Here is a 144,179-nt window from a genome sequence, read left to right as displayed (position 1 = left end):
ACAACAACACCAACACCCTTCTGGATAACCTGGCCAACCTCGGACTCAAACAACTTGTGGACACCCCCACCCACTTAGCCGGACACACGCTCGACCCCATCTTCACCTCCAGCAAACACATCTCCTTCGATCACACCACAGCTCTCCATTGGACGGACCACAGCTGCGTTCACTTCAGCTACAAAAAGACCACGACCCACAACCCCCCACAACCTATTACTCGAAGAAACTGGAACAAAATTACCACCGACCAACTCTTCACACCGCTCAACCAAAACCCTCCTGCCATATCATCGGACCCAAACCAAGCTGCCACCAAACTCACACAATGGGTCACCCACAGCGCTGACGAATTAGCACCTTTGAAAAACCACCAGATAAAACAAGGTTGCAAAAAGGCCCCCTGGTTCAACGATGACCTTAAGAAATCCAAGAAGTTATGTCGTACCCTCGAGAAAACCTGGAGAAAAAACCCAACCACGGACAACCTGACCACCTTCAAGGATGCCACCCGCAAACACCACCAACTGATCCGATCCACCAAGAAATCAGCATTCAAGGACCGACTCAACAACAACGCCCAAAACAGCAAGGAACTATTCAACATCGTCAAAGAATTTACCAACCCCACCGCCGGCACCAACGACATCACTCCCTCCCAAGACTTCTGCGACTCTTTATCCTCTTTCTTCCACAAAAAAAATCGCCGACATACATAACAGCTTTGAAAATCAGTCCGAAGAACAGACCACGGCACCCACCCCCGAACCAAAACAGCACTCACCACTGAAGACACCATCCGCCTGATGAACTCCATCCACTCAGGCTCACCAACCGACCCATGTCCCCACCACATCTTCAACAAAGCAGACTACATCATCGCACTACATCTCCGCGATGTCATCAACTGTTCCTTCAACTCCGCTACCTTCCCGGAAAGCTGGAAACATGCCGAACTCAGCGCCCTTCTGAAGAAACCCACAGCAGACCCCTTTGAACTTAAGAACTACCGCCCCATCTCACTCCTCCCATTCCCTGCCAAAGTCATTGAGAAAGCCGTCAATAGTCAGCTCACCCCCTTCCTTGAATCCAACAACTCCCTCGACCGCTCACAGTCCGGCTTCCGCGCCAAACACAGCACCGAAACCGCCCTCATCGCTGCTACATACGACATCCGAACGCTACTGGACAACGGAGAAACAGCTGCCCTCATCCTACTTGACCTCTCCGCCGCCTTCGACACAGTCTGTCATAGCACCCTCATACAACGCTCAGCAATGTCGGAATACAAGGAAAAGCTCTGGACTGGATCATCTCGTTCCTCGCCGGAAGAACCCAGAGAGTCCGCCTCCCCCCATTCAAATCAGAGGCCACAGAAGTCATCTGCGGCGTACCACAAGGATCATCACTCAGTCCCACCCTCTTCAACGTTTACATGAGTCCCCTCGCATCCATCGCGCGCCAACACAACCTCAACATCATCTCCTACGCAGACGACACCCAGCTGATCCTCTCCCTCACCAAAGACCCAAACACCGCCAAAACCAATCTACACGAAGGAATGAAAGAAGTAGCCGAATGGATGAAGAACAGCCGCTTAAAACTAAACTCGGACAAAACAGAAGTCCTCATCTTAGGATCATCCCCCTCTGCCTGGGACAACTCATGGTGGCTTCCAGCCCTGGGTACAGCACCCATACCTACAGATCACGCACGTAACCTGGGCTTCATCCTAGACTCCTCCCTCTCGATGACCCGACAAGTCAATGCCGTCTCATCCTCATGCTTCAACATCCTACGCATGCTCAAAAAAATCTTCAGTTGGATCCACTCCGAAACAAGAAAGACAGTCACCCACGCACTGGTCCATAGCCGACTGGATTATGGAAATACCCTTTACGCAGGAACCACAGCCAAACTACAGAAAAAACTTCAACGCATCCAAAACGCCTCAGCCAGACTCATACTGGACATCTCCCGTCAGGCTCATATTTCCGGTCACCTGAAAGACCTCCACTGGCTTCCCGTCAACAAGAGAATAATGTTCCATCTCCTCACCCACGCACACAAGGCCCTCTACGACCTAGGACCCGAATGCCTCAACACACGACTGTCCTTCTACACACCCACCCGCCAACTATGGTCATCCAATCAAGCCCTCGCCGCAATTCCGCGTATCCATAGATCCACCATGGGAGGAAGATCCTTCTCCTACTTAGCGGACAAAACCTGGAACTCTCTCCCCACTCATCTCCGCCTTACACAGAACCACCTCTCCTTCAGAAAACAGCTAAAAACCTGGCTTTTCGAAAAGTAATGCACCCACCCTCCCTCTGGGTGAGTAGTGCGCTATACAAATTCTTGAACTTGAACTTGAACTTTTTAGCAGCCTTATCCTGTTTCCTCGACTCCTTTTCTGCAGGAACTTGTGGAAAAGCTCCTGTTGATCTCTTGGAACAGGCCGCCTGCACCACCAAACTCTCAGGCAGAGGGTGAGTGGCCAAAAATTCTGGGTCATCAGGAGCAACTCTATATCTCCTTGAAACATCCCTAGATACTGCAGGAGCTGACAAAGGTTTCTTCCAAACTTCTAAAATTGGCTCTGCTAGGGCATCATTAAATGGCAGTATTGGTTCAATCACTGAAGATGGTGAGTGAAGGATCTCTGTGAGAAGATTTGACTTAAACTCAGCAGTAGGCAGAGTAATGTTCAGTAAGTTTGCCGCCTTCCTTATCACGACATGGTAAGGAGCCACATCTTTAGAGGGTGCATCCGACACTGAGGCTAAATCCCACTCAGGGGACAGTTCAAGGCCACTAGCCACAGTCAGGTCATCAAATGGGTCCTCAGACTCCTGCAGCTCACCCTCCTCGAAATTTTCCTCACGAAACCTCTCTTCCTTCATAAGCATCTGGGCCTCACGCCTCGACCTGTGCTTCACATACGAAGCCGACTGATCCACTGTCGACTCCGTCGGAGCCGGCGCCGGCGCCGATCCAGACGTCGGACGAGGAAGTTTCACACAAGGTCGTTCAGGGTTCAGCATCGGAGTTGATGGATTCGGCGTCAATGGAATCGGCGTTGACTGCTTCGGCGTTAATGGCTTCGGAGTCGAAGGCCTCGCCGGCGCCGGAAAATGCCAATGCGGCGCTGGAGTCGGCATAAAGGGCGCAGGAGCATAGGACTGGGGAACACCCAGACTAAACGCCATCGGACCCGTGGGACCAGCAGGAGCCCCAGTGGGGTACATAACCCTGGAGTATATACTGAACATTGCATTCAGGAACTGCGTCGGATCCTGACCTGGAGCCGGGAAGGCTGGGTACGAACCCCCGGGCTGCTCTTGAGGGCGTGGAGTCGATACGACGTTGACCTCCTCTTCGGGCTGGTGTATCGGAGTCGACGGACACTCGGGCAACAGAGCCTCTCCCTCACCAACCACCTCCTCCTCACCTTCATCCTCCCGACGTGAAGGATGGGACGGAACCGGAGATGGATTCGTTATCTGCCTCTGTGAACCTGGCGAATTCGCAAATGCACACTTCATCCTCGGTGTCCTGCTCTTCCGAAGCCGAAGACACCACTACCTTCTCAACCAGCTTCACCTGTGACTTCGGTTTTGAACCCGAGTCCTTCCTCGAGTGATGTCGGGATTCATGGGTCCTCTTCTTATGTTTCCTTTTTGAAGATCTCGAAGCATGGGCCGAGGACGAGTCCGAACGCGACCTCGAACGAGACCTTGACCTCGAACGCCGAGTTCGCGACCTCAAACTTTTCTTCTCTTTTCTTCCTTTAAGTTTCGCCACGAGAAGCTTGGTTTCTCTCTCCTGGAGGGCCTTAGGTGTCATCTTCTTACAAGACTGGCAGTCTTCAACGTCATGGTCGGAGCTTAGACACCATACGCAGCAATCATGTGGATCAGTAATGGACATGGTTTTGCCACATTCTCCACAAGCTTTAAACCCGGTCTTCTTCGAAGACATGTCGAGAGAGAAGACAATGAAGCACAATTATAACAAAGTAACAAGGTTACTGCAATAACTACGGACAATCCCTAGAAAACCGTTAGCGTCGACGACGTGGAAAAAAGGGAACTGATGTCATTACGCCGGCGTGGGCCTAATATGGTGTCGGTGACATCAGCGGAGTCGCGCGCGATGCCGTGCCTCTATGACGTCGCCCACGTCGGCGCGAAGCTACAAAAGAATTTCCGAATGTTGCTGACGCAAGGGGATATTCACAAGGTGAGGAATCCACTGGCAGATGTATCTATCAGAAATGTGTTTTTTTAGCAATATTTTAGGTTTGCAAGGGATTCTGGGTAACAGAACCTGGTGGGAGGCAGTCAAGTCACCCCATCCTGGTTTCCCCTGGGTGTCTAGTTTTCAAAAATGTATAGGTTTGCTAGGTTTCCCTAGGTGCCGGCGGAGCTAATGTTAAAAAACTACAGCTAGACACTTCGCAAAAAAAGGGTACATTTTCATTGTGAAAATGTGGTGTGTTCATGTTGGGTTTTGAGCCATTTCCTGTTGTGGGCACTATGCCTACCCACACAGGTGAGGTACAATTTTTATCAGGAGACTTAGGGTAATATAGATTTGTAAAGCAACTGTTATTACCTTTTGATTTTTGATGCATTTTCTGCTTTCCAAATGAAAGACATTGTGTAAAAAAGAAGTCATTTTGAAAAATTACTGATCATTCTCATGATAGTATGAGTATTCCAAATTTCGAAAATGTGCAAATGTGTACTGTTTCTAAACTCTATAATTTGTTCCCATTTCAGAAATACATAGGTGTCTTTCATACTGATTTTTTCATGTATACATTTTCCCACAATAATTGTTACATATCCAGTACATAATAAAAAGTCATTGCTGCTCAGTTTTTGACTCTGGGTACGTCGGGCTCTTGGTGAACTTACAAGTCCTATATATCCCCACAACCAGGAAGGTCCAGCTGATGTGACGGTATATGGCTTTCAAAGAGCTGTCATAACTACAAGAAGTTACAGGTGAAAACTAATTTTCAATTTTTCCTACATTTAACTGTTAGTTTACATAAAGAAACCTTGATGGATCTACACAAATGACTCCTTGCTAAATTTAGAATGTTGTCTACTTTTCTAAAACTTATAGCCTTCCAGGATCCATTATTGCTTTCACAACCATTTCTACCATTAACTGGAAGGAGGTTGAAAGCACAAAAAATAGCAAAAATAGGCTATGTCCCAGATAAATGCCAAAACTGTGTAAAAAAGGTTGGTTTTCTGACAAAAGTCTGTCATTCCCTAAAAGCTGGGAAAATGGTGATTTCAGCCCCACAAACCCTTTTTTGATAACATTCGCAGGGAAAAACTCAGACGCTTTTATTTGCAGCCAATTCTTCCCACTTTTCCAGAAAAAAAACGAATTTGCTGTATTTTGGCTAATTTCTGGGACCCCTCTAGGGGAATCCACATACCCTGGGTACCTTTAGAATCCCCATGATGTTGGAAGAAAAGGATGCAAATTTGGCGTGGATACCTTATGTGGTCAAAAAGTTACAGGGGCCTAAGCGTGAACTACCCAAAATATCCAAAAAAAGGCTTAGCACGGGGGGGGTGTGGGGGGGGAAGGCTAGCAGCGAAGGGGTTAACATTCAAGTAGTTTTATTTGTGCAGTTATAAATTTAGTTTTTTCTTTCTGATATTCACAAATAAATGTGTTATTGATAGATTAGTGTTGGGAGCAAATGAGGTAGGCAGCAGGATTTTATACGTATGTTGTGTTACATCACATTTGACTTTGGCTCAAAGGTACCATCTCCATGTATAACACTCAGCGTATATCGGCAGCCAGAAAACGACTGGGCAAGCAACAAGAACATGGGTTTAAAAAACAGCATTGGCATAGCCAATAGGTCTCGCCTTTGGGACCTTATAAGTGTTTAGCCATGCAACAGTTAATGTTGTTGCACAAAGGATATTGTGCTGCATAACTAAATACTAATAAGGTCCCAAAGGTGAGACCTATTGGCATGGTGCACCTAACAGTATCTTATTGCATTTCAGCACTTGCTACACAATCCTGTTGGAGAGCAGTCAAAAGAGCAAAAGCTACCATCCCTGTCGGATAAAAAAAAATCAAAGCCCCAAATACTTATTTTTTATTGCTAGAGGAAGTATTTTTCTTAACCCCATTTTTTTGACTTGCATATGCCCCTTTGGCCGCACTGCAATTTCATCATAGCATTTAAAAAAATTCTCTATATTTATTGACAAAAGCGGAGTGACCAATTCACGCTTTCATTTAAAACAAGAATTTGCAATGCAATACATCTCGCATTTATGTGAGTTTGAGCTGTTGACATTGTAAATAACAATGGCTTTTATTTTTGTTTTCGTTTTTAAAACATAAATAAAAGGCCTTGTCATTTACAATGCAAATAGCTTACTCGCATAAAAGCTAGACCTAGTACATTGCAAATGCTTGTTAAATCTGAGCTGCAGAATCAAAGGACAATGGAAAGTATTTCATGACTGTATTAACTTCTGAAATGTAGATCAGTATACAATTTCTGAAGAAAATGGTAAAAGCATTAATAAAAGCGAAGCGTTCAATAAACACCAGTAAAACACTGTTTCAGTTGATTTTTTTGGCGCGAAAATGAGTAAACACTGAAAAGCACTGTTTTTTAAGGTATGAAAATCACTGGAAAACACTGAAAAAATACCACCAGAATTTACCAAAAATAGAAACTGAAAACAGGAATGCCTAAGTATATGTTATTGATTGTTCGTCGGTATAAACTTTGATAGTGAGGGCTTCCTTGGTGTTGAATAGTCTTCTCTTAACTCCATCCATGCTGCTGACGAGCTCAGCTCGTCATGGAGTATAGTGGAGCTGCACTCATGACGAGCTGAGCTCGTCACGGCCGTTGGAACGTTCGCACGCGGGGCTAATTTCCCCGCTGTGCAGAACGTTACAAAAACGGGTGTGGCCGTGACGAGCTCAGCTCGTCATGAGGACAGCTCCGCTGTACTCCATGGCCAGCTGAGCTCGTCACCAGCATGGGGGGGCTGCGAGCGGCCCCCCTGCCCTCCCCCCGCACAGGAGGTCCAAAACCCTCACAGCGATGAGGTTAAACAATAACATCAGTTTTCAATTTTTCTGGGACACCCACCTATCTCACTCAATTCATTTTCATATCCTACATGTTTTATCCTTTTTCAGAAGCAGCAAAGTTAGGTTCATGCTGCAATGTGAATTGAAGTATTTTTTTTTTATTTGGCATTGCTGCTGAAAAGTAAATATTAAAAAATAAGCAAAGTAGCCTTGTGTATCCAGCATGGATTATATCTGCATTTTAAAAATGCAGGTTATTCACTATTTAGTTTGACAGTTTATTTGTTGCAGGATCTACAGAAACAGAACAATTCCAACAATTAATATTATGATTCAGAATTGATACTCTTTTTTAACATCACTGCTTTGGTCTATTGATACTGGTTTTGTTCATAACTGAACAATATAGAGGTGATGGGTTATTTCTGTGACCATCCTCTTCCAGTGGTTAGCTTGGGACTTTGTCAATTACATCTTGTTTAAGCCCAGTGGAGTATGCATCTCTCACCTACACTATTGTTTGGGTGTGTCCTTCCATCTCCACTCAGGTGCTTGCCCTATACTGTATGAGTAACTACAGCCCTTTCTGTCTGCTCTACTGGCTCCCTCCAGGTATCTACCTAATGTGCTAGACCCTTTGGCTTTGCCATTGTTTACTTTCATAGAGAGGAGAGATTCTATTCAAATACTATTTGGGCCAGCATTACTTTATATGGCTGCATCATCCATCAGTAAAAGAAGAGAAGTTGCCAATGTCCGTTCATATTATTTTGAGTCCTGGCTTTGCAGTTAAATCACCTTAAGAAACTGCTATGTTAGGTCTTAAGTTCAACTAATGATGCCCCAAGACAAAATGAACAAGTTAGTTACATTCGGTAACACATTATCTGGTAGAGACTATCTAGATGCAGATTCATTACCTTTGAATTTCCCAGGTTTCAGGCTTGATCCAGAACCCTTTTAATGAGCAATACACCTTGTGAGCGCCGTCGGATGGCTCCATTTGTCTCCACGTGACAGCGATACAAAGTAACTAACATGGTCATGTGCAAAACTAGGGCCCTGAAAAGGGGAGTACACTAGCCCTACAAAAATTAGTCCCACAAGCAGGGAGGCATGGGTGGGGCTGTAAGGAATCTGCAGCTAGTCTCTCTATCGGTTAATGAGTTACCGAAAGTAAGTAACTTGTTCATCTGATAGACAGTTCTAGCTGAAGATTACTTACCTTTGAATTAGATACCCAAGTCATACCATCCTGGCGGTGGGTTGCAGACAAATACCTTAGACTAGGAAGTCCAGCAGGATCGAACCGGCAAAATGCTCATCCCTGCAGACCTGACCGTCTAGGCAGTAGTGCTTGGCAAACGTGTGAAAAGATGCCCACGTTGCTGCCTGACAGATGTTTAGGACGGAGACAACATGAGCCAAGGCCATAGTCGCAGCCTTTCCCCTGGTGGAATGACCCCTTAATCCCTCAGGGGGCTGCTTCTTAGCCAGGTTATAGCAGATCTTAATGTAGAGAACAACCTGAGAGATAGTCCTTTTCTACATTGCCCTTCTCTTCTTAGCTCCCACGTACCCCACAAAGAGTTGGTCATCCACCAGGAACTCTTTTGTGGGGTCAAGTTAGAACAACAACACTCTTTTTGGGTCCAGTCGGTGACGATGCTCCTTTTCCTGAGAGGGATGCGGGGGAGCAAAGAAGGTGGGCAGCGTGATGGATTGACCCAGATGGAATAGGGTCACAACTGGGCAAAAATGAAGCTTGGGTGAAAAGCACCACTTTGCCTGAAAAAGACATCATGAAGGGAGGCATGCAAGACAGCGCCTATAACTCACTCACCCCCTGGGCATGTGTAATCGCCACTAAGAATGCTGAATTGATGGTAAACAGCCGGAGGGGACAGTTGTGCAAAGGCACAAAGGGAGCGCACATAAGATAGGTGAGGACCACATTAATGCCCCACTGTGGCATAACAAAGGGCGTGGGCAGAAACATGTGAGCTAACCCTTTTAGAAACCTATGTACAGTTGGAGACCTAAAGAGAGAGGGTTGGTCTGGCAGCCACAAAAAAGCGGATAGAGCAGAAAGATAACCCTTGGGAGTTCCCAACGCAGAGTGCTGCCAGGCAAGGATTAGAATGAATAGAAAGCAGCAGAAAGAGAAGCAGAAGGGGTCATTAGACCTTTCTGTACAGCATAATACACATTTCTGCCAACTGCAGGCATATATTGTCTTAGTGGAGGGCCGTCTGGCTGCCAAAATAACATTACACACTTCAGGAGGAAGGTCAAAAGCCATCAACTGACACCACACAATCTCCACGCATGGAGACGCAGAGTTGACAAGTTCGGGTGGAAGACCCTCCTACGCTGCTGCGACAGAAGATACTCCCGTAGGGGTAACCTGAATGGATGATCGACGCTCATTTTCAGAAGCTCTTTATATCAGACTCTCCTCGCCCAGACCAGAGCGACAAGAATGACTTGGGCTTGGTCATTCCTGATCTTCTTCAGAACCCTGGGCAGGACTGGTATGGGCAAAAAAGGCGTACAGCAGGTCTGAGCCCCACTCGTGCCGGAAGGCGGCACTGATCTATAGTCGCCTTGTAAACTCCAGCGAGCAGTATTGCTGACATTTCTTGTTCTCTTCGGAGGCGATGAAATCTAACCAAGGTTCTCCCCATTGTTGAAAGAGACCTTGCGCAATATCAGACTGGAGACGCCATTTGGGATCTGCTAGGCATCGACGCTCAGAGAACCAGCCAGGTGTTGAACCACCAGGCTTATGCCCTGCTGTTCTAGCCATGTCGAGAGACACAGGTACTCTTGAGAAAGGGTCCACAACCTCACCCTGCCCTGCTTGTTGCAGTTCCACATGGCAGTGTTGTCCATGAACACCTGCACTAATGCTTTCAATGCCAATTGAATCATTCGAAGCTCCAACAAATGTATGTGTAGCCCGACTGCGCCGGAGACCAGTGTCCCCTGATCTCCACCTCTCCCAGAAGGCCGCCCCATTCCAGAAGTGATGCATCTGTCACATCTGTGAGATCCGGTTAGGAAAGGGAGAGGGGTGTGCCGTTGACCCATCGCAGTTTATCAACCACCACTGTAGATCTCTCACAGTTCCTTCTGAGATCTGGAACACGTAGGGGGGATTTCCCTGATGCTGTGCCCACTGGAACTTCAAGTCCCACTGCAGAGCCCAAATAAGCCACCTGGCATGTTTTACCAATAGGATGCCATGAGGCCCAAGAGCCTCAGAGCCAGTCTTACCGAAATCCAGGATAGAGTCTGAAACATCGGAATCATAACCTGAATATCCTGGACTCGCTGCTCAGGAGGATAGGCCCAAAACTGCACTGTGTCCGATGAAAGGGAGCTCATGAGGAGTCAGGTGTGACTTTGGCATGTTTATAGGGAACCCCAGTGAATGCAGGAAGTCCGCCGTAGTCTGAAGGTGGGAGACAACAGCCTGGGGCGAGGATGCCTTCAACAGAAAGTCATTGAGAAAGTAGAAGACTGACACCCGTGGCCTGTGCAGATGAGCTGCGACCACAGTCACCTTGGTGAACACCCAAGGGGCACTGGTATGGCCAAAGGTGAGCACGGTAAACTGAAATAGCTTACAACCTACCTTCAACCGCAAGTAACGCCCGGGATGGAGATGTGAAAATACGCATAAAGCAGGTCCAACACCACCATCCAGTCTTCTTGGTTTAGGGCACACAAGACCTGGGCTAGAGTGAGCATCTTGAGCTTCTCCTTTTTGAGGAAGAGATTGACAGTCCTAAGATCTAAAATGGGCCACAGCCCTTTGTTCTTCAGAATCACAATGTAGCAGGAATAAGAGCCACAAAAAACCTTTCAAATAAATAAGTATGGAGGGCACAAATTATGGCTGTGATGGAGGCCAAGGCTGAGAGGAGCTGAAAGTGTGGATAGGGTAGTGTGCCTGTGCTCTTGCAGGAGGTGGTGTACAAGAAGGGAGTAAGATTATTCAAAATTTAACAAGAGATAGGTAGGAGCTATGAAACCACTGAGGCCTTCTTCACAAACGAATTCTGGAGGAGATCAAACAGCACTCATGTAGATCTCTTTTGTGCATTTTGTGAATCGGTCACAAAACGTAAAATGGTAATAATCCAGGAATATCCAGGTTAAATCAATACAAATAGTAAGGACTGTGCCTTCTTTTCACTTTTATTGATGGGGAGTTGGGCATTCGGCATGTTCACAAAAGCTTGTAAGAATATGTAAAAAATGCTCCTGTAGTATTGCTTCTCATACTCCTAAAGGTTCTTGTGAATTAGGCCCTTTCTTTGCCAGAAAAATTCATTTTAGAATAGGTAAAAAGAATGTTATTTTCTGTTGAATGCAGACTATTAAATAACATTGCTTCTTTGGACTAGACAATAGCAGCCACAGATGAGAAAGGGGCAGATACGTCTCCACCACAAATTCTAGTTATCGATCAATCAGTTTTAGGTCCAGACTTAGCATTGGTTGTTCACTGATCTTTTCATTTGCCTGCATTTGTACTATTAACAAGCCTGCTTCTATGAACATCATTTACTTGCATTTTTTGTAATGTTCTTTCTTAGTATCCATATCTCGCTATAGAGAGCAGTGAATGTGTTCACCTTTCTTCATTTAAATTTTTTTTTTTATTTCACCACAACAGCAAGCAGTTAATACAGCATCTAACATGCTTAGTAGGCGACTTGTCAACAACCCTTATTAGTTTGTGGTTCTACAATACATCAGCATCATAAGCCGGTTGAGCCTGTTTACACACTCACTAGAGTAATACCCGCTAGTCATATACCGTTATTGCGACTTACGGTTCAGTAAGGGTTCATCATTGACTAATAACCACGGTGCGACTACGACCTTAAGCTGAGTAATATTACAAACAAATAAGCCATCCCATTCCCCACCTCCCTCCTAACCCACCGACGTCCCCCAGTGTGTCCACCTATAGGTTGTTCTATTAGATCCAGTGCAACAAGTTACTCAACAATGCTCGAAAGGAAAATGTTAGAACAATATAATCTAGCCCCGAATCGTTCTGCTTCAGTAATCATTTAGCATTATTTACAGTGAGTCTCATATTGTCCCGAAGGCTCACAGTGCCACTGCTTCTGCATTCAAGATTGAGCTAACATCTGAACCTGCCTTAGGCGCTTGCAACAATACAACTAGGGCCTCCCAGGCCCTTGCGGTCTCATGTGCCTTATCATTGTTAGTCAATCAATCAATCAGAGTACTTGTAAAGTGCGCTACTTACCTGTGATGGTCTCGAGGCGCTGAGTGGAGGGGATGCCGCTACTGCTCGAAGAGCCAGGACTTGAGGAGTCTTCTGAAGGCGAGTAGGTCTTGGGTCTGCCGTAGGTGGGTGGGGAGGGTGTTCCATGTCTTGGCGGTGAGGTAGGAGAAGGATCTGCCACCAGAGGTTGTTCATTGGATGCGGGGGACAGCGGAGAGGGCGAGGCTCGGTAGCTTGAAGCCAGACCGTGCTTTCACTCGTTGCCTATTTAGTAAATTCAGCTTTCGACCTCTTGACATTTGGCCAACAACAATCCCAAATCCAAATACTTGCTTGTTACCTTCGTTTTGTTTGTGTGGGGAAAACAATGAAGTAAACAGGTACCCATGTCAGGTTCTATTTGTCATTCTTTTACCTCACAGAGCAGCTTGACCACTTCTTCCCAGTATGTTCCTAATTGTGGGCAATCCCACATCATGTGGTTAAACTTAGCCCCCTCTAGGTTGCAGCGCGGGCACTTTGCTGTGTCTATGTTAAAATACTTCTTAATCCTGGCAGGAGTGAGGTACGCCCTGTGTAGTATAAAGCAGTGAACCAGGTGGAATCCGGCATAATTTTGCATTGCCATGCCCTTCTAACTAACTGAGCCCATGTCTGCTCAGGAATCTACTTTCCCAGATCCCCCTCCCACTTTCGTTGCAAGTCCCTCAGCGTTTCCATTCCCTCACCTATCATGCGCCTGTATAAGCATGTAATTGCTTTGAAAGTCCCTGCCGTCATTACTACATACTGACACGCCATAGCTGTCCTCGGTTCCGATAGTCTCTCCCTCCAATGTCGCTGTATTGCCAAAACTAGGGCTGAATGAAGAAAAAAATCCCCCTGAGGGAGGTCATACCTACCCTGCAAAGCCAAATGGGGTAATAGGGCATCATCTTCATATAAGTCCCGCACTACTTGTATCCCAAGTGTCTCCCACTTGGTCAGTGCAGTCCAATACCCCTCCACCTTTCTTCATGTACTTCATGAGGCGCACTGTTATTTTATCGTGATGGGAATCTCAGCAGTAAAATCATGTCTATTCTTTTAAGAATTTTACTTTTTTTAATGTCTGCATTTGAAACGGCCTGTACTCTGACATTGCTTTAGAGCAGGGTGTGTGCTACAACAGGTTATCCTCTCAATAAAGACAGAAAGTAAGAGGTTTTGTTGTGCCTCTTTGTTTGCCTACTAAGAACAGATTTTTTTCCTATGAGGACATTAGTGTTTACATGGGTCTCAGTAGTTCACCTAAGCTTCTAAGATTGCAGGATTTACTTCTCAAGAAAGGGATTCACTAATTTAAGGAGCGCTTCTATTCGTTCAGGCTAAATACTAAGAGCATGGGGTCATGGCCGCTGCTTACCAATGGAGAAGTCCTAGGAGGGTGGGAAGCACTTTAACACTCACATTACCAACGAGCTCTTGTGCACACAGCGTCTTCCCCCTAAAGTATCCAACTGACTTTTTCCCCAGAGAAACAAATCAGACACCAACGTTCTACTGTGACCTCACTGGATGAGTACAGTAGCACAACCATTTCATTAATACTGTAGAATATGGATAAAAATAACAAATTTAAAATTACAACTAGCTGTGCAAAATACATAATTCACAACTGGGGGAAAAAGCTGGATTATACGCTCAACAGCATTAAAACTAAACATTTTGATTATTCAGTGAGAACAGTTTTACGTTCACAGAATTATCAGTATTCCGTCATGCTTTTTCTCATACATGCTCGGGTCCCTGGCATGTAACTGTGGGTATAGACTTAACATTTCAAAGTGTCTTTCTTCATTTATTCAGGTTAATCAATATGTACCTCTGAAAAGGCTTCCTTTACATGTTCCTATGGAGACATGAAGATCTATGTAGTGGGCACAACCCGCAAACTTTTTGGAAACTAACAAAATGATCTTGGAAATGTTAGACTTCTGTCTGCACAATAACATCTTCAGCTTTAACAGAAAGATCTACAGACAAGTATGCGGAACTGCAATGGGGTCTAATTTGCACCACTGTATGCCTGTAGCTTCATGAGCGATGTTGAGAAATTCTGGTTATAGGACCCAAGGTTCTCAGAATTCACCCCTCATTGTTCTGTGGGTCGCTATATAGACTATATTTTTTGCATCTGTCAGGGAGACCAACATCTGCTGGAAAGGTTTCTACACAGCTTAGACAATAACCTGTGGGGAATCAAAACAACATCTAACTTTTCCAAAAATGAAATCAATTTCCTGGACCTCACATTCTATGTTAAAGACAATCTACTCCACAGCAAACTATACAGAAAAGATACAGCGACCATCCTACGGGCAGAAAGGTGCCATCCCAAACATCAAAACATTCCAAAAGGAGAACTACTTCAAATTCGAAGGAATTGCAGCGAAGAACAGGTGTTCGAAGAGAAAGGAATGTAATGTAATGTATAGGCATTTATATAGCGCACTACTTACCCGGAGGGTCCCAAGGCGCTTCGACCGCTGCGAAACCCTTCCTGGCTTCCCTGAGAGATGGTCCCTTAATGGGTATCTCCAGGGTGAGACCAGGCATCCTCGGCGGTCTGGTGGGGCCGTTAGTGAAGATGAGGCAAGCTAATGCCCAGAGTTGCCGAGTGTGATCGCTGATCAGAGTGGGCACCGAGGCGGGAGAATTATCGAGTCCGCTAAACCTGGTCCAGAAACCTGCCGCGCCGGGAATCGAACCCTGGTCCCGGGCCGTCCTCTGCTCTCGGGTCTGCCGCCTCTAACCAGTGAGCCACACTACTTCACTGGGAAGAGAAGCAATAACACGCTTGGAGCAGCGTGGCTATGACCCAAGCTCTCTACAAAACACCCTGGCGAATATCTTGAAGAAAGAGAGAACAAGTACCATAATTCCAAGACCTACAATGAAACAGGAAGGTGACACCATGATACGTTTCATCACGGATTATCACAATGGACACCATACATCAGACAAATTCTTAAACGCCACTGGCATCTACTCCAATATACCCCGGGACTCATACTCCGGGATCATCTCAGAAACTACCCGGAAATAAGTTTTAGAAGGGCACTGAATCTCAAAATAATGTTATGTAGATCCGAATTTGAAGATAAAAGAAAAAAAAGACACCCACATTTCTGGACAGACCAGAAGGTTTCCACAAATGGCAGAATTGTAATATCCGCAAACTGGGTATCAACAGAAGCCAATTTGTTACCCATGCCATTAACAAACAATTCAGAATCAAAGAATGGATTAACTGCAACAGCAAATTCACCATCTATGTGATCTTCTGTCCCTGCAATAGACAATACATTTGAAGTACAATTCGACCACTACGCATACGGATTCAGAAACATTCATAAATACAATACAGGTCACCCACTTACAGATCACTTCCACACTGCTCACTCTCACAAGAAAATGTCACATTCTATGGCAATGAAGTTGTACATCCGGCATAACGAGGAGACCAGGAGCTAAAACTGCGAAGAAGAAAGAGTGAACTCCTTTTCAAATTCAACAGTCAAACTTGGACACAGAAATGCAAGTGTGGCTAGGCGAGGAATGAGTAACCAAGAGTAAACTTAACACGCACACTGCCCCCTATTTATTTTATTTAGAGGGTTTTATAGAGCGCGAAAAAGGTCCTTGCGGATATCAGAGCGCTTTACAATGATCAAAGCCGATTAAACATAATGGAAAGTATGACACATTATACATGCCGTAATATGGGGAAAGAACAAGCATGGGATAAATATAGGAATACACACGAAAAAGTCATAAAGTACTGAAGCATGGGATCATAGTACAAAAACACACACACAGAAAAGTCGTCAAAGAACATAACAGACGCCTCTCGGTTGAAAAAGGATCGGGGCAGGGTAGAGTGGTCAAGTAAATTTTGCCATGAGAATCGCTTTTACTTCCTTTTTGAAAGATACGGTAGAAGAATTTAGTCTGGTTTCAGGGGGAAGAGTGTTCCAAATACTAGGCGCCATCCCAGAGAAGGATCGTTTATAGGTTTTTTTTATTGAATATTTGAGGTTTTAGTAGTAGGTTATATGCACACCTAGAGGACCTTGAGCCACCAGAAATTGTCAATTTCTTTGCGAGGTAAATGGGTGCCTTGTGGTTTAAGGCCTTATGCGTCATGCAAGCTATTTTTAGATGAATTCTTGCTTTGGACAGGAGCCAGTTCAAGGATTTTAGGTCAGGGGAGATGTGGTAACTTCTTTTTGAGCCAGTGATGAGTCTTACTGCAGAGTTTATTGCGGCTCTAAGTGGGGCTGTAGTCGCTTTTGGAAGGCCGCATAAAGAGATACTACCATAATCCACACAAGGGATAACTAGCGCTTGTACAGCCTGTTTGAAGTCGTTGACTGGCAAGAATGGCTTCAACTTCCTTAGAATGCTTATCTGGAAGTTTGCTCCCTATGTAGCGTTGCTAACATGTTTCTGCATAGTGAGATTTCTGTTCAGAGTGATTCCCAAGGATTTTGCTGAGTCCACAATAGTTGGTTGAACGTTGAGTGCAGTGAGATGTTGGATTAAATTTTGCATCAAGAGGATTTTAGCGGGGGGGCTATAAGGAGGAATTTGGTCTTTAGAGAGTTCAGATTGAGATGATTTGCTGCCAACCATGTTTGGGTGTTCATGAGTGTGGGGTTAAGCTGTTCAATGTCTTCTAAGGTATTAATCTTTAGATAAAGTTGTGTGTCATCAGCGTACATATGATATTGCAGGTTAGCCTCTTGTAGAATTTCAGTGAGCGGCTCCATGAACAGGGTAAACAGTGTCGGGGACAGTGAGGATCCTTGCGGGACGCCCAGCCTTACTTGTACTGGGTTGGAAAGAGTGTTGTTGATCTTTAATTGTTGTGTTCGGTTATGTAGAAAGGAGGTAAACCAGTTTAGCACTGATACCGATAGACCCATCCTAAGTCTGAGCAGATCAAGCAGCCTCATGTATGACCGTATCAAAAGCTGAAGATAGGTCTAGTAGGATGAGTAAGCATGATCCATTCTGGTCCAGGATTTGGAGCGCATCATCAATAATGTGAGTCATGGCTGATTCTGTGCTGTGCCCTGCTCTGAAGCCTGATTGGTAGTTGTTAAGGAGGTCAAAGAGAACGATATGTTTTGTTATTTTTCAAGCAATTTGGCCAGGGTAGGGATATAGGGTGATAGTTGTTAAGGTCCGTGGGGTCAGCTGTTGGTTTCTTTAGGATGGGTGAGACCTGCCCGACTTTGAGGGTGTCCGGAATGCAACCTTGTTGGAGTGAACTGTTGATGATTTTGGTCCATAGCAGAAGCAGCCATGGCGTTAGGTGTTTAACAGCGTTAGCGGGGAGCGGATCGATGAGGTGGTTGGAAGGTTTCAAGGCATTTAGAATCTTACCCAAAGCCTCTTCCGAATAGGTGTCAAAGGACGACCAGGCGGCTTTGTTCTTAAGGACACACTTTGAAGGGATTTGGAGTGTCGTAGTTGGTGGTGACGGGGAGGTTTGTGAATGTGGCACAGAATACAGTAATTGGTCCTTTAAGACCTCATTCGCGCGGGGCGTGGCCAGACGCCAACGAAGATGGCCGCCTAGGACCCAAGCTCCGTCAGGACCGCTGCTGTCCCCTTGAAATCCGTCCACAAATCCGGGCCGGAGCGCTCTCCTATCGGCACCCCGGCTCCCTGTGGTGTGGCGCTTCAGATCCGCGCTTGGAGCAGAGTCGAAACACCCAGCGGGGGCTGAACGCGGCGCACTCTTGTGCTGCGGCGGGCCGGGAGTGCGTCCTGGAGCCCTGAGGCCGGGAGCTGCCAAAACGGAGACCCGGCTTGCAGCCTGTGATCGACTGACGGGCCGGAGTGCAGCCGGCCCTCTGGAGAGCGGAACACCGGCCTGGCGCCCAACCACGCCGCTGCAGACACTCATGTGGACTTGCGCAGACCGACCTACAGAGGGGGCAAGCGGGCCCCCGGGGGCGCTGCCTGAGTTTCGGTGGGCTCCCCTTAGCAGCACCCGGTGACTTCCTGGCATAGGGGTGAGGACGGCGGTCAGCAACATTTGACCACACAAACATCCCCGACGCGGGGGGCCCGGGGAGCAAGATCTGGCCGTGTGGCCATTGGAGATGGCGAAGTGACCGGAGTGACGCACCGGACACTGTGGCCCTGGCCCCGCTGGAGTGCACCGAGATGCGGGACCCCGAACAGTGGGTCTGACGTGGTTGGCCCCGGGCCCCTAGAGTTTGGCCCCACTGGAGACACAGGACCCAGAGGAGGTCGTGGAGGTGGTAAAGGCACTCCTTCCAACCGAGCACTGCGGAGTGGGCTGGTGCCCCTGATCTTCCTGCCGTCGTCACACCGGTCCAGTCGGTGACGGTGTGGAGACGCCCTTGCGGCAGCGGGCCAACTAAGGCTCAGAGGTGCGGCGCACACATAGAGGTGCGGTGGTCAGTGGTCCTCGACACGTGGAGCGAACACACTTATCCGGAGTGGGGGTGCACACTGAGAAGAAAGCCACAGCCTACCTCTCGCGTGCCGGAGACCCGAAGATCGGACGGCCGGAGCACTGCTGTTCGCCATGCGGTCCAAAGGGGGTACATCCACCCAGACGAACAAGCTTGATAAATATGCGGTGCCGGTGGGCCAGGTACAGCCGGGAGCAGTGGCGGGGGACGCGACGGACCAGGCCGAGCCGTCCCTAACGTCCATAATGGCCGCGATTCAGACGCTAGGCACTAACCTTGAGACAAAAATGGACAAGATCTCCATCGAGGTTCACCTACTACGCACGGACCTGGGTAAAACCATGGAGAGGTCCAAAACTAACGAGACGGACATCAAAGCCTTACAGACCTCAGAAAAACGGCTAGAAGGTCGGATCAACGAGCTCGTCCACCAACACCGTCAAATGGCTCTGCGGCTCGAGGATCAGGAAGGGAGGGCCCGAAGGAGCAACATCTGCGTGGTAGGTGTGCCGGAGGGAATAAGTGTGGAGCTGTTCCTTGAGGACCTAATCCTACACCACCTTAAGCCAAAACGACTCTCCAAGATCTTTACGATTGAGCAAGCACACCGGGCCCCGGTCCCTAAACCAAAGCCGGGGGCTCCGCCAAGAACTACCATTGCCAAAATATTGAACTATAAGGATCGCGATGCCATCCTTCAAGCAGCGAAACAGGGCGACCTGCAACACGAGGAGGCCACCATCCGATTCTTTCCTGACTTCACGCTGCAGGTCCAGCAGGAATGGCGTTCCTTCCTGGGGGTAAAGGCGGCGCTCCGGGACCGGGGCATCAGATACATGATGTTCTTCCCTGCGAAGCTAAAGATCATCGTGGGAGGCAAGTCCATCTTCTTCACTTCGGCGGCGGCGGTCCAGGAATGGCTTGACACGGCGGCACCTGAGGCACAGGCAGGGCAAGATCATGACATGTGGAGGGAGACCTGGGCCCATTCCTCGGGCTCAGCTGCGGAGAAATCAGAGGGAGATGATCGGAGCCAGCGCTCATGGCGATCTAGATCGAATAGTTCCCGCTGGGACTCACTCCAAGACACAGCTGCACGATGAGGACTTAGAAATTGGGACCATGCCCTACTAAACTGTAACGTATAATGCATGTGTGTTGTTTATAGTTTTGCGCTGCCAGTGAGGGGTGGCGGGACCGACCATCCAGGGGTTCAGAGACTATGTGGCAACTTAGGGCGCGATAGGGCACCCAGGGACTTGTAGCCAGGGGACACCGCAGGTTCGGTGGCTAGAGTTGGAGCTGGCCCTCGTTCTCCCTAACAGTTTACTCGGGGGGGGAGGTTTCCTCATTCCGGGGGTGGGGCGAAAGGCGCTCTGCTAATTGGGGTAGTGGGTAGTTTGAAACCTACAGAGCAGGGTGGGGGGGTTCTGTTCCAAATGGGAGGGAGGGGGGGGGGGGGGAGTATGAGTCTGATGGGGTTGGGAAGGGGGGGGAGTTGCGGGGTTGTTTGAGATCGGGGGAGGGAGGGGTTGGTGGAGGGATGGGGAGTTGGGAAGACACAAGAGTTGGTCTTTTGCTCATGCCTTGTAATACAGTGTGATTTTGTGTGGTGTGCTGAGGTCCCATGGTCGAAAATGGAAACGGTATTTGATAATGGCTAAAAACTGTGACAAAAGCCTCAGGCTAATGAGCATGAAACGTTAACGGGCTTGGGGACAAACTCAAACGCACCATAGTACTCCAATTCATTAAACGGCACGCACCTGATGTTGTCATGCTGCAGGAGACTCACCTGTTGGGGAACACATGTCACGCCCTGAATAGAGTCGGGTATTTTCTGGCAGTCCACTCAGGCTTCACCACGAGGTCCCGGGGGTGGGTATCCTTCTCCGCCGTGGATTTCCCTTCCTGCCCGATCACACTGCTACTGATCCACAGGGTCGCTTTGCCTCAGTTTCGGGGAAGTGGGAGGGGCATAGACTTACACTGGTCTCCACATATATTGCACCTGGTTTACAAACACATGAATACAAGGACCTTGGCTCGCTCCTCCTTTCTCTCCCTGAAGGGCAACTATTTATAGGGGGCGACTTTAACGCAGTAGTCTCCGGTACACTAGACAGACACCCCCGAGGGATATGCCTCCAGGTCTCAGTTGGCTTGGTGACTTCCTTGAGACCTTCGGTCTCAAGGACATTTGGAGCTTAGCACACCCCGTAGACTTACAGTACACTTTCTTCTCGGGACCACATCACTCCTTCTCCCGTCTGGACTATATCCTCACCCCCTTGCACCGTGACACAACCATTAGGACTGCAACACATCTGGCCAGAAGTATTTCCGACCACTCGCCGGTCAGGACTCACCTTACTGTCGGCAATAGAAGGGAGGGATGCGTTGCGCCTATCAATGCTTGGCATCTTCGTAGTGAGGACCTCCGTAAGACACTCACCCTCTCAATAGGGAACTACTTCAGTAGTATTGACGGTTCTGTGTCCTTTGCGATTACATTGTGGGAGGCCTTTAAGGCTGTCCTGCGAGGAGAGGCCTTATCGGCGATTGCGGGCCGTCGTAAGGAAAGAGGCACAGCTCGCTGTGCTTGAGGCTGACCTCGTCTCTCTAGAGGGAATAGTGCAAAGGGATGACACGCCAGGATCACGCCATCGGTTGTCCCTTAAAACTGATGAGTACCAGGCGTTGGTCACAGATGCTGCAAAGAAGCTGGCTGTCACCCGTGAGGGCAGAATCTACGACCAGGGAGATAAGGCGGGCAAACTCCTGGCTTGGCTCGATAAGAAGCAACAAGCTAGTAAAGTGGTGGCCGAGATTCATACGTCAGATGGCACTGTGCTTACAGAACCCCATGACATTGCCACTGAATTTGCCCGTCACCATGAGACAGTATACAAAAGAGGGTCGAATCGCCCGGAGGAGGACTCTGTGGCACTCTTGACAGACATCAGGATGCCGGCACTCTCTGACGTGGAGCATGACCATTTAGAAGCGCCGCTCACCACGACAGAGGTGAAACAAGTGATAGGAGATCTTAGTCCCGGGAAAGCGCTTGGACCTAAAGGCCTTCCGATTGAGCTCTTTAAGCTCAAACAGGACGGTGTTAGCACCTATCTCAAAAGGATGTTTGAGGAAAGTATGTCAGTAGGGGTACTGCCTCGCGATCAAAGATTGGCTACTATTGTGGCTATTCCTAAAGAGGGTAAGCCCTGAGAGCTGTATGCGTCATATAGACCCATCTCCCTGCTGAATGCCGAACCGAAGAGATTAACTCAAATTCTGGCAAATAGACTCAAACCCGTCCTCAAAACACTGGTCCACCCGGACCAATCTGGCTTCTTGCCCCACCGCAACACGGCTCTGAATCTCCGCCGCCTAAACGGAGTGGTGGGGAGGATCCATACGTTGACTGAGGACGCGGTGGTTCTCTCTTTTGATGCAGCCATGGCCTTCGACACCCTTGAATGGCCATATTTGATGGCAGTTCTTCACAAACTGGGTTTTGGCCCCAGTTTTATCTCTTGGGTGCGGCTCCTCTATGCAGACCCACTCGCCCAAGTAGTATTGAACAACAAGGTTTCAGAGGCCTTTCCTCTTGAGAGGGGACAAGCCAGGGGTGCCCTCTTTCGCCCCTCCGGTTTGCTCTTGCTCTCGAGCCGCTTGCCGCCTGGATCAGGCAAGATTTCGCTGGGCGGACGGTTATGAGGACAAGATTTTGTTATATGCTGACGATATTCTCCTTTATCCCCCCCTGGCCCCGGAGGTCCCTCATTGGAGCACTGGATATTTTTACTAATTTTGGGAAGAACTCCGGATACAGCATCCACTGGAGCAAGTCCTTCCTCTACGTCCTGCATGGTAGCCCCCCTGTGCTTCCACGCGGTTGTTCCATTTAGGTGGTCACTGAAGGCTTCACATATTTGGGCCTTTTTATCTCCAAAGATAAAACACTGATGTACGATAGAAACCTGACCCCGCCCCTACAACGACTTAAGCGGGACGCCGGCACCTGGAAAAAGCTCCTGGTATCCCTGCTGGGCCGGGCGGCTCTATTTAACCCTTTCGATGCTGATGACGAGCTGAGCTCGTCATCACCCACGGGTGTCGTGTGCTGATGACGAGCTCAGCTCGTCATAGTGCCACTAAAATGGCATTTTCCAGCACAGGGGGGGGGAAAACGCCCAGCAGCCATGTGGTTAAAATGATGGCACTACCCCGGTTCCTTTATGCATTACAAATCTACCCTGATCTGGTGCAGTCGTCCTACTTCGCGGTTATTGAGGCGGCACAGAGGGACCTTCTTTGGTCCGGTACGCCCCGCATTGCATTGCAGAAAATGACTCTGGGATGGTACGATGGGGGGGGGGGGGGGGCGGGGGGGGGGCGGGGAGGGGAGGGAGATAGCCCTACCAGATATCCACAGATACTACTGGGCTGCACATCTCTCGGCCATAAATCAAGGTACCTACTGTGACGGCAACGATCCGGGTTACGGCATGGACAGGTGGCTCCTGCCGGGAGGGAACTACAAAGCGGCACTCTATTCTAGCGCTGCCGGGCAATCGCTCACAGGGCCGACCCTTCACTCGGTACAACTATGGCATGCAGTCCAACGCAGCATGGGCTGGCACAATACCCTCACCATGTCCACCCCTCTCTGGGTCTCTGAGCGTCTTGGCCGGCTGGGCCGTACCAAGAGGTTCCACAAATGGGACCTTATTGGCATTTCTCAGGTGAAGGATCTATGGGATGCCAAAGGTGTTAAAACCTTTGAATACCTACAGAACACATTTGAGCTCGCTACCACGGAATACTTTAGGTACCTGCAGGTCCGACACTCGCTCCAAAAGAACATTCTGCATGGTACAGTGCCCCCCAACCCCCCCGCCCCCCTCCCCTCCCGGCCTCCCCCCTGGGGGACAGATTACTAGACGGCTGTTCGACCAGGGGTTTCCAAGTCACATAGGGTAGCTTGGCAAATGTAGGAAGGTCAAACTCAAGGGCAAAACAATGTTAAGCTTGCGTCACACCCTCACAGTAACGCAGCATCCATCCACTCAAAAAGGACACTACACCGTGATTTTATAAAAATAGAAAAGCTTTATATTCTCTCTTGTTGCTAGTTTCTTGTTTTGTGCTCAGATGCTAATCAGTACCACATTTACAGTGAATTCAGTGCATTTACGTTTCTTGTTTCAGTAAAATTTCCTACTCCTTTTGTTCTAAGTTACTTCTGCATTTCCGGTTGTACATTAATTATTTCTCCAACAAATAATTCACAGTACACTATTGCTTAACTCCCTGGGAACACCCCGGCATCATAAATTGGCTTGGTACCTTAGTACACAGAGAGTGACACTTTCCCACGAACAGATGAGTAACTACAGGGTTTCAGATGAAAGATTAAATACTACAATCAGCTTAATTAGGTCTGACTCAGATGATTGATAAAAGCAAGGCCAGAGTTTTCTTCCCCTTCCAACACTGAAAGAAAAAGGTTAAGCCACAATCTCTATCTTTATCAACCTTAAGAGGGTTCAATTAACTCCTTCTGTTCATTCGCTCTCCTTCGCTTTACTTGTTCCTTTTATCCCTAATTCTGGCGACTTCCTAGTCTGTCTCCCCAATCCTGCCAGAACTGAGCTTCCGGTTATCAAAATGGGGGGAAGAAAGATCTCCCTTCTGGGACCTTGTTTTATTATTTCTCAGTCACACAACAGCCCCCAGCTTCCACCTTACTTGAGGCCAGCAGAATACTGTGCAGTGGTAGCCAACCGGCACTCGCCACCAGACTTCCTCTACCGGCAGCGCCTCCCTCGTGGGCCGGGCCAAGTGATCTCCAAACCGGCACCAAGGGGAGGCCTGCCTGGGTTAGCGGCGTTGCGGGCTCCTCGAGTCATTTCCTCCGACCCTCTGACGACCGCGTCGCTGGGCAGGTGCGGGAGAGCAGTGTCTCAGCTAGACGCCGCCTCCCCTTCTTTCCTCAGGCAGTCGGGAATTCACCTTTGGGCCTGCGCACTGGTTGACGCTTCTCCGCCCACTCCTTTGGAGGGGGCGGAGAAGGAGGGGGCGGAGAAGCCGGGCGGGGGCGGAGGATGGAACACCACAACAGACCTGCGCAGTGTCGCGGCACCTCCGCAGACGCTTTTCTCCCTACCAGAGTCTCTTCGGGCTGAGTAGGACACTTCGCCCACACCAGACCCGCGCTTCCAGGTGCCGGTAAGAGTGATCGTAGAGGGCCTGTCACAAACAGCAGGCGGTGTCCTAGAAAGCAGGGGGGGGGGGGGAAGCAGGAAATTAAAGGTCGCTTCCCTCAGGGATCACTTTAGGAGCTTTGGCAAATAATGACAATGAACCTACGTCAGGGCTCGGTCAAAGGCTAGGGGGGGGGGGGGGGACGTCCTCAGGAAGAGGCTGTCGACTTTAGAGATGAACTAACCACTGCTAGCGCGCCCACCTCCCCAGGCCACTGCCTCACTCCTCAAGCTCTCTGGTCATTACAAAATGGCTACCCTGTCCCTGGCCTTATATAGGCTTGCCTTAGATCACTAGAACCAGCTGGAAGGTTCTCGAGTCACACTAGGATACCCTATGGGCCCCTTCCCCTGAAGTGTCAGTTATGGCAGTTATTGGCCACCATTTTGTAGGTTTTGTAAATCCAGTCAGAAAGGCACCTACGCCTCAGGAAAGAGACTATGAGGGCAAAGAGCACCTAACCCCTAGGTCAACACCTGAAAAGTCCAGTAGACATCAAAAATAAAGAGATTGAGGGGCGAAAAGTGGACAAAAATAAATAAATAAATAGGAGAGACCACTCAAAGGGCTAACAGGTCTAACACGCTTCCCCCCCAGCTGAAAGTGGGGAGAGCTACCCAACCCCTTGGGAGTCCTCATCACTAAGGCGGAAATACCTAGAAAGACCGTCTGCATTGGCGTGGTCCAATCCAGGCCGATGTTCCACCCTGAAGTCCATTCCCTGTAGGGAGATGGACCATCTCAACAGCTTGGGATTCTCCCCCTTCATTTGCATCAGCCAACGAAGGGGTCGGTGGTCGGTCTGAACCAGGAAGTGCGAGCCAAACAGGTATGGCCGCAACTTCTTCAGAGCCCATACCACCGCAAAGGCTTCTCGCTCAATTGCACTCCACTTCTGTTCCCGGGGAAGCAGTCTCCTGGACAGGAAGACGACAGGCTGATCCAGACCCTCTTCATTGAGTTGCGATAACACTGCCCCAATGCCATGCTCTGATGCGTCTGTCTGGACAATGAACTCCTTGGAGAAGTCCGGAGCCCTCAGGACCGGTGCTGCACACATTGCTTGTTTCAGCTTCTCAAAGGTTTGCTGACAAGCCTCTGTCCAGACTACCCGTCGAGGTTGTTTCTTGGAGGTGAGCTCAGTGAGGGGCGCAACAATAGTGCCATACCCCTTCACAAAGCGACGGTAGTAACCTGTGAAGCCCAGGAAAGCTCGGACCTCAGTTTGGGTCTTGGGGGGCTCCCAGGCCATGATTGCCTCAATCTTTGCCTGGAGGGGCTGCACTGTTCCCCTACCCACCAAGTGGCCTAGGTACACAACCGACCCCTGCCCGATCTGACATTTACTGGCCTTGATTGCCAAGCCAGCCTGTTTCAGGGCCTGGAGAACAGCTTGCAAGTGACACAAATGGTCCTCCCAACTGCTGCTGAAGACGGAAATGTCATCCAGATAAGCAGCGGAGAAAGCCTACATTCCAGAGAGGACCTGGTTCACCAGCCGCTAAAAAGTGGCAGGGGCGTTCTTGAGCCCAAAGGGCATCACACAGAACTGGTAGTGGCCCTCAGGTGTGGAGAAGGCTGACATTTCCTTTGCTCCATCTGTAAGGGAGATCTGCCAGTACCCTGAGGTAAGGTCAAAGGTACTCAGATATTGGGCAGCTCCCAGACGGTCAATAAGGTCATCCGCCCTAGGGATCGGATGTGCATCAGTCTTGGTTACTGAGTCCCCGGTAATCCACACAGAACCTCAGTTCTGGAGTGGTGCCCGGTGGGGCAGCTTTTGGTACTAGAAACACCGAACTGGACCAGGGGCTACTGGAAGGTTCAATGACTCCTAGCTCCAGCATCTTGGTAACCTCACCGTGGATGCTGGCCTTCACCTTGTCGGACAGCCGGTAGGTCTTAGACTTCACTGGCGGGCTGTCTCCTTTGTCCACATCATGGGTACACAGGTGGGTCCTTCCCGGAACAAGGGAGAACAACGAGGAGTACTGCTCCAAAACCTGGCAGCAGTCCTCTCGCTGCTCAGGAGTTAGGGATGGGGAATCACTCCCTCCACCGACCCATCCTTTTCCTGAGACGAAAAAAAATCAGGGAGCGGCTCGCTTTCTGCTTCCTCTGCACCATCAGTCACCATCATCAGGATGACCTCGGGCCTCTCTTTAGGAGATTTGGCAAATAATGACAATGAACCAACGTCGGGGCTCGGTCAAAGGCTAGGGGGGGGACGTCCTTAGGAAGAGGCTGGCGACTTTAGATATGAAATAACCACTGCTAGCGCGCCCACCTCACCTCCCCAGGCCACTGCCTCACTCCTCAAGCTCTCTGGTCATTACAAAATTGCTACCCTGTCCCTGGCCTTATATAGGCTTGCCTTAGATCACTAGAACCAGCTGGAAGGTTCTAGAGTCCCACTATGATACCCTATGGGCCCCTTCCCCCTGAAGTGTCAGTTATGGCAGTTACTGGCCACCATTTTGTAGGTTTTGTAAATCCAGTCAGAAAGGCACCTAGGCCTCAGGAAAGAGACTGAGGGCAAAGAGCACCTAACCCCTAGGTCAACGCCTGAAAAGTCCAGTAGACATCAAAAATAAAGAGATTGAGGGGCAAAAAGGGGACAAAAATAAATAAATAGGAGGGACCACTCAAAGGGCTGACAGGTCTAACAACGGCCACATACCAGAACACGCGATCTCACTTACATATAAGAAACTCATCAATAACCTACCTGACTTACTTCTGGGCTTGAAAGGGACGTCTGTCTTCACTGAGTAGGCTATTGTACCACAGTTTTGAGTCTTTAGTGGAGACTTTTTAGTTGAAGAGGGGCTACCTCATTGATTATTGCTGTCATCGAGTTGATGTAGTGGTTGGAGAGATCATGCACATCTGCGTGCCAGCAGGTGGCAAAAGAAGGTTGTAGCTTGAGAAAGGTAGTGTTTGTGTTGAGTTGTTTCAAGTCTCTTTTCCGGATCTTAGGTTTCATGGCCTGGACTGAGTTAAATTTTACGGTTTCCTTGATAAAGAAGGTAAGGTGATCAGACCAGTCGCAGGGCAGGGTTGCATCAATTCCAGTTGAACTACGTCCGTTTTGGAGATTATTAGACCCAGGGTTGATCCTTTCTTATGTGTAGGGCCATTGCAGATTTGGGTAAGGGCTAGATCATCCAGGAAGCTTCTGAGGCAGTTGACAATTGCGTTGTTGTTGTCATTCCAGTGGAGATTGAAATCGCCAAGGAATATTTGGTTATTTTGCCTACCGTTGTTAATTGAAATAATATCCATGAGGTGTTCCGAAAGGAATATGCTACTTACCAGTATGCATCTGTTCTTGGCATGTAGGGCTGCTGACATTCATATCTGTGCATAGATCGCCGCCTAGTGCTGGGTCCGGATGATTGCAAATTGTTGTCCTGGAAGAGTCTTCGAAGTATCACGAGATAGGTGGCTACTCCCCCGGACTACAGTGCGCATGGGCATCCTCTCCATCCTCAAATTGTTTTTCGCCATTGTGGCAGTGATGGAGTATGATACAGTAAGTGATGTCCATGCTATAGAATAATTCTGAGTGCTACAGCTGCGACAGGCACCGGGGAGGAGGGAGGGCGATATGAATGTCAGCAGCCCTACATGCCAAGAACAGATGCATACTGGTAAGTAGCATATTCCGTTTGAGGCATGTGGGCTGCTGAATTCATATCTGTGCATAGAATGTATAGCAGTCTCCCTCTTAGCGGTGGTTGCCTGTGCCAGTTGCAGCGGCCTGAAAAAGTCTTGAGTACAGCCTGTCCTACAGCTGCTTGCTGTTTGGAGAGTACATCTACGCAGTAGTGTTTGGTAAATGTATGTATGGTACTCCATGTGGCTGCTCTACATAGGTCTTCTAGAGGAATGTTTCCCAGGAAAGCCATGGATGCCCTTAACTTGCGTGTGGAGTGCGCCCTTGGGGGAACTGTTAATGTGAGTTTAGCTTTCTGATAATAAACTTGTATGCACTTAACAATCCATCTGGCTATACCTGATTTTGAGATGGGGTTGCCTTTGTGCTGTGGTGAAAAGGCAACAAACAGTTGCTTAGTTTTCCTGAAAGGTTTCGTTCTGTCTATATAGTACAGGAGAGCTCTTTTAACATCCAGGGTATGTAGAGCTCTTTCTGCCACTGAATCTGGATTTGGGAAGAACACTGGCAGTTCAATAGTCTGATTGATGTGAAACTGGGATACCACCTTTGGCATAAATTTAGGGTTTGTACGTAGCACTACCCTATTTGCATGAATTTGTATGAATGGCTCCTGAATAGTTAGGGCCTGTAGCTCACTAACTCTAAGTGATGTAATCGCCACTAAGAAAGCCACTTTAGGAATTGAATCTCACACGAGTGTAGAGGTTCAAAAGGTGGGCCCATTAGTCTGGTTAGAACCACATTGAGGTTCCAGACAGGTGAAGGTGGGTGTCTTGGAGGAATCACTCGTTTGAGTCCCTCCATAAAAGCTTTAATAGCAGGTACCCTGAAGAGTGAAAGGTGTTGCCTGTTCTGAAGAGAAGCTGTCACCGCAGCCAAATGTATACGTATGGAACTGTAGGCTAGATTGCATCTATGTAAATGCAACGGGTAACATATGATGTTTTGAGTGGATGCATCTAGCGGATTTATGTCATTATTGGTACAATAGATGACAAATCGTTTCCACTTCGCCGCATAGCACACTCTAGCTGTAGGTCTTCTTGCCTCTTTGATAATATCCATACAGTCAGGAGGCAAGTTCAGGTAACCAAACTCTATGACTTCAGGAGCCAGATCGCAAGGTTCAACTGTTGCGGATCTGGGTGCTGAATGTCTCCATGGTTCTGCGTTAAAAGACTGGGTGTTAAACGCAGCCTTTGATGAGGCACCACAGAAAGTTCAAGGAATGTGGTGTACCATGGTTGCCCCGCCCACATCGGAGCAACTAGGATGAGTGTTGTCGCAGTTTGCGTGCCACTAGTGGTATGAGCGGAGCTGGGGGAAAAGCGTACGCAAACCAGCCTGACCAGTTCATCCATATCCCATTGCCCTGAGACTGCGGATGTTGGAACCTGGCGGCGAAGCTTTGGCATTTTGCGTTTTCCCTTGTGGCGAACAGGTCTATCTCTGGGTGACCCCACTTTTGGAAGTACGGTTGTGGCACTGAGGGATGTATCTCCCACTCATGCATCTGGTGGCTGTGTCTGCTGAGCAGATCCACCATCTGGTTTTCCCTGCTTGGGAGGTGTTCCGCCATGAGGAATATGTTCCTTTGAATGGCCCACTTCCACATGCTTTGCGCTAGGTGTGACAACTGTGGAGAGTGTGTCCCTTCCTCCTTCTGTATGTAGTACATGGCAGTCATGTTGTCCGTCCGGATCAACAGGACTTAGTTGCACAAATGTACCTTGAACGCCTTCATTGCCATGAAGATTGCCATCAGTTCCAATAGGTTGATATGCATCTTCTTTTTTTGCTGTGTCGTCCATAGTCCCTGTACTGTGTAATGGAGGACATGCTCTCCCCAGCCCAGGAGAGATGCTTCCATCGTCAGCACTATTTGTGGTACAGGCTCTTGGAACGGTCGTCCCCTGCAAAGGTTTTGAAGGTTCCACCAATGCAAAGAGTGGTATGCGCGACCGGTCACCGACACTAGGTCTTTCAATTGTCCTTCAGCCTGGTTCCACTGCCGTGCTAAGCACTCCTGAAGCGGACGCATGTGTAGTCTCGCGTGAGGGACTATGACGATGCAGGAGGCCATCATGCCTATCAACTGCATAAACACCCGTGCTGGGAGCGAGTGTGGGGGTCTGAATTTCTGAATCAGTAATTGAATGCGGTTGATTCTTGCAGAGTTTGGCTGTGCCTTTGCTAAAAGAGTGTCTATCGTCGCTCCCAGGTACTGTTGTACGTGAGCGGGTTGGAGATGAGACTTTGCGTAGTTCAATGAGAATCCGAGCATGTGGAGGAGGTGAATAGTGCAAGACATGTGGCTGGCACATTGCTGGACTGACTTTGCTTGGATGAGCTAGTCGTCCAGATAGGGGTAGACGTGGACATGGTTTCCCCTCATGTGCGCTGCTACCGTCGCTAGGCACTTGGTAAACACCCTGGGGGCTGTTACCCCGAAAGGTAGTACCTTGAACTGGTAATGTTGATTTTGTATGGTAAACCTGAGATACTTCCTGTGTGCAGGATGTATTGGTATGTGGAAGTATGCGTCCTTTAGGTCTAGCGTTGCCAGGAAGTCTCCCTGAGTGAGCAATGGCAGAACCTGTTGTAAAGTGAGCATGTGAAAATGTTCTGATAAGATGTATTGGTTTAGGGGTGTGAGATCCAGTATTAGCCTGAGAGACCCGTCCTTTTTGGGTATTAAGAAGTACAGCGAGTATACCCCTGTGCCCTGTTCCTGTATGGGGACGAGTTCTATGGCCCCTTTTTGCAGCATGCTGATAACTTCTTGCTGCAATAAGTCTATGTGCTGTGCGGACATAGGACGGTGTCTTGGGGGTATGTTTGGTGGAGTGGAAGTGAGCTCTAGACAATAGCCGTACTGAATAAGTTGTCGCACCCACCTGTCTGTGGTAATGCTCTCCCAGACTGGCAGGAACTGTTGTAATCGCCCCCCGGTGTTACATGGTCTGGGGGCAGTGACAAGGCGTCACTGTTTATTATTGGTGGGGACACCATTTGGCATAAAAATGGTAAGCTACGCTGATGACACTCAACTGGTCGTTTCCTTATCCCAACTAGTCGACCACCCAGACAACCTGGCTAACTGCCTCACGAAAATCCACAGCTGGATGAGTGATTCATCATTAAAATTAAACGGGTCAAAGACCGAAGTGATGCTCATGGGTAAACAATGGGCCACCATCCCCCCAGCAGTCTGGCCTGACGTGTTCGGGGAAATCCCCTCCCCGAAGCGTGAAATCAAGACCCTCGGAGTGTGGCTCGAACCCGAGCTCTCCATGAAGACGCAAGCAGCCAAAACCGCGGGCACCTGTTTTGGGCTCATGCGCACTACCCGCAGGATTCTCCCCTTACTACCACCCGCTTCCAGGAAACTCCTTATACAGGGACTAGTATTGTCACGTCTGGATTATAGCAACATGGTCTACCTGGGAGCCCCTGAGGCCACCATGACGAGACTGCAACGGACACAGAATGCTGCAGCACGCCTGCTCACGAACCTCCCTCCCAGAGTGTCAGCCAAACCTGCCCTCAAGGCCTTGCACTGGCTCCCTGTGCGCCAAAGGGTGGAATTCAAAGCCATGTGCACGACACACAAACTGATCAACGGATCCGGCCCTGCGATCCTCAGCAGCATGGTCACCCCCTACAAAGCTCCCAGATCCCTACGATCCGAGAATGAGCACTTAGCCAACGTTCCCAAATTCAAAAGGACACGCACAGGAGGACGTCGATTCTCTGTTCAAGCAGCCACTGGATGGAACTCCCTCCCACGTACTCTCAGACTGGAACCCAGTTACTTGGTCTTTCGTAAAAAACTGAAGACACATCTATTCCCTAAATAAATGTCTCTCCCCTTTTCCTCTCCCTCATCTGGATAACAACTCCTTACAGCGCGGGGATGCCCTTGGGTCACCAGGCGCTTTACAAATCGCTAAATAAATAAATAAATAAAATTATTGGCGGAGGATCTGTTGTTTTTGTTCCCTCGTCCTCTGCCTTTGCTGCGGTTTCCACGGTATTCACCTCTATTGTTTTTATTACAGGTGGTCTGCGTGCTCCCTTTATTGTATGGAATTTGTTGTGATGCCTGGCCTCGTATAGCTCCTCTGTTACCGGAGCGACGAAAGGAACCTCCTCTGAAGCGTTGGGACTGCAAGGCACCCATAGACTTGGCTGTTTCTGTGTCTTTTTTAATCTTTTCTAAGATTGTGTCCACATCAGGACCAAATTTAAAAAAAATCAGGGTTTACAGGCTGATTCAATAATGTGGTTGGAATTTCAAGTTTGAAACCAGAGATGCGCAACCAAGCATGTCTCCTGAGCATGACACTTGTGTTAATGGCCCTGGCTGCGGTGTCTGCTGCGTCTAGCGCGCATTTATTGGATGCGTTTGATATGAGTTTCCCCTTCTTGATTAGCTCCCTCCCTCTTTGTAGGCCTCAGGCAATGTTGAAGCAGTTTCTCTAAAGCGATAAACCAAAGCACACAGCAGCTGACCAAGGTTTCGCACATCCACTTTGTCTGTTTCTAAGTAGTTGATGGTGCATCCACTCTGTCAGAGTAATAATACAAAAGGATAGAGAGGTGCACTCAATGGAGTCACTAGCACAAAAAAGTTCATTGAATGTGTAAGTCTTCTGTTCTTTTCTTTAATGTATTCTTTATTTTCTTTTTTAAAATACAACGGCACAGCCAACGCGTTTCATTCCCTTTAGTGCCTAGGGAATTTTGTCAGGGCATATAATAGATGATGTTTCAAATGCGATAGTCCTAGATGTGTTCGCATCCGAGAAGCTGATGTAGATGAACGATCGCAAGAAACCCCCAGAATATTCCTGAGTAAAGTTGGCGCACAATACATCAGCTTCTCGGGTGCGAACACATCTAGGACTATCGCATTTGAAACATCATCTATTATATGCCCTGACGAAATTCCCTAGGCACTAAAGGGAATGAAACGCGTTGGCTGTGCCGTTGTATTTTAAAAAAGAAAATAAAGAATACATTAAAGAAAAGAACAGAAGACTTACACATTCAATGAACTTTTTTGTGCTAGTGACTCCATTGAGTGCACCTCTCTATCCTTTTGTATTATTGCTCTGACAGTTTCTCTAAAGTGTCATAATGCGCCCTATCGTATCTGGCTAAAAGGACCTGTGTATTAGAAATTCTCCAGATATTAGCTGCTTGAGCAGCCACCCTTTTCCCTGAAGCTTCTAATACATTAGATTCCTTGTCTGGAGGAGGAGCATCACCCGTAGTTTGTGAGTTGGCTCGCTTACGAGCATTTGAGACCACCAAAGAGTCTAATGGCAACTGTCCCTTAATATATGTAGGGTCCACAGGCGCCGGTCTATATTTTCTTTTAATCTTGGGGTTAATAACCCTTGCTCTAGTGGTTTCTTTGAAAATGTCCCCTGCGTGTTTAAGGACACCTTTTAGCATTGGTAAAGTTTTAACAGAATTCTCTGAAGTGGAGAAAGTGTCAAACAGGAAGTCCTCCTCAACTGGGTCAGCATGCATGTCCACATCATGATTTAGTGCTGCCCTTTCAATCAAAGCGTTGAACGCAGCTGTATCTTCCGTTGGTGAAGTTTTAACAGGATAAGAAGGAGTATCCGGAATAGGTTGCGACTCCCCCTGGTCAGCAGGGTCCGTCCAGGCTTGAGTCTGGTCATCCTGATCCGTGTCCGCAGGGTAATGATACTGTTCATCATCGTCATACCCCATATCCTCAGTAGTGGGTGTGGGAGAGTATGCAGAAGTGTCCTGGCCATGGTACCTCACAGTCTCAAAAAGGACAGGAGAGGTTGAAGAATCCCTTTTCTCTTTCGAGTGGAATTTTGTATGATTCCAGAGGAATTTCTGACCTGATCTTCCTTTGATAAATAATAAGTCTACCAGATTCTGAGTCGATATGTAGCTTTGACTGGTCATCATGAGGGCTCTTGGTACAAAACGTCCACATCTAGAGGATGTGTCCTCTATCCCAATGACACCTTCTTGGTTGCTTCGACCCCAGGTTTCGGATCGAGCGCCTTAGGGCATGCTGTCAGGGGCAGACCGAATTTTATTGGCGGCACAGTGTCTTTAGACAGACCGACCTTCTTCGGGGCCGGCATCGATGGAGGCCCGACCGATTTTGCCTTTTCGCCAATAAGTTTATGTCCTTGCGTCGACTTCGGTGCTTGTGGCGTCGGAGGCGCGCTTTTCTGTCTTGACTCAACGTGGTCCTTCGAGGCGCTTTAGGATTTCGACTCGAGGCCTTTGACGAGCTGGGGCCTGTCGACTTGATGCTTCGGATCGAGAAGCTTCTGAGACTCGAGTCCTTTGTTTGTGTTGCTGTCGACGTCGACTTAGTCGGTTTTAATGGTGGACTTTAGCGCACCGATCTTCGGTTCAACACTTTTCACCTTTGACCCCGCAGGGTCGTCGACACCTTTTTTGTTAGTCGACTCCGATGGGTTCGAGCTCTTGGATCCGAAGACTGATTTCAGCAGTTTCGGTTTAGTTTTAGACTATGGCTTTCGGTTTCTTTTAAGTAGTTGGACCGGTGGCTCATGTGATATATTCTTAGCCGGGCCTTGACGCGGGGCTATAGAATGTTCTTCATGATCTTGGCTAAGGCCTTCCGGCGATGCCTCGACCTGACCCCTTGGAAGTCTTTGAATGTCTGTTTCGGGCCCCGTACTCACTGTTGGGCCTGGTTCATCGCTTGAGTCGTCATCCACGGCTCCGATGGGGGATACATCGTCCCTTACCTCGACGACGTTTTCATCCTCCACGTTCTCCTAGTCGTCTTCCTAATAGATGGAGTAATGCTCCGAACCGGGATCCGACTGCTGTTCTGGATCCTCAGTCTCGACGACCTCATTGTCCTCTTCGTCGAAGATATTCACCGGGTCGGGCGCCGGCTTCAACATAGTTTGCCTCGCTGCACGTCTGAGTCTAAGCGTCTTCTTCGACCTGAATCGAGCACAAGCTAGACAGTTGTCCTCATTGTGCTCTGGTGATAAGCACTTGTTGCACACCTGGTGTACATCGATGTGCGGGTACTTAGAGTTACAAAGGGGGCATAGTTTGAACGGGCTCAGTTCCATCGACGATCGGTCTCCGGTGTCGAAAAGGCCACGCTGCTCTTTTCGACGTCCTGCTCAAGAATAACTGGAACAAGATCTCGGCACAGATCGAAACAATACCGACGACCCCCGAAGGCCTTTTGGCCTTTAGAAAAGTTTCCGAACTTGAGTAAAAAAAAGTACATCCGAACCCAATGGCGGAAAAAAACAATCTGAGGATGGAGAGGATGCCCATGCGCACTGTAATCCGGGGGAGGAGCCACCTATCTCGTGATACTTCGAAGACTCTTCCAGGACAACAATGTGCAATCATCCGGACCCAACACTAGGCGGCGATCTATGCATAGATATGAATTCAGCAGCCCACATGCCTCGAACATATGAGATTGTCACCTGGCGGATGATAGATGAGGTGCAGTGAGCATGCTGGTTTGCCGTTGCTGCTAAGGTCTAGGCAGAAGTATTCGCAGGACAGGAAGACTAGGGATACGATTCTATTTACAGTGATGTCTCTACGATGAATACAGGCTATACCTCCACCTATCTTATCGATTCGGTCTAATCTGATGATGTCGTAGTTCAGGGGAACTAGAATGTCCATCAGTGGGGTAGTCAGACAGGTTTTGGTTAACAGTAGTAGGTCTAGTTCCTGTGAGATGATGAGCTCAGCTATATCTGCAGCATGACTGGAAGCAGATCAACAATTTAGGAGTGTGCATTTAAGACGGGGAGTATGGAGGGAGCAGGCGGGGTCTTAGGTGAGAGGGACGCTTCTAAGGTTGCTATAGACGATCCCTCTATTGTTATGTCTGGCAACTCTGAGTGGATTGGGGAGGATAGTAGGTATGGTCAACTGAGTAGCGGTAATGCAATTAGTGGGAGAGGGTTCGTAGGATTGTAGAAGAGATAGTAGATCGCTCTCAGAAAACGGATTGACGCTTCACTTCAGGCGATAACATGTATTGTGGAGGGGAACTGAATTTCAATTGGGTGGAATGAGTTTAGGGGTGTGAGTTATGTGGTGTGATCGGTAGTTCGGGTTAAAGGCTCTTGAGGAAAAATTATGCCAAGGTTGGCTAGATATCAGATCCTTGAAAGATTGGAGATCTTTTTAATATGGAATAGAGCCAACATGGCTGACTGGTAGGAGCTCATAGTCGGAGCTCCGATCGCTTGGGATCCCCTTTTTGGAAATTTCCCGGTAAGCGTATGCCATCCTGAGAAACCGACTTCGTGAAAGTAACTGGAACAGCTTTACCAACATTTACATACTATTTACAAACTCTTGTTCTTGCTCATCCTCTTACCTGATCACGGACCCCGGAGTTCGAAGACAGTCCTGCAATCACCGCGGAAGCTGTTCCAGCCATCGAAGAAAACTGAGTTGACTGGAAGTGTCCTCGGCCCGCCGACAGGGACACGTGTCTGCTGTGGATCAGGACAGCACCCGCCTGGAATGCTGGTGACGGTGACTGGGAAAGAATGCCAGCTGGTCTGAGGCGCTAGCAGCAGTCGCTGGAGACTCGCTGGCCCCCTTCCGTAAGCGGCAGTATGGCCCCCAGAGGCCGCAGCTGAGGGAGCAGTTTACACAGATTACCCCCGATGAAGGAGTTGCGGGCTCTCCCTGCGGACCCCCGGCTCTCCCGACCAACTCTTCCGATCCACCACTGAGCGGCACCTACCAGCCCGCTGGGCGCAGCCGAGGGGTCTTCGCTGCAGCAGCACCATTCAAACCCGGCTTTGATCCTCCCTGCACTGGCGTTGAGCAGCTGATCTGGACCTCGGGACAGGATACCGAGCTTCCCTTCTGTTGTGACCGATTCGGCGGATCCCTGAAAACATGGAGGCGGGCTCCGCTCTGAACACGGGACGGCGGGACTCAAGTATCGCAAGAGGAGGCGGAGGGACTTTTTCCACATGGCTTTGCGAGGGGCTCAAATGAATCCTATGGAACTGGTTCGTGACTACGGACATGCTGTGGATGGATGTATTTACAACAAGGGGTGGTGAGGGACAGAGTCTCTGAATTAAGCAGAAAGCTCTCACCCAGTCAAGAGATCAGGGCTAGATCCAACACCGTTTTTTAGCTCACTGCACCATCCCAGTTTCAGAACCTGGCTGTATGCAAATTAGTCTGTTCCTGTCCCAGTGCATGATGGGAACAGGGCAAACCAAACTACAAAAGCCAATTCTTACACTGGGAAGGAAACAAGCTCCCGGGGACCGGTTTCTGGCATTACAGCCGTCTTCGGCCCGGTTTGCTTGAATCCTGATGGTGCAATGAGCAAGGGTCTCACATCTGAGAATACCCTTCCACGCTTAGGGTGAACAAAAATATTTACAACAAGGGGTGGTGAGGGACAGAGTCTCTGAATTAAGCAGAAAGCTCTCACCCAGTCAAGAGATCAGGGCTAGATCCAACACCGTTTTTTAGCTCACTGCACCATCCCAGTTTCAGAACCTGGCTGTATGCAAATTAGTCTGTTCCTGTCCCAGTGCATAATGGGAACAGGGCAAACCAAACTACAAAAGCCAATTCTTACACTGGGAAGGAAACAAGCTCCCGGGGACCGGTTTCTGGCATTACAGCCGTCTTCGGCCCGGTTTGCTTGAATCCTGATGGTGCAATGAGCAAGGGTCTCACATCTGAGAATACCCTTCCACGCTTAGGGTGGACAAAAATATTTACAACAAGGGGTGGTGAGGGACAGAGTCTCTGAATTAAGCAGAAAGCTCTCACCCAGTCAAGAGATCAGGGCTAGATCCAACACCGTTTTTGCATATAGCCAGGTTCTGAGCTGGGATGGGGCAGTGAGATAAATAACGGTGATGGATCAAGCCCTGATCTTTGGACTGGGTAAGAGTGGTCTGCTCAATTCAGACACTCTGTTCATCACCACCCCCTTTTGTAAATCGATTTTGGCCACTATAGGTGTGGCAGGGTATACTCAGACATGAGTCCCTTTCTCACTGCCCCATCAGGATTCAAGCAAGCCGGGCCGAAGACGGCTGAAATGCCAGAAACCGGTCCCCGGTAGCTTGTCTCCTTTCTGGTAAAGAATTGGCTTTGTAGTTTAGTCTGCCCTGTTCCCATGATGCACTGGGCCAGGGACAGACTGATTTGCATATAGCCAGGTTCTGAGCTGGGATGGGGCAGTGAGATAAATAACGGTGATGGATCAAGCCCTGATCTTTGGACTGGGTAAGAGTGGTCTGCTCAATTCAGACACTCTGTTCATCACCACCCCCTTTTGCAAATCGATTTTGGCCACTATAGGTGTGGCAGGGTATACTCAGACATGAGTCCCTTTCTCACTGCCCCATCAGGATTCAAGCAAGCCGGGCCGAAGACGGCTGAAATGCCAGAAACCGGTCCCCGGTAGCTTGTCTCCTTTCTGGTAAAGAATTGGCTTTGTAGTTTAGTCTGCCCTGTTCCCATGATGCACTGGGCCAGGGACAGACTGATTTGCATATAGCCAGGTTCTGAGCTGGGATGGGGCAGTGAGATAAATAACGGTGATGGATCAAGCCCTGATCTTTGGACTGGGTAAGAGTGGTCTGCTCAATTCAGACACTCTGTTCATCACCACCTCCTTTTGTAAATCGATTTTGGCCACTATAGGTGTGGCAGGGTATACTCAGACATGAGTCCCTTTCTCACTGCCCCATCAGGATTCAAGCAAGCCGGGCCGAAGACGGCTGAAATGCCAGAAACCGGTCCCCGGTAGCTTGTCTCCTTTCTGGTAAAGAATTGGCTTTGTAGTTTAGTCTGCCCTGTTCCCATGATGCACTGGGCCAGGGACAGACTGATTTGCATATAGCCAGGTTCTGAGCTGGGATGGGGCAGTGAGATAAATAACGGTGATGGATCAAGCCCTGATCTTTGGACTGGGTAAGAGTGGTCTGCTCAATTCAGACACTCTGTTCATCACCACCCCCTTTTGTAAATCGATTTTGGCCACTATAGGTGTGGCAGGGTATACTCAGACATGAGTCCCTTTCTCACTGCCCCATCAGGATTCAAGCAAGCCGGGCCGAAGACGGCTGAAATGCCAGAAACCGGTCCCCGGTAGCTTGTCTCCTTTCTGGTAAAGAATTGGCTTTGTAGTTTAGTCTGCCCTGTTCCCATGATGCACTGGGCCAGGGACAGACTGATTTGCATATAGCCAGGTTCTGAGCTGGGATGGGGCAGTGAGATAAATAACGGTGATGGATCAAGCCCTGATCTTTGGACTGGGTAAGAGTGGTCTGCTCAATTCAGACACTCTGTTCATCACCACCCCCTTTTGTAAATCGATTTTGGCCACTATAGGTGTGGCAGGGTATACTCAGACATGAGTCCCTTTCTCACTGCCCCATCAGGATTCAAGCAAGCCGGGCCGAAGACGGCTGAAATGCCAGAAACCGGTCCCCGGTAGCTTGTCTCCTTTCTGGTAAAGAATTGGCTTTGTAGTTTAGTCTGCCCTGTTCCCATGATGCACTGGGCCAGGGACAGACTGATTTGCATATAGCCAGGTTCTGAGCTGGGATGGGGCAGTGAGATAAATAACGGTGATGGATCAAGCCCTGATCTTTGGACTGGGTAAGAGTGGTCTGCTCAATTCAGACACTCTGTTCATCACCACCCCCTTTTGTAAATCGATTTTGGCCACTATAGGTGTGGCAGGGTATACTCAGACATGAGTCCCTTTCTCACTGCCCCATCAGGATTCAAGCAAGCCGGGCCGAAGACGGCTGAAATGCCAGAAACCGGTCCCCGGTAGCTTGTCTCCTTTCTGGTAAAGAATTGGCTTTGTAGTTTAGTCTGCCCTGTTCCCATGATGCACTGGGACAGGGACAGACTGATTTGCATATAGCCAGGTTCTGAGCTGGGATGGGGCAGTGAGATAAATAACGGTGATGGATCAAGCCCTGATCTTTGGACTGGGTAAGAGTGGTCTGCTCAATTCAGACACTCTGTTCATCACCACCCCCTTTTGTAAGTGGATGGATGTATGACATCACAACGCATGCTTTTACATCGCTGCTTTTACAACGCATAGTGTTGAGGGGTGCTGGATAGTGAATAGTTTAATTTACTATTCCAACTCCAGTCCCCGTGGATAGTAGGGAAGGTGTTGGATAGTAAATTAAATCTATTCCCTATCCTAGAGCGCCCTCAGCGCAATGCGTTGTAATGGTTTGCGTTGTAAAAGTTGCGATGTAAAAGCACTGCGTGGTAAGAGTTGCGTTGTAAAGGATGTTTCCCCTGTGGATTGGTACAGTGCAGTAGACTAGGTCCTCATATTTCACATTATGGACCCAGATTTGCATTTAGGAAAGTGAACTCTAATTCCCACCAAGACTGAAAGATGCAAATTTGCAATGATCCACGTGGTGTATTACTTGAACATTATATTCTGGTTATTGTCAATAGGTGAACCGTAGTATTTCCCACAAAATGGCTGAACAATTAAAATAGAGATATGACTACTCCCTCATCATTTACTACTCAAGGCTTCTCCGCAATTTGTGAATAGAAAGACAGAGGACTACGCAACAGAGAAGCATGGGAAAGCGAAAGAGGTATAGGACTACTCCACAGTTTGGAGCTTCATGGCAGCCATCTTAAATGGGGCAATGTTTTTCAAGCACCTACATATATGTTTATGTATACACTGTAACTAGTCCTCTTAATAATCACTGAAGCAATTTAGCGCCTAGATTCCTGTTTTAGCCACCCTCCTACTACAAAATTGACTGAACAACAGTAGATTCTAATAGTAAGGTCCAAATGTATTAGAAATTCTATTCCCATCCTCCTTCAGCACGCCTTCTCACCTATCCTGTACCCGCTTGAGGTTCTTTTCTACCCATGCCTCCCATGCCACCCAGCCTGCTACTACCTACCTACAACCACCTCCTCAGTGACTGTCTCTACATCCCGCAGCTCGGTCTACAACCAGGACTCCTGAGACTCTACCCACCCATCCCGCTACTACATACCCACAACCACCTCCTCAGTGACGGTCCTCCCCCTTCCGCACTGCATCCTCCTTCAGCACGCCCCCTCACCTATCCTGTACTTGATTGAGGTTCTTTTCTACCCATGCCTCCCACGCCACCCAGCCTGCTACTATCTGCCTACAACCACCTCCTCAGTGACTGTCTCTACATCCTGCAGCTCGGTCTACAACCAGGGCTCCTGAGACTCTACCCACGCCTACCACCCAGCCCGCTACTACCTACCCACAACCACCTCATCAGTGACGGTCCTCCTCCTTCCGCACCGCATCCTCCTTCAGCACGCCCCCTCACCTATCCTGTACCCACTTGAGGTTCTTTTCTATCCATGCCACCCAGCCCGCTACTACCTACCTACAACCACCTCCTCAGTGACTAGCTCTACATCCTGCAGCTCGGTCTACAACTAGGACTCCTGAGACTCTACCCACGCCTCCCACCCAGCCCGCTACTACCTACCCACAACCACCTTCTTAGTGACGGTCCACACTCTTCCGCACCGACCCTCCTCCTCACACCCCTCTCCCCCACGAGGCTCACACTCTCTTCACATCTCTCCTTATATCATCTCACCTACTGTACCACCCTTATAATGGAACCCACAGGCACACTCATACAACATCATTTACCCCTCCGACCTCACAAAAAAAATCAGCCAAACGGTTTAAACATCATTTTATAAAACGGCACCCTGAAACACTCTTTGCCGATCCTTATTTCTCAACACACAACAGGATTACAACCACTGACGTCATTTTCCATACAAAGCGAAGAGCCCAATGGAGGAAAGCATTCCTCACCTCACTCTCGATCTCTTCTTCGAGGAAAACAGCGCATGGTATTAGTTTATATATTTCACCCTCCCAGCTCTTACATGAGACAGCAACCATCACCATTTTTAATAACGGTATTATCCTCATCCAAGCCACAGACCGCAATCTTATTCTCCTGGACAACATCTTCCCTAAAATGAAAAACCTAGTGTCCAAACCCCATGTGGGTTTTAATCTCCATCCAGTACCATCACACAGGGAGTCACCTCACCCAACTAGTCTGACAATTTGGACCCCCAACCCCCGCCCACTCCCGACATTGGAATCATACCAGACCTCCACCCAATTTTCTCACACAGCTAACATACCATATTTTTCTATGTAGTGGCACTTAAATAGTGCAACCCTAGCTGGGAGGCAGAAATTAAAAAAATATTCCATTCACACATTTCAGCCCATCTTAAACAAGCTTATGCTTCCAGTCTTCCGATAATCCATCAGGTGGAGAGAGACATGCCATTCAATGCACCAGTTGTCCAGCATGGTCAACTCTATTGGCTTGGTTAGAGTACTGGAACAGAATGGCATGAGTCAGTGCTGACAATCCCTCACTCCAAGTGTTCTGATTCACCTGGGACTTGGGTGGAGGCTTAGATGCAATCCTTTGAAATGATTTCTCATTAACATTTGATGGTTTTTGGAAAAGAAGATCTCTCTAGGGCAGGATAGCTTTTTAATTGTAAGCAGAAATAAGGCCAGCTGATTATTATATGGAGTTGTTGTGCGACCTCACTGTCAAACTCACAAACCTGTCTTGGGTCCAGTCAGGTTTGTTTGCAAGACCTTAGTTAAACAGTGGGTAGCTGTGCCTTGGAGCAGTAAGGCTTTGTTGAATAAACAAGTGCAAAGCATTTAGAAGTATCAAAACAGTTAAACGATAAAGAAGCAAAAACACTAAAAAACCTGACACCAATTTTTTAAAAATAGCTCATATATCTTTATGAAGTTAATTATTGGGCAAATAAATCCCTGCTTTTCATTCAAACTTCAGACAAGTGTTTGAAACTTCCGCAGTTAGTGGTTACTTGGAAAACATTTTTAACGTTGTGTTTTACTACCCCGGCCCACTTTTGGCAACCAGCTCAGGCAGAGAGAAGGTCACAGGGACCAAGGATGCTTAGCAGTCCAGTTACCTTGCAGTTAGAGCAGTCTCCAGTCGAGTTATAGGCTCTATTTGGATCCATCATAGACATCCATGGAGTGGTCCTGATGAAAGGGATAATGGATGCAGAGGATGTTGATTCGGTGAGTGGAAGGGGGTCCTGGGGCCACCCCACGTTTCACAAACATGGTGGGGTGACTTTGGCCACAAGGGCGATGTTCCTTGTAGTCCGGTTGAAGTCCAGCCAAACTCCAGTTGCCACCGGTCTACTGGTCTCCAGTTACAGCAAAAACAGTGGTTCTCTTTAACCGAGTATAATGCCCATCTTGGGCAACCAGACTGCACTCTGACAACTCTTCCGGGTCTAGCAGACTCTGGTACAATTGTGGATCATTGAGACTTGGTCTCCTAGGCTGCGCTTTGGCAGTCAAGCGATTGTCGCTCCCAACTTGCCAAGGCGGGATTCTTCACCTTTTGTGGCCCTGTAACTGTAACAATGAAGTCAGCCAACTGATTCTTGGAGTCACTTCTTTTCGGGAATGACTGGTCCTCTAGCAGGGCACCCCACAGGCATGTCTTGGTTAGGTCAAGGATTAGCAGTTGCAGTCCAGACTTTGAAGCAACATCTTTTTGCCTGGTCCAAGGAACGGCAGGACAGTCCTTATTTAATCCCCTCTCCACTACAGACGGCGCCAGTGATGCCAGTTTCAATCTAAGAACTTGCCCTCACAGGATGCGGTGGCTACTAACCAGTGGGCTACCAGGTGCCCTTCCACCTGATGATACCGTCCTGTCAATTATGGCCTCTAGCAGTTCAACAATACAATATTCTGTCCTCTTTCAGGATGGGTGTGGGGGATGTCACCTACCGGTGAGGGGAGCTCGGTAACCCACCATAAAGGCTTACACAAACTGGAAATTTTGTTTGCCCAATGCTTCCCCCTCTTTGTCCCCAATGTCAATCTGTCTACCAGAACTAAAGACCAGCCCTTCTCTCGTGTTTCTCCACTAATTTGCCTTTCAAAGGCAGCTTCCCTTTTAAGCTTGCACTTTTGGCTCATACCCCAAATGGCCTTCCTGCCAGGCAGCAATAACGCCTCACCAAATGATAGTCCCTTTATGTTTCTTCCTTGGAGTCATTCACCAGCACCACATCCAACCTCCCGTTACCCGCTCGGCGGTCTCATGGCCAGCAACCGTAAACAGACAGTGAAATACACGATCAACCAAGCGTCAAACTTCTAAAGTTGCCATTTACTTAAAATGTACAATAAATAGGACTTGCGCATTACTTCGGGGTAATGTAACCATCCCTTTGATATCTTGAAGTGCAAACTTTAGTAGTCCCATTCAGAATTTAGCACAGCTCGATTGTTAGCATGTAAATCTGTACTTGCTATAGGGGCTACTAGCCTTTCTACAGCAAAAAGAACCATTTGGGATTTCTATTGGTAAGACGTATAAAACACATGCCCAACTTTCTACCATAAAGTACCCTGCCTTAAGGATTAGTAGGCCTGTCTTAGGGCTGAATTATTTATATTTAACAGGAAGGTCTGAACTTTGTCATTAGTTTAAGTGTCAAAGTTGAGTTACGAATTTGAAAACTGCTCTGCCAGTCAGCTATGACAGGCTGGGAGATTTTTTTGACACACTTGTGGCACAATACGTGCTGCAGTGCACAAGGGACTAACTTACAGGGCCTGCTGGGTACTCCTAGTATCATATACTAGGGACATCTAGATTAACTTATGCTAATCAATGTTGAGTCAATCAGGCATACACTTTACAAGGGTCAAGGCACTGAGGCCTGTATGGCAGGGCTCAGTAACTTAAAGTCTAAAATCCAGCAGCATCCGTCGAAAGGTTTGGGGCGATCATGCAAAAAGGTGCATTTTGTTACACCACACAGTCGATCACGCGTAGAAAAGTTTGTACTTGAGGTGGAAGTGTGGCATTCTACAAAATTGCCTGGAAACTTTTAGTTTGATTAAATGTATCTATCTAGATAGGTGTCTTTCTTTATATAAATAAGTATATTAATATGTACTTATCTATACTACTATTATAAAGAGAGAACACAAACCTTTGAGCCAGGTAAACTCGAAAAATACACCACCAATCAAAACACCCAAGACATCTTTGAAAACCTCAGGGCAAGCAGAAGGACATAGGCTATTAAAAATAAAAAATATACGTTGTTTAAAAAATTTTGAAATAAAAATAAAGTAGTCCCTTGCAAGTAGCGCCGGCCGCGACGTCTGCGTGATGACATCATTTGCGTTTGCGCTCCCTGGCAACACTTCCAGAAATGGCGCCGAAGATCGCGACCTGCTGGGAGGACTGCCGCGGCCCTGCTTGCTGCTGGGGGAAGTGGCGGCCTGTGCGGGCGGGGCGCCTGGAGAGTGGCGGCCTGTGCGGGCGGGACGCCTCGAGAGTGGCGGCCTGTGCGGGCGGGGCGCCTGGAGCGGGACCGGCGGCTGAGGTAAGGATCAGGCGGGAGGGGGGCCGGGACGGGCCGGGGGCAGAAGTGCATGCAAGCCTCAAATGCTGCCCCCAGCCCCTTTCTGCCCCAGGCAACGCTGGGGCGGGCTGCTAGTGTATTCATATATTTATTACTTTTCTCTTAAAAACTGTTGACTCTCTCCCATGCACTACCCTATATTTCACACTATACCTCTCTCAATATATCCTCTACCTCAACTCACTGGCCCATCCCAAACCTCATTCTACTACTATGATCTCCAAAATAACCCTTTCTAGACTCTTTCCTCCTGGGATTACAACAACTTTAATACTATGATCTCTTAAACAACCATTCTGAATGCTTCTCTCACCTAGCCCTCCTTTGACTCATCCAAAAACTTTTTACTATGATCTCCCTAATCCACTTCTAGAGATTCTTCCCTCCTCCACGTCTTCTTATACTCATCTCAAACCTCCGCTTACTACTGTGATCTTCCAATAAACACTTACTAGACTCTTCCCTCTTCTATCCAGCCCCCATTATCCTTTTCAATCAAACTAACAGACTCACAAACCCACCACTCAAATTAACTAAATTTCCACTATACTTATCCACCGCCGAGCTTTTTTGGGTTCCGGAATAGCGGGCTATTCGCCGAAAAAGAGCTTCGATGCTTTGTCTGGGGTAGTAAGCGCTATATAACATTTTTTATAAAACAATACTTCTGAAACTGGAACCCTCTCTACAGTTCCCTTGGCCAAGACCGCAGTAACTTCCTCCTGGAGCAATTTCAAAAGACCCTCCACCAGCCGATCCTAATTTGGCAGAATAGGAGGAGGAAATGAAAGGCAGAGACTGGCCCTCCTAAATGATCTGCAAGACCCACTTGTCCGATGTTATGGACCTCCAGTGGTGGAGAGGATGATTGATTCTCCCACCAACGGGAGTGGTGTGGTCCTGCAGTCAGACTAGGAGTGCTTGGAGGCAGCGGCTGCCGAGGGCAGGGTGGCCAACTACTTCTTGCTTCCATTCCTAGGTCAAAATTATCCGAATTCACATCACCGCAAGGCTTGGGAGGCCTGCGTAGGACAGTGGCTGGAATAGGGCAGACGCAGCTGGAACTCATTCCATTGCCTCGAAAGGAGTGAAAGTTAGACTGGCCACGGGGAGTAGAAGAGGGACCCAAGGATCTGGCTGTTGGTCAAGCGTCCTTAAACCTCATTAGGACTGAATCTGCCTTTTACCCAAATAGACGAGATACATCAAAAGGCATGTGCATCAAATTTGCCTTGACATTGCCCGAATAGCCAGGCATAGGACCTCAAGGCCACTGTCATGGAAATCTATCTGCCCAGCGAATCAGTCATATCAAGGCCACACCTTATGGTGAATTTTGCTGCATCTCTCCTGTCCATAACTGCCCGAGAGAGCACAGCCCAGGCCTCCTCCGGGACTTGTGGCAGCACAGTCTCCAAAATGGAGTTGGAGAAATGGCCCAATAAGCATGCAGTATTCACCGACCACAATGCCAGGATGGAGTAAGAAAACATATTTTCAAATGAATCAAGGCTCTTGGATTTCCTGTCCGGAGGGCGGAAGGAATGCGCCCTGGGATGTGGAGGCCTGCACCACCAAACTTTCAGGTCTGGGGTGTTGGCTGAGGAACTTTGGATTGGCCGGACCTGGGAAATCGCAGCATACAATTGTCCTATTCACATGAGCCCCTGTGCTAGGCTTGGGCCACGTGCCTAAAAGGACATCAGTTAGTGTTTCATTAAAGGGCAAAAGTGGTTGGGAGGTGGAAGCTCCAGGTTGAAGCACTTTGGTCAGGAGATTGGTCCTGACCCGCACGGGCGGCAGATTTAGTCCGAGGACCTCAGCTGCCCTTTTAACCACCATGGTATAAGATGCACCTTCCTCTGTTGCCACAGGTGGCAGACAGAGCAGGTCAGTATCTGGATAAGTGTCCAGTAAACTGTCTTCCCCAAGTTCCCCATATCAGTCCAACTGCTCTGCAGTCATCCTGGTGTTCCAAAGGGTCCATAGACTCCTCCCATTCCTAGTTGAACACATCCTCAAAGTGTTCAGGCGACAACATAGAACCCCTAGGTTCAATTGGCACTGCAATCTGCATTGATCGATTTTGTTCTGACTCCGTGTCATTAGGGAGAAGGATGGGGCATGCACTGCCGGTGGGCCCTGGTGGCACAGACTTCGGGTCTGGCGCCAGAAGAGGTAGCAATGGCATGACCGGAGTTTACCCGAATCTGGGATCGAATCAGTCAGCTCGTGATCGGGAGGGTTCGCAAATCAATCGCAGTCACCAGACACAAATTTTTTTATATATCAATTTCTCAGAAACTACTGAACGGATATACACAATTTAAAAAAAGGTCCCTTTCTGAACCAAGACCTTACTTTTTGCCAAATTTGGTGTAATTCTGTTCAGCAGTTCGGATTGTAGCCTTGTTTAAAGATTCCTTTGGAAATTGACATGGATAAAACTAGTTTGGAACCCCCTTTTTTCTTGGCCCCGCTTAACGAATCACCCCGAAACTTTCAAGATAGGAGCCGACCTGAGAGGGCAATTAGTTCTAAAAATGTTGCGAAGATTCGTCAAACGGCATCAACGATATGGGCAAAAGAAAAAAACGCTTTGTGAATAGAAACAAGGTCCTAACTATAACTACCTACTGGCGATAGTCAGTAGGAGATATATATATATATATATACACACACACACATATATATATACACACACACATATATACACACACATATACATACACATATACATATATATCAAGACGCTGAAAGTTATATGACACTGATGAATTTAAACACAGTCAGTGAATCACAAGAATTGACATTAACACAAACTTGTACACAATCCAGAGCTGGCTTATCTCAAAAAAAGCGGAAATCCCGTTTTTATCCGCAATTCCCACCGGGTAATAAGGTAGATATTTTTCACGAAGCAGTGATCCAGGACATTTACAAACTTAAGAAACAATGTTATATGGATATCTTGAAAAGTGAAGAACGTAAAGCATTAACAACATTGAGTCAAGACAAGACTATTGAAATTAAAATGGCTGATAAAGGCGCGAATGTCATCATGGGACAAATTGGAATATGCAAAAGTAGCCCATGAACAACTGGAGGACACAATGTATTATATGAAACTCACAAGTGATCCTACAAAACAAATGAAAGGCACATTAGACAAGAAATTAAAAGAATGGCTGGACTCAAATCTGATTGACTTTGATGAACATAAATATCTTACAGTGGATGACCCGGTCACTGCAACAATGTACTTTTTGCCAAAGGTACATAAGAATCGAACTAGACCACCGGGGAGACCTATAGTATCCGCCATGGGTTCCCTTTTTGAACCAATAGTAAATTATTTGGAATTTTTCTTGTTACCTTATGTTTCAGAGTTAAATTCTTTCATAAAAGACACAACGGACATGTTAAGACAGCTGAACGGTATCCCATGGAAGTCTTCGTATAAATTAATATCAATGGATGTCGTATCCTTATATACGAATATATTATTATTATTATTATTATGTTTCTTATATAGCGCCTGAATCGACCCCCGAAGGGGTATCTCCGCGCTTGCCTTGGGAACCCGTCCTGGGATTTCCTTTTGAGATAGCCCCTACAGGGCATCCCCAAGGTGAAAGCCAGGCATCCCGCCGCGGGGGGGCCGTTGTGGAGATTAAGCAAGATTAATGCCCAGAGTTGCAGAGAGTGAACCCATGATTAGGTCAGGCACCGAAGCGAGAATTATCGAGTCCATGGACATTTGAGCTCAAGACCCTGCCGCGCCGGGAATTGAACCCTGGTCCCGGGTCTGACCTCTGCTTCAGGGTCTGCCTGCTCTAACCAGTGAGCCACACTTCTCCAGATCATGGGGTGGGTATCGCAGCGTGTAGGTTCTTCCTCCAGGACAGAAATATACACTATTCAAAACACAATACCATGCTGGAAGAAATGAAGAGACTATGCCTGAAGCAAAACATTTTTTATTTTGGAGAAGAAATTTATGCCCAAACGAAAGGCACTGTTATGGGTTTTTCTTTTAGCCCAAGCTTTGCTTGTCTCACCATGGGGTGGTGGTGACAGAAATGGGCATGGCAAGCTGAGAATGATATCATGTTGAATAAAGTGATACTATGGGTACGCTTTATTGATGATATCCTAATTGTTTGGGATGGTTCAGAAAATGACTTCAAAGACTATTTTAGAGTCCTCAACTCATCACCTGCTAATTTCAAATTCACCTATGAACTGAGTGATAACAAAATAATTTTCTTGGATACTGAAATATACATAAAAGATAATGAAGTACACACAACCTTACATAGGAAAAAAACCGCAACCAATGCGACACTGCACGCCAGCAGTTTTTACCAGCAGTGTTTGTTTGAGAATATTCCTTACGGAGAATTCTTAAGACTAAGGAGGATATGCTCGGAAGAAGCAGAATGGGACAAACAAAGTATATCACTAAATCAAAGGAGAGAGGGAGGACTAGATAAGCTAGTCTGAATCCCCGCTTTTATATATCCAAAATCAAAAGAGACTAGCTAGGTTAATACAGATAAGACTCGAAGGAGTACGTATGTCAAGGAAAACCAGTAGGTTTTATTTGAAAGCCCTCACCCACCAACCTAGTTGGTGGCATGCTTCATCATCGGGCCCCACCGCAGTGGCACCTAACGTGCCCCGGGTGTGCTGCGACGCCAGGTTACTGCGGAGCTGGTATAATTGCTGAGTGTGCAATGTGGTGAGTATGAAGGTGAAGATTAAAAAGCCATACAGAAGTCCCAGCACCCGAGGGTAAAAACTATTTTAATGAAACTGGGTATCTGTTGGCACGTTAAAAAGGCAGACGGACACAATGGAGTATGGATTATGACCTCCAGTGTCCTGTGTGGTCTACATGTTTCAGCCTGGCCTTTCTTAATTTGAAACAGGCTTTCCTCAGGACCAAGTGAATATGTGTGGGGTTATAAAATTAATTTACAGTGAGTGTGTTTAGGATTCTATGTGTAGCACGCACTAAGGTGCTATATGGGTGAGAAGGGGGTTCCCTCTCGCTTTGCTACATATAACATAGAAGGGGAGACATACAGACGTACAGGGTAGAGTCATATTAGCATATTATTGCAAAAACAGTCGTCATTCCACCGTCTTGTAAGGTGAGTGAGCGAACTATACATGGCTAAAGTGTGGTCTTGTCAGTGGCAAGACTCATGTGATGGTTATCTAGAAGCCGGTTGTAGTGGTGATCTAGAAAACGAAAATGCCAATGTGAGGTTCAGGTAAGTGAAAGAAAATCAAATATTGTCCTCACACAGTGTTTGGCTGATCAAAGCCTCCTTGGGTCGCCTGGCAGAGAAAGAGACCCTAAAAGAAGGTGGTATTGGTTTTACATAATTATACGACCTGTAAGGGAAAACCTCAACACCTTACCCCAACAGTAGCTGTAGTGCGCAGCCTCATTTACTCACGAAACTATCGATCTGGTTCCTCCTTGGACCTGTAATCCTTCTGCGGCGCCCGGATGTAAAAGAGGGCTGGCCGAGCATGTTTATTTAAAGGTTCGGTAATTGGCTGCACCTGGGTTAAGATAGAAACAGAGGGAGGGGTGCCGCGCTGAAAGCGCCATGTCATGCGCGCTCTGCGCATGCGTTAAGAGAGTAGCAGTCCCTATCCGGCGCGTGCGCCTGCAGGTAGTGACTATCTGCGCATGCGCCGGTAGTCAGAAGCTAAATGGGGCTACCGCGCATGCGTGGGAGTGGCCGCGCATGCGTGAAAGGGTGTATCAGCGCTCATGGTAGCGCTAGTATGTATTAAAAACCCTTTATAAAGAGCAAGGAGTGTCAAAAAGGATATGGACACTGGAAGGAAGCAAATAAATGTATGGGATATCAATGTGAGAAGGGTTGGACTATGCACAGAATGGAGGGGAAAAGGAAGACTCATTCATTAAGTGTTAAGCGAATTCCATGGTATGGAGTCGTTAAGTCCCTCAATATGAGTGGATAGGCGATAAATCCAACGTTGTTCTTTTTGGAAGAGAAAACTTTCATTGTTTTCAGTAATGGGGAATTGCTCAATCACAGTCCAAGCGAAATCATTAGGGGTGTGATTGTGGGACAAGAAGTGGTCAGTGAGTCTACTTATATTTTTGCCACATCGGATGGTACTGCGATGTTCAGTCATTCTTGTCCGTACCTTTCGGGTAGTCATACCCACGTACCGTAGGCCACATCTGCATGTCATGAGGTACACCAGGTTAGAGGAATTGCAGTTGGTAAACTGGCGTTGTGTCCATACCTTGCCTGGTTCTAGGTCCAGGGTTTTTGAGGGGGATGTAAGGTGGCACACGCTGCAATTATTGCACGGTTGGTGTCCCGTAAGTTTTGGTAATCCCCAAGCATTGAGGATGGTGTTGTCATTGGTGGCACAGTTCGGTCTGGGTCTGGTGTGTACTAGGGAGTCTTTTAGATTCTTCGCCCTTTTGTATGCGAATCTGGGTTTTTCCCAGTTTCGGTTGCCTGAGTTGATAATCTTCCAGTTCCTGGTGATTATGTTGGAGACCTGATTAGACACGGTATTGTAAGTAGTGACACATGTCAGAGTGGGTTCTTCAGGGGGCCTTGTTGTTGCCTCAAGCAAGGACTCTCTATTTTGGTTACGAGCCCTCTTGCAGGTGGTGTTCAGGATCCTGGTGGGGTATCCCCCGTCTTCCAATTTATGGATCAAACTGGCTGACTGTTGTTTGTAGTCCTGGATTCGGCTGCAGTTGCGTCTTAGTCGTAAAAACTGACCATAAGGGAGATTTTCCCGTAGAGGTCTAGGGTGGAAGCTGTCGAACCTCAAAAGTGAGTTCCTTGATGTGGGTTTGTGGTAAGTTGTAGTTGTCAAGCCGTCCACGCCTGCCTTGATGTTGAGGTCCAGGAAGGCCAATTCAGAAGCACTGCTAGTGCAGGTAAACCTCAGGTAGTTGTCACGGGTATTGAGCCACATGAGGAACTGATCCAGGGATTCCTGATTCCCTTCCCAGATTACCAGGATGTCGTCGATATATCGGCGCCACACACTGATGTTAGCTGTGTAGGGATTGTTCACAGATTGTATGTGTGTTTTTTCAAAATGGGCTACATAAAGACCAGCTATGCTGGGAGCGAAAACGCTCCCCATACTTGTGCCATTAGTCTGTAGGTACAGCTTGCCCTCATACTCAAAATAGTTGTCTTTTAATGCCAGAGTGGCACACTCCATTATGAAGCTGCGTGGAGTGTGATGGTTCCAAACAGTTCCCGTTAAGACTTCGTCCAGTACTTCCAGTGTGGCGTCGGATTAGATATCGAGAGCCTCTACACTAGCTTACCGCAGGACGCCACACTGGAAGTACTGGACGAAGTCTTAACGGGAACTGTTTGGAACCATCACACTCCACGCAGCTTCATAATGGAGTGTGCCACTCTGGCATTAAAAGACAACTATTTTGAGTATGAGGGCAAGCTGTACCTACAGACTAATGGCACAAGTATGGGGAGCGTTTTCGCTCCCAGCATAGCTGGTCTTTATGTAGCCCATTTTGAAAAAACACACATACAATCTGTGAACAATCCCTACACAGCTAACATCAGTGTGTGGCGCCGATATATCGACGACATCCTGGTAATCTGGGAAGGGAATCAGGAATCCCTGGATCAGTTCCTCATGTGGCTCAATACCCGTGACAACTACCTGAGGTTTACCTGCACTAGCAGTGCTTCTGAATTGGCCTTCCTGGACCTCAACATCAAGGCAGGCGTGGACGGCTTGACAACTACAACTTACCACAAACCCACATCAAGGAACTCACTTTTGAGGTTCGACAGCTTCCACCCTAGACCTCTACGGGAAAATCTCCCTTATGGTCAGTTTTTACGACTAAGACGCAACTGCAGCCGAATCCAGGACTACAAACAACAGTCAGCCAGTTTGATCCATAAATTGGAAGACAGGGGATACCCCACCAGGATCCTGAACACCACCTGCAAGAGGGCTCGTAACCAAAATAGAGAGTCCTTGCTTGAGGCAACAACAAGGCCCCCTGAAGAACCCACTCTGACATGTGTCACTACTTACAATACCGTGTCTAATCAGGTCTCCAACATAATCACCAGGAACTGGAAGATTATCAACTCAGGCAACCGAAACTGGGAAAAACCCAGATTCGCATACAAAAGGGCGAAGAATCTAAAAGACTCCCTAGTACACACCAGACCCAGACCGAACTGTGCCACCAATGACAACACCATCCTCAATGCTTGGGGATTACCAAAACTTACGGGACACCAACCGTGCAATAATTGCAGCGTGTGCCACCTTACATCCCCCTCAAAAACCCTGGACCTAGAACCAGGCAAGGTATGGACACAACGCCAGTTTACCAACTGCAATTCCTCTAACCTGGTGTACCTCATGACATGCAGATGTGGCCTACGGTACGTGGGTATGACTACCCGAAAGGTACGGACAAGAATGACTGAACATCGCAGTACCATCCGATGTGGCAAAAATATAAGTAGACTCACTGACCACTTCTTGTCCCACAATCACACCCCTAATGATTTCGCTTGGACTGTGATTGAGCAATTCCCCATTACTGAAAACAATGAAAGTTTTCTCTTCCAAAAAGAACAACGTTGGATTTATCGCCTATCCACTCATATTGAGGGACTTAACGACTCCATACCATGGAATTCGCTTAACACTTAATGAATGAGTCTTCCTTTTCCCCTCCATTCTGTGCATAGTCCAACCCTTCTCACATTGATATCCCATACATTTATTTGCTTCCTTCCAGTGTCCATATCCTTTTTGACACTCCTTGCTCTTTATAAAGGGTTTTTAATACATACTAGCGCTACCATGAGCGCTGATACACCCTTTCACGCATGCGCGGCCACTCCCACGCATGCGCGGTAGCCCCATTTAGCTTCTGACTACCGGCGCATGCGCAGATAGTCACTACCTGCAGGCGCACGCGCCGGATAGGGACTGCTACTCTCTTAACGCATGCGCAGAGCGCGCATGACATGGCGCTTTCAGCGCGGCACCCCTCCCTCTGTTTCTATCTTAACCCAGGTGCAGCCAATTACCGAACCTTTAAATAAACATGCTCGGCCAGCCCTCTTTTACATCCGGGCGCCGCAGAAGGATTACAGGTCCAAGGAGGAACCAGATCGATAGTTTCGTGAGTAAATGAGGCTGCGCACTACAGCTACTGTTGGGGTAAGGTGTTGAGGTTTTCCCTTACAGGTCGGATAATTATGTAAAACCAATACCACCTTCTTTTAGGGTCTCTTTCTCTGCCAGGCGACCCAAGGAGGCTTTGATCAGCCAAACACTGTGTGAGGACAATATTTGATTTTCTTTCACTTACCTGAACCTCACATTGGCATTTTCGTTTTCTAGATCACCACTACAACCGGCTTCTAGATAACCATCACATGAGTCTTGCCACTGACAAGACCACACTTTAGCCATGTATAGTTCGCTCACTCACCTTACAAGACGGTGGAATGACGACTGTTTTTGCAATAATATGCTAATATGACTCTACCCTGTACGTCTGTATGTCTCCCCTTCTATGTTATATGTAGCAAAGCGAGAGGGAACCCCCTTCTCACCCATATAGCACCTTAGTGCGTGCTACACATAGAATCCTAAACACACTCACTGTAAATTAATTTTATAACCCCACACATATTCACTTGGTCCTGAGGAAAGCCTGTTTCAAATTAAGAAAGGCCAGGCTGAAACATGTAGACCACACAGGACACTGGAGGTCATAATCCATACTCCATTGTGTCCGTCTGCCTTTTTAACGTGCCAACACATACCCAGTTTCATTAAAATAGTTTTTACCCTCGGGTGCTGGGACTTCTGTATGGCTTTTTAATCTTCACCTTCATACTCACCACATTGCACACTCAGCAATTATACCAGCTCCGCAGTAACCTGGCGTCGCAGCACACCCGGGGCACGTTAGGTGCCACTGCGGTGGGGCCCGATGATGAAGCATGCCACCAACTAGGTTGGTGGGTGAGGGCTTTCAAATAAAACCTACTGGTTTTCCTTGACATACGTACTCCTTCGAGTCTTATCTGTATTAACCTAGCTAGTCTCTTTTGATTTTGGACAAACAAAGTATATCCATGAGTCAAAGATTCGAAAAAAGAGGCTACTCGAAAAGTCACAAAGAAAGGTTGGGAAAGAGCTAGTCGAAAGGATAGAAACAGCTTATTGCAACCAATCCAAAAAGGAGAGAGTGAAAAAGATGTGATAAGACTCATAACAACCTTCTCAAATGAGTCCAAACAAATCAGAAATATTCTAAAGAAAAATTGGAAAATTCAAAAAATGGATATTACTATTGGCCCCATTGTAGGTGATACACCACAAATGACATTCCGCAGAGCACCAAGTCTCAAAGATCGCTTAACCAAGAGTCATTTCCTTAAAGAAGAGAAAAAAGCATGGTTGAAAGGAAAAGGTTTCAAAAAATGATTCAACTGTAAGATCTGTCAAATATGTAAACCAACCCAGCAAATTACGTTGGAAAATGGAAAAATTTGGAAAATCGATGAGCTCATTAATTGTACAACACCATATGTTGTTTATGTAATTGAATGCCCGTGAGAACTAAAATATGTGGGCAGCACAAAGAATGAACTAAAAAAGAGGATTTTGGAACACGTAAGGGCAACTATACACAAAGACCGAAGCAATGCAGTTGCCAAGCACATGGAGTCCCATCATAACAGTGAGTGGAAACATCTCAAAATTTATGGTATTGACACAGCAAAAAAAAACACAGAGGAGGAAATCGAGAACTGATGTTGAGGAAAAAAGAAGCAAGATACATCCTCCGTTTACGAACCATGATTCCGTATGGTTTGAATCAGAGTGAGGAAATGTACATACACTTGTAAATAAACTCTGGGAACTGGAATGAACTCATGTAAAACTGGCAGAATATTTTCAATCATGTCTAGATCTTTGCATCATCGCTTATGTTTTTATAAATGTAGTCAATATTATTTTTGGTGCACAACAAGTTTATGAAATGAGATGAAAAGAAGGGATGGAACACATATGAAACCACACAATTGATTGGTAGTAGCAAGATTTTGGGGGGCATGGCTATAGTTAAAATGAACATTTTGTTGAATACATGCTGAATAGGTTTTTTAGCCACTGGAGGCATTAATTAAAAATGAGTTAGTGAAATTGAATTAGAAATATAAATTTGAGCTCAAAATTTGCTAGAAAACATGATCAATGTATGCCATGGACTAGTTTAATGAATGTGAATTCAACATTTGAGCATAAACTTGTTAATTTTTATTTTGTTTTATCTATATGCGTTACGAATATTGTTTATCAATTTGGTTCAAGTATGGTATACTTGTTTTGTAATATTCACCGTTTTTGTAAATAGCACCACATTGACCAGAATGCTTTGCCTGGAAGGGGGTAGGTTGTTAATGAAAACATGACCTTTATAATCCAATGGAAAGAGAAGGGCGGCACCGTGAGCAAGATCTCAGTGGGAGAACGAAACGTGTTGGTGTTTGGAGTGCTTTGGAGTTTCTTTGACAATAAAATGCTGTAAATCATCTTAAAGAAGTTTTGTGGTGCGATCCAACTTCTTTTCTGCGTGAAGTCTTTTCTGCGTGAAGAGAGATTATCATATATATATATATATATATATATATATATATATATATATATATATATATATGTATATGTATACATATACATATACACACACACACACAAATATTCTGTATTCTGGCAACGTGCAATTTTCCTTATTGTGGTTATTTTAAAAGAACCAGAAAGGTTTGCTTGTCGGTCGGTTGTATTCCTAAATTGTTAATTACAAAATTCTTGCTTGTGCGTTCAGTTATTACAGATATATGATATACACACACACACACACACACACACACACAGACTTGTTGTTTATCACTGTACATCCAACACGCGTTTTACTCCTGCTGCTGAAGCGCTTGGTGCTTTTTCAAGGCTTTTAAAGAATTGTTTTCTTGAACCAATCGTGTAGTGAACAGGATAGGATTTCAATGTGGACTATTAGCTTTTGTAATCAATGACAATAACTGAATTATCCTAATGTTCATTTGGGTCGGATACGGATTATACCAAAAAGATATAAACCTTTTGATGTATGTATTCTCTGTGGTCCTTCAGTGATTCTTGTTTGGTCTTTGGAGACGGCAAAAGAATCACTGAAGGACATATACTAAGTCTCTGAAGACTTTCAATAGCCACTGCCTCACTTTACTAAACTGCTTTTCACAGAACACTGTGTAGGCCAAGTGAAAGCACAAAGACCTATCAATCATTTGAACTTTCCTTGAAACTCAAGATTCAACAGGAAGCAAAAATATCTTCATCTTCTGACAGGAGTTATTCATTGCAAGATAACATTTTTCTTGTATTGGGGGCACGCTGAGACCCAAGTTAAATTTTTTACAGCAGCTATCATGAAACTGTGGAACTAAAATCCCCTTCCTTAATCTACCCTCCGAGTGCAATAGAGAAACTTGGCTGTGCACAATTAAGCTTTGTGTGGAGTAGGCCCTTTGGCTTTGTGGAGCAAATGATAGGTTATCCATTTATATTCAAGTCTGCACTACTACATTTTCATACTTATGTTAATCTTGTCAAATGTGGACTATAGCAAACAAAAAATTTACTAGCCCTGTATACACCATGACATCTAGTTAAAGTGCCACCTTTCAGCTGGACCCACATATACAGTACAAGAATGTCATATGTCGAAGCTTCGCCCCTCAAAAATATAAAAAAACAAAGACAGCCAAAATCGGATCAACAAATATTTAATATTTCACAGACAAGCCAAGCAGCTCAGCCACTGGCAAGTAAGCCTTCAGCAAATACATTCATTGCGGGAGTGTCCACCAGCATGGGTGTATACAAAACAGATCCAAGCCAGGGTAAAACTTGGATATCAATGGGGCATCCATTCTGAGGGTGACTTCTTAAAAATTAAATCACTGGCATGAACTATTTAAGACTTCTATACTTCAAAAGAAGTACAATCAGTAGATTTTATTTCTAGAGGCGACACTGCTAGTCAGAGCAGATAAATTGCAGGTAAATTTGTTCCAACCAAGTTAAAAAAATCATCCTGTTGTGAAAAATCAGATACCACCTATCAAACTAAATATTTAAAGCACTGAATATTTTACGAACCTTTGGAAAGATGTTCTTGGAAGACAGTTTCCCCTCCACTGCACAATTTTATATTTGTCATCACATTCTGCTATGCTAGTGGCACAGAAAGAACTTCCATGTGGACCTTTCCTTTTGTGGAGCACTTAAAGGAGTTACGAATTAACCATCGGATGCATCAAGCCATTACTGGTTTGTGTCCCATTTAATCTCATTATAGATGTGCTCTGAAAGTAAGAGCAATACACAATACCTTCTGCTGGGGAAAAAAGTCAGGTAAATAAAAAACCCAAGCAAGTGTGGCTGCTAATAAAAGATAGCTTTGTGAAACTGTGATGGTTAAAAACTCTACTTGGCTAACATGGCAGATAAATATCAGTTAAAACGATGGCCCACGGCATACTGCTCACCGACTTCCGGACACAAACCACGAGTTTAGTGGTTCAAAACTGCCACAGTCGGATGGCCGATAATGATCTCACAAACTGTTGCAGAGTCTGACAAATACATGGTTGGCCTATCAGCTGCTACCAAACCTCCTCCCACTCAGGAAAACAGCAGTGTGTCCTGTGATCATATGTTGCAAGTGCACTGTCTCAAAAAGCTACTCCTGGCTCAAGCAAGAGTAGACCTTTCCCCTGGATGAGACCGATGTCTTGAGATTTCATTACCAGGTCCTCTCTCCAATTTGTCTACTCGTTGGAATGGTTTTTTTTTTCTTCTAGTCTCGGAAGTCTCTGCCAGCCTTGGAAACCCAGCATGCTCTTAAAATATCGTGTGTTGCATAAGGCATCAGAAAACCTCTGGATTCACAGACATTTCCCTAGAGCAGTCACATATTTTACTTTCACATGCCATTGAAGTTTTCATGCACAGTGAAGGCTTCCTTCCTACACAACGCTGAACTTCAGGGGAACAGAAAAAGAAACATTCTGTGGCTAGATCTGCAATGAAAGAAAGAACTGATATTCCAGTTGCCTCTAGCATTATTACCGCTTAGGTTGGCACAGTCAAGTGGGAAGAGGCTTTTCATGCCATTTGATGTAACAAAACATGCAGATGAAATATTGGCCGTTGGTATTACAGAAACACATCGTTGCTGACCACACAAAACACACCTTGGAGACTGGCATGCTCCCATCTCAATAAGTCACTACCGTCCCCTCCCGCAGTCAGCAGCATGGACCAATAGGGATGCTCCTTTGCATCAACATTAGCGGCAGCCTTAAGGAACAGGCACTTGTGATTCCACAAACGAGGTCTGTACGATGCCAGTAGGCAAACACCTGCCTCTTAGTAATAAACAGCCCAATGGGGCAGGAAAGTATAATGTCAAAAAACAGAGAAACAAATTTAAGTCCCCCACGCACCAAAATCACTGGGGGAGATCGCCATAATAAAAAGAAATCACTTAAGGATTCAGAGGGGATTTCAAAAGGGAAGAGAAAAGGAAAACCTGAGATAAGAGAAAGAAGGAAAAGGACTGTACAAAAGGGATTGGCTGAAGGATAGGAAGGTTTCCAAGTGGGAATGAAGCAAATAGGAGAGGTGAAAAAGAGGGGATAATGTGTGTGCGGGGGGTAAAGGGCTAATCAGTCAGATATGATCATATACGAGAGAAGTACATCAGCAAGCTTTGCCCATCTGCAGCGGCTAGGGCTTCGACCCTTCAGGGAGCAGACGGAAGGCTTGACTCTGGAAGACCTTGTCTCAGACTCCTCCCTCTCTTGGGGCTATAAACATTTGAAGTCCCTCCTCCCTCTTTCAGTGCTGCATGGGTCCCTGGCAGGGGCCAGTATCCCCCTGTTGTGGGCCGCCACCTTCACTCTGCACTGGCCCTTTCTTGTGACCACGAACGCAATGGGAATTCCCACAACCGTCATCTTCGTCCTCGCTTTCAGTGGAGCTCTCACCAAACGCCCGTGGCTTTTCATAGATGCAACAACCTGCAGGAAAGGGAAGACAGGAAATGTGTCAGATGGAAGCAGAGAATGGGAGAGAGAAAAAAGGAAAGAAGAAGCCAAATCTTTTCAACAGGGTGAACTGTGGGAGGGAGAATTGGGGAGATAACCTGAAAAAGCTAAATACAAATGTGAAAGACGCTAACTGAAAATTAATAATGGAAATATTGAGAGCAGAGGGAAAGAACAAATAAAGTAGAGGAAAGGGGAGGAATGGAACAAGTGCCAAAGAGATTGAAAATGATTATTATGTGGAGGAGAAATGTAGATTTTAAAGTGGGCAGCGAGGGTCAACAAAATAAAAGGACTAAGAATGGCAAAAAGGGAAAGAAGAAAGAAAGGGCACTAAAGCAAAAGATAGAGGTGGCAATAGGAAGAACAAGCATAAGAAAAAGGTAATTGGGTACTACCAAGTATTTTAAAAAAAGGTTTGTTTACTTAACTCAGTCTTGCATGAACAAAACACGCTTTATACAAGAACAGGTCATGGTACATAGGATAATAAAGAGACTGTACGATTAACATACGAGCCAGAAGACAGAATAAACACACAAAATATAGCAGGAAGCTATAAATGCTCATCACAAACATCAGGCGTGACTAGAAAGCCAAGTAGAAGATTACAGTGACTGCGCAGAGTTTTCACTGATTGCTTCAGAACATGGTGGATATGTACTTAAGAATCATTTTAAACTCGGTGAGAGAGAGTATGGTCCTAAAGGAAGGGCATTCATTAAAGTGTAACAGTAAGTGAAAGCAGCCAAAATTAAACTGAATGGAAACACCAAGGGTTTGGAACAGCTAAAAAGGGAAGCCTAGTCTTTTAGCTTGGTCCGCGCTATAGATATAGTGAGGACACACACAAACATACAGTGCAATGCTCAAGAGGGAGAATGGTAGGAAACATGTTATTAACTAAAGAGGGGACACGTCATGAATGGTCTTGAAACTGTGCCTGGAATTGAAACTGGATTTTGCTGCATGAGGAGGAAGAGTCTACCGATCAGGAAATCCACAATGAAGCGAGAAGGCATATTTCAATATTTATAACATTAAAGGGGAAAGGCGGCATATATCGGAAGGCTTTTATGGAAATTATTGAAGTACTCTCAAGCCAAGAGTATCTGAGAGATGTAGTGGTATAGTTTAGGAAATTCGAGGCAGATTTATTTTGAGCACTGCATATTTTGAAGCCAGTTTATTAGGGTGTGCACAGGATAGGCATATTTGTATTCAAGAACACAGGTTTCTGGCACAGGGAAAGACTATGTTAGGTGGAAAACAACGGAGTCAAGGAAGATAGGTCTGATGGGGAGTTGTTAATGAACTGCTCCCAACCTACAAGGACACTGGGGACAGTTGGGAGGTATTGAGCGATTTACAGGGGAGCCTTGTACAGGGACACCCCCACATATTGTCTGAAGTTTAACAGAAGGGATTTCTGCTTTGGGGGATAGTGCTCCTCCCATAACACCCAACAATGAATTCCTTGGGAATAACCACTGTTCTGCTGAAAAGCTATGTGTGTACTCCTTTTCGGCACAGCCTCCTTTAACCCAGCTCTTAGACGTAACCTTGCACCCACCTTAAAATATATTTGGGTTCCAATATGACCTCGCTTCTTGAGAAGGCAATACATGGCACATTTATGGGATTGCCTCTCAAAGAGGATTTCGTGGCATCTGTTGGACTTTTAGCTCTCTGAATGGGAATAACTGCAAATCGGACCCCATAAAAGGTGAACTACTATGGATGCCTACCAGACCATGAGTTGTGCCCTGAATCAGGAAATAGCTGTGGGCGAGACCTATACAACATTGGTTTAGGCTATAAACACCATAATCTTATATACTGGTTAAAATGTTGTGCCTTCTTGTTTAAAACGTAGTGTGTGTTTTTGTAACAGGAATGATTAAATAATAAAAGAAAAAACGAGATTAGGTTACTTTATGGCCAAAAAACATTTCATTTCTTTAAAGGACATGAATTTTCTCGTGATGGGCATAACAGAAACACATCGAAAAAGGGAATCATTCAACAGAAATAATCTTGGAAGGAATTAAATACAAGTAAATCCCTGAGAAACTTTAGGATTGAAAAGAGAACAGTTTCTTCATCTAAGTAGCGGGGAAAAGTACCATGTGGATTATATGCTTTTAGTAGAAGCCCTATGGGGGGCGGATCTGTATCAATATGGAATACGTGAACTGACTAATATTGGAGGAGTGAAGTATAAAATCTTTAGCATGTTTACAGCCTTAAACGTTGTTTGTACATGTGTGGTACTTGTGATTTGTAACGCGCACACTACTTAAAGAGTGTCCCGGCACGAGCCTGTAGGTAGGAAAGAGGCGGCAGCTAGATTAATAGGAATGTTTTGAGCCTTTTCCTGAAAAGCTTGGAATCCTGAATGCTTCGAAAATCCGGAGGGAGAAGGTTCCAGACGAAGATGCCCTACAAGCAAGAGAGCTCCCACCCATTCTCTTAAGTCGAAATCTAGGGACATGGGCGAGAAGCTGCGTCGCAGAGCACAGGTGCCTGGTAGGAATATAGAACCTGAACGTTTTTGCAGGTCTATGTACAGGGGCGTACATAGAGAGTTGAATGTGCCAGGAACAGGGATTCAAACAATCCTCTCCAGTATGGACAACCCTTAGAGATCCTGCAAGTGTTGTCTCACACTGTTCTTTATAGGGACATTAAGAAAAGTTGTGGCAGTGCCATTCTGAATCACCTGCAGTTTGTCCAGATGGTAGCCAGGCAAACCTACATATAAGGCATTGGCATAATCCAGGCGCGAGGATACCAGTGCACGGATAAGTTTCCCTAGCTGACCTAGGAAGAAGAGGAAGGAACTTTAAGGATTTCAAAATGTCAAATAATTGGCCAGTGAGCTTGTTGATCTGAGTGGAGGAGTTCACCTTCTTGTCAATCCACATTTTATTACAAGACCGGAGGCTACCATTATGCAAAAACATGCAGCCCTTTAAAGAATGTTAATACATCACAATATATAGAACATTAACAACATCATAAGAAGACAGTGCACACTCCGATCTTCCTCTTTTGTTCGCTGATCGTGATACAGCTAAGTACACCTCTCCATTCGTGGCATTACGGTTTAATTGTATCTTGATTATTGATTTAGTTCTCGTATTTATGTTAGGATGATTAGGTCCAATACTAAATTAAGCTAATAAACTCCTCTTACCGTGCCTCGTTAATTTCTTGTAATTAACCTTTCCTTTACAGCTTGCCATCCTCCCCGGTCCAATTTATGGCGGGAATGGCTTGTACTTCATTTATTCTTCAGATCTGTTTGCCATTGTTTGAAAACGTAGGTAAGCGTACTTTCAATTTTCCACTGTGCCGCTCTGCGGCTTCTGTTTAACATGTTAGGCTGCTCCGGCCGATGAGCCTTAAGCCCGCTTAGTGGTCTTCATGATCATTTATTGGGCTTTGAGCGCTACTAAATAAAAACACAAAAATAAAAACAAGCATTGGAAATGCAATAGGTCTCGCATTAGGAAAGTTTGAGCTATTGGTCTTATAAATGACTTTTTATTTATGTGTTGTTTTTAAAAATAGCTAAGTTAATAGCTTTGTCATTTACAATGCCAATAGTTATAACTTTCGCAAATGTGACACCAATAGCATTTGTAATGCAACATGTTTTGTATTTACGTGACTTAGATGTATTGATATTACAAATTACAATCGCTTTTAATTTTTTTAAATAATTAACACAAATAATTTATTTAATTTGTAATGTCAATAGCTTAAACTTTTGTAAATAACTTGTGAAGATTATGTTCAGTGTTTTTTATTGTGACGAAAATCCAAGAACAGAAGTGAAATATTAACATCGTAATAAAGCTTGAAAGCAGCTTGAAACATTGAAAGAACATATTTTAACCAGTGATGCTGTGGTGGTGCTGAGTGATGCTGTGGTGGTGCTGAGTGATGCTGTGGTGGTGCTGAGTGATGCTGTGGTGGTGCTGAGTGGGAGATGGGGAGAGGGAGAAAAAGGAGAGCAGGGAGAGGGAGAGAGGATAAAGAGGGAGAAAGGAGAGAGACTGGGAGAGAGGGGGAGAGAGAGATGGAGACTGGGAGAGAGGCAGAGACTGGGAGAGAGGCGAGGGAAGAGAGGGAAAGGGAGAGAGGGAGAGGGAAGTGAGGGAAAGGGAGAGAGGGAAAGGGAGAGAGGGAGAGAGGGAGGGTAAGAAGAGAGGGGGACGACGAGAGCGAAGGACGGAGGGGAGAGAGAGGGGAGGGAGAGAGGAGAGCAAGCAGAGGGGGAGATGGGGATGGGGAGAAAAAGGAGAGCAGGGGGAAGGTAAAGAGAGGGAGAGAGGAGAGGAAAGTGAGGGAAGGGGAGAGGTAGACGGAGAGAGGGAGAGTGAGAGAGGGAGAGTGAGAGAGGTAGGACGAGGGAGAGGGAGGGAGGACGAGAGGGAGGGAGAGAGAGGGAGGACGAGAGAAGAGGAGGGAGAGGAGAGGGAGTGGAGTGAGAGGGAGAGAGAGGAGAGCAGGGAGAGGGATAGAGGAGGAGAGAGTGAGAACCATGTTATCGACTCCAGCACCATGAAATACCAGGAAGGCACGTTTGATTTAGGAGCTTGATGCATAATAAAAAGAAAATCACAGACGCATTACTCCACTTTAAGGAGTAACACGCATAATGATTTGGTCTAGTAGTTTGTGAAATATTGCTCTGTGTCACATATACACACACGCCTAGTAAATATTTGTTTTGATTCATCTTAATGTTCTGCTTTAAACAGTGAATGTAACTGACAGTCTCACAAGATGTCCTCGGCAAAATGAGTATGAGATACTGCATACATTTAAGACCACGTGTGTCCCACAAAGGCCGCTTGCCTTGCCACATCGATTTTTTTTTTTAATTGTTCTTTTTATTAAAGACTAATTAATACATAAAATAGCACATTACAGACAAGTTAAAAGATAAGGAGACACGGCCTGGCGGCCGTGAAACTGAAAGCACGGCCGTCCGTCCGTGAAAGCCTTTGATGCAGCAGAAAAGGAGACACGGCCTGGCGGCCGTGAAACTGAAAGCACGGCCGGCCGTGAAAGCCGAAGAGAGAAAGAAGGAGCCATTGCTTGTGTGAATTATATGGTGGTTTGGAGCAGTGGTACTGTCATGATCGAGTAGTGGGAGAAAGCTATGGCTAGTGAGGATGTTCTGCCTGAAATAATGTTCTTGGTAAAAAAAAAAGGTAGTAGGAGAGAGAGTTCTGTAGCTTTATTTTTATATTATGATAAACACAACCAAGAATCAAAGAGGTGGTCTGGTCCACAATGTCAATACCTGATCTGTGTCAGAAAACGGCAAAAGTGCCAGTGGCACCGTATCTGTGAAAGAAACGGAAAAATAATTGGCACTGTCAAATGCCGAGTTTCGCCCAACACTACTCTGTAGAAATATCCAGAATCCTGATAAACTCACCGGTCTTCGGTGAAGGAAACGCCTTACTACCCAAGCGGTGCTTTGTCTGAACAAAACAAAAGGCCTTACGTCAGTACTGGGTAATAAAAAGAGCATGACTGCCGTGGGTTGCTAACTGAAGGGGAGCAAACAAACACTTACCGCTACTCGCTGATTACTCAAGATTAATGCATGAGCATGGGAAACAAGCCTGCATTACAAAAACTATTAAATAGTGCCGCCCGAACTCCCAAGTCCTCCCGTGACGTAGTAGGTAACAGACGCTGGATGCGAACTGCATCGCGTCATCCCGCCTGTATAGACAGGGACAGACTACTACAGACGTGCAAACTACAAAAACTCGATGGTGTTAAGGAAAGGGAAACCCATTCTGCATCTGGTTTGATGAAACAATGATTTGAGTCAAGGGAGAACTAAAAGAGCAGGCTTGTGATTTAAGTCAAAACAAGAGGCCAAGACGGTCAAAATGTCAAATAGCAAATTAATAAGGCTCATTGTGCGTAAAAATATGTCAAATGAACAAAACGTAACCTAATCCGGTCAGAGTGGCAAGTCCGGGCGTTCCTGGGCATCTTACGGCCAGAAAAACTGTTTAATTGCGTGGCAGAATGACCGCGGTAACAGTGGACTGAGTCTTAAGTTAAAGAAGTAAGCATTGCGGTTGTTATATACAGTACAAAAATGTATCCGTGAACAAATGATTGAGGTAGATATAAATACATTTGAGTAAATTGTAAAGACATACTGACGGATGGCAGCACCGGTAAAATGTACTTTGGTTTAGATGGTAGTTGGATAAAGCATATTAATACATCAATGGTCATGCTTAAAATATTCCTTGTACAAAATGGCAATTAATGAAGAAAAGAAAAGGAGACACGGCCGCCAGGCCGTGAAACGGAAAGCACGGCCGGCCGGCCGGCCGTGAAAGCCTTTGATGCAGCAGGGGGTGGATCGGGAAGAGCTGCTGGCGGCACCAAGCTGGGCAACAGAAGGCTGGCGATTTGATGCTGTGCACGCGCATTTTAACTCATTGCGCTTGCGCATTGAGCTAAAAGCGCACATGCACTGCATCAAATCGCCAGTCTAGTTAAACTCTGTTTAAGCCCCTATAGTCTCGCAAGTTCAATGCGCATGCGCATTGACAGGCAAGACCTAATAGAGGGGGAAACAAGACAGGGAGCATAACTGTGCTTTGTTGAGTCGGAGCCTCTTTCAGTCTCTCTTTGCCTAATTCAAGATTTAAATAGCGCAATCACCACCAAGTGGCCATCTAAATACACTCCAAATTACTTTTAAGCCATTTTAAAGCAAAGTAAGGAATGTGGCACTTTAAGAGTGCATGCTGATCCACAGTGTGATACCTTCACAAACTGAGTAGGCCTTATTAAAGGGCCCTTTATATATTATATTTCAAGACAACTTGATTAAAGAGATGGATGTGGACTCCAACAACCCCCAGCTGCCCCATAAGAAGCTGTTGGGTGATACCTTGAAGAGGTTCATGGGGGGGGGGGGGGGGACTCAAATCCTCCGTCAAGGAAGCAGTTGACACTGCCCTAACTAAAAAGAAGAGGGTGTCCTGTCGAGGAGATTTACTTTTCTCTCTCGGACGGAGATTCTCCATCTACCTCTGGACGTAAAACAGGGATAAAAGTTTCCCAATAAACAAAACTTGTGAAGGAAGCATTTCCCCATGCAATGGATTTTAGTAGCCCTCGCGCTACAATAGATGTTGATGCTCATTGTAGCATAAGAGAAATCCCAATACCTTGGGATTGAGACATGAGTTGCCTGTAGCGGCATGATAGAACGAGGTATCCTTTACGGTGCAAATGATTCTAAGGATTCATTACATACTCATCGTAAATCACTGGATTATGAGGATTCGGAAATGGACGAGTTAATTTTCAATCTTTAAGAAACATTGGATGATCTCGATGAGGACCTGCATCAGCCTTCCACCTCAACCTCTATCGTCAAGGACCCCCTTGGTGGGGAGATGTTTAACCCTACTGTTATTCGGCACCGCACAGTTTAGAATGGTGGCCAATGGAAAAAAAATCAGAAAATACCTTTCTCAGTGGGTGAAAAAGCCTCTGGATAAGGAAGCATGCAACTTGCTGAGCAATGAGTGCCCTTGTCCCTCCCCGGAGGACAAGGTTTGCAACACCCCCAATCTGGACCCCGAACTGATCACCTTCCTCTTTAAATCTGGGAGGGACCCCAGAAAGGGAATCGAAAAATGTCTGAAGTAATGCAAATGCTTGATGTACTTGAACCCTTGTCAAAGATCCTTGACATAAAAGAAGAGGCTAGGACCAATGATACCCCCGGTCAACATCTACCTTCTAAGAGGTTGGTCACAACGACCAATCTGCTTCGTTGGTAACGCTAATGCCAACTTCCTTACTGAGCGCAAGAAAGCGGTTCTGCCGAGAATGAACCCAAAGCTCGCCAACCTGTACGCTAAAGAGGACACGAGTGACACCAAGGGACTCCTATTTGGAGACAATTTCGTAAAATCTCTGGGCAAATATGTATCAACCTTTAGAGCGTTCAGCAGGGCTCAGTCAATCATGCACAGAGTTTTTGGGGGCCGCCCACTTTTTGGAAGGGCTGACAGGAGGGGACAGTCTGTCAGCCGCAACACCTACAGGTCCCAATTTTAAGCACTAAATAAAGAAAAGGGTTGGCGTCCCATCATAAACCTAAAATATTTTAACAAGTTTCTAGTCTACAGACATTTGAAGATGGGGGGTATCCATCTTTTGAGGGACGTTTTGCAAACCAAGGATTGGCTGGTAAAATTGGATCTCAAAAGATGCCTATTTTACGATCACCATGGACGAGGACTGTCGAAAATACCTTTGTTTTACTTGGAAAGGAACTCTATTAGTTCCAGTGTCTCCCCATTGACACCTTGGTGTTTCAACACGGTCCTACGGCCAGTGGTCAGTTATCTCAGGGAGATGGGGTTCATCAAATTATTTACCTAGGCAATATTCTCATTATGTCTCAAGACAAACTGGGAATTCTCAAACACTTACAAATGACTTTAGACCTTCAGAATCTGGGATACATCAAAAATATAGAGAAAACTATCACGGTCCTGACACAGGAGCTGGAATTCCTCGGTTTCCAGGTTAAATACTGTTCTCTCCAACCTAATCCTACCACACCAGAAGGATGCCAAGATAAAGAAACGTGTCTTACCTTATTGAAATAATTAATCCGTCTGAAAGACCAAGTCAGGGTCCTGTCATCCTCTATCCAGGCTATTTCACCCAGCCCTCTTCATTACAGGGGTATGCAAAGATTAAAAGCTCTAGGCTTGAGGAAAGTCTGTGGTACGAAGACTCAGTTCCTCTCCTGAAAGACACTCGAGAGGATCTTCACTGGTGGTTGAAGAACCGCCAAGCATGGAACGGAAAAGCTATTTTCGGAAATGCTCCAGATTTTATTCTAGAATCGGATGCGCCCAACCGTGGTTGGGGTGCTCGCCTAAACAATTTAGAGACCGGGGGGGGAGGTGGTCCTTAGAGGAGCAATCCCTACACATAAAATCTCTTTAGATGTTGGCAGCTTTGAATGCACTTATGGGCTTCAAAGAATTTCTAAAGAACTCCAGTACCTTAATCTGCCTGGACAATTTTTCTGCTGTCTCATATATAAATCGCCTGGGGGGCACGAGATCCAAGAATCTCTCAGATATTGCAAAACGGATCTGGTATTTTTGTTGGGATCAAAAGATTACTCTCCGGGTGGAATTCATTCCGGGAAATCAAAATCTGAGGGCAGACTGGAATTCTCGTTTTCTCCCCGAATCCAGCGATTGGAAATTGAATTCTATGTCAGGACTGGAGGCGAGGATTATGCCTTCTTTCTCCACTTTATTAACAGCAGCGAAGATATAAGAAGACTACATTTCCCATGCAACAATGGGGAAAGGGTAGTCAAACAAAACTGATGGTAACAACCAATCACAGAACATAATCAGTGTCCAATCAGAGCCCAGACAGGGCTCTATAGTCTCTCAACAGTGTCCTCTCCCTCTTTTTTCGCTGCTACGCAGCAAGTTAAGTACTCTTCAGTGTTTTTAACTGTTTTGTGCATAATTATTTACCTACGTTGTGGACTGATAATTATTTCTTGTGCGCAGCTTTGCGCTATCTTGCTGGGCTTTTTGCCAGTCATATTCGCTATTACTGTGCATTATTCTTTGTGCTTGGGTGGTCGCGGCAGCTCCGCGCTGTCGTCCGTTGTGTGGGTGAGCGCCTTTGTGCGCGTTTATTTCGTGGTTTTTTCCTATCAGTGTGTGGAACCCAGTCAGCGTGTGGGCTACGTTGTCAGGGTTAGGCCGCGGGCACGGTCTCCCGTCCCTACGCGGCTTGGCGCTGGTGTGTGCTGGGCATCCCCATCGCTAGAGGAAGTGGGAGGCGGTGCGGCGCGACAAGAGTTTGATCTCGTTGGCAAAGCATTCAAACGTCGCCGAGCAACGTTTCCAGCTCAAGGTCTGAGGGTGACGCCGGTGTCGTGTATTGCAAGCGGCTTGGGGTATTTTTGCTCTGCCGTTTAGCAGTGCCCATGCTCTTGCCTTGCCCAGAACAATCGTTCAGGCAGAGCTGGATTCGGCTTTCCCATAATGCCTGTTAAGGTCTTGTATTACTTGGCGCACTGCAGGGACATTACCCAGACCAGTTTCCCTGTCCAAAGGGGTTTTTCTGATTGTGGTCCAGCGCTGTCCCTGGGCTAGGAACCCTTCAAACTTTTGCGTTGCTGCGCATTGTAAAATTTTGGGACTGCCACCCAGCCTTTTCTAACTTCGCCTTACCAGGCCAGAATGCTCTCCTCATTAGTTGGCGTTGTCCTTTGGGTGTCAGCATGGAATACTATGAGGAGGATTATCAGGAGGAGGAGGAGGACCCCTTAGCGGATATGCCCTGGGGGGATGCTTTTGAGGAGGCAGAGGATACCTCCATCTATAAGGCTATTGACCAAGCAATCTCCCCTCTTGAAGATCGACTGTTGCGGCAGATTGAGCAGGCCTTCACGAAGATTTCCCAGCAGATCGCTTCCCCGGGTTCCCAGGTACCTTCTACCTCTACTCAGGACCCCCTTAGCTCCCCACCACCTAAAAGGCCCCGTGATGCGGGTGTGGATGGGGATGCTTTTGATCGCCTTAGACAGGCCTTTATGGCTAGTCGCCCTGTTTTGCCGGCTAAGGTTCCCCCTACTCCTGATGCTGGCCCGTCCGTGCCTGCGGCCCCACCTCCCCAGCCTCTTCCGGGAACATCGGAGGACCCCCACTCACTGCGGACATGTTAGACCCTAATGACATTGTCCATCCGCGTTCCTCAGAATGGACCCCCGCAGACAAAGTGGCGGCTTATGTGGTGGCACATATTCGGTGCCCTTTGGAGAAAGAGGCGCGTAACTGCCTTCGAGCGGAATGTCCCCGCCCCACGTTGGAGGGCAAGGTGACCCTAACGCCTGATATTGACCCACGGATGAGCACCTTCCTTCAAAAGTTTATTAGGGACCCAAGAAGGGGATAGATAGATCCTGGAGGGCCTGCCAGGATAAACTCTTGGACGCCTTGGGCCCCAATACAAAAATTCTTGATATGGAAGAGGAAGCGAAGGAGTCCGGCTCGATCATTTCCCCCAAAACCCTTTCTGGTTGGGCGCAACGGGTGGTCATCTTTCTGGGAAATGCGAATTGTGCTCCGTCTACAGAGCGCCGACGGTCCCTGCTCATCAAAATTGACCCGAAGTTGGGGGAACGTGGCTGACTCGGAAGCGGGTGCCGTCGCCCAAGGAGGCCTCTTTGGAGAGCCCTTCGTCAAGGAGCTCGGTAAATTTGTGAACACTTTCACGTCCCTAGACCGGGCGCAGTCCACCATCAAAAGTGTTCCCCAGTGTTTTTCGCGGGGCCGGCCGAGGGAGGGGCTGCTCGACCAGTCAACAGTGCCAGAACAACGAAAGAGGCTCCCAACAGTACCAGGACCAGTCAAGGTTCGGCAACTTCTACCCCACCAAAGGAAAGCGGGGTAAAGGACGTGGATATCGTGGAGGAGCTGCAGCCTCTAGCCCAGGTGAGAATTCACCCTTCTTCCCCTCAAGACGTGGGCGGGCGCTTGGCTCAACATTTTCAGGCTTGGTTGTCCATCACACGAGATGCATGGGTCCTACAGACTGTAAGAGGTTTTCAGTTAGAGTTAGAGGGGTCCCCGGTTCAACCGTTTCCCCCACACCCTATTCATTTTTCCGAGCAAGATGCTTGTCTGGTGGACGGGGAAGTCCTGTCTCTGCTCCGGAAGGGCGCTATCATTCTCACTTCCAGTCACCCCTGGGGTTTTTTGAGCAATATGTTTTTGGTCGACAAGACGGATGGTGGCAAGAGGTCGGTGATCAATCTGCGCGATTTCAATCAATGGCTGGTTTACCGCCACTTCAAAATGGAGGGGATCCATCTCCTCCGGGATGTCCTCCGGCCCTCAGATTGGATGGTGAGGTTGGACCTCAAGGATGCGTACTTGGTGGTGCCCATTTTTCCGCCCCATCGGCGTTTCCTTCAGTTCCGCTGGGGATGGCACACTTACGAGTTTACATCCCTCCCATTTGGCCGGTCATCGGCCCCTTGGTGTTTCACCAAGGTCCTGAAACCCACGGTAGAGTTCCTCCTATCCAGGGGGGTGCGGATGATAGTCTATCTCGACGACCTTCTTTTGATGGCGTCCTGTCCCAACCGCCTATCCCAGCAGCTGCAGATGGCCGTTTCCCTCCTGCAGGATCTGGAGTTTATAATCAACAAAAAGAAATCCCTGTTGCAACCAGTGCAGAAAATTACATTCTTGGGATTCGTCATAGACTCTACAGTCTCCACTCTCAGTCTTCCGGCCAGAAAGGTGTCCAAGATTCGCCACAAACTTAGTCAGACCCTTACCAGACAGCAGTTCTCCCTGCGACAGCTGGCTCGAGTGGTGGGCCTTCTGTCCTCTTCCATCCAAGCCATTTTTCTGGGCCCGCTCCATTACAGGGCCCTACCACAGCTCAAAGGGTTCTTCCTGCGCAAGGGGTTCCCCATCTCTCACAAAATGTCTTTGTCCATCGAAGCGAGGTCAGAGATTCAGTGGTGGTTGGACCACATGGAGGCGTGGAACGGAAGAGCAATCTTCGGTTCCGCTCCGGACATGATAATAGAGTCGGATGCCAGCCGACTGTTGGGGAGCCAGATGCGGCGACCTCTCTACAGGAGGGTTGTGGTCACCCGAAGAACGATTACACAAATTGTTTGGAGCTGTTGGCGGGTTCCTTTGCGGTGCGTTATTGGACGAAAGACTCGGTGCAGTCGTGCGTGCTTCTGAAGATGGACAACATCTCGGCGGTCCGCTACGCCAACCATCTGGGGGACACGAAATCGAAGGCTCTGTCGCACTTGGCAGAGTTTCTGGCAATATTGCCTCGAGAACCAGGTCTCAGTCACAGCGGAGTATCTTCCGGGCAAGGACAATCTGGAAGCAGATTTTCAGTCTCTGCATTTTCGGAATTCCAGTCTTTGGCGTCTGTATCCGGCGGTTTTTCTGAGTCTGAGCGGCCTTTGGGGCCAGTTTTCAATGGTCCTGGCTGGATCATCAAATTCCGCGGTTCTTCAGCTGGCGGCCGGACCCACTAGACGCGGCCACGGACGCTTTCATCCAGGACTGGAGTGTGGAGAAGGGATATGCATTCCCGCCCTTTGAGACGATTACGAGGCTGACGGCGCAAGTTCGCAGGCAAGCCGCAGATCTGGTGGTCATCACCCCGTTTTGGAGGTCCCAAGTGTGGTTTCCGGTTCTTCTGGAACTTTCCTGGGATTTTCCAATCCTACTCCCCCACTTTCCAACTCTCCTGTTGAGTCAGACAGGGATTCCTCATCCGCTGGTGGCCAGCAACTCTGAGACTCATGGCGTGGCGGATTTCAGGAGTAGATGGGAAGCCTCGGGCCTTTCGCAGGGAGTCCGAGTCCTTCATCTCTAAGGCATGGGCGGACAGTACGGTTAAAAGGTACAGATCCGCATGGAACAGATTGACCCGTTGGTGTATGCGACGGGGTCTTGATCCCGTGGCCGCGGAAGTTACCCACATTGTGAATTTCTTAGCTCGGTTGGCCTCCGACGGCCCCGCGTATCGATCGGTTAATACCTTCCGGTCGGCTGTCTCCTCTGGCCATGTCCCGGTGGATGGCACTCCTGTGGGAGAACATCCCCTGGTTTGTCGCTAGTTGCGCGGCATTCGCCTCTCCCTTCCTCCGGAGCCGCACTACTCCGCGCTCTGTGATGTTAACCAGGTTCTTAACTTGTTTCTGTCTTGGCAACAGAATAGGTACCTTTCCAGGAAGGAGTTGACGGCAAAACTGGCCATGCTTCTATGTCTCGTTTCTTGCAGGAGAGTGTCAGACGTTCGTGCATTAGACGTTACTAGCAGAATTTTCACTCCAGAAGGGGTGACTTTCACGTTGCTCAGGCGCACTAAATGCCATACCAGATCCATTTCATATCCTGAGTTCCCGGACTCCCCGAAACTTTGTGTGGTCCGTTGCCTCAAGGCTTACGAGGAGATGACAGAGGAGCTTCGCCCGCCTGGGGAAAGGCAGCTTCTCATTTCCATTCGGAAGCCCTTTAAGGTAGTTTCCTCTCCCACCATCGCCAGATGGGTTCGGTGGGTGATGCAGGAGGCCGGCATTAGCCTTGCTCAGTTTGGGGCTCACTCCGCGAGAGGAGCCATGGCCTCGAAGGCTTTCAGTCTAGGAGCCCGTTTGAAGGACATTCTCAATGCTGCGGACTGGTCCTCTGATTCCACGTTCAAGAGGTTTTATTTCAAACCAGTCTTGAACATGGCTCAGTTGCTTGTGGGCAAGCTTTGAACAAGCATAATCCTCGCCTCCAGTCCTGACATAGAATGAAAAATTTCCTAGCTAGCGTAACGGAATGTTTCAATTTTATTAAGGACTCTGAGGCGAGGATTATCCCGCCCTTCTCTGTTGGAGGAAGTCCCTCCCGTATGACAGTAAGTAATTTATCTGCTTACGTATCTTGATTTTCGTTAAATCTTCATGATTGGATTTGCACTGTTCTCTTGCAGGTGATGACTGTTCAGTGCCTCTGTGGTAATATGTTTTCCTAGTCCTCAGGCTCGGATTCCAACAAACAGGATTTCTGAAGAGCGAGGAGAAGCGGACTACGCGCTCCGAAAGAGGAAGAGAAGACACTGTTGAGAGACTATAGAGACCTATCTGGGCACTGATTGGACACCGATTATGATTATGTTATGTGATTGGTTGTTACCATCAGTTTTGTTTGACTACCCTTTCCCCATGTTGCATGGGAAATGTAGTCTTCTTATATCTTCGCGGCTGTTAATAAAGTGGAGAAAGAAGGCATAATCCTCGCTTCCGAGTCCTTAATAGAATTGAAACTTTCCATTACGCTAGCTAGGGAATTTCATTCCAAAGCATTTTCCCTGATTCAGGAAAGATGGGGCCCCGTTCAAATAGACCTGTTCGCCAGCAGACCAAGTCAGCAAGTTCAGAGATACTTCAGCTATCGACCGGACCTGAATAAGTCAGGGGTCGATGCCTTTCTCCCATCTTGAGAGGGGATCAAAGGTAATGCCTTTACCCCTTTCTCAGAGACTGTTGTGAAAAGTGAGACTGGAGTTATGCTCCATCATTCTCTCAACACCCTTTTGGAAATCTCAGATTTGGTTTCCCGGAGTACTGGAGTTAGCTGTAGAATTCCAGCGGCTGATCCCATCAACCTTAGACCTACTCTAGGGTCCAGACGGAGAAGAACATCCTTTTGTTCTAGAAGAGAGGATGAACCTTCTTGCTTGGAGGATTTCAGGGGTTCAGGCAGATATTCTTATCTTTCGGGAGAGGCTAAGAGCCTTTCGGAAGATTCATGGGCACCAGGAAAAGATACAAGGGTGCTTGGAAAAAGTGGTCTGTTTAATGCGGGGAACAGCCTTTATAACGCAACTTTTAGCACGCAGTGCTAGTAGAACGCAGACTTTAAAACGAAAACCATTACAACACATTACACTGGGGGGCGCTCTAGGATAGGGAATAGTTTTAATTTACTATCCAACACCTTCCCTAGTGTCCACGGGGACTGGTGTTGGAATAGTAAATTAAAATAAGCACCCCCCAGTGTAATGCGTTGTAATGGAATGCGTTTTAAAACTTGCGTTGTTACAGCATGCGTGGTAAAAGCATGCGTTGTAACAACGTACATCCGTTTAATGCATGGAAAGGCATCTGGATCCCTCACAGAGCTATCTACAACAGGTAGCTAATTATCTTGCCCATCTCTTTGAGTCAGGTCTCTCCTATAGAACTATCAACTGCTACAGATCAGCAATTTCGTCAGTCCATGCCTGGATTAATAATCTTGAGATTGGTAGAAACCCTTTAATCAAAAGGGTTATGAAGGTTATTAGATTAAGGAGACCGCCTAAGGCTTGTTACAAATCCCTTAGGGACGTTAACCTAGTTTTCAATCTCTTTCTTTCCTGGCCTGTTAACTATTTACTCTCCCTTAAAAGGATCTCCATGAAATGGATGACTCTTGTCGTGGATTCGGGAATGCCCAGTGTCGCCGGTCTGGATCAAGCTTGGGAGAATCCCCGTGTTTAATAAGGCACAGAAGAATATTTGATTGTTTGAGGAATTGTGTTGATTATTGTATTTGAACTGGTAGCTGGTGTTTCTCTACATGCATCTGAGTAGATATTCTACTTTGAAAAGATAGAACTTATTCTTGTATCCAGGTCTGATTGCAGTGCACATTATTATAATATAGAATTTATGGGACTTTTTTGAACATAAAAATGGCCTCCTCTTTGCCAAGTCAAGTGTTTCTTTTCTGAGATTTTCACACTTTTATTGGGAGGCCGGAGGTTGCTGCTGTAAGGTACAGAGATACGGATCAGCATTGATTTTGCTTGCATTTAGTTATTGTTCTTGGAGCCCTGATGATGTCCGTTTCCAGATGAAAAGCGTTGGCTGTATTGTGTTCTGTACACTTTATGCTTTTGGATTCATTTGGAACCATTGATTTTGATGAAAAACTGTCGCCAACATTTGAAGAACTTGACTTCAATAAAAAAACTTTGGAAATCAACAATTTAGAACCTGCGATAATTTTGAATAACACGACGCTCCCTCAGCTGTAATAGTGACTTGTCTGATTTCCTGTAGAAGGGTCTCAGACATTAAAGCTTTGGAACTTTCTAATAGGTTCTACTCATTCGAATGTGTTCACTTCGATTTTTGGAACAGAAGTAAAACAATGTCAGAATCTATTTTCTATTCTTTTTTTCAGGAGTGTGAAAAATTGTGATTATTAAAATTAAATTTCAACATTTAGAACCTTTTGGCACTGATCAACTTTCCCGTCATATGTTAGTCCTTTTAGACCGGTTTCTTCAGCCACACTATGCCAGATGGGTCTGCATGATTATGCTTGAATCTGGCATACATCTCTCTAGATTTGGAGCTCAGTCCGCTAGGGGAGCAATGGATAGTAAAAGTATTTTGGGCTGGGGGTTCCCCGCCCAAAATACTTATAGCCACTGATTGGTCAAATGCAGATACCTGCTCAAAGTTCTATTTGAGACCAATAGAGCATGTTAGCAGTGTAACTCTACATGGCTTTAAAAATGCATAATGATAGCCTCCGGTCTTGTAATGAAATGATGATTCTCCAATTATTATGCAGAGAGAATCTTGATTTCATTAAAGACTAACTGAGGCTGATTTTGTCCCACCTTCCTCTCCTTGAGAGGTTTGGGTCTGGTACTATTTATCTTGATTATGCTGATATTGTATTTCTCTACACTTAACGTATTGTGCATTATCATCTATTTAGTATAATCCGTCTCTATACCTTTTCACTAAACAATGTTTTTTATTTTCTCCTTAGATAACAATGTTTAGGAGCAACTGGAATGCCACTTTGTACGCCTGTCTCATTGCAGCCTAAAAATAAGATGGGAGTGTGCACTGTCTTCTTATGATGTTGTTAATGTTCTATTTATTGTGATGTAATAACATTCTTTACGGGCTAAGTATTTGCATAATGTTAGCCTCCGTTAGTCTTTAATGAAATCAAGATTAACCACTGTATTGGCAGTCTCTGCGATCAGAGACAACAATCTAGCTGGGAAGGGATTTCTAGACACAAAGTTCAGGTGCCTTAGCTCTTGTTATTACTATTGCGGCTTAACTTGCTGTGAGGGCAACGTAGTGTTGTTGTACCTAATATCCAGTAGTATGTGAAAGAAAAACCCGGTTGTGTGAATCCATCCTGTTCACTGACCCTCCATGTCCTTTGCTATTATATTAAAGATAGACTGCCTTACAGGGTAAATAGTGAGTGTTAGTCATTATGGTCTGCAGAAACCAGACGTGAAACCAGCATGTTTGTAAACGCAGCTCAGATGAAATTACGAGCCTGTGACACTACTAGAGTAACCAAATTGAGGCAGCAGTAGTAACATTTCGCCCCCCTCCACCTGCCCCCTTGGCTTCAGATGGCATCTTGCCCCACGCTTTGCCCTCCACAGCCCTGTATTCACTGCTTGTGCGCTTTGGTAAGAGAAAAATGTAAACTACATAAAACAAGCGCGCGCGCCTCAAGCTCAAAGTAAAAAAAACAAGTTTGACAAGAGGCAGCAGGGGGCCTGTGCCCGTTTCCCTTTCGGGAGCGAGCAGGAACCATCTGTTCATTACAAACAGATGGTTTGAAAGCTCGCTCTCGCAAGGGAATCGCCAAACATTCACGCGCTGCCATTCAAAGCAATTAAATGCGTGCACGCGTTTGACTGCTAAACTGAATCAGTTTCCAAAGGTCTTTTTCCTATGCAGCGCGTGCTGCGTAGGCGAGACCTAAAAAACAGATAAGAGTGTCAAGTGTCCCAATTCCAAGGTAAAAGAAACCCTGTGGTGTAATGTACCAAAAACAAGTATTAGTTTAACAATATCACTGTTCTAATTCTTGCCTATTTTAGGTACGATAATGTAGGTGTAGGCATACGGTGCCATTAGGAATTAAAAAGACAGATGGACTGAGGAGAAGAGCTGAAATCATCTTCTAATCTAGTGCATTAAAACTAGTCCTACTCAAGTGATTAGTTAAAATAATATCCATATTTTGTTCTTCCGCTTTCAACAGCAGCTTTTTTGCATGACAATTACATTAGATAGATCAATCCATCTCATGTTTTAATGCACTACAGTAGAAGAGGATTTCAGCTCAGTCTTTTTTAATTCAGAACAGTGATGATAGATATAGATACAATCTTATTTTTATTTGTAATGTAAAAATGCATCCGTAAGATTTCAGCTACCATAACTTCAGATGGTATCATTTGCTATAATGACTATTATGGAAGTAAACGTGGCAACCCAACACTTTACCTCAGTTCACTTCAAATTATGTGGGTGACAAACTGGCCATCTGCATACATTGTATTTATGAATGAAATGTGCTATTACTACATTTCTACTAAAATAATTGCTTAAAAAAAAGATTCCTTCATACTTAAAAAAATATATTTCTTTTCATTGTATGTCAACCGACTGATTGAAAGCCAATTTTAGTTCAAGTCTGAGGTTTGCATGGCACTCTAGGGGAGGGGCACAGCATTTCAACTTCAATGGCCCCATGAAAGATAAATAATGGGGGGGGGTGGAGGGGGGGAGGGGGTGTTGTGTATGCTACTCAATGCCCAAGTGGACTTTTCTGCACGGCACTGGAGATTCTTTATTTATATATAAAAAGATTTTTATGAATTTGTAATCAAGCAATCAATCACATCTCAGAAACAATACTGTAATTACAGTCCAGTTCCAGCGTACATTCTGCCCTGTTTACACATGCTAATCTCTGGTTGTCTCTCCATGAGGAGGCATTAGTCCTTCTCTAGCGCACGGCAATGGTGAATCCTCTAGTACAGGCTAAATTCTTCGGACCTGCCGGGTTTAGTGCCGCCCATAGTAGACGTGTACCAACTCAACATTCTGCCACTCAAGTAACCCCTAATATCTATCCACCTCACCCCCAGTCATGCCGCTTTCACCTGCCGTCCTGCACGGTATCGCTAATCAGTCCAATGGGACACCAGGCATGCTATTCCAGGTGATTCTGTTCCCCGCTGGGGCTACGCAGAGCAGGAACCCCATCAGGCAGCTCAAGCTGGCGGGCATCCGTCCGGATTGTCAAGGAAACAAGTGCTCACTTTCCCACAACTGGGTCTGCACCGTCAGGGGCTATATCGTTATCTTCATGAGGCTGTTTTAATATCTCCACTAATGCCACCCACGCCCTTGCTGCTTCCCAGTTCTTCGGGCCTTAAGATCCCTTCACAGTCTGCCCACTTTACAAACTCCCTTGTCCATCGCAGCACGCTAGGGACATTTTTCGCCTTCCAGTGGCTAGTAAGTTCTTGTTTGGCCAACACCAACCCCAAGTCTATAAAATTTGCTAGTTACCTTATTCCTGGCCGTATGAGGGAAACAATGTAGAAGGCAGCACCCTGGTGTCAGCGATATGTCGCGTTCTGTCGTGTCCATTAAGCTAGTTGTCACCCCTCTCCAGAACTCTCCTTAAAGTGGGCAGTCCCAAAACTTATGTAAAACCCCTGCATTTTCCAGGTTACACCTCGGGGAGACGGGCCGAGCCCCAAAGTATTCACTAATCTTTCGCGGGATCAGGTATGCCCTGTGAAGGACAAAGTCAATCAGCTGGAAGCGTGCATTTCTGGAACTTTTCAACACGCTTTCCACCAATTCTCCCCATGGTTTCTCATTGATAGTCTCGCCTAAGTCCTCTGCCCATTTAAGACGTAGGGCTGTCAGGGGTGGTCGTGTTTCCTGCATGAAGCGCAGATATAGGCACGTGACCACCTTAATCGTTCCAGCTGTTATCCCTATATACGGACAAGCCAGGAAGGTCGAAGGCTCTGCCAGTCCCTCCCTCCACTGTTTACGGATAGCGGCTGTCAGGGCAGCATGTAAAAGGCAGTCCCTCTTGGGGGATCGTATCGTTCCAACAGATCATTAAAAGGAAGCAAGGTATTGTCCCCAAACAGATCTCCAATAGTAGAGATACCCGCCTCTTCCCACGTCCGTAGCCTATGCCAGTCCCCACCATGAGGTGGGGACTGATCCCGCCTCGCAGACCAACAGCGGGATCTCTGGTGTGTAAGAGGATCTTATCTACGCCCGTCCATAGGCCAGATTCCAACAACGGTATACTGCCCATAGATCCGATGGGACCACCCCATCTCTCAAAGGGAGGCGTAGCAGCACACAAGATAGCAGCCTCAAATCTGGAACGAGCCCCCAAGGCCCTCTGCGTTCGGAGTCGACCGGCCATTCACTTCGTAAAACCACTGCAATTGCGCTGCATGGTAATAGGCTTCGAAATCCGGCACCGTGAAGCCTCCTTCCGCCCTGGTTCTCATGATGGTGGCGAGCCCCACTCTGACTCCCGGTGCCCCACAAAAACCCTGTGATCAGAGTGTTGAGTTGAGCAAAAAGTCTGTGCAGTATCCACAGTGGCAGCAAGCCGAAATAACAGAGCAATCTAGGCAGCGTAACCATCTTTAATAGTGCCACCCTACCTGCCACAGACAGCTGTAGGGTCCCCCAGAACTCAAAATCACTTTTGGTTCCTCATATCGCTCGTCCTAAGTTGCCTTCTGCAGGGATGTGATAAATTTTAACCCCCAGATAAGTCAGACGTCTGTTTTCGCACACCAACCCTGCTGTTTCTTGTGGGCCAACTCTCTTCGAGAGTGCAGGGAAGAGGCTGGTCTTAGTCCAGTTTACCTTAAGTCCCATAACTCTTCCCAGTTTACTCAGCAGATTTTTGGCTCCTCGTAAGGCCTTCCCCGAGTTAGACAGAAAAATCAGGAGCTCATCCGCATATAATGCTATAAAGTGGAGCTGCCCCATCACCTCTAATCCTGGATAGCTTGCGGCCTGATCTAGCATGTACGGCCAAGGTTCCACCGCCAACGCCAACAAGAGGGGAGACAACGGATAACCTTGTCTCGTTCCCCTGCTCACTTCACAGGCATCCGAATCAGCCCTCCCGTCCGAACTCTAGCAGTAGAATTTTCATTCAGAATTGCCGTCCAAGCTACGAAACCTACTCCCAGCCCGTAAGCTCTCAGGACTCTAAAAAAATATGGCCACTCGAGGCTATCAAAGGCTTTTTTAATGTCGATTGATAAAATGCATGCCTCATCTTTGTTGTACGTGGTCGCATCCAAGATTCGTAGTAGTCTGCGTATATTTATCGCTGTATTCCTGGATGGAATAAAGCCCGCCTGATCTTCCTGTACAAGCGTGGACATGTGGCCCATCAGTCCGCTCGCCAATGTGCGACTCAAAAGCTTATAGTCCATTTAAGCATGGCAAGGGGCCTATATGCAGTGCGGTCCCAAGCTGGTTTGGCAGGTTTTCAAAGAGGAATGATTATCGCTTCTCTCATTGAAGCAGGTAGGTAGCCATCATGTTTCGCTTTATTATACAGGGCCATCAAGTGGGGGGGGGGGGGCAAATATGTCTGCATACGTTGAGTAAAACTCAAAGAGGAGCCCATCTGTCCCTGGTGTCTTATTCCTGGCCATGTACTTGATGGCACTCCGTATCTCTCCGATGTGGACTTCCCTCCCTAGGACCTCCGTAGCTTCACCATCAATCTGAGCAAGTTCTACGTCCTCTAGGAATTCTGCCTCCTCTAGTACGATTGGGTAGAGCTTACTCTGGTACAGGTCAGATTGATAATAAACCTAGTCATTCCGCCCCTGCAGTTCCAGGATCGTCGCCCCCTCTGCGTGCTGGGTTGGCCAGCCAAGCGAGCAACGCTCCAAATGTATCTCTTTCAGCATGAGCCCTAACTATGTAAGCCCTTTAATCAAAACAACTTTTCTATCTGCTTCACCATGGTTTCCCTGGCCACTAGGAGATCAGTTTGTTTATCCACCCTCTCCGGTCTCTCCTTCTCTACCTCCTTAAGCCGCTGTTCTGCGTTCTGTACATCCGCAGGAGGACCTTCCGAACCCCCACCACTTCACCAATGCCACAGCCCCTAATAATGGTTTTAAAAGCATCCCATTCACTAAGTGGGCTGATCGCTGTGTTGGCATTTGCGAGGAAATAATCCTCAATAGCAGTATGTATCGTGGCCCGAATCACCTGGTCCTCCAACACGTCCGGCCTCGACCTCCAGCTAGGCACTGTATGCAGAGTTCGTACCCAGTCTAAGGACAGAAGCAAAGGGTTATGATCAGAAATCTTCCTAGTCAAGTATTCACTCAGGGTGACCCCTCCATGAACATCCAGGGAGCACAGGATCGAGTCTACGCGAACGTGTAAATCGTGTAGGGCAGAAAAATAGGTATAGTCCCTCTCCCCCGGCTGTTGAGCTCTCCAGGTGTCCGGCAGTCCCCAGTGGTTCTGCCATTCCGGTTGAGCCTCAGCAATTCTGTGTGTGGGAGCGACAGGAAGCAGCGGGTGGGATCGGTCTAAACTGACATCGGTAGCGCTATTAAAATCTCGCCCCATTAGCACGGAGCCAGTTAACTCCGATGCCAGTGTCTGTGAGAGGTGTGCTAGAAATGCAGGCTGATCCATGTTAGTACTCCCTACTGCTATATTCCTTACGTTCAGTCTCCCCGAAATGACCACAAATCTGTCCTCTGGATCTATTATTTGGCAAAAACACCAGAATGGGACACTCGCCCGTACCCAGATCAGAGTCTCCTGGCAAAGGCGGAGTATGTAGTATAAAACACCTGCCCCCTCATTCATCGTCACTGTAATGCTACTCCGTCTTTCTGCGATAAATGAGTTTCCTGCAATAGCGTAATCTGTACCCCTCTCCTAATCAAATATACATGTATTTTATGCTGCTGGTTCATGGTGTGCATCCCCCTAACGTTCCAAGGGATACAGTTAATACCTATGGCGGGTCCCATTGTGTAAGCTGCGTCCTACCCTGGAATGGCCCTCCCCCTAACGAGATGCCTGGACCCACCCCCCATTCCCTCAACAATAGGAACTCCCCAACTCCCCCTACCCAGGACAGGTATAAACAAACAAGGTCCTATCCAAACTAATGCGCATGAACAGCTATTCATAACAGGTGGCAGGGCTCAAGCCGACCCTGTGGGACCCAGATCTCCCCCCTCCCCCTCCCCCTCTCTTAGTTCAGATGGTGGCCCAATCTTCTCCGACAGTGTCCCCAGGTTGCCACAATTAGGCGCAGGCCTTATTCAAGGTAATTTCCCAATAACAAGTAACCCCTTTTCATAAGACCTGATGTGCGGGCTTTAGATTATGTCTGCAAGTTCATTATCTGACTCCCATGCACGCTGCTCGACCCGACCTCCAGGAGCCGCCCATGTCATGTTTACTAGTATTTCCGTTCAGGCTTGTGTCTCCCTGGCTAATCTCTGCCACCGCATTCACAGCTTTGTCTCGCTCTAGCTGGCTCCCCTTCGGAGAAGGAGCCCTCGGAAGAGACGGAGGAGTGTTCAGCTCTCGCTGGGATGAGCCCTGTGATTAGGTACGAGTTTCAGCATTCCGTCTAATCTCTAGCCATTCCCATGCATCATGTGGGGTGAGAAAGAAATGAGTCTCAGAGTTAAATCACCCGGAGGCGTGCCGGGAACAACATAGCGTAGAAGACCCCCATCTGGCGTAGTTTCCGCTTGACTGGCAGGAAGGAGGCGCTGTGTCCCTGTATCGCCCTGGTGAAATCCGGGAAAGTCATCACTTTACTGTTTCCAATCTGCAAGTCCTGTTTCTTCCATGTGCGTTGCAGAATATGGTCTCGGTCACGATAGTGAAGCAGTCTCGTTACCAACGGGCAGGGAGGGGCTCCAAGCTTGGGCGGCCAAGCGAGAACTATGGTCATGTTCTAGTGCATAGAAGGGGGAGCGACCCTCCGGGGCCATCTCTGCCTTTAGCCAGGTTTCCAAGAATTGGAAAGCAACAAGCCCCTCTTTTCGTTCTGGAACCCCCACTCTGCGCAGGTTAATTCTAAGTGAGCGCACTGCGCTGTCTTCTGCTCTCAGTTCCACCACCCTGACCCTGGTTACCACAGTTTTCAAAGTGAGCTGTAATGTAGAAACCGCCTCCGGGACTTCCTTCATAGCTTTCTCATTGAAGGTCACTCTTACTTTAAGTTAACGTTGGTCATTTTTGAGCAAGGTGAGATCCGTCCCTATTGATCCTCTTTTTGTCTCCAGCACTTCTCTTGATGAGGTAATGGCCTGCATGATGTCGGGTAAGGTAGGGTCTCCAGAGGCACTCTGTCTGTTTCCCTGGCGCATACTCTTAATCCTCTGTATGCTGCTCTGTATGCTGCTCCGCTGCCTCCACTCGCAGGGCCTCGAGGCCCTTTCTTTTGAATATTCTCCCAATCTTAAATTCCGCAATGGTGGCCCGTAGCCCTCGTAGGTCGCCCGGAAAGGCTTATGGAGGTTCAGGAGCCCTGCGTAGGAACGGTCGTCTCCCTATTCCGCAGCGTCCGCCTTCATCGATCAGAAGATAATACAGCAACCTCAGCAAAGCCGCCTTGAGTTCTTCCACTCTGCTGTGCAGTGTGAGCCAGGCCGTTATTGAGAAGAGGCACTATCGTGCGTTACATAGCTTGTGCGCAGTGGGCCTTAATTAAGTCGCCGATAGGCACAAAGCAGTCCCACACCGTTGATTGGTTCCCCAGCTAACACTTCGTGCAAATCAGCAGTTTCTCATCTTCCACCCTCTATCTGGCCTTCGTCCGCAGCGTTCCCATACCCCTGTTGGAACCCTGTGGGGTCAGTCCAGTTGTCACCTCACCTCGCAATATGGCCGATCCAGGCACAAGGCACACGTTTCACCAGCCAGCAGTCCCTGTAGTGCCCAGCGACCTTAGCACTGTGGCCCAGCTTTACCGGGGTCACCATCTTGAGAGCATAACCCTGCTCTAAGATATGCAGACGATCCCGTCCTTCCAGCTCTCCCCTCCTGGATCGTTGCTTCTAATTTAACGCCACGGGCTGTGTGTGGATTCCCGATATAATCGCTCAGGAGTAGATCGCAGAGCTCCCGCCGCCCCAGCCAAGGGAAACCTCCGCCTCAGCGCACAGCCGCCATCTTAGCAACGCAGGGGCAAAAGCATGACCAGGGTGTTTTACTGCTGTGTTTACCCTTGTAGTGTCCCCAATGCACCCCATAGCAAACCGGTATAGTCACCAGGCTTTCCGCAACCAGTTGTGCGACATGGGGCCACTTCAGTATTTCAGGATCGGTGATGGGGGTGGGGTGGGGATAGGGTGGAGCCACAGACGGAGCTCCGAGATCTGCTTTCCCTCACATCGGCGTCAAGTCACGCCCACTCTGCAGTGAATAAAATCATGCCTCCTCGGCCTGCTAGAAAAACAGCAGGTGGCTCTTTGCCCTGGAATTTGTAGGACAGGCAGGAGGTGGAGGGCATAGCCCAGCTCCAAGCAAGCAGTAAAATGTTGATTTCCTCTACCAAGCTCTAGGATAAGACTGGGCTCCTTAAAGAGGATGAGACATGGTCAGTGTAGGCAGCATCTACACCAATCACAATTGCCAAAGCATACCTTGTATCCATACGGGATGGTTCTAAAACGTACAGTAATATCAGTCATCTCCATTTCCTCGTCTATTATCACCACCATTTTCAATAAACATGATCACCACCTGTCTGTGGGCAGTACCCAAAATGTCACAAAGCTAAATGCAGCAAGTTCTTGGGAGTTAAAGTGACTCTTCCATGCACCCTTGACATTTAGTGCTTAATTTGGGTCTGTGTTTTCCGGTGCTTTTTCGGCGCTGTATTTGTAAGCAAAGTTCATTAGGGGAGCATTACATTTTCAATATATCAACAACAAAAACTCAGATTTTTCCAAACCTTATGTTTAAAGTGACATTTGGGCTGTGCCAGCTGCAGTGGACCAGTGTTAAACACCTTGGGCCCAGGAACATACTTTCTTTGTTATAAAAAATATACAGATTAAACTCTGATGACACCTACAGCCCCACGTGCATACCTAACATGCCACCCCACCCACCGGCTTAATGGAACACAGCAGATATGTTCCCTCAAGGGGATTAAGAAATGTTGTTAATGGTACAATTGAGCTACTGGTGCGATATGAAGCTTTTGGGCAATGAACAGGTGTGAAAGACAAGTATGGCAATTTAAATGGAAATCTTTGAAATCCAAACTAGACTAACCATTGTGGACATGGCTATATTATTGAGAGGTATGACAGGAGTCAAAGCACTATAATGTTACTTTTGATACCTCCACACCAAGTTAGTTGCAGAGGTGGATCATAGCCGAGTCCTCTATTTGCTATGTTTGGACCCATCTACGTAGCGATCACCTGACAGTGAAAACAAGTTGTGCACCTGTGATCCTTACACCATACAGTGCAAGTATACCATGTTTATCTATGGGGTGCTTTGTACTCATGTGGCCAAATCCCAAATATGTAAAACAAGTGACTCAACTGCTTTTACAGTATGTTGCATATTCTCAGCAGGCATGAAGCTGGACACAAAACTCACATTTGGAGGACCTTCGGCCTAGGTGCTCATTATCCACGGTGTCACTCGACCACTCCACCTTCTTGTCTGTTTTGCGTTTCCGCAGTTTGATAGTGAGGCTTCTGTTCTCCTGCCAGACAAGAATAAGATGATAGTAGTTATATCATGCAGATAAGACACTTCCATAAGCAGAACTATTGTTGCAGAAATCAAAGATCATCCTCCTGGTGCTGGCTCAAAATATACTAGGGTTGAAAACAAGCATTAGCAAATTATCTGCGGTTTATTTTGCATCACCGATAGGGACAGGAAACAAGTTGTGTTCCTTTTTAGGTATGGATTGGCTGGTATTTAGTGTTTATCAGTTACTACTATTGTAAAAGTGTATTTAGTCATGCAGGAGGCTTCAAGTGAGTAAACATTTGCCTCATTCAATAGGCTGTTATGCTGATCATTCGGAAGTGTTATCACTTAAATGCCTGACAAGCATTGCTTTCAGTAGTTGGCAGGGACTATTGGTGGACATAGAAGCCATCTTGGAACAAAGGCTTTCTTTGCTGAAAGCAACACATTCTGAATATTTCCTTGAAGTGTGATCTAAGTACATGAATCTCCCATATTTGGCAGATGTTAAATTTTATTAAAAGTAAATTAATCATAATTATAGGATTTGAGCACATCTGAAGCACGAGAACTGAGGTACATAACTATTGCTACTAGCTTTGAAAGCTTAGACAATGCTACTACTTTAAAAAATAGGATATTCGCTAGCTGTAAGTGAATAAAGCCATATGCCTGATTTACAGTATCTTAAAAACTGAACTTTTTTAAACCATGCCCTATAGGCCACCGCTCTGCTTCTGTACTCAAACACAAATTCCCTTCTGCCACGTGGAGTCCATTCTTTTTTTGTTTGTTTTAGAATCACGACCAAAAATCATAGTGTTTTTAAAATGCCCAGTTTTCAAAAACGATGGCTGCCATCTACTCGTTTGTTGCAATGTGATCCTGAAATAAACAAACAGGTATTGAAGAAGAATCCTCGGTCAGTGTTTTCTGTTGTGTATGTATGTATATATATCATGGGTACTCACAAACTCTCTCTCGGGGGCCTAATTTACTGTTTGGTTTGTGTCCAAGGGCCGCACTGGTGGGGGCGGGGTCAGTGGGGGAGGGGGCGGAGCTAGAGCGACAAAAAAAAAAAACTGACCAGGAGGTTGATCACAGGTCCCTGCAGCGGACGCCTTTGTCCACTGAGCCACCAGACCCGGCGCAAACATCTCTCTCTCTCTATTTCTCTCTCGGTCTCCCTCCCTCTCTCTCATTCTCCCTCTCTCCCTCCCACTCTCCTGTCTCCCTCTATCTCACTCCCTCTGACCGTCTCACTCTCTCTCACTCCCTCTCTCCCTCTGTCTCTCTGTCTCTCTCTCTCCCTCCGACTCCCTGTCTCCCTCCCTTTCCCTCCCACTCCCTTTCCCTCCCTCTCACTCAGTCTCCCGCCCTCTCTCTCTCCCGCCCTCTCTCCCTCTGTCTCCCTCCCTCTCCCTCTCCCGCCCTCTCTCCCTCTGTCTCCCTCCCTCTCCCTCTCCCGCCCTCTCTCCCTCTGTCTCCCTCCCTCTCCCGCTCCATCCCTCTCAGTCTCCCTCCCTCTCCAGCTCCATCCCTTTCCTCTCACTCCCTCTCCATCTCCATCTCCATCTCCATCTCCCTCCCACTCCCTCCCCATCTCTCCATCTCCCTCCCTCTCACTCCCTCTCCATCTCCCTCCATCTTACTCCCTCCTCTCCATCTCCCTCCCTCGCACTCCCTCCCTCTCCATCTCCCTCCCTCTCACTCCCTCCCTCTCCATCTCCCTCCCTCTCACTCACTCCCTCCCTCTCACTCCCTCCCTCTCCATCTCTCCCTCCCTCTCACTCCCTCCCTCCATCCATCCATCCATCTCACTCCCTTCCTCTCCATCTCCCTCCATCTCACTCCCTTCCTCTCCATCTCCCTCCCTCTCTCATTCTCCCTCTCTCCCTCCCACTCTCCCGTCTCCCTCTATCTCACTCCCTCTGACCGTCTCACTCTCTCTCACTCCCTCCCTCTCTCCCTCTGTCTCTCTCTCTCCCTCCCTTTGACTCCCTGTCTCCCTCCCTTTCGCTCCCTCTCACTCAGTCTCCCTCCCTCTCCCTCTCAGTCTCCCTCCCTCTCCCTCTCAGTCTCCCTCCCTCTCCCTCTCCAGCTCCATCCCTTTCCTCTCACTCCCTCTCACTCCCTCCCTCTCCCTCTCACTCCCTCCCTCTCACTCCCTCCCTCTCCATCTCTCCCTCTCCATCTCACTCCCTCTCCATCTCACTCCCTCTCCATCTCACTCCCTCTCCATCTCACTCCCTCTCCATCTCACTCCCTCTCCATCTCACTCCCTCTCCATATCTCCCTCCATCTCCCTCCCTCCCCCCCCCCATATCTCCCTCCCTCCCCCCCCCATATCTCCCTCCCTCCCCCCCCCCCCCATCTCCCCCCCCCATCTCCCTCCCTCCCCCCCCCCAATCTCCCTCCCTCCCCCCCCCCAATCTCCCTCCCTCCCCCCCCAATCTCCCTCCCTCCCCCCCCCAATCTCCCTCCCTCCCCCCCCATCTCCCTCCCTCCCCCCCCCATCTCCCTCCCTCCCCCCCCATCTCCCTCCCTCCCCCCCCCCCATCTCCCTCCCTCCCCCCCCCCCATCTCCCTCCCTCCCCCCCCCCCATCTCACTCCCTCCCCCCCATCTCACTCCCTCCCCCCCATCTCACTCCCTCCCCCCCATCTCACTCCCTCTCCCCCATCTCACTCCCTCCCCCATCTCACTCCCTCCCCCATCTCACTCCCTCCCCCTTCTCACTCCCTCCCCTTCTCACTCCCTCCCCTTCTCACTCCCTCCCCTTCTCACTCCCTCTCCATCTCACTCCCTCTCCATCTCACTCCCTATCCATCTCACTCCCTCTCCATCTCACTCCCTCCCTCCCTCTCTCCGCCCCCTCCCTCCCTTTCCTTCCCTCTCACTCCCTTTCCCTCAATTTCCCTCCCTTTATCCCTCCCACCCTCTACGTCTGCCTCCCGGTTAGAAAGGGATCCCCGGCTGGCCAGGGCTCGCGCCAAAGTCAGTCAGAGACCACCATTCCTAAGTTACACGCCAAGATAACCCCTGCTCACCCTCTAGGTAACGTGACGCGAGCAGCAATGCTAAACTTGGAGGCTATGTAGGTTAAGTGTTTGCACACGCACCCAGCAACAACACCCAAGGCCCACCACAAAGGAAACTCCACACAAGGTTATATATAACAAGCATTGGAAATGCAATAGGTCTCGCATTAGAAACGTGGGAGCTATTGGTATTGTAATTTTTTTTTTTTTGTGTGTAGTTTTTCCAAATAGCTACATTGATAGATTAGTCATTTACAATGCCAATAGTTTTAATTTTTTTGAATGTGACACCTATAGCATTTGGAATGCCACATGATTTGTATTGACGTGACTTTGATGGCAGCTTATGTTGTTATGCCACATTTCTAGAGAGCAGGAGAGTGCAGCAGGGGATAGAAGCACAGCCCTGCAAGCTGAGCGTCCTCCCATCGCACACCCATCTGTGGCTTGAGTGGTGTGAGGGTGAGGGGTGTGAGAGTGAGGAATGTGAGTGTGAGGGGTGTGAGCATGAGTGTTGTGAGTGTGAGGGAGTGTGAGTGTGAGGGGGTGTGAGTGTGTGTGATGGTGAAGTTGAGTGAGTGTTTGTGAGGCTGAGTGTATGTGACGTTGTGTGTTGGGCTGGGTGTGTGAGGGTGAGTGAGGGTGTTTGATGTTTAGTGAGGGTGTGTGACGGTGTGAGGCTGAGGGTGTGTGAGGGTGAGTTAGGGAGTGTGATTGTGTGTGAGTGGGTGAGTCTGAGAGTTAGGTGTTGTGATGTTGATTGAATGTGAATGAGGCTGAGGGGATGATGGTAAGGGTGTGAGTGTGAGGCGTGTTTATTGTGACAAGTTGCAAGGCTGAGCGTGGGTGAGTGTGTGGGAGGGTGTTTGATGGTGAGTGTGCGAGGTGTAGTGAGTGTGAGAGTGTTGTGACGGGTGTCAGGGGAGGGTGTGTGTGTGTGAATGTCATGTGTTTGAGGGTGAGGGGGTGTGTGTGAGGGGGTGTGTGTGTGAGGGTGAGTGAGGGGGTGAGTGAGGGGGTGTGAGGCTTTGGGTGTGTGATGGTGCGTGAGTGTGAGTGAGGGTGTGAGAGGTGTTGTTACGCAGAGGGTGTGTGAGGGTGTGTGAGTGTGAGTCAGTGTGAGTGTGTGTGAGTGAGGGGGTGTGAGGGTGTTGTTGTGAGGGTGAGGGGAGTGAGCGTGTGTGTGTGATGGGGTGTGAGGGTGAGGGGGTGTGAGTGTGTGTGAGGGTGAGGATGAGTGAGGTTGTTTGCGGCTGAGAGTGTGTGAGGTGTAGTGAGTGTGAGAGTGTTGTGATGGGTTTTAGGGGAGCGTGTGTGTGTGAGTGGAAGGTGTTTGAGGGTGAGGGGGTGTGTGAGTGTGAGGGTGAGTGAGGGGGTGTGAGGTTTCGGGTGTGTGACGGTGTGTGAGTGTGTGTGAGGGTGAGTGAGGGTGAGAGGTGTTGTTAGGCAGAGGGTGTGTGACGGTGTGTGAGCGTGAGGGTGTGTGAGGCTGAGTGTGAGTGATTGTGAGTGATTGTGAGTGTGAGTGATTGTGAGTGTGAGTGAGGGGGTTTGAGGGGGTTTGAGGGGGTGTGAGGGGGTGTGAGGGTTTTTGAGGGTGAGTGTGTGAGGTGTAGTGAGTGTGAGAGTGTTGTGAGGGGTGTGATGTTGTGATGGGAGTGAGGGTGTGTGAGGGTGATGGGGTGTGAGGGTGAGGGTGAGCGAAGGAGTGTGAGTGTGTGTGAGTTGTTGAGGGTGAGAGTTAGGGTGTGTGAGGGTGATGGTGTGAGGGTGATTGAGGGTGTGTGAGGGTGAGGGGAGAGGGTAAGGCTGTGTGAGGCTGAGGGGTGTTGATGGTGAGAGAGTGTGAGGGGTGTGAGTGGGTGCGGCTGTCGGGTGTAGTGAGTGAGCTTGTTGTGAGGGGTGTTATTTTTTGAGCGGAGTGAGGGTGCGTGAGTGTGTGTGAGTGTGAGGGGGTGTGAGTGGGTGTGAGGCTGAAGGTGTGTGATGGTGTGTGAGGGTGATGTTGTGTCAGGGTGATTGAGGGTGTGTGAAGGAGTGTGAGAGTTTTGGTGTGTGAGGGTGATGTTATGAGTGTGTGTATGTTAATATTAATTATTTATTATGTGTCGTGTAAAAAAAACGTGATAGATGTTCCCTTTGTAATTGTCCTGCCTTATGTGTATTTTTGTATGTAATAGAACTGTGTATGTTTTTTAATTACTGTGTGGTGTTATGTGTGTTTTAGGTGTCTGTGGAGTCCCGTATTAATTTTATTATTTTAAAAATGGCTGACGCAATGCGTCACCTTGACATTCCCTACGTTAGCGTTCTAGTTTATTTTTGTGTTGTGAGTGTTTACGTTTCCTTGACGTTTATTTCTAGCCAATCGGAGCGCGACGTTTTTGACGTTGCGTTCCGATTTGCTTACGTTAACGGTGGAATTCCCCAGAAGATCGAGAATGTTGGTGCGCGGAAGGCGTGTTCTTGTTCCTGTGCTGTTGCTGCGTCGTTTGACATGTAAGAATGTATTCCAAAGTGTTTTTTTATGTAATGTAATGTAGTATCTATACTATCTTTAAGTTAACGACTGAATAGGAGTGTGTTTCTATAACTTTTTTTTTTTCGATCGTAATATTTGTAAATGTTTGTAATGTAATGTAAATTAAAGTCTTGTTTTCAATTGTCGATATGTAATGCATAGGTTTTCTAAAACTGTAATGTAATGTATTTTTTGCTGGTGTTTGTTATTTGCCGTACAAGAGCTGTTATTTGAACTTTGAAGTGCTATTTAGTTTATAATATATTTATGTATGTTGTGTTTGCATTGTTTTTTTCCTGTGATGCTGAAGTAGCCGGATTATATGTTATTGAGGTACTCGATGTATTAAAGGAAACTTTGTGTATTTGCTGAATTTATTTTCCCTAGCAATGTATTAAGAGGATGTACAGTGATGTAATATGTGTATTTTATGCGTTTTGTGAAAGAATTGTTTTATTTTCCAATCCCTGTTTGCATATTTGTGTATTAATAGCTGCACCCTCCTTGCGTTGCTTTAAGTTTGCATTTTGGACTAGCTGCAAGTGTGTAATCCTCCTTTTACGTATAATTCAAATAGTTGCTTAACGATATTTATGTGTACAGTTGGAGGCTGGAGTTGTATTTGGAGTGTAGAGTTGGAGAGTCGTATTGTAGTTATAGGGTGTAGTTGGAGGCTGGACTTTGACGGTGTGAGTGCATGTGAGCCTTTTGGAGTTTGCCACAGTATGTGTAAATTTGTAGTACTGTATGCAGTCTATTTTCTTCCCCAAACGTGTTTTGTGTTTTGTAGCTTAGTATGTGTTAGATCAGAATGTGTATGTGAACTATCTTTGATGTATGCAACAGTGAGAATAAGGGTGTTGCTTTTAATTTATGGGCATAAGGGTAGACGTCTTAGGATGTTTTTGTATTTTCTGTACTTCCCTAATTTTTTGTGAACAGCTGCGTGGGCAAGGGGCGTTGGCTGTTGTGTTGTTGAGTAGTGCTCTTTTGATGTTGTTTGATGCTGTTTTGGTGTACGGTTTTCCTGTGGTTGTGCACTTAGCACCACCAAAACACTTCGTGCAACAGCAGCATCAGTCAGAGCAACACCAGAGTCTTGTGCTTTTGTGATGACGCATTTTGTTTGTGTTTTTGATTATTTCTGGCATTGTTTACTTGTTTATTTTCCCTTACTTTAGTAAGTGCTTTCTGTTGTGAATTTTTTTCCTTTAGCTCACTTTGTCCACTTAAAAATTGTTGTATTTTTTGCTGTGTATTCATATGTTTGTCTATTTTGTGTGCATTTATGATCTTTGTTAAAGAACTGTTTTATTTTACAATCCCTTTCTTTATTTTTGTGTATTAATTGCTGCACTGTCCTTGAGTTGCATTAAGTTTTAATGTTTTAATAGCTACAAGTGTGTAATCCGAATTTTACGTATTAAAATAAATGTTGCCTTACGTTATTTATGTGTGGATTTGGAGAGTAGAGTTGTAGTTGGAGTGTAGAGTTGTAGGGTGGTATTGTAGGTATAGGGTGTAGTTGGAGGGTGGACTTGGACTGTGTGAGTGTGAGGGTGAGTGGATGTGAGTCTTTGGGTGTTTGAGGGTGCGTGATGGTGTGAGAGAGTGATTGAGGGTCACTGTTTTAGTATGAGTGAGGGTGTGAGTGTTGTGAGTGTGTGTGTGAGGATGAGGGGGTGAGTGTAAATGTTGACTAACGTTATTTTTGTGTGGAGTTTGAGGGTGGAGTTGTAGTTGGAGTGTAGAGTTGTAGTGTGGTATTGTACTTTTATGGTGTAGTTGGAGTGTTGTCTTTGACAGTGTGAGGGTGAGTGGATGTGAGGGTCAGGGGGTGTGAGTGTGTGTGATGGTGTGTGAGGGTGAGTGAGGATGACGATGTGAGTATGAGTGAGGGTTTGAGGGTTGTGAGGGTGGACTTGGACGGTGTGAGGGTGATTGGATGTGATTTTTAGGGGGTGTGTGATGTTGTGTGAGGGTGAGTGAGGGTGACGGTGTGAGTATGAGTGTGGGTGTGAGGGTGATGGTGTGAGGGTGTGTGAAGGTGAGGGTAATGGGATGTGATAGTGTGTGATGATAGGTGTGGGTGAGTGAAGGTGATAGTTTGAGCGTGAGTGAGGCTGAGTGTTGTGAGGGTGTCAAGGTGAGTGAGGGTGTGCGAGTTTGAAGGTTGAGTGTGTGACTGTGGGTGAGGGGGAGTGTTTGTGAGGGTGAGGGGGTGTGAGGGGGTGGGAGGGTTTGGGGGTGTTGAGTGATGGTGTGTGATGGTGAGTGGGTGAGGGTGATTGAGTGTGTGTGAGGGTGAGGCTGTTGAGGTTGTGTGTGAGGGTGTGTTGCTGAGTGATGGTGCGTGATGGAGGTTGTGGGAGTGTGATCGTATCACGCTGTAGAGGGATGTGGGGAAATAGTAGGCCAGCTGAATGGGTTTTTTTTTTTTCGTTTTGACACAAGTCTTTTGAAAGTAAAGCTAGCCATCCCTCCTGTGCCTCGAACTTGCTGTCATTTTTCTTTTTTGGGTGTGCATGTAATTTAGTATGTGTTGTGTGTGCGTCAAAATGCAACCCAAGGAGACGTAATAGAGTGTGTGTGTGAAAGTCCCCTTGATCCGTGAATGTGTGTATGAAAAACTTTGTTGTGGTGTGGCGAAGTGGTGTGAACGGAGTGTGTGTTGTAAGAAAGGATCCGTTGTTAAACGAGCAACATTTGTAGCGAGTCTGGTTGTATACTGATCAGCAGTAAAGTATTGCCTGTGAGTTGTGTTTTCCTGTGTGTATGTGTGCAAGATGCAGAGTGGTTGCAAGCTGCAGAGTGGTTGCAAGCTGCAGAGTGGTTGCAAGCTGCAGAGTGGGTGCAAGCTGCAGAGTGGGTGCAAGCTGCAGAGTGGGTGCAAGCTGCAGAGTGGGTGCAAGCTGCAGAGTGGGTGCAAGCTTCAGAGTGGGTGCAAGCTTCAGAGTGCGTGATAGCTGCAGAGGTGATAGATGCAGAGTGGGTGATAGATGCCTAGTGGGTGAGGAGGTACGCCTGGTGTATAGGGATGTCTGTTACTATGCATATGAATCCGAGATTGTGTGCCCGATTTGTGTCCCAAGTGTAATTAGAAGCTGTGGCCACTGTCTAGCAGGTTGGTAGTGTTAAGTAAGCCTAAACTGTGTTAGCAATCCATAAGTTCTGCGTGTAATGTAGTATGTGTTAGTTGTGGGTGCGTAAAAATGCAACTGAAGGAGACGTAATAGAGGGTGTGTGTGAAAGTCCCCTTGATCCGTGAATGTGTGTATGTAAATTTTGTTGTGGTGTGGCGAAGTGGTCTGAACGTAGTGTGTGTAGTAAGAAAGGATCCGTTACTAAAGGAGCAACATTTCTAGCGAGTCTGGATGTATACTGATCATCAGTAAAGTATTGTCTGTGAGTTGTGTTTTCCTGTGTGTATGTGTGCAAGCTGCAGAGTGGTTGCAAGCTGCCGTGAAAGTGTTTTTTTTAAAGTTATTTGTGGTGTGGCGAAGTGGTCTGAACGGAGTGTGTGTTGTACGAAAGGATCCGTTGCTAAACAAGCAACATTTCTAGCGAGTCTGATAATGAACAATAAATTACAATGCCAATAGCCTGCGTTCAAATGCTGGTGAGCCCACCCAAATAAAAAAAAACAATGGCAGCCCTCTATGTGTTTCGTGTGGCTTGATGGGGTGGGTGGCTGAGGGTGCTTTCAATGCGGCTTCCCTTTGCAGGCTCAGTTTGAAGGCCTGGTCTTAAGTATGCAGGCTCGGCACTCGATACAAACTAAGTATCAGCAGAAAGGAACGGGCTGGAACTTGGGAATGTGTGTATGAAAACTTTGTGGTGTGGCGAAGTGGTCTGAACGGAGTGTGTGTTGTAATAAAGGATCCGTTGGTAAACGAGCAACATTAGTAGCGAGTCTGGATGTATACTGACCAGCAGTAAAGTATTGTCTGTGAGTTGTGTTTTCCTTTGTGTATGTGTGCAAGCTTCAGAGTGGTTGCAAGCTGCAGAGTGGTTGCAAGCTGCAGAGTGGGTGCAAGCTGCAGAGTGGGTGCAAGCTGCAGAGTGGGTGCAAGCTGCAGAGTGGGTGCAAGCTGCAGAGTAGGTGATAGATGCAGAGGTGATAGATGCAGAGTGGGTGATAGATGCAGAGTGGGTGATAGATGCAGAGTGGGTGAGGAGGTACGCCTGGTATATAGGGATGTCTGTTACTATGCATATGAATCAGAGATTGTGTGCCAGATTTGTGTCCCAAGTGTAATTAGAAGCTGTGGCCACTGTCTAGCAGGTTGGTAGTGTTAAGTAAGCATAAGCTGTGTTAGCAATCCATAAATTGTGCGTGTAATGTAGTATGTGTTGTGTGTGCGTATAAATGTAACCCAAGGAGACATAATAGAGGGTGTGTGTGAAAGTCCCCTTGATCCGGGTATGTGTGTATGAAAATTTTGTTGTGGTGTGGCGAAGTGGTGTGAACGGAGTGTGTGTTGTACGAAAGGATCCGTTGCTAAACGAGCACCATTTCTAGCGAGTCTGATAATGAACAATAAATTACAATGCCAATAGCCAGCGTTCAAATGCTGTTGAGCCCACCCAAATCAAAAACAATGGCAGCCCTCTATCTGTTTCGTGTGGGTTGATGGGGTGGGTGGCTGAGGGGGCTTTCAATGCGGCTTCCCTTTGCTGGCTCAGTTTGAAGCCCTGGTTTTAAGTATGAAGGCTCGGCACTCGATACAAAGTAAGTATCAGCAGAAAGGAACGGGCTGCAACTTGCAACCAGCATTTGAACGCTGCCGTTCACTCCCACACATGTACATGTTTTAGTCCTCAATTCGAAGCTGTGAAATGCGTGTTTAAAACAAGACACGTTCGTGATACTGCAGGGAGAGAGAGGGGAGGTGCTGGCGGATGGGGAGGGGGAGGAGAAATGCGAGGCTGGCTGTGTCCAGGGAGAGGGGGAGGAGAAATGCGAGGCTGGCTGTGTCCAGGGAGAGAGAGGGGAGGTCTCGCTGGCGTCTGGTGAGGGGGAGGAGAATTGCGAGCGTGGCTGTGTCCGGAGAGGGGGAGGGGGAGGAGAATTGCGAGCCTGGCTGTGTCCGGGGAGAGAGAGGGGAGGTTCTGGCGGCTGGGGAACAGATGTCGAAGCCTGGCGAATTTTGTTTTAAAAATAGTGTGTTTCAGTGTGTGAGTTGTGCATGGTTAAGGGAGACGAGACAGAGGAGCTGGTGGCTGGGGAGGGGGATGAGAAATGGCAGCCTGTCTGTGGAGGAATGCGACCCTGTCTGTGTGCGGAGAGAGAGAGGGGAGGTGCTGGCGGCTGGGGGTGGGTGCGAGAGAGAGGGGAGGTGCTGGCGGATGGGGTTGGGGATTGCCGTGGGAGGGAGCCTTGAGGGGGAGGAGAATTGCGAGCCTGGCTGTGTCCGGGTAGAGAGAGGAGGAGGGGGAGGAGAATTGCGATCCTGGTTGTGTCCGGGGAGAGAGAGGGGAGGTTCTGGCGGCTGGGGAACAGATGTCGAAGGCTGGCGAATTTTGTCTGGGGGCTGGGGAACAGATGTCGAAGGCTGGCGAATTTTGTTTTAAAAATAGTGTGTTTCAGTGTGTGAGTTGTGCATGGTTAAGGGAGACGAGACAGAGGAGCTGGTGGCTGGGGAGGGGGATGAGAAATGGCAGCCTGTCTGTGGAGGAATGCGACCCTGTCTGTGTGTGCGGGGAGAGAGAGGGGAGGTGCTGGCGGATGGGGTTGGGGATTGCCGTGGGAGGGAGCCTTGTCGCTTTCATGTGCACGCGCTTTTAATGTCAATGCGCATGCGCATTGAGCTTGAATTTCACGGGCACTGCAAGAAATCGCCACGATTCCTTGCAAGTTGGTTAAAGACTGTTTAAGCCCCCATAGTCTCGCAAGCTCGATGCGCATGCGCATCGACAGGCGAGACCTAAAAATAGCCTTTGTATTATACCAAAACACATTAGATAAGAACACACACTTTACAATGTGCCAACAGGCACGGGTAGAATTTACAGGGGTTTTGTACAAGACAGGGCCACCTGGACCACTGTCAGGAATATGCACTTTCAGAAATAGTACTTGGTAGAAATAGTAATTAGCACATAGAACACTTGTAGCATCAAATAGCAAATGTAGCACAAAATAGAACATAAAAGCACACAACCAGTGACCACTGGTAACAGGTAAGTACCACCTACGCAACCCTAACCACCTTAGGAGACTATTACGCAGTGAACCAGGACCTCACTAGCAACACCTGTACTAGGAGAAAACAACCACCTAAGTATCACTATACATTTAGGGGTCTAAGCATGAGAACGTTACACATGATGCATCCTAACATTCAGAGATGTAGGGAAGGAAAACACATGAGGCAGAGATATACCTTCAGCGGTGCAGCAAGGAACAATTGCGCAGAAATCACATTAGCATTAACATTAGAACTGTCCCAAATGTCAGGGCCTAAACGGAGCAGCTGCCCACTAAGTGCTGGGCAGCTGTGGAGACAATTGGGCCAATGCTGGAGCCTCGGGCCCTAAACAAATAGAATGTCCCCCTGACGTTGGAGTCCCCCCTCTGGGGACTCGAAATCAACAAATGGCCCCAAGAGCCTCGTGGGCTCTAAACAAACACTGCGGCACTCCAGAGCCTCTCAGGGCTCGTAAAACAAATATGCCCCCTTGAGCCTCTCTGGGGCTCATCAAGAATCGTACCCAGTGTGGGGGGGAGCGGCCCGCTGTCTGCCGGGGCCACACTACCACCCGAAATGCCCCAAAACTGGTGGAGCCTGTCGGGGCTCTGAAACAAAGCAATGCCCCAGGGTGCTGGAGGAGGTGGGCGGGCACCGGCATTGTGCCCAGACGCCCCCTCTCCTGGAATTGGGGCCCGAGAGAAGATGCCCCTAGGTGGAGCCACTGCAAACAAATGCCCCCAGCACTGCCAAACGGAGCCCCACTCACTGGCTTACAGGACTCCTCGTTCGGTCCCCGTCTCCTTTCTCACCCGGTCCCGCTCCTGGGTCCGGGTCCTCTCACAGGTGGCGGGCGGGGCTCTCTCACTTGCGAGAGCCTCGCGGGGGACCAGACAGCCTCGGTAGGCTTCTTCTGTGTGCAGCGCGGGGCTCCTCTTCCACAACGGAGCCCCCCCCTGCACCTTCGGCCACCTCTTCCTTGTCTCCCGCTGCGGGGGCGGGACTTCCGGCCAGGCCGCGCTGCAATTGGCCGGCCGGCCAATTACATCCGGGTTGGGTTTCCTTGGTGGCCCGGGCCCGCGGCAGTGATACGGGGAGATACAGGAGGGGTAAGCTCCCTCGAAATCAATAATACAGAGCGAAGCGCCACGAGCGGCACAAATGCGAGGTGGGCACTCACTTGGGGGGCATAAAAACAGCAAACAAGCAGGGTGGGCACCCGCGCCGTAAATCAGCAATTTGCGGGGCCACGCGCAGGGTAGGCACCTGCTCTCCCCCCCCACACAAAAACGAGCTAGGGGCCAGCCACACAGCGCTCCTGGAAAGGGAAACCACGCACTTCCAGGCGCTGTGGGGATAAAGGAGTAAAAGCAAAGCGCTCCCCAGAGCCACTCACTGGGCCTCCAGGGAAGGAGGCAGTCCAAGTGGCGGTCTTTCTGGCGCCCAGCAGCAGCAACAGCCCCCCTCAGATAGGATCCTGGAAGAGAACAACCTGCAAGGGGACACATCCCCTTTTTATACGGATAAATCCTTTGTCTGGCTTCAGGGTGAGGGGAAAAACCAGTCGCAGCTGGTTTGTGAGCACTCTTGATGTGCTCAGCCCCTCACTCTATTCACTGGCAGGGCTAGGGACATTAGACGCACCACAGAGGGCGGAGCCAGCATTGTGTGGGGAAAGCCCAGCCCTATTCAGGACCCAGGTGCACCCCTCCCTCACATCAGCATGCTAATCTCTCAATTCACCACCGGGGCAGACCCATCCAGACTCCTGGAGCCAGGCTCACCAACCAGCTCCAGCCAATCACGTGCCAGCACACTCACACCCATGTCTAGAAGTGGCACTTCCACACTAGACACATTCACGCTGCACACATCATTGCGCAGCATTCAATCACATGAGTCCGCACATACCAAACTCTAGCCTGCACACCTCACGCATCAGGAACTACCAGGGACACAGACATTCCCCATGCATTCCTATGGGAGGGCAGGCCAACCTTACTCAACGCACGCACTTTCCACTTGGACACAGTGAAAGTGTGCAGAAACCAATAATCACTACCACCAATTCACATTCAAAAAGCAAAAAGTTTAGGGGTGAACCTGCCAGAAGGGCCATGTCCAACACTCCCTTTCCCACCCTCTCCAGCTCCCTCACCCTCCGTCTCCCTCCTTGTCCATCTCTCTCCATCCCTGTCCGTCCCCCTCTTTCCCTCCCTCTCTCTCAATCCCATTCCCTCTGTCACCTCACCCTGCGCCAGCTTGGGGGGGGCGCGCGCACACACACACACACACACACACACACACACACACACACACACACACACACACACACACACACACACACACACACACACACACACACACACACACACACACACACACACACACACACACACACACACACACACACACACACGAGCACTTCACAGGTCTTTAACCACTTCCATGCTCATGACAAGGTCAGCTCGTCATACAGTACACTGGAGCTGTGCTTATGACAAGCTGACCTTGTTATGAACAATGGTGATTGAGTAAATGCAGCACAGGAGGGGAATTCCCCTTAGCAGTCAAGGTGTTAAAAGACCATTTGCATTGTCTGCAGTTATTTCAAGAATGGAACAATTGTTTTCTTCCTGGAATCCCTTATTTCTTTCTTGGTGGGGCCGTCTTGATTCTATTAAAATTATGATTGCTCCTATTCTTATTTATATGTTCTCTATGCTTCCGGTTCACATCGTATCGATTACGTTTTGTCCAAATTTCTTTGGAAACAAAAAAAAGCCAGGATAGCTCTCTCAACTCTTCGCAAGGTCAAATCAAATGGCGGTGTCAATTATCCTGATTTTCGTCTTTATCACAAATCCTTTTCTTTACGTCAGGCTTCTAGGTGGTTGTCGTCTGAGCTGTCTCCTTTTCCCCCCCTCTGGCTCCATATTGAACATTCTTTATTGCTGCCCTTTTCATTTCAAGAAGTACTTAGATTTACTACCAAATCCCCTTATACTATTTCCCCTCTAACATACTTCTCTTGAAACCTTTGCTTTCCCCATTCAATATATTTCGTGAATCTTTCTTGCTCTCACCCATCTGGAATAATTCACTTATTCTGCTAAATAATAGACCTATCGCTTGGTCTTCTTGGAGATCAAAAGGTATTATTTGGGTTAATCAACTCTTAGACGGTTCCTCGCCTTGCTCCTTCCCCCAATTTCGAACACGGTATCGTTGCCCTCAGTTGTTTTCCCAGAAATATTATATTGTTATGGAAATTATTCTCTCCCTTCTTCCGACTCACCTCTCTCTCCTTCCCCTCTTCTGGTATACTTGCCACTCTTCCTAAAGCTTCTCTTATTTACCGTTTCTTCTCTGCCCCCAATCCTGAACGTGCCAAAAGTAAACTAGAGCTCTCTTGGGAATCAGATTTTGGTTGCTCATGGCCTGTTCCTCTCTGGGATAAGTTATGGTCTAAAACTCTGAAGACCTCTCGTTCTGCTTCCCTTACTCAATCTCTTTTCTTCCTTTATAATAGACTATCTTTCTCCCCTTTCTCTTTCTCGCTTTATTTCTTCCTCGGATTCTAATTGCTGGACATTCAGTGCACCCGATGCTGATCTCCTTCACCTTTTATTTTTCTGTCCTTCTGTAGCAGCATTCTGGAGGCAGGTCTGGTCTTACATTTAACACATTTTTACACTCTCTGTTCCTTACTCCAATGCCCTTGTGTTTTTGGGGAGTCTCACGGAATCTTTACATCTCCCGTCACACTCACTTGGTCTTTTTGACCTTATGCTGGCCCTTGCGTTTCAACATATTGCCTCTAATTGGAAGTCCCTTACCAAAGTTTCCATACTTTGTTGGTGGAATTTACTATGCAATTTCCATTGACTTGATGTTGCTTTTGCCTCCTCCTGTAAACCCCTTCGCAATGTTGATTTTTATTGGTTACCCCATACCATATACTTAGATCAATCTGCCAAACAGACTTACACTTCTTTCTCCTCTGAACATTTTAAACCTCCTTGAAGGTTACTCTCACCTATAAGTGTTATTTCTTACAGTTCACGGTTTTATTTATAATATAAGATTTTTAGATATAGTGTACCTTTTTCCTTTTATTGTCCAATTGTTTTATCTGCCAATACCTTTATATAAGCATAATTTGTCATAACAGGTCTCTATTTCCTTTTTCTCCCTCCCCCCTAAAAAATTTAGAAAATGCTTGGTTTCCTAGTGTCATCGGTAGTCTCAGGTTTTTACATATGTTTCTTCTCTGCATTTTTGCTTCTCTACTGATGTCACATTGTTGTTAAATATCCTCTCTTTCAATAAAGCTTTCAAACTTTAAAAAAAAAAAAAGGCCATTTGCATGTTAATGAAGCTCTGATGTATTTCACCTCTTCTTAGGCCCCTGCAGCTTTACTCTGGCCATCGCTAGGATCGCCCGGCCCCCACAGAGCAGCAGAGTCTCTTGCGCTGCTGCAGACACTCTTAAAAAAAAAAAAAGTAAAACAAAAACACAGGTGCGATGTCTCAGGGGGGCGCGGGCAGCCACGGAAGGCTTGACGGGCAGCTGGAGGCCTGCACTATGAGTAACCTTGATATATATATATATATATATATATATGAATTCAATCTGGCCCCAGTTCGGAGGCTCTCGGGTGCTCTGGGGCGGTGCACGCGAGGCGCAGCAGGACCCGCTGCGATTACATAGATTCAGATTTTCTCCTTGCGGGGAAGTTTGTTCCTCGTGCACTCCCGTGTGACAAATAAAGTTCAAAACCACACTGGGTTTCAGTCGATTGTAAGTTGTTTATTCAGCAACCAGCAACACCTTACGCGTTTCGGTCTCTACGGAGACCTTGCTCACAGGTTAACTGAGTCGACATTATTTTCACAGTTAAATAAAGAAAAAAAACTCAGTTACATCACTTCCTGTATCTCGTACAGGCATTCTGGGACATGTAGTTTAGGATCACTGACATTTTTTGTTCAACCATAAATGCATATATATATATATATATATATATATATATATATATATATATATATATATATATATATATATATATATATATATATATCCAAGAAAACCTCCAGCACGCAGAAGGAAGAGTCACAGGCAGGGAATTCGAATGAGGTTTCTTTATTGATTTAGCAGTAGTGGCATGATGCATTTCGGCTTGGTGCGCCTTCTTCGGATGCCGCTGTCGAACTGCAGGTAAGTATTGCCCAGTTTTTATAGTTCTGCACAGCTGTCGAGTGAGAAGCACACGCCTCCCCCAACCATGTGATCGTCCACCGAGATGTAGCATTGTTGAAGACTACAACTCCCAGTGTGTGTATATATATATATATATATATATATATATATATATATATATATATATATATATATATATATATATTCGAGACGATTCCCACCACTTCCAAGCAAACGCCAGGCGAAGAAGGAAACTCAGGCCTCAACAGCAAATGTTTCAGGCAAGAAGTATTTTATTTGTCACCTCTCACGACAACGCGTTTCGGGCTGTGCAGCCCTTGATCACATTCAGCTAAACTGCGCCATTTTTTTCTTTATAAACAAATAGTGAAAGTGCACACCTGAGTTGCATTTCAGTGAGATTCACAAGATTAAAAGGCATTGAAAAAAGACTGTGTTCTCATATACTGCCTAGTACTTCTTCTATACCTGACATCAATACATGCTTCAGTCGCTATTAAAATAATTTATAAAATATTAATACATGTTCATGTGTTGCACATACATTAATCTTATAAATTATAGCGTTCTTTTGCAAAGTCAAGTTATTTAAATACTAAACATTTCTAACTGGATAAATCCAAGTTTGTATCAATGTTACAATGTAACATGATAAATTTGCGCCCATCTTGTATATTGTGAAAATATCCGGATAAATCCAAGCAACCAAGTACTCGATTAAAGTGCGTAGTGCAAACAATTCCTATTGAAAGGACTAATCAGACAGTGCAAAAAAGACAGTGATGTGCAAATGAGCATAAAGAAGTGCAGTGCAATAAATATAATAAAACCTTGATTAATATTATAAAATACAATATACGAATTCATAGCAAGCATGTATAACAATTCATCAATAATAAGATACTCCGTCCGGGTAAAACATTAAAAACGATAAAATTATACAAAAGTAGCTTAATTGCTAAAAACGAGCACATTGTAAAATAGTAATCAAGATAAGGCAGAAAAAGTTGCTGACTTGTTCAGTAGCACTGCTGTTGAATAAGGATATCATTAAATTGGTTTGAAATGGTAGAACAACTGTTTTAAATTCTTTGAGACAGGCAAATATAAATGATATTATGACCCTAAAGATAAGTGTGCATATCCTCTGTGTTATGCAAACCCTGAGGCCACTTGCTGTCAAACTCTAATATAAATTTTGTTTCAAGTTGTCGCAATTGACGCTCTCTATTGCCACCCCTCTTAGATTTAGGAACGGCGCTGACAACATAGTATGACAGACAGTTGATGTCCTTATTATGACATTGAGCAAAGTGCCTGGCTACAGGATAGGCAGGGTCATTATGCAATATTGCCCTTATGTGCTGCAATATTCTGACGTGCACTGGCTGCTTGGTACTACCAATGTAGTTAAGCCCGCAAGTGCACGTCAAAACATAGACAGCACATTCAGTTTTACAGTTGTAGCTGCCTTTTATTGGAACTGGGGATGTCTGAAAGGGTATTTGATAGGTAGTTTTGTTACAACCAAATTTGCAAGCACGACAGGAAGTGCACCGCCTGAAGCCATTGCTAGTGTGTAGCCACAATGTTGGTTTTTTAGTTTCTGGAGAATTAATGTCAAGTTCAGTACCCATAGATTTACCCTTCCTAAAGGTAATAGAAGGTGTGTTGGGCAATCTTTCTTGTAGTATAACATCGGTCAAAACAATTGGCCAATGTTTAGTTATAATACTTCTGATTTTCCTTTCTTGCCTAGAAAAGGTGGTAATAAATCTGGGGTTATCAGAAACCTGATTAGCTGGTGCTTTCTCACATTGAAGCTGAGGGAACAAAGAATTCCTTGGACGTTCACTAGCTTTTTTAATGGCATTGGCAATTACTTTGTTGCTGTATCCGCGATTTTTAAGACGGGCACACATATTGTCTTGACATGCTAAAAAATCTTCATGATCACTGCAAATGCGTTTTAATCTTAAGATCTCCCCATATGGTATACTGGCTATCAAATGTTGAGGGTGGGAACTAGCAGCATGTAATGTAATGTTCCCAGCTGTGGGCTTCCGAAATAGTGTAGTATTAAGTATACCATTTTTCACTTGGAGCCTAACATCAAGGAAATCAATCTGCACTGAACTGATCATAGAAGTGAAAATTAAATTCATATTGTTGTTATTGATGGTGGCAATGAATGATAACGCCTCTTCTTGGGTTCCCTGCCATATCAGGAACACATCATCAATATAACGATAATATTTGATAACATGTCTAACAAATAAGTCGTTGTATATATATGATCAAGGCTGCAGGGACGGCCGAAACGAGTCGTGACAAGCTGTTTATTTGGGAATAAATGAATGCTGCAAGATAAGTTGGTCCATGCCTCGTATTTCTACCTAAGGGTTGGAGTGCTGCTGCTGCGAGGTATTGCAGATATATAGGGGTGTGTGAGTGTATGTGTATATATATATATATATATATATATATATATATATATATATATATACACATACACACACACTGGAATTGGCAACACTTGGCAGGTCTGAACTCCCAGCAAAGGAATTCAGGGGCTACAGATGAAATCCTTGATGGCCCTGAGTTTCGACAGGTGGCAAGCACACACATGTTCGTGGAGAACCTTGGTAGCTGGATACAGAAAGCAAAGTACAGTCATTTCATTGCCCAATCCAGATGCAGCAAGCATTAGGCCAGACCAGAAAAGCAACAAGCAGAGTGGCAGTTCCCCTCCTACAGCATCTAGCTCTTCTTGGCAGAACCTCCTCTTAGTCCATTGAGCCCAGATAGGTCTGGTCCACTCTATTATACCACATTTGGCAGCAGGTCTTAAGTGATTCCCTTAACCCTTTGATTAAGTTGTCCTCATTTTGTTGTACCCTATGTCCACAGTTTGGCCTAGGATATACAATGTCTGAAATGCCTAAAGACTGTTCAATGGCAAGACTCTCTGGCATAGATACGCCTTCTATACAGACACGGTCACGAGTCTGCTCTCAGTATCCTTTCGAATAACTAATTTGTTTATACAGTATATATATATATATATATATATATATATATATATATATATATATATATATATATACATACATATATATATATACACACACACACACACCTATATATCTACAATACCTCGCAGCAGCAGCACTCCAACCCTTAGGTAGAAATACGAGGCATGGACCAACTTATGTTGCAGCATTCATTTATTCCCAAATAAACAGCTTGTCACGACTCGTTTCGGCCGTCCCTGCAGCCTTGATCATATATATATATATATATATATATATATATATATATATATATATATATATATATATACACACACACACACACACACACACACACACACACACACACACACACACACACACACCTCCAATGCTCACCTTCACAGTAAAAAGTAAGCGGGACACATGCTCCGGGATAGGCAGAGGGTTTATTGGAACAAAACAGAGCCCAGTCTTTTGCAGTCCATGAAACGCTGTAGTGATGGGCAGACGCGTTTCTGGCCGGTTTGGCCGTCTTCAGTGCCAGTCTCACAGGCTGCTGGAAATCTCCCGGATGAAGCGGAGGCCACTCCCTTTGAAGTCGTCCCTCTGCTCCTCCTCAACTGCAGGTGTGCGCTAACTGTTTCCAACTCTGAGTGAACTGCATGATGGTCAGCATAGTTCATCGAGGTATCCCATTAAGTAATGTGAATACCAAACATCCTGAGATGTCCCTAGTGTTCGGCGGTGATCAATGTGCATCCATGGCGCACTCAGGTGAGGAAATCCCGTTCCGACCTCAGTCCTATCCCATGGTCAGGCAGCAACTTGCCGCCTCCTCTCTCCCCATTGCAAAAGATTACCGCTCAGTGGCAATTACTTCACACACACACACTTATATATCTATATATCTGCAATACCTCACAGCAGATTAGACTGTTGGCTCTGGGGTTAGAGGCTAGTACCTTCTGCGTAATCCCACGCTTCCGCTCTCGCAAACGGATATAGTTATACGTATGGTCACGTACTGGTTGAGTGGGATACGGTGAGGGCATGATCTGGTGGGCGGTATGTAGTTAAATTGGGCTAGTGTTCCCGCCCCCCCCGTCCATGCCCGCACCCCCCTCCCGCGGTCCGTCCCCCCTCCCGCTGTCCGTGTGCCCGTAGGTGCTTGTTTTTATTTCATTTCGCACCGCCAATGCTTGTTTACAGAGCTGCCCACGCTGAAGCCCGGTCCTGCCCTTCCCACACGTTTCCCTTTAAGTACTCGCTGTTCCCGCCCCCCCCCTGTCCGTGTCGGCCCCCCTCCCGCTGTCCGTATCCGCCCCCCCTCCCGCTGTCAGTCCCCCCTCCCGCTGTCCGTGTGCCCGTAGGTGCTTGTTTTTATTTCATTTCGCCGCCAATGCTTGTTTCCAGAGCTGCCCACGCTGAAGCCCGGCCCTGCCCTTCCCACACGTTTCCCTTTAACACCTTGGCTGCTAGGGGGTTTTCCCGTTCTGTGCTGAGTTTAATGGATCCCCATTGTTCATGACAAGGTCAACTCGTCATAAGCACAGGGCAGGTAAAACCCATGACGAGTTGACCTTGTCATCAGCACTGAAGGGGTGAAGTACTCGTTTTGTTTTTTGTTTTAGCTGAACTGACGACTGGCGCTTACCACAATCTGATTACAGGGCCTGGCATCGGGGTCTGGCAGAGAGGACGGCTGCGGGGCTTTGCTACTGTTCCCATGCTGCCTGCTACCTGGTGCAGCACAGAAGGCCACCTTATTTTCTGAAGTGCAGTCACAACACACACGGATTGTAGTCTCAGCTTCGGGTAGCCTGCAGGGGAGACAGCACCTCGCAGCACAGGTACTGAAGTATTCGGATAACACATTAACACTCTGATAAGCTCCGTATATTGGGAGAGATATTTGAAGTTACCACGCGAACAACTGCAATGCTTTGTGAAGTTAGCAGATTAACATAGACATTACTGGCCTGGCAAACGTGTAATTCAGTTCATTCGAGTGCAGCCTGAAGCACAAAGGTCTGGAGTATGAGGACAGTCAAATCCAGACCACCACCCCTTGACCATCGCATACAGGAGAGTCACTCGAGTGTTCTTCAGTCCTTGCTGGTGCCTAATATTTTATGAAAAGGTGAATTGCCCACTTACTGTTTTCACCCATACTAAAAGTCGGAGGTCCTCGTCGTTAGATTCCTCTTCGTGCGCACCCTGAGAGATCCCTGTGAGTCTCTGCTGTAGTGGCCTCCATACTGGGGGTCGTGGCCACTCTGGGGGTCTCAGTCCATGACAAGAACCCGTGCAGCATGGGTAGCCCGTCTGCTGATGAACCAAACCCCTGCTGCGCTTTACACTGCGAGTGGTATAGTTGAACCCTACTTTTAGACAAATGGTCATTTACTGGAGGCCCCACGTCCCAAATACATGCATTTTATATTTGTTTAGTTAATAACTTATGCTGGTGCAGTTCTCCATGTAGAATATTTAAGATAGTCACAATACAATGACCTTACCCCAAGCAATAATGGACAACAAAGAAATTAACAGGTATTTAGAAACGGATATCAATTTCATCAAACGGGAAGCTGCCAACAAATTCCAGCATGGCTTCACTTGTTGGGTAGAAAGTCTCTTCCCTTAAAACAACTAGTAGAAGCAGTTGTTCCTTCTTTACGAAAGTACAAAAATAATCACTTCAGCAGTCTCTGTATAGAAATAAAATCTACGAATCTCAGGGACAGCATAGGTCTATGTTCGTTTATTTACGTTCTTTTTTCGGAATCTGTGTTTCCGAGGTGATTAGCCTTTCCTGTACTCTTCCCCCGCCCTTGTGCTCCGCCCAGTGGCCGGGTTTTGCTCCGCCGTCTGGCCGGGCACAGCCAGCCACTCTTCCCCCGCCCTTGTGCTCCGCCCAGCGGCCGGGCTTTGTTCCGTCGTCGTCCGGCTGGACACAGCCTGGTGTTTTTACCTCCTTGATTCATGGACCGGAGCTGTCTCCCGTTTGGTGAATCCTTTCCCATTGGCAGTGGTACAGATCCAGAGGTGATCTTGCGTGGACCAGAGGTGGTGTGTTTTCAGGACGCTACTACATAGAATCACGGTAACAGCATATTACGCTGCCTTAACTTACCTTATGTTGGGGAGATTATTGGGACGTATGACTAATATTACCAATTATATGTAGATGACCAGAGCAGACAGCAAGATAGAGACTCGCACTTCTCTGCCCTCTGTCTCTACAACCGCAATCTGCCCGCTTTTCCTCTCTCACCCTCTTTGGTTATTTTACTTCATCCTTGCCTTCTCTTTATTGCCTTTTTCTCTCCCACTCCTTCTTTTCCCTCTGTTTGCCTGCAGTCATTCTGTTCTCTTCTCCCTCCTGCCTCCCCTCTCGTGCTTTTCTTTGCCTCCTACTTTATTCCTCTCTTTCTCGCTCTCTTACTGCCACACGGGCCTGTGCCTCCTTGAAGGGCCCTACTTGACACACAGCTCTGACGGTTGCAACACACAAAACCTCCCCCTTTCAGTGGAAAAGACTAAGGTTTTGTTCCTGAAGCAGAAGGGGGGTCTCAAATCTATGATTTCGCTTTTATTTTTTGCAAGCTTAAGATAGTCAGCGGGGTGGGGTGACGCCGGCCTCCTAAAAGCGGGCCCTGAAACGATAGCTCTGTTCTGTGGTCGAGGCCTCCTGATTTGCATGAAAACGCCTTGTGGGTTTTAATGAGTGTCTGGGCTCGCGGGCCTCAGCCCTGGAAACCCCACAGTGCACATACATCTTGTAAGGAGAGATTAAGGTAATGGCAATGTAAATGACAATGCCATTTATTTATCTGTTTTCAAAACAAATTTTGCCAATAGCTCAAACTTTTCCAAAGGCGAAACCATTGCATTGTAAATGCTTGTTTTTCCTTTACTGTAGTTACATGTCTGATGTTTAGCTTTTTAAATTATTTGCTTTCTTAAAGAAGAAAACCAGGTCCTGAGTCCCAAAAAACATCTACTATGAAACATGTATCTGTGTATGTCTTTCAAATTGAGCACTTATAACATCAGCTTCATTTTCTGTCTCAATTTCGTTAGTCTTCCTTTCAGGTGCAGCTTCACTCAGCCTTTTTAAACTAAAAATAACGATCGTTCCCATCATCACTGCTACGCCTACACTGTTGTATCACCATGGAAAACACCTACATACAATTGTATTAATAAAGCCTCATTTTGCTTCTTCTACTGGGCTATTTTTTTTTTACACTTCATATTGCAAATTACAGTTACAGCATCAAATATATTAAGACACTCATCTAAGGGAATAAAAGTGCCTTGTTAATCACAGTACATGTATGTGCTTCTCATTAAGAACGCTATTCCCAACCCACCAGACCATGACCTACCCAAAATATCATACTCCTCTTATCCACCCCTAGCATACCCAACTGCAGCGCATGCATCTTGCACCTGCCCTAAGGTGGCGTTTTTTTTTGTTGCGGAAATGGGAAGAAGTTATGCCTCGACGGCTCCAGAAATGGCTTAGTGTACTGCATGCTGCTACAGAAAGCACTTGTGTATGGCTCTAGGTCCGTTAGTAAATGCCTAAGGGAACCCAGCTTATATCAGGAAATTTCTATTGCAACTTTGAGTGGTTACCTAAATTAGATTGCCCACAACTTAGTTTAAAATAGCTTTGACACATGTGTTGTGCCAGAAGCACTAGATTGTACTAATGCTTCAACAGGATACTTCATTCCCTCTACCAAAAATGAACACACAAGTTGTGAACCCTTGCACTACTTCTACCCCCTCAGATTCTTTCCTTCTTCACCTCTTCCGTATCAATGGAAACTACTGGGGTTTTAAACGTGACCAACACAAATGTCTACATATCTTTAATCTGCCTTAATCCATTCTTTCCTGCTCTAGCAGCAGATTTATCAACACCTTTTTCCCTCCGGTATAGTTCGTGGCCATCTGAAACATATATTGTCCCTTCCCCTTTGGAGAAAAAAAAAACATTTACTGGACAACTACTGACCTATTTCGAACCTCCCTTAATTTAGCAAAATGATGAGAAAACTACAGAACTAAGTGGAGCTTTATCAACTCCACCAGAATCATCTGTCTGGGTTCCAGAAAACGATTCAATATGGAAGAGCTCATTTTCCTTAGATAGGGATAAGAAAATTGTCCTTAAACTGACTGACCTCTGCGCAGCCTATATAACACGGTCAACCACACAATCTAGCTAGAAAGGCGGGACAGCAAATAGGCATATCCAGAGTTGCTACTAAAAATGCCCCATCACATATTTCAAATTGCAGCCAAAAACTGAAGATTGAATCATTTGAAATAAACCACATGCCCAGTGTCATGTGGCATTCTGTAAGTTTCATATATCTTCTGGTTTCTTTTTCACACTTCGGCGCACTCCTTGGCTCAGTTCTTTAAGAAGTACACTGTGATGGAGATCTTCCGATGTATAAATGATGCCAACACCAATATCTTAGTAACCTGAGACAATAGGCCCACTCTCCTGTCCCTCGATTGGCGCTCAGGCCTCGGAACGCCTCTTTCTATTACTTTTAATATTAGAAACCTCCAGATTCGTGACAATGCCAACTTCTTTTGCTCCCCGAACGAACTGTGGCCAAGGGCGAAAACATGTAGCTCTTACAAATGCAGAAAATCGTTTACACACCTCCACACCAGCCACAAATAGAAACCTTGTTCTGATACAACTACAGCAACATTTTCTACTCTGGTCTCAAGACTCTAAGGTGCCAAACCAGGTTGCAGAACCAAATAGTCTTGCTTGCCTGCTTTAGCTTGCCTTCTTTAAGCCGAAGTGGCTTTGTCACACAGAGTCAGATCATTGGATCACATGGACCTACAATCTAGAATGCCTTCTGCCTAAACTGGAGATGAGAATCCAAATAGCAGTTGGTCGCTCGAGGGGCCTGTTGGTCTCGCTTTACGCGGACGCCATTGCCCTTTAGATTTCAAACCCGCTGTTAACACTGCTCCTATTCTCAAGAAATTGATTAAATTCCGAGGGGTGGGGGAGGGGGTTTATCTGGCGTATCTATTAACTGGTCTAAGTCTACCATCTTCCCACTTACAAACAGTACAGCCCCAATCCCCGTAGCTGACCCCTAACCTGGGCATCTTATTTAGGGATTTGGCTAAGCAGGGGCGAACAGGAAATCTGGAACATGAACTTAGGGAGAGCTATTGCGTGGCTGAAGGATACGGTGAAGATCTGGGCTCAGCTACCACATCTCCCTGGCTGGATGGATCGCCATTACCAAGATGATGCTTTCACCTAAATTTCTGTATTTCTTTGTAAATATCCCAGTGCCCATCACTCAGGCATTTCTTAAAACCATATGAACTGTGTTAATATCACTGGTATGGGCGGGTAAACCGGTGCGGGTATCATGGGAGCTTCAAACACTGCCACTGACGGAGGGCGCCCCAAACATACCATTATTTGCATACTGCGCTAAGGCTCAATTTCTACATCTCTGGGTGCACCCTACCCCGTTCCAATCTCACAAGGCGGACAATCATGAAGTTGTGGCACCAGTCCCTCTTACAATAGTACTTTATCAGCCATACAGGAGACCACGTGACAGGATCGATCCGGCCGAGACCCTTCGCAGGGCGCTGGACCGGCTGCGAAACAGAGCAAAGCTTTCACTACTATATGCTCCTTCTGTCCCCTTAGCACATAACCCTATGATCCCTGCTATGGCAAGTCGGCTGGCAGCAAAGTCTTTAGGGCTTCATACATTTGTGGAACTCTACCCAGAGGAGATATTTAGATCTCCGCCGACGACTTTGCAGGGAGGGGTCAGGAATTTCTCTTAGTTGCTCCTGTACTACAAACTCTGGGCTACTTGCAAGCAAATACACACTACTTTCCCAGCACACCCGCTCACGCTGCAAGCGCTTGAGAACATCCTTCAGACTCCCTACCCCGAAGGTTAATAACCGGTCTATATAATACTATGCAAAACACTGCATCCCTGATAAAGCCAAATTCCCTACAAAGCTGGAACTAGGAGCTCACTACCCAGATCACGGAGGATCAATGGGCATTCTGCTGCAGTCAGCTCACTGTGAGGTCCCCAAACTATAAGCTACGCCGAATCCACTTTAAATATATTCACTTCTTTTATAGAACCCCAGTTCAGTTACATTGCATGGGTCTCAGGGGAGATGATAAATGCTGGTGCTGCGGCTACGCACCGGCCACCTCTATTCACATGGCTTGGAGCGGCCCTTCCTTAGCGGTATTTGGTCAGGTATTTTCGGTAAAATACACAAAATAATAGGCACCCCTCCAGAGCCAGCACTCATTGCTGGCATACTGGGTTATGTACGAGATACTGCGACAGCTACGCGTAAGCTGCATGCATTGCTGTTGCCTAAACGTAGGGTATCCATATCCTGGGGAAGGAAGAGGGTCCCTAAGCTTGAAACCTGCATACAAGATGTTGCATTTAGTCATACTCAGCTGTCGACCTTCTGGGAAATGATACAGATAGCATCCAGGCCGAAGGATATTTGGGCCCCGTTTGTCGACTGGGTTTGCTCACTACAAGCTTCTAGTGACGAGGCTCTGGACCAAACAGTAACTGCGGACTCAATACGTGACTTGGGGTTTAATGTTGGACTGTAAATGTTTCCACTGTGGTCATTGAATTTTCTATGTATGGAATATAAATAGCGAGAGGGCTATTTGGGTCTCCCCTCGACCAATATTGGGTTGATTTATTTCATGGTTGGAGTTGGGTCGTTCCAGTTTCACCCCCTGGTCGTAATTTGTACATCAGCATATATAGTGTGGGTGTCACATTAATCTGTAACTGCTATTTATTTGAGCAGTATGAGTGCGACTGTACTGCTTCTCTGACTGAGATGTTGCAACTTTTTTTGTTTTTGAAATGGCAATAAAAAAATAGCAGTTGGTCAGGCATGTCTTGAAAATTGACTATTCAGACTTCCTTTTAACTTAACATAGAAAAGGGTTCGATCGAAGAATTTGGGCCATGGTTAGCAGACGACATAAAACTCTCCTTCATGCCTCTTAACTATCTTTTCACTCTCGTCCAGTAGTTGTGTGCTAACCAAATTTTATTTTGTGGTTTTCCACTTTTAGAGTGCTATTGTTAGGAAAATAAGTATACAAATATTAAATTACAGGCAGCATATTTTAGGATATGTCATGTTTTAGAAATACATATAGCGCTATACTTCGATAAACATGGCCATGGAGTACTGTCAAAGTTTAGGCACTTGTACAGTTCTTTCAGCACCATAGCCCTCTCCATCTGGGCCGTGCAAGCCATGCTTTTTAACACAAATAAAAGCTGTGGAGGACGTTTAGAGGCTGACAGGCAAATCTTTAATGAATAACATGCATCTCACAGGCCACTAGTGAGGGGACTCTAACAATGTCAGTCTCATTTGTATATAATTTGTATATTGAGGCTTTAAAGTAGAAACTTAGATTGAGTATAGTGTGATCAAACAAACTTTTTTCCAAAAAGGCTGGAACTACCAATACTACGTGGCTGGGAGCTAAGTATTTCACTTTAAACCCCGGCTAGAGAGCTTTAACTGCAAATAGATAAGATGCAAAAGGCTAGTTTTCATTCTGCAAGCCCCAGTCCTGAGGTATGGAGCGTTTAAATTACCAGCCCAATGAAAACACCCAGTTACCTAAAGATTGCTTTCACTGCACTGAAAGGATAGTGAAGCATATATTCACTAGAATGGATTGCATTGATCCTTTTGCAACTGAAGCTTAACCACTTCCAACAAAAAAGGCTGCATTTTTTTTAGTAACATATATAATTGAAAACAACCATACGAAATCCGAAAAAGACAGCTCATCAACGAAAGCAAAAAAATTAAAAATGTACATATATGATTTGCTTTTATACGGTTCAATTTGTTTTACCATAATTTGTAACACAGGTATTAACACCAATATATAAATCAAAAGACCTAAAAACAGGCATGCAAGCTTTGGTTAAGGCCATACCAAACTATGGGAAAGCCACCCTCACATGCACCCCGAATTCTTACACAGCCCCACTTAGAGCCACCATAAATACAGCGGCAAGGGTGGTCACCGGAGCAAAGAGATATGAACACATCTCTCCCTCACTGAAAAGTCCAAATTGGCTACCAATTGAAGCACGCTGTTTCTTGAAAACTGTCTGTCTCACCCACAAAGTTCTACACACTGGTGAACTAGCCTACCCTGTGTCCAAACTCAAAGGCAGGCCGAATGAGAAACCTAAGAATCTCCAAAACACTTATCATCCCTTCCCCCATAAAACAAAAATAAAAGGCTCTCTTGTTTCCCTTCTCAAGCAATGCCCCCAAAACCTGGAATTCTCTCCTAATGCATATCAGAACAAACTCCTCCTTCATGAGTTTCAAGAGAATCAAAAAAAGATTCTCATCAAGCAACACCTCAACCAACCACAATACAACATCTAACTGGAATTGCTACCTCACCCCAGGCAGGTACCTCCCAAAGATTCACAATGACTCAAGACTTGAATTATACTGTATCACTATGGCCCGACAATGCCTCTTACAAGGTTGTAAAGCAGGCTTCTTCAACGAGTAGCTTGTGAGCTACCGGTAGTTCTTTAGGTACCTGTTAAGTGGCTATCCTATGTGCAACACAAACTACTAAATTAGAAGCTTTTACTTGGTTGAATTATTATACTTATACCATAATTTAGAGCGTGTAGTTGAGACAAAATGAGTGATAAATAACGTGGCACTTCCAAGACCTTTACCAAACATTACTACCTTGGTGCCAGAGGGATCACAGCTTGGTTATGTACTACCCATGTAGAGGCATTATATAGAGACAAAGCCTTTTTTTATAGATTACATACCGTTTGCAGCTTTGTCTGATGCACCGAGTTGATCGCTGGTAGTAATCTTGCATATGGTGCCCACTAATGTAGTTTTGTCTGATTTAGTCAGTATTACAACACTAATAATATTAGTAGCTCTCAATTTGTTTAACTGAACATAAGTAACTTATTACAGAAAAGGTTGGAGACCCCCTGTTGTAAAGTATTGCTACTAACTGATATTGCACGACTGTTGTAAAACACTCAGATACCCCATGGTCTACCCAGAGCTACAAAAAAAATACTCAAAATATAATAAATAAGTGATTCCAACAAACAAAGTGATTTGTTGATTCCTTACTCCCAAGGGAGGTGATGCATTTGATTCCTTACTGCCGCGGTTCGTTTCCTTATCGCTGGGCTGCATCGGAGAAGCACTTAAAGCACAATTGCGATGCGTCAAAAATCCAGATGCGCTGAGTTGATGTAGCAGCGACGAAACAGGCTATGCATCGATTTTGCAGCCGTGAAGCAGGCGACGCGTAGCTTTCTTCAGCTGCAAAGCAAGGCCTCGTCTGAGTCAAGAGCGGGTGCATCGGACGTCAAAGATACAGTGCTTAGGACTCCGGTGTGGCGATCTTTTCAGCTGCATAGCAGGCTCTGGATTGAGTTTTCTGCCGGTGTTGTGCCAGGAATAACTGGCACCGAAGGTCGATGCATGGATTTTCTCAATCCTTTACAGTAAAAGCCGCCCTCCAGGGGCCCAGAACTGGAATTGGCAACACTTGGCAGGTCTGAACTCCCAGCAAAGGAATTCAGGGGCTACAGATGAAATCCTTGATGGCCCCGAGTTTCGACAGGTGGCAAGCACACACATGTTCGTGGAGAACCTTAGTAGCTGGATACAGAAAGCAAAGTACAGTCATTTAATTGCCCAATCCAGATGCAGCAAGCATTAGGCCAGACCAGAAAAGCAACAAGCAGAGTGGCAGTTCCCCTCCTACAGCATCTAGCTCTTCTTGGCAGAACCTCCTCTTAGTCCATTGAGCCCAGATAGGTCCGGTCCACTCTATTATACCACATTTGGCAGCAGGTCTTAAGTGATTCCCATAACCCTTTGATTAAGTTGTCCTCATTTCCACCCTCTCAATCTCTCTGTGACTCGCTCAACGACTTCTTTGTGGACAAGGTGATAAAGATTAAGGCCAATATCCCTCCCCCATCCCCTACTTTCACCAATCCTTCCCCCCCCCCCGCTTCCTCCAAACTCACCTCCATCCCCCCCTTGACCACAGTCACGCTTCTCCCCCTGCTTCACAGGGTGAAATCAGGTTCCCCCCTAGATTTCGCCCCCGCCCACATCTTGAGAGAAATCTTCCTAACATGCCCATCCCCTCCCCTCACACTTCTAAATGATTCCCTCAGTAATGGAGTGGTTCCCGCCCCCCACAAATTTGCAGCCGTTATTCCCATTCTAAAAAAGGCTGGTGCGGACCCTTCATCCCCTTCCAACTATCGTCCCATCTCCCTCCTTCCCTACCTGGGAAAGGTTCTAGAAACCCACGTCACCGCCACTCTGAGCTCCCACGTGGAAATCAACCACTGCCTTTCCCCTCGGCAGGCGGGCTTTCGCCCCCTCCATTCCACGGAAAAGGTAGTGGTCTCAGTTATGGACAGCCGACGCGAGGGCATCGACACCAATCTCCCTCAGGCCCTCATTCTTTTAGATCTGTCCGCCGCTTTTGACACGGTGGACCATTCCACCTTACTTACCAGTGTCAAGGCGGCGGGCATAGAGGGTCTAGCCTTCGCTTGGCTTGAGTCCTTTCTAAGCGGCAGAGCTCAGGCAGTCCATCTTACCGGTTTCACTGCGGCCTCCCACAAGGTGACGTGTGGGGTCCCCCAGGGTTCCTCACTCTCCCCCCTTTTGTTTAACTTATACATTTTCCCCCTCATTTTTATGTTACAGCAGCTCGAGGTCACGGTGTACAATTACGCCGACGACCTCCAGCTTATTTTCAACCTTTCTCATTCCCCTTCATCCTTCCAGAATGTCCAATCTGTCATGTTGTTCATTCAGGATTGGATGAACTGCAACCACCTCAAACTCAATCCGGACAAGACTGAACTAGTCTTGACCGGAGGTGGTTGCAGTCCTTGGTCCCCTTCTCATTGGCCCTCCCCACTCGGTGCTCCCCCACTCCCGGTCCCCAAAGTCAAAACCCTTGGTATCTTCCTTAATCCCTCACTTTCTGTTCACTCACAGGTTAGTTCTGTTGTCTCCTCTTGTTTCTTCTCCCTCAGAACCATCAGGAAGATCTCTCGGTTCTTTTCACTCCCCGCCCTAAAGATCATAGTGCTGGCAATGGTGTTGTCGCGCCTCGACCACGGCAACATCATTTACAATGGCGCGCCTGCCTACGCCATTCACCGGCTGCAACTAGTGCAGAACCAGGCGGCCCGACTTATCTATGGCCTGCCTAAATATCATCGGGCCACCCCTTTACTGCAGGCACTGCACTGGCTGCCGGTGAAAGAGCGGGCCCTGTTCAAGCTTGGGTGCCTCACCTTTCAGGCTAGAATGGGCACTGCACCAGAGTTCATCTGCTCGGCTATCAAGCCTTACACCCCAGGGAGAGAGCTTCGCTCCTCTCACCTGGCCCTCTTAACTGTCCCCCGATTCAAAAAGAAAAAGGCTGGCGGCACCAAGTTTTCTGTTCTGGCCCTGTGTTTTGGAACTCCCTGCCCGCGGCACTCCGCACAACACCCTCCTACACTGAATTTAGGAAAAACCTCAAAACCTTCCTTTTTTCTCGTGCTTTTGCTGCCTAATTTCTCCTCGTTTGCCATCCCCTCGCAATCTGAAGCGCCATGAAACCGCATGGTATAAGTGCGCTATATAAAGGTTTTTAAATTCAAATAAATTCAAATTCATTTTGTTGTACCCTATGTCCACAGTTTGGCCTAGGATATACAATGTCTGAAATGCCTAAAGACTGTTCAATGGCAAGACTCTCTGGCATCGATACGCCTTCTATACAGACACGGTCACGAGTCTTCTCTCAGTATCCTTTCGAATAACTAATTTGTTTATACAGTACTGTATTGGATATCGCAGCACTTGAAAGTAACTATACATGGTATTGTGGGGTTGGGTCCCAAATTTTGTCGCTGGATTCGCATTTTGTATACGGCTCCCAGAACCAGGCTAAAACTTGGGGGCGCGAGGTCAGAAGAGTGGCAACTGGCGAAGGGGTACACGCCAGGGGTGCCCCCTTTCGCCTTTATTGTTCGCCCTGGCCATAGAGCCCTTCGCGAACCGGGTCAGGACTAACCTTGAACATTGGGGAATTAGAGTGGGTGACACGAGTCTTGTTATTTCTCTATATGCTAACGACGCCCTGTTTTATTTGGCCTCTTCCCCGGGACGGGCTGCCGGAATTGTTCCACCAGCTAGACCGGTTTGGAGAGGTCTTTGGATTAAGACTTAACCACGGTGAGTCCCTGATCTTTCCGTTGGCCGGACTGGCCTTGGTGCCCCTGGGGTGCGGGGGATCTACCAGACCTCGGGCTACGATGGGAACAGACAGGGTTCCGTTACCTTGGGGTACAGGTGGCTCCGACAGACATACAGGCGCTAACCTGGAATGTAGACCGCATACTTGCGTCTCTACAGCAGTCGGTGTCATTTTGGAACACTCTTCCACTTTCTTTGGTGGGCAGGCTGGCCATCTAGAAGATGGTGATGCTTCCTAGGACACTGTATGTACTCCAAAACTCACTATGTCCATTGCCGCCACAAGTTTTCAAAACTCTCAACACGTTACTCACGTCTCTGCTTTGGGTGGGCCGGCGCAGTAGGGTAGCTCTTAACACTATCATTTGCAGCTATGAAGAGGGCAGTCTGGAAGCTCCACGCTTCGACCCATATTATTACCCGGCCCATCTACAACATGCGCCACGTTGGCTCACAAACACAGACAATTGGGAGAAATGTCTTCTCTCTGACAGGGTAGACACAGACGCTGCAGGAAGCACTGATGCAGGGCAGGGGGTCTGACACATCTCTTCCCTATATCGTACGACACACAGCCGGTATATGGCAGCGGTTTGTTGAGAAGGCCTTAAGAAGGGCACTCCTTAACAGGGAGCTCCCGATCTGGATACTGGCCCCCTTCATGGGGCAATACATGTCCTATCAACCTTGGATGTGAAGTTCTTGCCGATCTTTTTCACAATGAGACCTTCATCACTTACGAACAGGCGGAGGAGAACTTTGGCCTTGGACAGGGCCAATTCCTACACTTCCGGGAAATTCAGGATGTGGTGAAAGCCACCTGGCCTCAGTATCGGACATTCCACCACCGACGCACACCCTAGATATCCTACTTTCATGCGGTACCGGTCGCAAATTGATTTCTCTCCTCTACAAAGCTATGAAACAGGATTCCACCACCCCGGTACTGCCATCTCGGGCAGCCTGAGAGAAGGATCTCGCTACCCAGCTGGAAGAGAAACAATGGGCACGCATAGGCTCCCTAACACACACAGTTTCCTGTAACGCCAGGTTTTAAGTTGACGCACTTCAACATCCTACACCGCACCTACCTAGCCCCTGTATCCCTGAAACACATCTCTAGTGACAGGGGAGATAGATGCTCTAGATGTGCCGCAAAGAAAGTGGGATTTTTAGGTCTAGCCTAGAGCAGCACATGCACTGCTTGCTCGACTTTTAGTAGGGGGTTTTCAAAGTGCTACTTATTTCCCTGGCCTTAAGCTTGCATGCACACTCGCGTGCACGCACCCAGCCGCCATCTGCCTGTCTTATCTCTTCCTTCGCATCATCGCTGGCCATTACTTTCACTTTCGCTGTGTGGCAGCCCGGGCTGAGACGCTTCCCTGTCTTCCGCGGCCGCACGTCTTGCTTGTTGATGGTATGGTTAAGAAGAAAAAATCTGCATCTTAACCTGTTGCACTTTCTCGATTTGGAACGTGAGGTTACTTAGGAGTACTTAAGTTTTAACTTGCTGGATACAGGTTTTTAAAAAGGGCGAATGTACTGAGTAAAGGAACATCTGGCATTCAACTGTTTATTTCCATGTGTGGAAAAGTTTGTTGTTGGCAAAACAAACACGTTTCTGCTGCGTATTGAAGCCACACAACGGTTTCTAATTTGAAAACTACTAAAGTTAACCTTAAAGCGCAAATATGCTTAACTGCAGGGCACTTTGTTGCCTCTAAAATGCAACTCTTTTCTCCGTGACGCACCCTCTGCCACACCTTCATTTGATCCACCATCTTTCGTTCCCATTCTTCATTTATCGCCCTCAGTCCCTCCCACAGAGCTGCAGTTCTTACCAAAAGCCAATCAAATAGCCCTCGGTAGCTCTCTTCGAGCTGCACCTTATGATAAACAGACTTTTGTTGTTTGATCAAGGCGCCAGGAGTTGCATTGTTTTTAAAACAATTAACTGGCACGTTAAAACACTTTCTTTTATTGTGTCGGAAAGCAGCCTAATTTATTATAATATTTTACATTGTTACCCTTTTAGATAAAACTCCTCCATTGCAACGGTGTCTAACTAGTTCCAAAGCAGTTTTGGGCTGGACATATGAACCAAAGACCAGTGCGAAGCCCTTTCTGTCCGTCATTTAATACAAGTACCAGTGGTGAAAAACGGCCTGGCACTGGTACAAAATTGCCTGTTACTGTGGTTATCCTAGGGCACACCCACTCCGAAGGAGCGGTCCAGCTGCACCACCACCTGTTTTGGCCCTCTTAGGGTGCTTAACCCCGTAAGTCAGGGGTACTCATAGTACGGCCCGAGGGCCTGTGGCGGCCCGGCAAGCCTTTCCTGGCGGCCCGCGGACCCCCGAGACATCATATCTGTGTTTTACGGTTTTTTTTTTTTTGAGTGTCTGCAGCAGCGCGAGAGACTGCTGCTCTGTGGGAGCTGACGACCGGGCGATCCTAGCAATGGCCATAGAAAAGCTGCAGGGGCCTAATAAGAGGTGAAATACAAAGGCCACATTAACATGCAAATGGTCTTTTAAAGACGTGTTAAGAGCTCGGGTGTGGCTGTGAGTGTGCGCGCGCCCCGGCTTGCACACAGGCAGGGTGAGATGACAGAGGGTGCAGGGCCGGCTCTAGGCTCATGGTGGCCCTGGGCAAGGAGCGTAGGTAGGGGGCCCGGAAGAGGTGGTCCGGGCGGGGCGGAGTGCGCAGGCCAGTAAAGAGGGGAGGGGGTCAGGGTGTTTAGTAGTGGAACAGAGCCGGAGGCCGCCAAATCCCTGCCAGGGGCCACCACGCAAATATGTATCCATCCTCAGAGGATTAATATATTAAGGATATATATTGGCGTGGTGGCCCCTGGGGTTTGGTGGCCCTGTGCAGGTGCACAGCTTGCACATGCCTAGAGCCGGCCCTGGAGGGTGACAGAGGGAGTGGGAGGGAAAGGGAGGAGGGAGGGGGACGGAGAGGGAGTGCGAGGGAGTGAGTGTGAGAGAGAGTGAGTGAGAGAGAGTGAGTGAGTGAGAGCTAGTGAGAGAGTGAGAGGGAGTGAGTGAGTGGGAGGGAGTGAGAGAGAGGGAGGAGTGCGTGAGTGAGAGGGAGGGAGTGAGTGGGTGGGAGGGAGTGAGTGGGTGGGAGGGAGGGAGTGAGAGGGAGGGAGTAAGAGGGAGGGAGGGAGTGAGAGGGAGGGAGTGAGAGGGAGGGAGGGAGTGGGTGGGAGGGAGTGGGTGGGAGTGAGTGAGTCGGAGTGAGTGAGTCGGAGTGAGTGAGGTAGAGGGAGTGGGTGGGAGGGAGTGGGTGGGAGGGAGTGAGTGAGTGGGAGTGAGTGGGAGTGAGTGAGGTAGAGGGAGTGAGAGGGAGGGAGTGAGAGGGAGGGAGTGAGGGAGTGGGTGTGAGTGAGTGAGTGAGTGGGAGTGAGAGGGAGGGAGTGAGTGGGAGTGAGAGGGTGGGAGTGAGTGAGTGGGAGTGAGTGAGTGGGAGTGAGTGAGGTAGAGGGAGTGGGTGGGAGGGAGTGAGTGAGAGGGAGGGAGTGAGAGGGAGTAAGTGAGAGGGAGGGAGGAAGGGAGAGAGAGGGAGGGAGTGAGAGGGAGGGAGTGAGAGGGAGGGAGTGGGAGGGAGTGAGAGAGACGGAGAGGGAGTAAGACGGACAGGGAGGGAGAGGGAGTGAGGTGGAGATAGAGCGGGAGAGGGAGGGAACGGGAGGGAGACTGATGGGGAGTGAGATGGGGGGGAAAGGGAGGGAGACTGATGGGGAGTGAGATGGAGGGAAAGGGAGGGAGAGGGAGGGAGTGAGAGGAAGGGAAAGGGAGGGAGACAAGATGGAGTGAAGGGGAGGAGACGGAGAGGGAGAGGGAGGGAGAGGGAGGGAGAGGGAGTGAGATGGAGAGGGAGTGACAGGGAGGGAGGGAAAGGAAGGGAAATGGAGGGAGAGGGAGGGAAAGGGAGTGAGACGGAGAGTGAGAGGGAGGGAGACGGAGAGGGAGGGAGAGAGAGGGAGGGAGAGAGTGGGAGTGAGAGAGTGGGAGTGAGAGAGTGGGAGTGAGACAGTCAGAGTGAGACAGTCAGAGTGAGACAGAGCTAGAGAGATGGAGAGAGAGCTATAGAGAGGGAGGGAGACCGAGAGAGAAAGAGAGAGAGAGAGAGATGTGTGTATGCCGGGACGGCTCAGTGGACGAAGGCGTCCGCTGCAGGGACCTGTGATCAACCTCATGGTCAGTTTTATGTTGTTGCTCTAGCCCCGCCCCTCCCCCACTGACCCCGCCCCCACCGATGCGGCCCGCGGACACAAACCAAACTGTAAATTTGGCCCCCGAGAGAAAGTTTGTGAGTACCCATGCCGTAAGTGCTGAGGACTTCTGATCTGCTGTTTTTGCAGTTTTCAAAGTCGTTTTATTTCTTTTTTTAGTAACACGCAGTTTGTGTTCGAAACCAGCGCCAAACCCACAACGATTCTGGAAAGCAATGCATTTATGAAAAGTAGGCAAAATTCACAAATAAATTAGGTGTCAATTGCGTAGATTACTGATGGTTTTCTCAAACTAATTGTTGAGATGATAATAATTAAGAAAAAAGTAGCAATTGGTGAGTTTTTAATTGCAATTTTCTGCCCTGGTTGGGGATTAACAAAAGTAATATACAGTTATGGCCGTTTTACTCTTATGGTTTAAGGAATTAATTTAATAATAAATGTTCTACCATTCTATAGCCCTACACGTTTTATAATTCTGGTACATCTCTTGCTTGTGACGGGAGAGGCCACATAAAACCACAAAAGCTGTCCTGATTATTCCTTTCAAATTCACCAATTCAGTCAATTTAATAGTAATTGGACCAGGGTTCACCCGCGCCAAAGGCAGACTCAACTCCAGACATTCCTGATACCCAGGTGAGGCTATGGTTATGTGCTGTGCATGGATCCCACTACGCTTTCTTACCAAGCATGCCTTGCATGCATCAATGTCCACTTGAAAATGGCGTTCCTCAGGTGATGCAGTAAGTTCCTCTCATCCCAGCAACAGGTCTTGGGCAGCTACACTGTCTCCAATCTCCTTGTCGGCACACTAGTGTGCGGCACAGAACCTGCGGCACTTCAGTGGCACGCTGCACCTGGGCAACAGCCCGCACTCTTCGCAGCGGTGCACCAGGGCAAGGGATTTTGCTTTTCATGGCGGCCCCCTCTGCCATACAGAGTCGCTGACTGGCTAAAAGACAAGTGATCTTGATTGTCCTGGGTGGTGTCTTTCACCCAGCAAGGAGACTTGCAGACCTAGGACTGGAGACTAACAGGCAGAAGTCTTGCTGAGCTTCTCAAAGTTAATGTACAGCCCCAGATGACTGCTTGACAGTTGATATTTTGGGACACTCAAGCTCCCCATTTTATAATTCATTGTCAGACACTGATGTGAATTAGTCTCTCTCTTTGAAATTTGTGTGGTGGATGCTACTTCCTTTGAAGTGTCCCCCATCCCTCCTCTGCCCGGTCCTTTGTCCAGGAAGTAGTCCATCACAGTGGGAACAAATCCAACCTTGACAGCCCCAAAACGCAGGCTTTTTTTTGTGCGGGTGCCTAGAGGATTACACCTGAATGTCCGCCTCAGTGATGTATAGCTAACAAAACATCACAAAGGCTCCAGCACACTCTTTACGATTTCTTATCACTTCAGTGTTGTCCTTACCTCTGCACTGTTGTCCTTCTCTGCCCCATCCTCTCCATGAGATGTGACCAGGCCCCGCTGACCAGGGACGTTTCCAGAATCAAAGAGCCCCTTTGAAGTGCACAGGTGAGCTGAGCTCTCCCTTCCTCCAATCCTCCAATCTTTGTCCCACCCAGCTTTTAGGAAAGTGTCAGTCTACAAATCTGTCTGGAAGGTCTTCTCCACATGCCTCACCAAGGCCCTGGAGTTCAAATATGGAAGTCACAGGCCTCCATGTATTGTAACAATCACAGGCACACATGCATCACAGCACACACACTTGCGCTGCACAGCACTACATGCTAACATGATGTAGGTCAAGGGTGCGTTAAGCACAACCCAGTGGAACTGTACAGGACTGGGCCAGGCCCCACTCCAGTGATGCAGGTAAAAAGTCCTGTTTGCACTACTGATCCAGATTACAAAAACATGATAGGACACCACTACCACTCACATGCTACTCCACTCTTCATAAAAGCAGCAGCTATGTGTACCACTGTGAGGTAAGCTCTTTTGGCTCCTGTTCCATGTCTAACAAGACCTAAGCCTGTGTTATGGTGTACACACGATGCATGTGTGCTCATGCCAAAAAAATCAGAATTAAGGATCCAGATATTGCAGCATGGGCTCCTAGGGCAGGGATACATGTCTATCACCATGTTGTAGACTTGCCAGTCCCAACATGCTTTCACTCACTTGACACTGGTGGACAAAGGAATGTCCCTCTAAGCATGGTAAGTGCACCACCAGTTAAAAAAATAGATAATGGCACTGTCTTTCTGCTCCCCAGGGGGGCTGAGCAGAAAGATCTGGAGTTAGATATAGCCAGTGGGTCTAATCCCAGAGGGAAGCGAGAGGGCCGACCCCTGTAATGTCTGCTTTGAAACTCAGTGCCATGCCTGGTTCTTTCCTCACTGTGATATGCTTACAAATGATCTTTCTTTCCCCATTGTACCTTTCCCTCCCTGATGCTGCCATCTGTGCTATGTGCCACTGATAATGTTGACGATATGCCTACATAGGCTGCTCTGATGCCAATTTGTTTTTTTTGTATTTGCAACATGTAAACTGAAAAATAAAGTTTACCCAAAAAAACTATACTTGGTATCTATGCATTGTTCATGTTGTATGATTAAAATGAGAAAATGTCAATAAAAAAACATTTAAACAAAAAAAAACGGACAGGTAGCATCCTATTCAGGTGTCACGGACAGTGAGTGCACAAAGAGTGTGTGTGTTGAATACAAAAATCCAAATTTCAGAGACTAATGATTGTTGTGCGCATTTATGGATGGCCATCTTCTAGTACAGCAAATATTGTGTTGGGGGGGGGGGGGGGGGGGGGGGGAGTTAGTCAAAGCAGTGGCAGTCCACATCTACAAAAATTTATAGGTTTGCATGCACCCCTGAAAGTTTTTCCAATGTAGAGCTCATTCAAAAGAATGAACTCCTATTCTAACATGGCCACCATGCTTGTTCTTCCTGCAGAACTTTCTATAGGAATTGCATTTCTCAATAGGCAAAATTATTCACTGGAGCTTTGGGGTTTGTGCATTTGTCATTTTCTCAGCAATGTTGTAAAATACCTCTGACACAGGCACACAGATCACATCTCAATGGTTTTCAGAAAGCCCTTAAAGAACTTGGAACTACCTTCCACCTGGAAGTTGCATTAACTTTTCTTGAGCTTTCTGTTGCTTACGACAATCTTTTTTTTTAAGTTCAAATCATTTTTATTAAGCAATAACAAAATGATAACAGCAAGAAGGCATCAGTAGAATTACAACCGTATTACAAAGATGCCGCAGTCAAACATGGATTGTTACATATAAAACAATACGTACATACGGTAAAGAAAATAAAGTATATTGAAGACAAGAAATTAAACATCCGTCCGGATCTATACGACAATCTTAACAAGTCTCAATATAAGAGTCCCAATGAGTGGATGCTTTTGGAGAAATTAGAGCATCAATTGTTAGATGCAAACAGATAAGGGAAAACAAATTGATTATTTCTTATTGCCTATGTTGAGCTCTTAATTATTTGCTTTTTTTTTTTTACAGTTTTTTGCACCATTACCACAAGCACTGAGCACCTTATACGTATATAGATTCTTTGATCAATGCATTTTGTGAAAAGTAGAGGGATTACGCTGCTTGTTCATACTTATTTACATTCATTGTTGCAGAACTAATTCAGTTATTTAATATTAACATACTTAGGAATTATTTGAACTAGTTCTTTAACTCCGATTACTGTTGAAATGATGCCCAATATAATCAATGAGATCACATTGTCGTGCATGGCAACTGAGGTGCTTCAACTAACCTGCTTTAGGTAATCTTTGTAGGCGTTTAGGAAACAGGAACTAGGCGATGGCTGCACCAGGTAAATGGTGAGTGATGGTCCCAGTGAGTGACCTTGAGGGAGAGGAGAGATGTATTTCACAGCACAGGCAGAGATTACTGTGCGATGAAGAATGCATGATCCAAGGATTTACGCAAGACAGTTCATACAGGGTTCCCTCGCAAATGGTGTTAAGCAGGCAGATCTCTGTAGGTTGGAAATGTGGGAAGGAGCTGAACACTCCTAAATGTGGTATCCCAAAGCCTCACGGAATACAGGCACAACCATGCAAAGCAATTTTAGTGGAAACGAAATGCCAAGCTCAATACGATGTAAGCCACACCATGTTGAACATGAACGGGTTTGGGAGTAAAAGGGACTTCTTCACGGGATACAGGATAATGCTTCCCAGTACTTTACTTCTTTTTGCTAGCATAGTTCTCAGAAGACAGCTCCTGTAATGAGGCAGCAGAGGAAGGGTGGCCAATCCCTACGATGCGCCCCTACTTCTGACCAGGTGTTGGACTTGCTGGTGCATGAGAAGGGACAAAAGGATGTAAATACCCCATTTACCATTGCCAAACATTATTTTAGCTGGGCTAGTTCCCACTAACAGCATCTGTGTCCCTCGTTGCCTGCAACTGCAGCTCTAGCTCAACAGCATACCATCCATAACAGAGGGGGTATTTTCTCTTCACATCATTCATACATTGTCACGACGTCTATATGGGTATGTAGCCCTCATAACATGGTGCCAAAGTAGCCTATGCAGAAACCCTTAAAATTGCAGGCACCTTCTCAACCCGGTCTACAAAAAAGTAGCAGTACAAAATATTATCTGTTTGCTATCTATCTTAATCATACCTTATGTCATAAGGGCAAAAAAAATACAGCCACTTGTACAGGTTCCATTTCATGCAGTATCTACAAGTACCTGTATCTTTTCAGACATACTGATCCCTGAGGCCATTTAAAACACTCAAATGATGAAGGCAGTTGGCTTTATTTAAAACAAATCAGTTCTTAGCACTGTAGCTTTTTCTGCCACCAGAATGTTTAATTGTGTGATGTCAGTCTGATCCCTATAGAGAAGAAAATAAAAGCTCCACAAGGAAACACAGAAGAAGTTCCAATAAAGAACTAGAGTGTTGCCATGTTGTACTGCAGATGGAACAAATTGAAGTACTAGTGAAACTCATGCTGCAGCAAACATACTTGCAGCAACTGAGTACACACTACTGCAGGAGCCAAATACTGGGATCTAAAACTGCATTTTTTAAAGCTTTTGTGCCTCATTGACTCTGCTATTTTAAGGATGGCCGCAAGAATAAGAAAAACTATAGACTCCAGATGTTGACTAAGGTCATGAAATCTATCTCCCGCCCCCTGGGCCGTCTTGCATGATGTTTTATTCTGACTTTTTAAACTAGAGTAATTTTTCCTGTTTTGATTGGGGGTAAATCCCCTTTGCTATGTTGGCACTACAGCCCCCCTGTTCTTGAAGCTTACCCTCATGATTTTTAAAGCGCCACGGTGCACTACTTACCACAATTGTCAGATCATTCTACTAGTATTTTAATGATGTTTTCTATTCATATATGTTAGATACTCTGATCAACTATTTAAGTAACTTGTAGAATGCATTATTCCCTGTGTTTTAAATATCTATCTTGTACTTTTATGGTGTTGTTGGATACTGAATAAAGTAAATTTGACTTGAAGAAAAATAAAAAAGACTCTGCTATGATCATAATAAACAACGCTACAACTGTAATGCACAAAAGAAAGCAGGGCTAATAACATGGGCATCATTAACGGAAATAATCTGCTCGCCTTGCCGATGTCCTATGTTGCAGCTTGAAAGCCATGCGAGGTTAAGACTGTGGCATACAAGGGACTGACCATGTTTTTTAGGTCAAGCATTCGAGACCGGTTGTAACTTCTCGTGGGCTTAAAGCAACTCCCTGCTTTTGATTTTTCTTGTTTCAGTCTCCTTTAAAAATCCTTGCTTGATGGTGGTCAGTCCAGCCTTTTTGTCCCTTTTTCTTTTCCAGACTTCAGAGGCAGCATGGACTAATTACGGTATCATTGCACTGTGGTTGTTGACCTGCTCTTTGGAGGGCAATCTTTTTTCTTGGTTTCCTGCTGTTACTTTGTGCCTGTGCTTGCATATTAATGCAGCATTTGTCCCTTCCATTTGCGAGTTTGCTATTGCTGTGCAGGCTGAAACGTGGTTTCCTAGCTTCAAAGTCAGCCGCTCTATCCATTACTCTTCAGGTTTCGCCGCGTCAAAAGCTGCCGCACAGCTTTTCAGCGCAGGCGAAATCTTTTGTTTAGAGTATGTTGGCTTAGTCCCGCCTCTGTCTTCCATTGGCTATCTCCATAAATGGAGGCTAGCCATTGGAAGAGAGAGGCGTCCGTCATTCTTCGAGGCGACTCGTGGGCGGTCCGCAGAATTTTTCCCTTTTGCCTACGTCAGTGCGGCGGTGGGCGGGGTTTATTTTTTCGCTTATCGAGGTTTAATTTGGTCATTCCGCGGCCGACCGCCGCAAGTCCAGGTGAGCGCCTTTCTTGCCGTTTCCTCCCCCCTCCCGCTGTCCGTGTGCCTGCCCGCCCCCCTCCCGCTGTCCGTGTGCCTGCCCGCCCCCTCCCGCTGTCCGTGTGCCTGCCCGCCCCATCCCGCTGTCCGTTATAATCCTATCTTATGTCTGCCGCCTAAAGCATCCCTACATTACGTTCTCGTGAGCCCGTCCCCCCTCCCTCTGTCCGTGAGCCCGTCCCCGTCCTTCGATGCTTCACATAGGATTTCTACAGAGCTGCCATTCCTGATATTAAGTCTTTAGCTATGCTCACATGTTCTATATTCCAAATCTGCCGAAATACCAGCCATTTTTATGTTTTCATGCTCAATAGAACCTGTTTTCACTGTTTGACAGTCTAACATCCTCCCCCTTTCTTTCATAATAGAGTCGTACAATGTCTGTTCTAAAGCCCTGGTAGCCACTTAATCCTGATGATGCCAGTAGTTTCCGACCCCATCGGAGTAGTGAGATTTTAACATTCATGCTGAGTTTGCAGCTACTAAATGCAGGCTAAAGTTCCAGTGTGAGTCACAAATGAGGAATAACTGGGATACACAGACCTGCAATTACCCCAGTAACTTGTCATTTCTTAGTGAACTTCCATGGTCCCACATTTTCATGGGCTAGTTTTTCCCCGCCCCTAGTGTTCCCAGTACCCCGGAAGAGGAACCCGGGCCAGCATCTGTCCACAGCTGTCCGGATGCCCTCTCCATGCCCTTAACAGCAGCCTCAGGGAGGCAGAGGGAGGCCCTCTTCAACTAAAGGGACATAAGCCACATTCTATGCAGAGCTCACAGGCTGGAAACATACAAGGGCACAGTGGGGCGGGATACTATGGAGGGACCCAGGGACAGTGCGAAGACTCGTCTGCTGCACAGTGAAACAGGCAGGCACACACTGTCAGAAGCTAAACAGCTGCAGAGCAAAACACACAATATAATGGCAAACTGGCTGGAGGTAACCACATACACACAGCCCCATTGCCTTTTAAGGAACAAGCATTGCAAGCCATTATTTCTCGCTGACGAGAGCTTTTGGCTTTGTCAATGTTTTAGGCAGGGCTTTAAGTGGGCCAGGTCCTTCCGGTGCTCAGCACCGACAGTACTATAAAGCAGGTGCCGAACCAGGACTCTATTGGTCTCTCCATTTTTGTCATCTGGATGAAAAAAAAGATCTCACCTCTGCAGCAGTGTGACCCTTCACTGCTTTTGAGGTAACTTCAAAGAGACTCCTTATAGTGCTTTCACAGTCTCACCACGCCACGTTTCTAGTCTGTGCTAACTAGAGCTTATGCACTTTCATTCACAGGATGGCCATATAAGGTAACAAAAATACCTTGTCTGAGCTGCGGCTGCTGATCACTTTAGCCTCAGGCACAGCGAGCGGGGCTTCTGAAACTAGAATGTGTGGGGGTGGACAGGGGGGCGTTAGGAAGAGGCCTGAAGAAAGGATGCTTTGGTTTGGTCCATTACTTGTGAGCTGCTAGGTCCGCTACTGTACCTTCCACGAGACTGCAGCGTGAGGCGTTTCTCGCGGTGCTTGCTTCCCTGCCCCCTCGCTGTGCTTGCTCTCCTGAGTGTGTGTGTGTGGCTTTGGGTGGATGTGTGTGGCTTTGGGTGGATGTGTGTGGCTTTGGGTGGGTGGGTGTGGCTCTGGGTGGGTGTGGCTCTGGGTGGGTGTGGTTCTGTGTGTGTGTGGGCCTGTGTGTGTGTGGGCCTGTGTGTGTGTGGGCCTGTGTGTGTGTGGGCCTGTGTGTATGGCTCTGTGTGTATGGCTCTGTGTGTATGGCTCTGTGTGTATGGCTCTGTGTGTATGGCTCTGTGTGTGTGTGGCTCTGTGTGTGTGTGGCTCTGTGTGTGTGGCTCTGTGTGTGTGTGTGTGTGTGTGTGTAGGCTCTGTTGGTATGTGTGGGTCTGTGTGTGTGTGTGGGTCTGTGTGTGTGTGGGTCTGTGTGGCATTTGCCAGAGATTAAACTATTAGCATTGTAAATGACAATGCCATTTATTTATTTGTTTTCAAAACCAACACACAAATACAAATTTTGTCATTTACAATGCCAATAGCTCAAACTTTTCAAAAGGCGAAACTATTGCATTGTAAATGCTTGTTTTTTTTGGTCAGCCATCAGTTTTGTTTTTTAGGGGTAGGATAGTGGTTTGTTTTTGGAAGGGGGGGGGGGGGGGAATTGGCCTTGTTTCGCTTTGGCAGTGAAACCTGTGATATTTCCCTAAAAGCATGTTAATTCCATCAGAGCATGCATGAGTTGCATTGCATTGTTTATATTTGATTTGTTGCTGTGTTCCTTTGTGATGTCCCTGCATTCAAGAGGTCGTAGGATTTTGTAGCGATTGGGACATGGGAGGGAGTAAGACGGGAGGGTCTTGTACTCCACACGAGCCCCAGATGTTTTCCACGTATGTGGGCGGCGCCTGGTCCATCCCCCAAACTCCTCTCGCTTCAGAGCTTTACGTGTCCTCCACCCCTACTGCTAGACTCTTCCATGTCAAAACAAAGCCGCTGTCTCTAGGGCAGAATTAACAAACAGAAGCACATTACCACAAACTGGAATTTTTGAGGTGCTGTAGTTTTTTCTGCTGCCTTTAAGAGCACATGTTTTCTCAAACTGCTTTCACATTTGAAGATCAGCTTGCAACAAATCCTGCCCGATAAATAATTGCTAATTCCAACCACGACCTGCTCTTGAGGACCATATGACATGTAGGCAGTGCTTTAAATGGAAAAAAATAAGTGGCAGTGGGCGGGGTGAGGCATGATGATACTAAAGTGTTTTGTTCAGTATTAATTTTGGACTTGATAGTTGTCACAAACTTTTCATATGTGCAGAGAAGGGCATTTACACCAAAGCATGTAACAAATGTATGAAAATAAACAAAATGGGCTAATTCGTTACACAAATGAATGACACACCACATGTTGATATTTCCTTGTTTCACAATATTTGCAGCTTCTTATTGTCATACTGTTCCTACTTACTTGCATTTGGCGCAATCCTTTTATATTCAAGAGTGCACACACATACACACAAAACAAGTATTCCACTTATTTCTTTTAAAATACCTTCTGTGTCTCCCGATTCTCTTCCGCTCTGATTTCATTTCTCTCACACAAACAAGCAGACAAACACTCTCTATCAATCTTCACATCTCAAACCTCTCGATCCCTCCCCTCACTTCTCTCCTATTTATATCTAACTCCGTCCCACTCTCTTTACTCCATTTGTATCCTATCATTCTCTAGCATCATTCCCTCTATTTCTCTGTGCCTCTCTTACTCTTCCCATAGCGGTCTCAATCGCTTCCCCATCTCTATCTGCGCTTACCCTTCTGTCTATTTTTTCCCCCTTTAAACTCTTCTCTGCTTCGTCTAACTCTGTCCCTTAGCGCCCCCCCCCCCCCATTATCCGTCCACTCCCCTCTGCAGAAGGCCCCTCGGACGGAAAGCTTTCAGTGGCAGATAGTGAGCACTGCTGGCTCGTGAACACGTGCAATGTCCAGCAGGGAAGAGGTCAGAGGAGAAAAATACTGGCCTCTGATGGGAAGGTCAGTATTCTGCCTCTCATCTCACCTGGGCACGAGGGAGTCCCCCACCACCTCATCCCTGCCCATCAGGGAGACTCAATGTCACAGCAGGCAGTCGTTTGGGGTTGATTTGCAGGGGGCAAGTGAGGCAGGGGAAAGACAGTCAGACCCCAGTGAGAGGCCAAGGGGTGAAAATGACTCTTATTACCTGTGTTCTTAAGAGACCACTGCTGAGCAGGCTCCCCCCATCCGCCCCCAACTCATTCAGTCTGCAAACATCAGTGTGCCCCAGGTAGAAAATGTCCCATACACTATCTTACAAGACGTCCCAGCATGGAGGCTCGGCAGGGGGCTGTTGAGGACAATGGAAGCTTTTATCTGGGTGGGGAGGAAGGGAGCAGAGGCCCACTTGACGCAGCAGCAGGCCGCCGTTCATGCCCCAGCTGAAGGACACAGACAAACGGCAAAACGGCAAACATGCTGCTAAAAAAACAGGAACACAGCTGGCCATGGGCACCGGCCCAGTGCCAACATTGTCAATTCGACCCAGAGTACTGGTACTCTCCTTGGCAGTGGAGAAGTGCCGGTACTCTGCTTGGTAAAAATAGGAAGTGCCGGTGCTCAGTACCGGCCCATTTAAAGCACTGCATGTAGGAGAAGGAAGACATGACTCGTCTATCTGCATTATACGTAATTTGTCTGCACTGTGCTTCCTTTTGCAAATAGTCATTTAACATTCATATTTATATTGCATATTTATTCTGTTTTATTTAGAGGAGCCAGATGCCCATCAGAGTACTGCTTCCCGGACTAGCAAGAACATATTTGCAGTGCCAGTGCTCTGTACCATGTATTAGAGGATGGGTCACAAACGCTCTGGAGAGAGATACTCGTAGTATCCTGAGGGCAGAGTGTTCTAGACCTGCAATTCAAGATAAGGTCTGTCAAAATCCCAACCTTGACCCAGACTGGATTAAGTTTTTGTTCAAACTCGGAAGAGACCCCAGGAAAGGCATGTAGAGGTCTCTTAAGGGCTGTCAAGATCATCTTCTTTTCGGTTTCGGTTTTCAAAGCTTTATTCGAGCAATGTACTCATAAAAGCACAACATACATTTAAAAATAAATACAAGACATAAAATTGACCTTCTTATACATTCAGTAATAAAAACTGTTGTGCAAGCTTTAACAGGAAAGGGGTAAAAACAGTTAAATACACATTTTACTCAAGAGTCCATATACATTAAAAAGAGATAGCCCTCCGTCTGAAGGACCATGCCCACCCCAGGTATTTCGCTGTTCCCAAAACAATTGACAAATCAGTGGAGGTACAAATAATTCTTAGTGCCTTAACACCACTAGATATCCTTAGGTTCTTACAGACGGGAACTAGCCATACTCTTCGAGGGGTTGCGTATGCCTTGCAAATAAATAAAAAGTGGCCTATACTTTCATTGGTTACACCACACACCGGGCAGCACGAGTTGGTCGTATTCCTCCACCTGCCCGTCAGAGATCTCAGGGGGAGAGAACCAGATCTTAACTGGAACATTAGCTTCCTGTCGCCTGGGACAGTAATACTGTCCCAGTATGGTTCTAACAGTGGACACTGTTTTATTTCCAAAAAGCGCCCTCCCATTGAATCAGATCTCGTTCCACTCCATAATCTGCCATCAATCCTATCCCAATATAAACTTTTGATGGTGCTTTTACTAGGAAAAACTTCCCCAGATGGATTGTTCCAGAGATTGGAGAGGCAGAGTTCTCCTAGAGCAGCCCTGAGGTGTTTAAGCCATATTATTTTGTGGAAAACATCTGCTTTAATTATTGCAAGGAATCCATCGACGTAATGCCGAATCTCTGGAGTAGTCCAAAGGCATCGCCAATAAAGAATTGGGCGCAGTCTTACTCGGTCGCTGACTGATCTTCTCCCAAGATCGAGACCAAGCGGGATTAATGGGGTACTCTGGGGGAGTCCGGTTGGGCCTTTGCATCATAAACTGCCAGGGCTGCTTTGATAGGTTTAGATTTTGATTTTTTGTGTTCACCCCTTGGTGCTCCCGCGATCTGTTGGTGTTTCAGGACCGCCTTTTCTATATGGTAGGACAACTTTAAGTTGATGGTGATCTGGACCCCGAGGTAGGTAAATACACTGACCACCTCTAACTCGCTATTATTCAAAAATACTTTTGGGGGGGGCTCTACGCTTAGGCGAGAAAGTCATCAGCTTGGTCTTGCCCACATTCACTTCCAAGCCGTGTTCCCTCAAAAGTGGTCAAAGATATGTAGGGCGCGCTGCAGGCCACCCGGTGTTTTGGACAGAATTAATGTGTCGTCGGCGAACATCAGGATAGGAACCCTGATGCCCGCCAACGAAGGTGCATCGACACAGACATCCAACATCCGCGCCACGATTCTGTTAATAAATAAGGAGAAGAGCAAGGGTGCCATTGCACATCCCTGGCGAACACCACGTTCGACGGGGAAGTCGGCGGAAGATTCACCATTCGTGCCCCATTGGACCCTGGCAAAATTAGCCTCGTGCAGCCTCATAATTAGGGTAAGTAACTCGGCTGGGAGGCCAATTTCACTCAGGACTGCCCAAAGCTTTCTCCTAGGGACCAGGTCGAAGGCAGCCCGCAAGTCGACAAAAGCGACATACAGGCTGCCCTCGCCAAGCACCACCGCCCCATTGAAGTAAGGCAAACCGAAACACCTGGTCAACCGTACTTGTGCCCGCCTAAAACCAGCCTGGTAGGGGGACAATGCGCTATTCTCTTCAACCCAATCCATTAGCTTGTTTACCACCATTCTCCCCACCACTTTTTGAATAGTGGCAATCAAGCTTATCGGCCTATAGTTAGCCGGGAGGGACCCGTCCCCGTTTTTATAGATGGGTATGATGATCACCCCCTTCCATACTTCTGGGACTTCAGCTCCTTTGGCAATAGAATTTCCCAGGAGGGAAACATACCTAACCCACCGACCCATGTCATTTTTGAAGACGTCAGAGGGTATCCCGTCAAGACCCGGGGCCCTTCCCCCTTGGGCAGCACATATTGCAGCTTCTGATTCTTTAGAAGAGAACAAATTCCCAGTTGCAAATACCATTGGCATAGTTTTCACAATCCCAACCTCCTTAGATTCCTCATATTGGGGTTTGAAGTATTCCACCCAGGCACCCTCGGCAACATTGTTATCGGGTTTATTAGGATTGCCACCTCTACCCCACTTCAATAATTTCCAAAATAACCTGGAGTCCTTGACCCCTGACGCTTCCTTCAACTCAGCCCAATACTCTACATCCCATGTTTTTTTCGCTAGTAGTAAACTAGCCTTGTAATGCTTCCTAGCCTTGCTAATGGCTTCCCTATCCCTCTTCCTAATAGCGCTACCCAAAGCTAACCTGGCTTCCCTGCACTGATGATTAAACCACCTAGCTGGTTTAGGTGGTTATTTCCTGTTAGTCTTGCATGCTCTCATAAAGTGTGGTCTTATGAGGGTAAAGAGCTTGTTGTGTATATCCGTGATTTCCCTAGACCCTGGGTTAACGGAATTTTCAGATTCCATTGCAGCGATTGCAGCATCCAACTCGGAACTTGTAAAGTCCATTGAATCCGCGTTCGCCAAGACACTTGGCCAATTAAGTCTACACATATCATTAGTCATTATGGGCATTAGATCATCATTCAGTTGCTGGCTACCAGGCATGATTGACCACCAATTGTGAGTCACACAGAGGGGATTATGATCACTTTCCAATCTGCCCTCAACTTTCATATCCCATACCCACTGCCATAGACTAAGGCTGCAAATGACATAGTCTATCCTACTATGGTTAAGACCATTGTCAAAGGTACAAGCACCTTCCCTATCACCTTTCGTTCTCCCATTGAGGGCTCTGAAGAGTTTTGCCTCCATTTGTGTTTTTTAAATTTTATTTCGACATTGGTGGCTGCAAACTTTCATTTGGCATCCGTTTACAAGAAAATTAGCATCGAGGCTAGAGTAACAGTGTTTTGGAGTCTGAAATACATTACTTGTTTAATTGTGCCCTTTCCTATGTTATTGCTTATTTATATTTGTCAGCAGATCTCCAGGTTGCACCACATTTTGCAAGAAACTAGCACGTGACCTGCGCTTGGGGTCCCTTCATGTTCAGCGTGTTTTGGGTGCTTCACTTGTGGCACAAACATGTGGAGTGCTTCCCCACTTTGACAGATGCATGCACCATATGGAAAACCTCTCCGCCCTCTTCAAGAAGGAGAAATCTGAAGGTAGCGCGAGGTGAGCGATTTGTCTGCCTCACACCGACCCGATTTCGAAGCGTGCACTCCCTACTGCACATGGGGCACAAGCAGGCATCCATTTCAGTATAAATGTGCTCAGTTAAAAAACAGCCGGCGTAAAAGGACACCAGCATTTGCTTTTCTGTCAGCACAGTTCCCATTCTTGTTTCAGTGGACATTGGTGGCTAGTGCTTGTTTACTTATGTGTTTTTGTGTGCAGTGGAGTGATCACACAAGGATAAAAGACATTGCCATTTACGCCAATAGCTCTAACTAAAAAAAAAGCGAGACCTATTGTATTTCTAATGCTCGGTATTGCCTGGTGCTATTAGTGTCAGCAATGGGCGAAAGCTCTGCCACCAACCACAGATTCCATCTACGAACTTTCAAGAGTCAATCCAAAACAGGCAACCCACCCACAGCAAAAACAGCATTCTCCACATTCATTTGCCTCGAAATAACGACACGAGATGGTCCCTTGGAGGGATAAATCTACTCCCTTTCAGACAACCAAAAGTGTTTTAGAGAATGAGAACCTTCGCGTCAACACACTACCCAATACCGAGAAAACGCCAATACAAATCAAAATGGCAGGACATGGTTGGGTAGCTACATAAACAAATTAAAAGAAACATCGATACGTTCCCCTACCACAGAAGGATGGTCGTGGAATAAGAATGCAAAAGAAAAGGGACCTCGTATTTGCGTTTTCAATACGTGGTATTATGAACAGATCAGGTGGTTTGTAATGCAGATTAGGACTTATGGTAGCATGGCAACATAGATCAGGTCGGTCTCCTAATGACTACCTACTGTGTAAGGAAGGATTCGCGTGCCAATCAGAATCATTTGACATGGTGCACAGGAGAAACAAGTATAGTTCTTAGGTATAAAGATATCTGATCAGGCTGGGCGTGGCTTTGTAACAGTGATTTCAGGTGGGCTCCAGTCCGTTTGCCTATATTGGAAGGTTTCAACTATGGCAGGATCAATTTAGAGCTGAAACCTATGGAAAGAAGTTGGTATTTTAAAGCCGCAGGAGGTTATGACTTCTCATGTTTCCCATGCTCATTTTTATAAGTGCCATGCACGCATGAAATCTCTCAATCTAACAGTTAGAAAGGACGTAACATGAATTGCCTTCTAACGGGTTACACAGAGACGGGACCCTTTGTAGAAGGGTATTCACACAATCAGACGTACAGAAAGGGGAGAGTGGTTGCGTGGGGAGAGTGGTTGCGTGGTGAGTCTGGGAACCCACAACCACGGTGGGTCAATGAAAGACTTCAAGAACCACTGCCCGGACTACCATGATTCGGAAAAAACTGGACTGAAAGTCTTACCTGGGAGTCGCATCAGAGGAGCTATTTCCAGCTCTCCTGCGGGGTCGAACATAAAGCAACCGTCGTATCTAAGGTGCGGTCCCAGTAAAGTAAACATGTCCTCAGGGACACTATTTTCTACTCCTGGGTTTTACACCTAAGCTTGGGTTCGGTTGAGCGGCTCCTACTAGACTAAACATTGATTTTCAGGCGGCCCAGGACTGAACAGTGTCGCCCCTGCTGACATGTCACCTGGTAACCTTCAGTATCAGCCAAGAACGGATACGTCTTGCGCCTGACCAGAGCTGCACAGTCATTGGGGCGTCAGACAATACACGGGGATGGCATCAATGCCGGGCATGTGGCAGGCACCAGTGGGCGCTACCTGGCCCCACAGCAACACATACGGCCAATGTAGACGCAGAAAGACAGCCATTCTCCAACCCTCATTCCATCCATGCCGACTCACCGGTTCGCTGCTGCTGCAGGTGGTCTCAGTGACGGTACTGGAGGCAGCGGCGCTGCTAGTGGACTCGGCCATGGCGAGAAGTCACATGCGTCGTGCAGCAGCCCTCGGCGCCACCCCAGGCTGACGCCTACAGCAGAAAGAACATACACACGCACAGCAACAAAACAAGCCGCGCACGCGCAATCCTTTGCCCCGTACAGGCAGACATGCGCAGTACATCGCTTCCCACGCTTGCGCATCAGAGCTGCGCAACATAACGTAAATGGAGAGCACGTCATGGCTACGTCGAGCCATGACGCAGAGCCCCTTCTTCGACCCCACCCCCAGTGACCTGCCTTCTTGGTACAATCACCCCCAAACATGGTTATTCGCTGCCCAGTGTGCCGGGGAATGAGAGGGCAGCGAGGCCATGGTTCGGTTAAGTATACTTGTCAATAGACCAGATTCAGGCGGGAGATTCCCATTTTTATAGCAAGAATGACCTTATTTTAGGTGTCTCCCACGTAAAAATGCCTCTGCTTATATAAAAATGAACGGGAAGAACACATCCCACCGTTTTTATCACCGAAATGACTCACGTTCCTGTTCCAAGATGTTGGCATATATTTATTTATTTATGCAATTTTATATAGCGCGGACTTTACCCGAAGGTGTCAGAGCGTTCACAGAAGGACCAATAATGATATACAGGAACAAAATACAAAAGCAAACAATAAGTTACATGGATCAAAAGTGACACTAGTGAGCAACCAAAATACATGAGGTAGCAATCGGTGCATTATAGGAGAAAAAAGTGATAAGGGTGCAGGTTACAAAAACGTACAAAATACAAGTAGAGGTATAGTACTGCAATAGAAGGCAGACACTCCAGCACAATAACAAACGTTACGTAGGCAATGGTGGAACTTGTGCAAGTATCTAAAACAAACAAAATGTGCGAGGTAGCAAACAGTGTGTTACAAAACAAAAGTGACGTGTGCAAGTTCCAAAAGGGTACTATACACAGGTATTGGGATATTACTAAACATTTAAACTACCAGAACACCCTGGGGAGGAAGTACCAAAAGCCTGGCCAATAGACTTTCCAGTAATGGGAGGTCTTCCTTCAGACGAAGGCAAGGGTGTGAGTTAGACTTGGAGGTGTCTTTGGAGGAGGAGAACTTTAAGGTCCCGTTTGAAGGCCTGAGAGGAGGAGGTGGTCCGGAGCTGAGGCGGGAGTGAGTTCCAGATTCTCACTACGTTGCCTGAAAAGGATTGGGCCATCGATCTTTCCTTCTTGAAAGTGGGGGGTTCAAGCAGAAGATTTTCCGCATTCCGAGATGGTCTAGAGCCTCCAGAGAGTTTCAGTTTATTCGACAGGTAGCGAGGAGAGGAGGAGGGCAAGGCTTTGTGGGTGATACAGGCAGTCTTGTAGATAGCTCTAGCCTCAATGGGAAGCCAACGAAGGGAGGATAGCAGCGGTGTGATGTGGTCACTTCTTTTAGCCCCATAGATGAAATGGGCTGCTGAGTGTAAGACCAAGTTCAGGGGGGACAGGTGGGATTTGGGGAGGCCAGTAAGAAGAGAATTGCAGCAGTCCAGTCTGGAGAGGACCAGCGATTGCACCAGTGTTTTAAGGTCATGCTCAGGGAAAAAGCGACAGATTCCCAAAAGAAGTCGCAATTGGTATCGTGCAGACTTTGCCATGGAATTGATGTGAGAGATTAGATTGAGATTGTTGTCGAGTAAGACACCAAGGGATTTTGCG

At 47.0% G+C, this 144,179-nt stretch overlaps 1 protein-coding gene across 1 annotated transcript; it reads right to left on the bottom strand.

The window, feature by feature from the left end:
- Window positions 1-59,261: 59,261 nt before the first annotated feature.
- Window positions 59,262-142,669, bottom strand: PPP1R11 (protein phosphatase 1 regulatory inhibitor subunit 11). Its single transcript, XM_086924461.1, has 3 exons — window positions 142,433-142,669; window positions 88,706-88,814; window positions 59,262-61,578 (listed from the first exon to the last, which is right to left on the bottom strand). Exons 1-3 carry the CDS (start codon window positions 142,502-142,504, stop codon window positions 61,397-61,399), a joined length of 363 nt encoding a protein of 120 aa, XP_086780587.1. The 5' UTR covers window positions 142,505-142,669; the 3' UTR covers window positions 59,262-61,396.
- Between the last annotated feature and the right edge of the window lie 1,510 nt (window positions 142,670-144,179).

Source organism: Lissotriton vulgaris, chromosome 5 (assembly GCF_964263255.1).
Source record: "Lissotriton vulgaris chromosome 5, aLisVul1.2, whole genome shotgun sequence".
Classification (NCBI taxonomy): Eukaryota; Metazoa; Chordata; class Amphibia; order Caudata; family Salamandridae; genus Lissotriton; species Lissotriton vulgaris.
The sequence above is the reverse complement of the archived record's forward strand: the minus strand, read 5'-3'. Positions and strand labels throughout refer to the sequence as shown.

Excerpts from the sequence above, each read along its gene's own strand:
- PPP1R11 (XM_086924461.1), bottom strand. The coding sequence starts at position 142,504 with ATGGCCGAGTCCACTAGCAGCGCCGCTGCCTCCAGTACCGTCACTGAG. Across the intron at positions 88,815-142,432 it reads CCTGCAGCAGCAGCGAACCG|GAGAACAGAAGCCTCACTAT; the intron begins GTGAGTCGGCAT and ends CTTGTCTGGCAG. Across the intron at positions 61,579-88,705 it reads AGGCCGAAGGTCCTCCAAAT|GTTGTTGCATCTATGAAAAG; the intron begins GTGAGTTTTGTG and ends CCTTTCCTGCAG.